Source organism: Miniopterus natalensis, chromosome 10 (assembly GCF_054644295.1).
Source record: "Miniopterus natalensis isolate mMinNat1 chromosome 10, mMinNat1.hap1, whole genome shotgun sequence".
In the NCBI taxonomy this organism is placed as follows: domain Eukaryota; kingdom Metazoa; phylum Chordata; class Mammalia; order Chiroptera; family Miniopteridae; genus Miniopterus; species Miniopterus natalensis.
This window is the reverse complement of record NC_142090.1, coordinates 76,586,001-76,730,179: the sequence shown is the minus strand read 5'-3', so window position 1 is coordinate 76,730,179 and position 144,179 is coordinate 76,586,001. Positions and strand designations below refer to the sequence as shown.

Below are 144,179 nucleotides of genomic sequence, written 5' to 3'. Positions count from 1 at the left end.
TAGCATGTAATTAAAACTTCAGGGACATAAAATAAGTTTCAGGCGACTTCACACCAAATACACTCTGATTCAAATTTTGCATCTGCATGCTGAAATAAGTATAATTTTCATAAGAATAGCCATCTCTATGAGAACATGCTAACTTTCCCTTTGTTCCCATTTATCCTGCCCTCAATAATTTGCACCAAAAAAAAAAAAAATCTATGGTATTATTTTGTCTTTATAGAAGAAAATGTTGATGCATCAGTTGGTCCCTGCGATTTCCAGGCTACATCAGTGGCCTCAGAAATGTAAAGCACCCACTGTCTTAAACAGACTAGAACCAGCTCACTGAGGTCCTGATTGCTACGGGGGGGGGGGGGAGCCCCAAGTGTGTCGTGAGCTCAGCGCAGAGCAGAGGCAAGAATCTCAGTCAACTGATGCGCTAAAAGGTGACAGAGCAAGCACTCTAAACTGACAACAGATCTTACCTGAGCATTTCCATCAAGGGACAAAAGACGGTTTTAAGAAACTTGGTCAGCGGGTTTCAAAATGGGTACATGTGTCACATGAAGAAAGGCCAGCGCTCGACGGGTCTGGGCAGGCTCCCAGCCTTGGCAGTTGCCTCCACCCCCGTGCCGTCCCGGTCCCGGTCCCGGTGGCATTCCGCCTCGCCGAGTGTCCTTTACAATTTCCCCCATCCTAATTGTCTTTTTCGTTCTCTCAGATATGCTGCAGAGTCTCCATGTCTCTGGAAATTAATCACTATTGGAGAGATTAATTGGAATTCTAAGACTATTAATTGTAATTTCCTTTTCCTCTTGCTTTTTGAATGTTGAAGGAAATCTACAAGGACTCGTTCAGCAACTAAAACGTCTATTTAAAAAAAAAAATATTCCAACCCCCAAAATAGCTGCTTGTCTCACATTTTGACTCTATGGCCTGTCAGTCATTACACCCGGAGAATTACTTAGGTTTAGTTATAGACTCCACCTGGGGATTAAAAATAATTGGTTTGCATAGTAAGATTAATTATATATATAACCATTAAAATATTAAATGATATCATTTCCACTCTCTACGAGAACGCCTTCATATTTAGAATCAGTCACTCAAGGAAGTAATAAATAATTTAAAACTAAAAGAAAAGATAGTACCTAAAAACTCATCCCATAGCTAAGGGTCCTCTGAACGTGTTCTTTCCTCTGGGAATTGAATCTACTTTGCCACACAAAGACACACTTATGTCCCACATTCCACGGACACATATATGCTGACACAGAAACACAACCCCAGACACACACACGTGTGTACACACACAGGAACTCACAGACACACCCATATATACACATTCACACACACAGCTTTCCACCAGAGCAATCCCTTGCCCTGGGATAGCAGGGCAGCCAGTCTTTCTAATCCCAGCTGAACCAGTAGCAACTGTCTTCTGCACAGAAGAAAGGTAAAATTGTAACTCAGATAGAAGACAAAACTTTGGAAAACAGGCTTAGGCTCCTGCGTTGGTTTTTAAAACGCTTTCTTCATGGTAGGAGTGACAACTCCAGGCCCGCCTCCAGGCTAAACAAACCCCTTAATCAGGACATCCGGGAGGCCTCCGGCCGTGACATTTGCAGAAGCGAAGAGAATGAGAAACTGGGACGGCTTCTAGCTAGAGCTTTACAGGCTGGGAGAGGTGGACAGGGAGCGAAGTCACAGCCTCCCTTTCGGGCTCTTATTTCCAGTCCCGAGGCCAGACCTTGCCACTGTTGTTGGTAAGGGTCCCCATGTAAGACTTTGGGCATCTTCAAGAGGGGACAAAAATCTCAGAAGACAGTGCTCCAAAAGGGTAGCAGCAATTCAAGGGAAGATTTTTGAACTACAAATATTTATAAATGATGATAACTTTACAAGTTCTATAAACTTCCACAAAGTTCACATTCCCTATCAAACCTTGGACGGTAAACTCCTTTGCGGTGAGGTTCAAGTCTCCACTCATTCATTCATTCACTCATTCATTCATCCAAAAACTGTTGTTAAAAAGCTGGGACGGGCAGGCCCTCACTAGTAGCTGGTGACCTGAGGGTCACTGTCTTTATGGAGTGACCAGTGACTGGGGATCGATTCTAAGCGATAAGTTACACGGGGGCTGCTTCCGACCTCTGTGTCCCTCCCCACAGGCACGCATGGTGGTGGACACCAGGTAGGCGCTCCGTGTTTAGGGAAAAGAGAGGCAGGAAGGGAAGGGGAAAGCAAGGGTGAGTGAAATAAGGCTCCGAGTCCTGCTGCCTCCCTCACCAATTTTTTACATAAAACTTTTGGGCAACTCAGGAACTAGGGGCTGCTCGACACTGGATCAGCATATACCATGTTCTCAAACATAAACATACTAGCTTAACCTCCATCTGAGGTTATGACTCTCAGACACATTCAGAAATGGCAATGTTTTTAGTAACGTAGCTCATCTCAAACGAGGCTCTGGTCGATAAATCGGTGCACATATGGGCAGATACCACAGGAAGACAAACACCACACCCTGCTGATTGAGGACGACAATGAACAGAGGGGACAAAAACTGCTCTGTAAGAAATGAGATGAACTTGAAGGCTGCTGCCAAGAGGTCAGTACCGATCCAGGAGGCCTGCCTAGGGTGCCGTGTGTCCCACAACCTTGCTTTGAGCAAAGGATCTCCATCTACTACATTTTGGGGGTCCTAGGCCAATTTAAAATCTGTTTTTCAAAAAGCCAGTTTCCACCCTGACCAGTTTTGAGATGAATGAATTAAAATACAGTAGAAAAGTAAATACCAGAGCATATGACACATGAAGGGGTAAGCACTGTTTCTGGAGCTTGCGTGCATGCGTGTGTGGGTGCATGCGTGTGTGGGTGCGCAAGTGCATGCACATGCAATATTTGTGTTCAGTAGCCGGAGGGGTTCTGTTAAAACAGAAGATAGATCACGACATTCTTCCAGAGCCCTCCAGGGCCAAAGTTTCTCACTCAGTGTAAAAACCAAAGTGCCTACGATGGCCTACAAGGCCCACCATGATCTGCCCACCCCTTTTCTGCTCAGTCCAATCTACCCCGTACTCATGCTAACCCGTTGACCTTATTTCTATTTCTGGACCATGCCAGGCACATTCCTGCATCTGGGCATTTGTAATTGCTCTTCCCCCTTATGTCTGTATGCTGGCTCCATCAGCATCCAGTGTGGTCTTCTCAATAAGGCCTTACCCGACCACACAATTAATATTCAGACCCCTCCCAAGTATTTCCTATCTTCCTCCTTCACTTTTCTCCATAGACCTTATCACTTTCTAATTTACTACACAAATTGTTATATATATTATAATCATATATAATAATGATGTATATATTTTCCATATGTATATAAATTACAAATAGTTTATTTTGTTTATTGTATCTCTGTATTCAGAAACCCCCTAAAAACCAGAATTTTTGTCTGTTTTGTTCACTGGTGAATACTTAATACATATATACTGAATTAGGAGTGTGTGCATGGGGTGTGTGTGTTGGGCTGTGATGTAAAATATATTTCCTAGTGTGAGTCACATTCCAAAACGCTTGTATAATACTGCCTCGGGGCGCACTTGGGCTATCTCTGGGCTGCTTCGAGTGACGACTGGAAAGTGAGTGCGGCACAGGCCCCCAGCAGCTCCTCGCATCTTCCAGACCAGGTGCCTAGAACGAATGGAGCCGAAGGTAATTGCTGTGTGGAGTACGCGTGTGGGGAGGGAGGGTCATTCCCTTGAGGGCAGCACCAAGGCACCATAAATTGGCAAGAGGAAATAGGCAGAGTCAGAAACTCATAAAATTTTCAAGTCCCTCGGGGATGCTCTGGTGCGATGTAATAATTTTACAGATGAAAATCAAAAGTTACAAACTGATAATGTAATTTGCCCCTGGCCATCTGAACAGCAAATTCTGAGCTGAAACTAATACAGAGCTGGGTCATAGGACTCCTTGTCCAATGATCTTTAAATAAGAGATTCTGCCATAAAAATGGAAAGCAGGCACCTGCTCTGCAAAGCATCCTGGCCTCTTCTCTTTTCTTTAGTAAAAACCCGAGATTCTTTCTCCAACGAGGTGCCAATCATCTATTCCACTCAAGCCATGACAATTTTCAGGGCTCTCTGTTTTAAAAACAAAGAGCTGCTAATGATCACTATTTCTCATGAATCAAAGCTTCAAAAATTCCTTGCCATAGCAACCAGGAGTGGTGGAATCATCTACTATTATTCCCTGAATTTCTAAGACAGGATTCTGACATCAGGTCCAGGGATGTGAGTGTCAGTCAAGAATCAAAACCTCCCCACCTCACTGCCTTCGTTTTCATCAGAGCTAAAGAATCCACCCAATTTCGAACGAGCTGTTCTATATTTTTCCACCATAAAACAAAGTGCTTCAAACCGTAAAGCGCTAACCAGTGCAAGCATCAGTAAGAGTGTCAGTGACCTTGATTTGGAAGGAAGCAGAAGCACTTTTATCAGGGAGTGAGGATCGTGCCAGACTGAGTGGGGCACGGCTGTGTGGCTCGCAACCAGACTAAGTCCTAAGAGAAGCCAGGTGTCCTAGAGCTCCCAGTGTTTCTGTGGTGGCCTTAGGGAAGCCAAGGGCTGATCACATTTATGACATAACCTTGGCGGACACTCTTGGTCCCTCCTTCCCAGAACCCTGATGCATTCGGGTGTCCTCACCCCTTCAGAGACACCGACCCCACTCCCACTGCAGGAAGGGAGTCACGACTGGACTGAGTACCTCGTGGGAATCCTAGTCTCCCTGCCAGGGACTGGCTCACAGATGATCATGGGACAAAACTGTGGCCACTGAGGCCAGGGGGAATCTGCTGGGGGGAGGGCGCTTCTGGGAAAGCTCAACCGGGAGGAAGAGATCACCCCTTTCCTCTAAGTGTGATGTCAGGGGCTGCTGTTGTCATCTTGACGTCAGAAGAACAAAGCGCTTCCACCAAGAGGGCGGAGCCCCGAGGACTGCAGGGAAGCAGGCCGCGTCGGACGCAACAGCGTATGGCGTCCCTGCCTCCCACTTCTTAGGGTTCCCTGTATTTGCCGCAGAAGCATCCTAACCCATCTCATAACTGCGCCCTGGAATGTTCTGGTCAGGAAGCCAGGAGGCGTGAATGTGTTACGCATGCTGGTGTCAGCATGAGAAAAGTTGCACAAACAGCAGGTCTTGGGGACAGTGCACCTTTTGTTAGGGACAGCATGGCCCGGGACACTGGGAAGTAGGAGGGCCCGGGTATAAAACCCACACCTGGGGTGAGATGTCAGGGCAGCTGCAGAGGCCAGCACAAGGCACAATACGTTGCCACGTGTGTTGTCCTGGAAGACACAGGACAGCCAGATTTCCCCCGCCAGAGGACACAGAACAACAAACCCACTGTATCCCAGACCCACTTCCTCCTCCAGGTGCCAGGAAAAGACTCCAAATGGGAGCTTCAGGAAGGAACTCAGGGAGGGGTTTCAGGACTTGCTTTCCCTTCAGGCTCCCGTGGATGGGATTTATCTGTATTTTGTGTGGCCGCTTATCTTCCTGTCCCGGGAGGGGAAAGAAGGCAGGCAGGCCTGGAGGGGGAGCCAGCCATCCTCTAGACTCAAGCAGGCCATGGACGAGTGAGGTCTGCCCGTGAAAGTGACCACGCAGGGACTCTGTTCCCCAGAGAGAGCAGTCTTCATCTCCATAAGCTCCCCATCGGGGCCAGGTCTGCCTCCAACCTACGGAGGGTGTGTCTTGCTCTGGGAGACTCCAAACCTGGGGGCAGGGAGGACATTCCGCACCAACCTGGAACTCAAAACCGTAGGCCTTTCAAACAGGCTTGCTGATTGGATTCATTATAGTGAACTATATGTGGTTTCAGAAAACGTCCTTTGTAATATTTATATTTTACGTCTGATCAAATGGATTCTCCTTTACTTGTTCGGGGTAAAAGTAAACACCCTGAGACCAGCCGTACCTGTGTAATAGTTTAGTCTCCCTAAAAAAGTGTTTACAGTACAATACTGTCACCTGATGTGATCAAATGGGTTGGCTTTTTGATTAGAAACAACAAGAGAGACAGCAGATGACACCCTTGGCAAGGTCCACACAGGAATCCATCTAGCGGGGCATCCGGAGGCAGCGACAGAAGCATCACTGTGCTAATAATACTCAGCGACTCGAGAGACGCAACGGGAAGCTTGGTTCCCGATGACTCATGTTCCACTCCGAGGGCATAAGAGCTGTGCCCAGGGCTTGAAAAGCTGCATCAAAATCTAATTAACTAGTCATTAGAAATGCATTAATTGCTTTGTCCAGCACCAGCAGAGGAGACCCGCTGCTCTCCTTCCTTTTTTCCTTCCCCAAAGGGAGGGCGTGGCAGCCTTTAGGGGAAACTGGGGACAGGAGCTGACCCTAGGAGCTGGCCACAGACACACTTCTCTGTGGAGCCTTCTGAGGAGGTCACGAGCTGGCAGCAGAAAGAAGATAAATGAGGAAATAAAAACAGGAAGAGGAGGGGCTGCCCCATGTGTTGATCAAGATATGAGGGACCCTGCAGGAGATGTTGCCTGACTGATTATTCACATCCTGCCCAGGAAGGACTTGACCTACGGGGCCTTTCCTATCTGCTCACTTTATGGCTTTTTCGTCTTCTCATTCCTACGGTGTCATTCCCCCCCCCCCTTAAATAACAGCTTTATTGAGATATATTCACATACCCTACAATTCACCTGCTTAAAAGTGTACAATTCAATGACTTCTAGTATATTCACAGATGTGTACAGCCATCACCAAATGGACCATTCATCACCCCAAAAGAAAACCGTGCCCAACCCATTAGCCATGACTCGGGTTTCTCTCCCGCCCTCCGAGCCCTAAAAACAACTAATCTACTGTCTGTCTCTGCGATTTAGTCTGGGCATCTCATGTAAATGGAATCATACAATATATGGCCTTTCATAACTGGCTTCTTGCACATACCATAACGTTTTCAAGGTTCATCCCTGTTGTAATATGTGTACTTTATCACTTTTCAAAAACATGTCTCTGAAGCTCTCCCTGTCGAACTCTAGTCTTACTTCCTATGTCCCTTGAGTGTTCAGTATTTCCTCCTGAAAAGTGCTTATGAACTACAAACCAAGTTTAAGAAGTCCTGGTTCCACGTGACTTTGTTAGGAGTCTCCTACTGCAATGAAGTGCAAATAATCCATATTATGAGTTTAAAACAACAACAACTAACTTTCTAAAAATCACTAAAGGCCTGTGGCTAACGTCAGCCAGCGACAGGATCCTTACAGAACTGATTGGCCTACAAGTGATAAAGGGGGGGCTGTAGCATCATTCCTATGACAGAGTGCTTGAGACAGAAACACACTCACTCAGCAACTAGTTATTGAGTGCCCGTGCATGCCAGACACTATTCTATGCGCTAGGATCTGCTCTCTAATTTTAGTGATGAAATCATTTAAAGAAAGAAGAAAAACAGGAAATACTAAGCAGAAATTTCAAAGTAGCAGTTACTTTTGGAAGACATGAATGAGAGAAGATGGGGGAGGGAAGGGAGAAGGGTACCCAGGAAGATGCTAAGGTAGGTAATGACCCTTGCTTGGGTGGTGGCTTTTTTATGATGAGTTATGTTGCTGTACTTTGTAACTTGCATGTGTTACAGACATTCATTTACATATATTGAATATTACATCAGACATAAAACAGAGCTACTCCTCTGGCTTGGAAACTGCAAACAGTGGTGGCCCTTTGGATGAGAGATTTGTCCTGGCCAATTTTAAATGCCTGTGGGGTGCACAGTGGCGTCTTACCCTGAGTGGGGAAATTCTAAACTGGTGGGATTGATTACACTTCAAGGTTGAACAAGGGCAAGGTGGTATATTTAGGGGAGATTTTTCCATTTATGTTAGAAGATCATGAACTCTGAGCGGATCATTCATCACCCTGGAAAGGAAACCATGGAGCATCTATATTAGAAGGGGAACTTCACGAGACCAGAGGTTTTTATGTTTGGTTCATAAATTTTCAATTTTCAAGTATTTTTCACAGACACTATCCCATTTGATTCTTTCAATAAGTATTATCGACCCATTTTTTGGATGAGGAAATGAAAGTTCAGAGAGGTCCAAGTTACCACAGCCAGTGGGTGCTGGTGTTCGGGCCAGATTCCCAACTTCCCAGTGCTTGTCACACAACACTGGCCCTGAAGTCCAGGGTTCAAGTGAACCCACACTTAGTTACAAGACCCCAAAACAAACGTTAGAAGCAAATTTCAGAGAGTTCGATTTAAAGCAATACAAAGAAACCCCAGCCCACTCTAGGGGCGGGAACTGAGTGGAACTTACCACCGTAAGAAAAAGCACCAGCTTCAAGTACATGTGGGCTCAGAAACACATTTTCAAGGATTCCTGAATGACAGGTTTGCAGTCCACGATTTATGAGAAATCACATGTCTGCAGGGCACCTCTTTCCTGAAAGGCTGCTATTGCTGAGCTTAGAATATAGAACCCAATAAGCACTACGGCAGTTATTATGTTCTTATGACAAATTACATCGTCTAATTCGAAATGCTGTCTTCCGCTGGCACCTGCCTAGCATTTGCTGTGGCGATGTTTTTAGTCTGAATCAGATACTGTATCAGGAGAGTCCCAGTCCACTGCTTTTTCCTCTGAGGAAGAATTCACATTTGGGGGGAAAGCGCGTGGGCAAGTTTGGCTGCTTGGAACAAGCACAGGGCTCTCAGGTGGGCAAAGTTCAACCCTCAGGCATGTGGATGTCACACAGAAGAAAAATGCACCCTGGTCACTGAGAGCACTTTCAACCCTGGACCTTGGTCACTGGCTCGGGAGATAACAGGACACCTGGCTGCTGCTAACCACACCCCAGCCAGAAACCAACAACTCAGAGGAGACGTAATCATGTTCTCTGCGCATCCGAAAGCCAGCAAAATAGTATTATTTACCTAATACACACAGTTTAACGGTCTCGCTGTCTGCAGGGACAAGCACTGTAAAACAGAATGGCGAATTTTTCCTATAATAAAGTGAATTTAAATGAGCAACTTAAATCAACATTAGGCAGCCAAATTATGTGTATTAATATCTACACATCATTAGCATAATCCCAAGTGGATTCTTTTATTACTAAAAGCAATGCTGAGCTTGACTTTTCATTTCCCTTGATATTAATTTATATGTTATGTATTTGGTTGGAAATAACTTCCGTTTGAAACCGAATCCACTTCTGCTTTCTGTGCATGCATATATACACACACACGCATACAGACATATATGTACCCGCATACAGACACAGACATGTACCTGTGTGTACACATATACATATACACAGTAAGAAGCCTCGGTGCAAAGACCATCAGACAAGAATTTTCTGCACAGGTAGAGAGGAAAATGTCCCTTATCCTCTCAGCTTCTCTCTCTAGCTGCGCAGCATTATAGCATGCCAGGCTTTCTTTGGAAGGAGAGGTGTACATAAATCTAACATGTAAACATGGAAAGGCTAGAATTATAGTGAGGCAAAAAACAAAAGCAAAGCACAAAACCTGTGCAAACAGGAATCTGATAAAGGCCCCAACCCGTCCCTCTTGATAATATTTCATTTCAATATCACCATCCAGACCCAGTAAAACGAGGGACAGCTCTCAATGTGTGGGACTAACACAAAACAGGCACCTAAGAATCAGGGCCGAACTGGGCCTGGGGAAAGAAACATCGATGTGAGAGGAACATGTTGATCGGCTGCCTCCTGCATGCCCCCTACCAGGTGATGGAGCCTGCAACCCAGGCATGTGCCCTGGCAGGGATCGAACTGGCAGCCTTTCGGTGTACCAGACGATGCCCAACCCACTGAGCCACACCGGCCAGGGCTTGTCTCTTTGTTTAGTACTAAGTCTTCAACCCTGGTGTGTACTTTCCCTTGCAGGGCATCTCATTTCGGACTCGCCATGCTTCAAGGTCTACATAGCCCAGGCGGCTACCACATTGGACGGCACAGGTCTAGGGCTCGAGAAGCAGACCCTTGAAGGTCAACGTTGCAGCCCACACACTCCGGTAGATGCTACAGAAGATTCACCCACAAAATCACGCTCCTTGCTTCCTGTTCACTTGCTTTTCCAACATTGATCTCTACGGTTTATTCCTTAGAAGCAAAATTACTTAAGAAAAAGCACTTTAGAATGTTCCTGTGGTGTTATCTGAAATCATAGGAAGGGCTGGGTTCTGTTTCCTTGAAGAAGACAGTGATCAGCCAGAAATGAGGGATACTGAGGGCGACGATGAGGCTGCATGAAGTCCAGGGACCGGGCCTCTGATGAGACAAGAACTGCCTAAGGATGTCACCCCAGTGGTTCTGTGGACTCACACTGCCCTAAATTTATGATCTGAGTTATGACAATAATGAACACAGCGTGTACGACACAGTCCCCTGGCTATTCTGGTTTCTGAGTCCACTGGCCTCAGCACCCACCTCTTCTATACAGTTGCTTGACACTTGAAAGATAACCTCCACTTTTCCATTTTTTTGCTGCACTTGAAGATGGTAACAGAAGTTCAAGGATGAGGCAGCTTCCTTTTCTTAGGAACTGTCATGTTCTTGCATATTATTTACATGCATTTTCCTCCAATTAAAGGTGCTGAAACTTCCAGAAGCTAACCTGATTTTCTAAAAATCAGTGTGCATTTTCCCCCTATGTGGGCCCTTTGCAGGAATGAAATGCTTCTAGGCCAATGGTTTGCTGATGGCCGAGTTGGTAGAGCATCTCTTTTAAATAGTACAGCTTGGACAGGCCACCAGCGACCTCAGTCCGCACATTCACAATTTTCCCATTTTCTTTCTTGATATTTTGGAAGAGATACAATGATAAGATCTAAACTGCTGCTGAGCATGTGCATTTTTTCCTTTTTGAGGGTGAAATTACCACTCACTGGGGCATTCTCCCAATGCCATTAGGGAAGCTACAGACCACTGTTTCAAAACCTTGAATGAAACTTCAAGGCTAGAAGAGTTTACAAGCATTTTAATTCCTTTCCCCAGCATCATCCTCCAGCTGTCATTCCACAGTTTCCCTCAAAGTCATGAAAAAATTACTTTAAAATAAAAAAGTTGATTTGCAAAATTAGTAAAATATAACCTCAGCAGCACAAGGAGCAAACACGGGAGTGGGAGAACACTCTATCAAATTTCCATCCTTAGCTTATTAATTTTACATTAGTAAGGTCCCTGGCTTAAGACTACTGGCCCTATACACCAGTGCTACCCAACAGAATCTTCTGCAAAATGATGGAAATGTTCTATTTCCGGGGGTCTAACATGTGTAATGGAGCACGTGAAATGGGTCTGGAGCAGATGAGGAACTGAACTGTTTTAAATTTAAATTTAAATAGCTACACATGGCTAGTGGCCACCATCCTGAACAGCACGGCTTAATATAGCTGGGGCGGGCATGAGGTCACTGGAATCTTCGCACCTCTATTTGCACAGCAGCCTTGAGCTCTAAGGCCCATTTCAAATACAATGCACTCTGTGACTTATATTTTGAAAATATTAAATAATTCAACAGAACAGCTTCTATGAAGCCAGACAGGAAAAACGTCTGCAAGAAACCTCTAAGGATGCTGCTGCTCTGTGGGGTGAGCCAGGAAGAGAGAAAGAGACTTAATGTTCTGAAAGCCCGAGTCCTAGAAAACAGATCCAGCTCCAGCCCCACCAACTGGCCAAGCGGCACCAGGCAGTTCCTGGAGGTCCCTAGGCCCTGATTCTCTTACTGAGACAATGCTGGGATCTGTTACACACCCTCCAAGGCCCCTCCTCACTCCAAACCTACTATGAATGGAAAGTCGATGCGGCTCGGGAAAAAATCACTCTCAGGTAGGAATCGTGTGTGGTCTCTCTGAATTCCTTCCGTCATTTTGGTTCCTTTACTTTTCCACTAAGGATATAAGCTAAAAAACATACTTGTGCACCTGAGGACTCAGAATCTAGAGTTTCATGTGGTGATAACCAGACTTGATATGCTCACCCCAAATGGGGAGCTGTTAAAACTCCAGCAAAGAGAATCATCTAAATGCAAAGTATTTCCATTCTTTGTCCCCTCGTTTTTCGCCCCCTCTCATTGAGAAAATGTTCGAGCCTTTGGAAAAGTTGCAAGAACAGTGCAATGAACACCTACGCACGCTTCACCTGGCAAGACTGTTCTTAAGGACAGATGCCGCAGTCCCTGGGTGCCCTCTCTGCAGAGTGATGACTTGCTAACACCTCCCAGTTCTCAGCGCTGGTCAGAATGAGCTGCAGTCAGGCCCAGTGCGGGTCTCAAAAGAAAGCGCCGCGACAGTCCTGCGTTTTCTCGGTTTACAATGAGCGTGTACCTCAGGCTTCAACTTTGATGTCAAAAACTTTTTACACAGACACAGAAACCAACCAACCCCTATGAGAACAAAGAATGGTCCTTGAAATTAGGAAGATATTGTTCTAATCCTAGCTCCTAAATCCAAGCTCCGTGGCCTCTCTGAACCTGTTTCTTTGTTTGCAAAATGGGATATAATGTTCACCTCGGAGAAATGCTGTGAGAATTACATGCAATGATGGGCACAGAATGGCACAGAGCGGCCGTTCGGTACTTTAGCTGCTTTTCTGGTTTATAAGCATTTTCCCAAACAGTCTTCAGGAATGACAACCCTGGGGGGTAAACTCGCAGGTTTTGCTATTTCTGGTTTACAGCCAAGAGAACTGAGGCTCAGAGACATTCAAGGGAGGAGAGAGAAAGGAAGAGAAGTGGCATCTGATGAGGTGACGTGGTGGCCAAGCCTAGGGGCGGCCATGCTTCTGTCACCTCTGTGAGCGTTCACATCGACTCCAGGAAACGAGCTGTCACACCTGCAGCTTGCAGAGGCATTTAAGGCTCAGAGAGGCCGATGTCACCCAAGCCACACTGCTCGCTGGTTGCAGAGCCTGGCTAAGTACCTGGTTTGAGTGCCTATGTTTAGGGTTCAGGAGCCTTGGTTAAGGGTTCACAGCCCCGGTTAACAGTTTGAGGGCTCTGATTAAGGGCTTAAGGAGTCTGAGGGTTAAAGGGCCTTGGGTAAGGGTTTAAATGTTCTGGCTAAAGGCCTAAGTGTCCAAATCTTCTGGCTCCAACTTTAGGGCTCTTCCTACAACCTCTAATGAAGACATATTTCAGAACGTAGATTTCTCAGCAGCTCGAGGAAGCAGGCTCTTTGACCAGACCTAGCTGATTTGGCCAGGCTGCTACTAACATCCAGCCTCTCTTCTTGGAAAAGTGATTTCTCTCCCCCCAGCAGGCCCACAGAGCAAGGGGTGACTGGCAGCCTGCACAACCTGTAGGTGATACCTCAACTCCAGGAGTCTAATCAATGCAACCTCTGACCGGAGGTGATTATAACATTTTAAATAAGGCTATTACCTGAACACCTTTGCTAGAGAATATCTATGGGAACTTAGACATTGAATGATTTAAAAGAACACTACAGCCCTGACCGGTGTGGCTCAGTTGGCTGAGCATCGCCCTGTGCACTGAAAGGTCATTGGTTCGATTCCCAGTCAGGGCACATGCCCAGGTTACAGGTTCAGTCCCTGGTCAGGATGCATATGGGAGGCAGCCCATCGATGTTTCTCTCTCCCTCTCACTTCTGCCCTAATAAATCAATAAAAACATACTTCAAAAAATAAAAAATAAATAAAAGAACACTATATACTGCTGAGGTTATAGTGTGAATGGGCTGCAGCTGCGTGACTTTGATGGGCCACATTGTTGAAGCAAAGCAACGCTGGAGTCAGACCATACAGTAAAGGCTATAGTCAAAGAGTGGCCCCCACAAAGGTATCTGATCAATAATAAAAGAGGGGAAAGCAGGCTGTTTTGCACAAGCAGCTGGTGGATGGCTCTCCCTGGGTACACAGCTGAAAAAGTTTGATCAACACTGGCAGTGCGCATGCCGGGTCTTCAGCCTCAGACCCCAGCGGACAGCCACGTGGGTCCTGTGGCCTGAGCTACCGCGTGTGGGGCCAGCACATACCTAACTGGGTCTTCTGCTAGTCATCAGGACTTTAAATAACCTCTGCTTTTGTTAGTAACTTTGAGACACATCAGTGTGTGTTGTCAGAGATGCAGGCATCTGCCTTGACCCTCTGAGCAGAATCCATGTGAGAAATGGAATATCAGCTTCCTCTCCCACTGAGCACATGGAAGGAGAGGCAGAAAGGTGTTTCGAAGATTTGGAAACTATTAACAGTAAAGTAGACTAAATGTAGGATTTATGGGGGAAAAAATCTCTAAACAGAAATCTGACAAACATAATAACAGGTGAGAAAAGCAAAAGGAAAGAGGGAGGGAAGGAAGGAGGGAGGGAGGGAAGGAAGGAGGGAAGGAGGGAGGGAGCGAGGGAGGGAGGGAAGCCATTCATTTTAAAAATTAAGTGACATATTTCAGCAGCCATGAAATGCGAATATATTCATAAAAGATAAGTGATTGGTGGGTGATAGATGCTACTAATCACGTGTCCATCACTAGGTCCATTTCTCCTTCTCTGGATCTAACTATCTTGGCAGGAATCTCCATCTTCTGGCAGAAAACTCTTTCCCAGAACACACCAGCTCCTGTACAGGTTTTCCAAAGCCAATGTCCGCTTATTTTCCCCACTGTACACAAACAGGAGACCCCGCAGAGCAGCAGACGGCCCCCAGCAGGACTGACATGGGGCCAAGCCCCAGGTGGCAGCTCAGAGGACACGGTGTCCAGTTCCACCCTACGCAGACTGGCCTCGGAAAATACCTGCTGTTTGTGTCCCCTAAAAGTTGACCAGAACAGTTCGTAGGGCTGCTGGGAGTGAGGGGGATCTGGCATTGTCACAGAATTACACAAGTCAGTGGGCCCTTGTCAAACACCACATCCTGTCATGTTTAAGAAGAACTTCTCTCATCTGATTCTATATCCCTGGGTTCATCAGGGTTACCTAAAATAGACAGTGACAATCTAATAAGTTAAAATGAGGTCTGAAAAGGTCACCAGAAAGACAGAAAGGAACAAGGGTTCATTTTAGCTCTGTGAGTTTTTTTTATTTGTGTTTTTTTGAAATCGCAGTATTTTATTCCTTTTTTTGTGTTATTTAAAATAACAAAGGTAATCAAATCTTTCAGCAGCTCTAGGTGATTATGGAATTAAATTACCAGCAGTTATTACTAAAACAAAGGTAAAGAAATTGCTTTTATGCATAATTGAATACTTCTGAAGAATCTAAACATCCAAAAGAAGACTTCTCTGTTTCAACAAAGACGCCTGTTTCGTAGTGTTAGATACATGGAGTTTTTAATTATACATGTAAGTCTTGGCAGCATTCTTATAGTTCACTTTTACCTTCTGTGTCCACGAATATGAAAGATTTGTGTCACCGGTTGTCGCTCTCCAAAAATAAGTAATGAAAATTCCTATTTATCATCTCTAGGATCAACACCCATGTGACAGCAGAAAATAGCATTACAGTTGGGCCTCCGTATATGCGTATGCACTGATGTACACCATTTTATATGAGGGACCTGAGCATCCTTGGATTTTGGTACCCAGGGAGGTCTGGGAACCCATCTCCCGTAGATACCAAAGGATGGCTGTATTTACCTAGCCCACACTACTGTTGCATAGAATCTGGAGAATTAACACCTTCAGTCCATTCAGGAATGTTATTTTCCCAATTAAGGTTTATAACTGCATATAATACTGGCTTTTACTCCTTTTGATTTGCATTTTAATTTTAAAAGTCTATGTCAATTTCATTTCCATAAGACAGTGTGTTTATGTTCTCAAAATCTTAACAGACTCTCATCCCAGAGTCCCTTTAATATTTAATTTTTTATCTAGTCAAGTTACTGAAAAACACCTCATAGCATCTTTATTCATTACTTTATTCCAGTTGTTTTCTTGTCTTTACTCTGTGTAATTATCCATTTCAAAATCGTATTACTATATGCAAAATGTTCTTATTTCAATTATAAAAGCAACTATAACCCATGATGATTAAGAAAACTATTTTGCAAATCAACCATTGTTTACTTCAGAGTATAATCACAGGCTAGATTAAAGGCTTAAGGATAGAGAAAATTTTTTCCGACTTAGAAAAATATAAAGGTAATCAAACCTTCCTGCCAATCTAGGTGATTGTGAAATTTAATTACCAGCAGTTATCATTAAAACAAAGGCAAAGCAATTTATTTCACACATAATTGAATATTCCAGAAGAAAATTTGTGAAGAGTTCTCAAAAGATGTATTTTAAAATTAATTTTAACTTGATTATTTCATTTGTTACGTGCTGCTTGGTGATACAGACGAAATGACACATGTGGGTGATGTGGTTGAACAACAGCAAGTGCGAACCACTATTCTCAGGAAAGTCAGATAACTTTGGGCTCAATACTGAGTCAGTGATTAGATCTTTACTCTTTGTGCAAACACAACCAAACCTCAACCTTCCACAGCTATTTCCCTAAGAGAGGTTTAACCCATGATACTCGAGTTCACCTCTCCACATGCTGCACACTACAGAATCAACTTGTCAATTGCCCAAATATGTCCTCAGGCCTCCAGAGCTGTCTCCTTAAACCCCCCGGGTACCTGAACAGAAAGAAAGCCTCCTACACCAGCAGCAGCCAAGCGATCTGGCAGCTCTGGGCACGATGCTGCTCATGGGCCTATACACATAACTGTGCAGAGAAGAGGAACCACCGAGAAAAATGGTCAATAGCCCTGAGGAAGGTAAAGATCAGGCCATGCACTTCATCTCCAGGCCTTTGCCTAAGCTCTTTCCCCTTCCTGAAATGCCTCCCCCTTTCTCTGCTTTCTGGAAAAATCCTGCTCATCCTTCAAGGCCCAACTCACAGGTCAACTCCACCGACCCCTCTAAACAGAAGTCATCCTCTCTTCCCTGCTGTCTTCTCCGCACAGTTCATTTTATCCAACCAGAACCCGGACTGATATTTGCTTGTCCACCTCTGCTGCTGGTGGTGCAGAAAAGGACCTCGATTCATCTTTCTATTCCAAACACTTGGGACTCCGCATGAAACCTACAAGACACTTAATAAACGCCTGTTTAATGGAGCTCAAGATCAAGCTTAACATGCAAATGTAAGAGGCAGATTTTATGTGTGTTGGACTTATTTCTGCACCTCAAGTCTGAGCCAGGGACAGCCTTTTTTTTTTCCATTCCTCTAAGGAGCAAAATTTATTCACACCCAGCACGTGGGTGCCACATCCTGTGCTAAATACTCTACACACATTATCTCAGTTAATCTGCACAATGTTCCTATGAAGTAGGTCCTATTAGCATTTGCCTCATTTATGGGTGAGGAAATTGAGTTTTAAAGAAGTTAAATAACTCATCCCAAGTTACCCAGCTGGTCAGTGGTGGAGCCAGAACTCAAAGACAATAATCCCAGAACTTCAGAGCTAGAAGGGATCCCAAAATTATCTTCCTCTTAACCTCCTTGAACCTGAGGCTTATGACTTGCTGCCTGGCACAGAGTAGGCCCTCCAAAATGGTGATTGACTGATGGGTGCTCATTTTCTCAGATTCTGACCTTTGCCAGGAAGAAGCTGCTATCACAAACAGGCTACAGCCTTTCCTGGCCAGCACCGCTCGCAGGTGTGAATTGCTCCTCGAGTCCTCTGAATTATTCATGATCCACACCTGAGAAGTGTGCTTAAAGAGAGATCTACAGTTCTCATTTTTCAAGACAAAGTGCCTGATTAACTGGTGTATTAGACAATATAATATAAGCTCATGGCTCAGGCCGATTCACACTGAGTCATATACCCACGCCCACTTTTTTGGATCTTGTCTTTCATGTAATTCCCCAGCTTCCCTGAGGGTTTAAAATCGTGGCGGCTGAGCAGGAAAGGGAACCATCACCAGCATCTCTACCCTCTCTGCAAAGCAATGGCCATCCTCGAAAGCTTGCACTGCACTGCTTCAAACCCACATGTTCTTCCAAAGGCCGAGTTAGGGTATTTCAACAAGATTTCTTAAGCTACATCAAGACCTGGAAATTCAGATGCCACATCACCTGTAATTTACGCCATCAGGAAATCACGTGAAACTACTGCCTTCTGGTCCTTTCTCCGGTCTTCTCTCCCTTAGCCACCGCTCCCTCATGAGTTGATTTTCCAAGTGGGAAGTTTTATGAGGGAAAACCATCTGCTAATCGTGAGCCAACATCACTGCATTTTAAATTCAATGTTAGTCAACCAAAATGAACTGAAAACCAGCAGCAGTGGTTTGGGGATACTAAAAATAAGCTGCAGCATTTGCTGAGTTCTCAGAATTAAAACCACAGGCGGTCAACTTGTTGCTGCTCTTAATAAGATACGACTGTTCTGTCCCATTGGCTGCTACTCCTAGGAGGAACTTGAACCATAGCATACGCCGGACAACACCGTGCTTTGGGCTAGTTGGCAGTGAATCAAGAAAGGAAGTGCCGTTTCCCTGGGACTAAACCTGCCAAAAAAGATAACAGATGGCTTTCAAGTGATCACCTCATGCCACCTCACTACTGCACCGCAGTCAAATTCACCTTGCATTTATGATTTAATTAGTCACACATCTATAGATACAGCTCCTTGGTGCCTGGCTTGCTATCGAATGCCTCCAACAAGGTGTTTCTTCCTTTGAATTTAATTCTGGGTAATAATAATAATAAAAACAGCTCACAATAGGAATTAATACAATATTAACACATCGAGCATTTCCATTAGGACTTCAAGACCTCCTTGAGCCCTGAATGCTGTATGCCACACGAAACGTCTTATCCCATATCCTTTGAAGGTTTGCCATTCAAGTCTGCAGGGACCAGAGAGGCAGAGGAATTCTACCTAAGGCATCACTGCGATCAGGAGCCTGTCATACTCAGCAACCAGGGGGGAGCTCCTACTAGCTCCTGCTCCTTCAGATTTATTAGCGATGGGTTTTTCTCTTCAATGAGACCCCGCTGGTCAACCATATAGAAAAGCGGAAAGAAGCCCTCCCTTTGCTCAGCTACACTTGGGGAAAGAAAAAAAAATAAAAATGTATGCCTGGAAAGTAAAATTACAGAGCGTATTCCAAGAGGCCACACGGGGAAAATCAATCTCAATCTCTCTCTCCCCCTTTCTCTCTCACACACACAGACACACTCACACACGCGCGCACACACGCACATACACACGCGCACTCACACTCACACACTCACTCACTCACACGCTCTTGAATAACTAGGCAGATTGTCAGAGGCTGGGCTCTACCTCCAGTTCCCCAACTCGCTCCCACCCCGGCCGGAGGACACCACCCCTCACCACCTCCACCGCGAGCCCGTGCCCCCCAAGCGCGCGTCTCCACGGAGCTCATTTCTGAAACAAACAAAGAAAACCAAGTCTGCGCGGAGCGAGGGTCTGCTCCCCGGAGCCCCGACTTCAGGCGCCCAGCCCGGCGCGCCCCCGCCGTCCGCGCCCCGCCAGCCCCGGTTCCCGCGGCGCCGGAAAGTGCGAGCCCGCCGCTCCCCGCGCTGCTCCCGCCCGCTCCCCGCGCTCCCCCCGGCCGCTCCCCGCGCTCCCCCCGGCCGCTCCCCGCGTCCCCGGGGCGCCGGCGTCCGCACCCCGGGCGCCGCTCTCCCGCCTCCGCGCCGCCAGCCGTCCAGCGCCGCGCGCACCGAGGGCGCCGGGAACCCGCGCGGCGCGGGCAGGGCGGCCACAGGTAGGCTCCGTCCATCCCGGGGCGCGGGCGGGGCGGGGGGAGAGACCCGCGCGGCACCGCGCCCGCCTGGCTGCACTCACCGGAGGACACGGAGGAGCCGGACAGGCTGGAGTTGCTGGACGCGGCCATCTCCGCGCCGCACGTCGCCGCTGCTCAGCCCCGCCGCGCGCGCCGTCCCCGCTGCGCTCGCCCGGCCGCCGCCCGCCGCCGCGGCCCCCAGCCCATGGCAAAGTCCCGGGGCCGCCGCGCACCAGCCTCTGGACTCTGCCTGCACTTCCTGCTCCGCCAGATGACGCGCTGCGCCGCCGCTATTTATTTGTGGTTTCCGTCCCTCTCGGCGCCTTCGCGAGCTCTCCTCCTGGGGTCGGAGGGTAGGTAGGTGGCGGGGGAGGGCGGCCACGGGCGGGGGGCGGGGGCGGCGGTCGGAGCGGCCGGATCGCGCTGCAGCCGAGCCCCAGCTGCGGTCAGCGCTCCCCCGCGCGCGCGGCTGCGTCCGGGGCGCCCCCGAGCCGCCCCGCCAGCTCCCCGCACCCTCCCCTGGGCTCCTGCCTTCCCAGCCGGCGGCACTTCCAGCAGCCCGGGCCACGGCGGCGGGAGACAGACAGACAGAGCGACCTCCCCCTTCTCCCTCCGCCCCAACTCGGCTCCGCGCACACAAAGGAGAGGAGAGGAGACGCGGGAGCTCGGGGCTGGTTCGGGGGCGGCGGGCTCGACAGCTCCTGCGTCCGGGGCCGGAGCGGGAGGCTGCGGGCTGCGGAGCGCGAGGGCGCCGGACCCCTGGGTGCTGGGGAAGCCGCCGCCGGGGGGCGCGGGGCGAGCGCGGCTCCCGCGCGCAGAGCGGCTCCGAGGGTCTGCAGGCGGCCGGGAGCGGGGAGCCGGGGGAAGGCGTGGGGCTCGCTGCGCCCCGCAGCACGGAGGAGCGCGAGGCGGCCGCGTGGGGGGGGGGGGGGCCGAAGGCGGGGTCACTAAGGACACGCCAGGCAGCGGGGGGCCGGGCGGCTGCGGAGCGCTCCTTCCACCCCGCTCCAAATTGTCCTTTGTTGCCCTGGAGCTGGTGGTCCCAGCCTTGCAAGAAGGTAAGTTTTTCAAAACACCTTCAAAACACCCAGCCAGCCAGTGCACGTTAAGTACCCCAGCCTCGGACAGTGCTTTTGAGGTTGGCCTTCAAAGAAATAGACACGTTCCAAATATATCATCAGGCCCACACAAAGCCTGGTGTCAACCAGCAAGAGGTTCTCCGACTTCATCTTGCAAAGGACCCGCACAAAAGACAGAAGGCTGGCCGCAGGCCCCACTGCACCTTTTCAGGGTGAGGCACAGCTGAGGTGGGAGAGAGGCTGGAGCACAAGGTGTGTCCCTTAGCCCCCGAATTCAATCCTCAGTTAATTTCACTGGGAGGAAATATCATGCAGATTTAAAAAGAAAGAAAAAAAAAGTGTATTTCACGCTCCCAGCAGGGTCATCGGTTCTTTCAATCCGGAAGCAACAGAAAACTGTGAAATTTGAACAGAAATAGTTAGATCAAAGGGGAAAGCAAACATTAAAGGGATGAAAGTACTCTCATTATGTGGCAAAGTGGAAAGTGTTCACATTGGGGAAGTTCAATTTTTAAAAATATGGTTAGAAGGACACAGTGAGTTTAAAAATTATTAGGAGTGACACAGGCACAGCAGCAGCCCCGGGGGGGTCCACATCAACGACACCTAACACGCAGCGGATAATAAATGTTGAATAATCACACTGTGCACCCCTGTCACATTTTCTAGTTGATTTAAACTATTTTTTTTTTTTTTAATTCCTTCCAGGATGCCATCCCAGTGACTCTTCCCAACAGGCTCACTCTTTTAAAATGTATCTTGATGAATAGTTGAGGGCCGATGAGCACTCTCCAGTTACATTGGGCTGAATCTTCCTGATCCTCATCTAATGGAACTTGAAACATCCCCGCTGGTATAGAGAGACCCAAGCACCCCCACTCCCCCCCCATTTTTCTTCCTTTTGTACCACGCAGCCTGGATGCAGCCTAAGCTGGAGCCATGTGGCCCTTCAGGGACATGTGGCCCACCACAACCTTGACCTCTATCAGAATGGAACTGCCTGTTTTCCCAGAGTGCTTCTGGTCACAGGCAACACCTACTTGTAGGACAAGAAACCTATGTGTCCCTCCAGCTCTTTAGATGGGCAACTGTCTAACTTGGCTGTCACCTAGTTGTCACCATCTGGGTTTGTAGAAGACAACATCTGTTTCCAAACTCTGGTTCTGCCACTTATTAGCTGTGTGACCTTGAGCAAATTACTTACACTCCCTGAGCCTTCGTTTCTCCACCTGCAACCAAAGTCCTCTTACACAGGGTGTTGTGAAGATTGAGTTGCAGATGATAAAGCCACAGTGCAACTGACATTAAGTTCAGGCTCCATAAGTGATTGTCAGTTGTTCGCTTAAAAGACTGAATCCATAATTTGAACAACTTTTGCTTTCTCCATTGTATCTGGAGATAACTAATCAGCAGTGACTTTTTCTACGGCGGGGGGAAATGTCTAATCTTCTGCCCAATGTCAATACCTTTCTTGGCCCAAATTGAGCAACAGGTTTATGACTCATCTCAGAAGTCTCACAAAGGGATGTCAGATTCTATCTCTGCAGTTTGAATGACAGTAGTCACCTTCAGAGAGCTGTATAGTTGTTAGTTAGAGGAAGTACAGCATGGTCCTGTGAAGTGGATTATTTTTATTACCCCAAATTGACAGCTAAATTCACAGAGGGGCGCTTGCTGGGAAGGCCCCGCCGAGGCCCCTGTGATGTACAGGTGCAGAATAGGACAGACTGACGCTTTTCCACTGGGTCCAAAGGCCGGGAGAAGGCTGTGAAGTCAGCAAACATACTTGGTGAATAGAAATGGGGTGGCCGGGGAGGCTTAGCCTGTGGGTAGGAGGTGGATGATAGCTCTGAAGTCCACTATTTTGAAGGACACCTGAAAAGCTCCAGGTTCAGAACTAAAATCCGAACGCTGATCATTTGGAATGTTAAAGCTGTAACCAATGGAGAAAACTCAGCAGGCGTGACTGCTTACTCCCATTTTCCTTAGATTCAGAGGCCTAAAGCTCTTGCCGCTCCTTGCAAATGTTTACTATCAGTAAGTGAGCAGAAGGTGGCTGAAAGGAGATGCTAAGCCCCTCCTCAGTAGGCTCAGGGACCTGTCTGCGGACCTCCCAAAGCATGTCTCCAAAGGAAACAATAAAAAAAAAAGTTAGCCCGTATATTTTATTCATTCATATATGGCCTTAACTCTAGGTAAGGCCTTTTTTTTTTTTTTTTTTTTTTGACAATGGGAAAGGGCATATTGGTGCTACAAAGATCTTAGGTCTGTTTGAAAAAGACTTTAAAAGACATTTATTTCTTCTTTCTTCACATATTAAAAAACTTGTGGATGAAAGAAGTTTGTGTTGATAATTTGGTCTATTTAGGATTAAAAAAATTTCACCTTGCTTGAGCTCTCATGCCAACTTAGCATTTAAAGTCTTCCCACCTTCCCTTTCCAAACATATTCCCTGTTCCCTCCTTCCCACATACAGCCCTTCTCACTGAAGCACCAGCCTTTCCAGCATCCTCTCTGCTGGGCACCTTCCACATTGCGAAGGTTCAGGTGAAAGACACCTTCCTGGAGCATCCCCCCTGGTCCCCAAGCCAGCTCTCCTGTTGAATTCCTCCAGTCCTTCCCCCATACCTCCCCATCAGCAGACGCTCTGTCTTGTTCTGCTGGAAATTTGGGAACATCCTTTATCTCCCTACTCCATGAAAAGCTTCCAGGGGGGCCAGGATCCATGTCTGGCCAGCCTTTGTGTTCTCTACCATGGTTTGCACACAGTAGGTGCTCCGTCGATATTGGTTGAATAAATGAGTAAATCAAAGAACAAATGCCTCCATACATGGTTCTCAAGGACGCCAATGACATGTCACATCAGTAGCTGTGACCACTAAGCAACAGAGGATGAACAACATATCCGGGGCACAAAGAAGTTGATGCGTGGGCCACGACACTCCACTGCTGTGAACAGCAACAACAACTGAAACGGTGACAACGTAAGAATAAAAACCTGATGCAGTAACTGTTTGCACCCCGCGCCCCCATCACCGGCTGTTACAACTCCTGTACTTCGTTGTTTACAGAGTAGCTCTTCTGTAGCTACTGTAATTTGTTTATTTTTGCTTTGCTGTTCCTTTGAAGTTTACAGGCAGACATGGAAACACCGCAGGGTATGCAGCTGTGGTGGTTGGAGCTGGGCTCCCACATCTCTGGCACTCTGGGGTGTTGGTGAAGGTCATTCCTTCCTCTGTGCTAAGCACAGAATGAAGTACTCCTTGCTTTCAAGATTAATCCAGTGGCTGGCATTCGCAGGAGACTAGTGGGGCTATTTGTCAACTAGCTTTAAATATTTCATGGCAAATACTCCACTCTCCCCTGAAAATTGGTCCTTTGGCCATCAATTTCTCAACATCGATATACTCTTTGTTGGAGTGAGAAATATTTCCCTTTGTAGTTAAAGCCGTGTTTCTAAATACAAAGATGCCTAGTCCTGTTAAAGAGAAAACATTGGCTCTTTGGGGTAAGGGCAGCCGTAACTAGAGGCAGGAGCTAAGAGAGACTCTGTTTCCCTAGAAGAGGTGGGCAGGTGGCCCTGGGTGGGGTTACCGAGCACCCAGCTCAGCCGCTGCAAGGAGCAGCCCTGCCTCTGAACAAAAGGAGCCCACACCTGGGGTGCAGACAAAGGGAGGCCGCCTCAGCTACCCAGCTCCCAGCTCCCATCGCCTGCTGGTGGGGACCCCTAGTGGCCACGCTCGCTGCATGCACGGGTGTTCCTGCATCTCCTCACTGACAGGCAGAGGGGTCCAGGGGAACCCCCGGAGTTTCCTACTTGGCCACTTAGCTTGCCAGGATCAGACACCCACACCTACCCGCGCTTAGGCCACGCAGTGGGCTACAATCTCTTTGATGGAAAGCCGGACAGACACACACAGAGAAATAAAGGCGGGTATTTCTTCCTGAAGCAAAAGAAAATCAGAGTTCGGAGACTAATGAGAGAGTCAGAAAATCATTGAATATGCTTTCTTCTGCATATGGCATCTTCTGACATTGTTCCCTGACATTTTAGATTACAAAACTCGTTCCCGCCCTCAGTGCTCTAAGAGAAATCCAGGGTAAACTAAAGTGAAGTCCGCTCTGGGCGATGTGTGCAGTGAGTGGGTTTATCCTGCCTCCTGGGGCACCTCTGGCTTTATGCTCCCGCACTATCCAAATCTGCTTCCACGAACTGTCTGATGGGTTGATTCTCTGAGGCCTGTCCATCTATGCATTCATTAATTCCCAAAGTAATGTCTGCTGAGCCCCGGGGAGAAGAGTATGAGGATGCCACACCTTGCCCCGTGCATCCTACAGTCTGACCCCTCCACCCTTCCTAGGACATGTACGTTTCAGCTGGGACAGGGCACAGAAATGGCCTCTAATTGGAAATTATAGGTAGGTATTACCCATCGGGTATCAACTTTCTTTTCAGCAGTTTTTTTTTGTTTTTGTTTTTGTTTTAACAAAACCTCCAAAATCAAACCTCGAAGTCTCTTTCTGGATAACTAGCATCTTCTCAGGCACAGGTTTAGCTCCTCAGCTCAGGAAGCCCAGCAAATACTCCAAAGGTTCTGTGCCTTTGCTCCCCCCCCCCACAAAAAGTCCTCAATCATTGTTTTCATTTCTTTGCCTATGGCAGCTATAGATCCAACAACAAAACCTTTTTTTTTTTTTTTCATCTTTTCAAGGATAGAGGGTAAATGACATTGGAGGAAAGCTAACCAACAATGTCTAGGCCAATCTTCCAACAGAGAAACGTATTTTAGTCTTTTGCAAACACAGGGTGGAGCAAAAGTAGGTTTGCAGTTGCTTGTATGGAAAATAATACAATTAAAAAATAATAACAGTACAAGAATAAACTCTGTTTCTTATACTCCCAACTGTAAACCTACTTCCATCTTCCTCAAAATGCGCGACCACCCAGGGGTAGATATTATCAACCCCATTGTATTTGGTTACGAAACCAAAAATGAGAGAGGGTCAATAATTTATCAAGGTTACAGGCATCGGTTTGAACACAGCTTTGGCTGGACTTTTTCCAGAACACGATGAAAGCAAATTTTCCCTTTACTCTTATTTATTTTGTTGTCAATCCTCACACTCAGACATTTTTCTCATTGATTTCTACAAAGAGTCGAAGAGAGTGAAGGGAGGGGGGGAGAGAGAGAGAAACATCGATGTGACAGAGACACATCAACTGGTCCCCTCCCACAGGAGCCCCGTAAGGGCCAGGATTGAACCTGCAACCCAGGTACATGCCCCGGCCGGGAATCGATCCTGCGACCCTTCAGTGCATCCGGCCGCCACTCCAATCACTGAGCCACACTGCCCAGGGCTAAAATACATTTTCTTCATGCTTTCCTACTTGAACGTAGAAGGCCACTGTCATTTTCCTTGCCTAAAACACAAACCTTTGTGTAGGCCTGGCTCTGGAGAGTGCACGGAACTTGCCCTCTGACTCTAAGGGCCTGGGCAGGGACAGGCATAGTGTCAGGGGGACCACAAAGGCATTTACCCAGTGAGGGGATTTCAGGGAACCAAGAAAGCTCCGGATCACAACTCCATTCTATCCAGCTTCCAGATGCCGGGAGCTCCATAACCAGAACTTTCCCTTCTTTGACTTAATTAAAAAGTGCTGTGAACACCTGTTAGCATTCATTAAGCCAAAGAACTATTTTCACCTGAGCGCGTTTCCCTGCCCCCCCCCCCCCCCCCAAAGGCTGCTTTTAATCCCTAGGGGAAGACCAATTCCTAGGGCAGGGTCACATGCCACTTTCATGTCTCTAGATTACTTGGGAGTCTTGTTAAAATGCAGGCTCAGATTCAGCAGGTGGGAGGCAGGCCCCATGGGTTCTGCATTTCTCACAACCTCCCCGGCGACACAGATGTCACAGCACCACACTTTGCAGTATAAGGGCCCTAGGGCAAGTGGTTCACAACTCTGGCCGCACATGAGAGTCACCCAGAGGCCTTTAGAAATCCCAACGCCCAGAACACATCCCAGAGCAATCAAATCGAAATCTCTGTGCATTGGAACCAAACAGTATTTTTTTAACTCCCAGGTGACTCCAATGTGCTGCTCCGGTTTGGAACCACCGATGGGAAACATGGGATGTAGAGAAGAGATTGTATGTCGAAGGCATCAACCGGGAATAATACTGAGGGCTCACGTTGCCCCATAATTTTGCCAGGACTCTCTCTCTGGTCATAAAGAAAGGACAGAAAAATCAAATTCTTGTCAAGACCTTTCAGAAGACTATGCAACCACAGTCGTCGTGATGTGAGAAAATACACTATAATCTAACATCAGGACAAAATTTTTCAATCAGCATGGGTGCGATTCTGTTTCAAACTGTAGTCCACATTATGATTTTAAAAATATACTTCTCGATGAATGAGCGTAAACAATATGCACTTACTTTCGGGCCACTCCCGAATGAGCAGCCAGCTGTCAGCAGGCAGATGTTTTTCAGCAAATCCCCTCTATCATTTCTCAATCAGAAACAAGATTAGAAATGGGATTTTTGGCTCCAATGGGGTTGAAGGATGATATTTATGCCAGAAATATACTTCATGCCACAGCCAGAAAAATTGCTTTGGGGAAAAGAAAACCCTCAGCTTCTTATATGTAATGAATATATGAAAATGAGACCCTCGCCTTGGGAAGAGGAGGCGGTGTCACAGGTGAACGCACCTGCCTTCCACTTCCAATGGTGGTAGGGGCTGAGAGGCAGAAAGTGGTTCGGCCGACTCTTTGTACCCAAACAATTTATCCTCATGTACATACACTCCCATTCCCCAGGGTTCACTCTAAAAGGTGGCAAGTTAAATCGAAATGTTTACAGCGGCTGGTTAATTCAGGTATGGTGGGTAACTGTATGTGTCAACTTGACTGGTGCACAGGGTGCCCACATCGTCAGCAAACCATCACCCTGGGTGTTGCTGTGAGGGTGCTTTTGTGGCCCCCTCCACCCCGCTCCCGCCCCCTGCACAAGATTAACATTTAAATCAGTAAACTGAGTAAAGCAGATTGCTCTCCCTGATGTGGGTGGGCCCCATCCAATCAGTTGAAGGCTTGACTAGGAACAAAAAAGACTGGCCCTCCCTTCAGGAAGAGATCATTCTTCCTGACAGCCTCCAGGCTGGGATGTCAGCTCTTTTCCTGCCTTTGGACTGGAATTAAATCATCACTTTCCTAGGTCTCTAGCTTGCTGACACACTGCAGACCTGGGACTTACCAGCCTCTCCATATGTAGAGGAATAGGCATGAGCCAATATATACTTATATTCATATAAATATGATTATACATGTGTGTGTGTATATACGTATCTTATTGGTTCTGTTTCACTGGAGAACTGTGACTAATAGTTCATAAAGGTAACTTTTCACCTTTTGTATTCCTCCATCTTTTCTAATTTTTCTGTAATGAGCATGTACACAATAATCATTTATTTAAAACTGTGTGTTATTAAATGAACAACAGGAAGGATCGTGTCCCCTTACTTACATCAGAAGTATCTGTACTTCAGAGCATCTCAAACTTTAGGACCTATACATATTGACTGAGAGCTGTTAAAACAGGGCCCCACCCTCAGAGATTCTCATTCGGGAGTTCTGGGGGGGGGGGGTGAGGGGTGAGTGTCTGCATCTCTCACAAGCTCCCAGTGATGCCACTTCATGGACCCTGCTTTGAGTGGTGGGGTCTATGATCACTCTAGTAGTGACCACAGCCCCTTTCTAGGGGACTGTCCTTTAATCTCTCCGGTGTTAATATCCCCAATCCAGCCCTTTACAAATTTTTGCTGTGTTTTGCAGTCATCTTTCCACCGGGCTCTCTCCAACGATGGGAGGATTCTGGAGGGCAGTGACAGTGTTCTGCCATTTTTGCATCTCCCTTCCCTAACCCCCAAACCTTTCCCATCATAAAATTATAAAAATGTTTGTAGAATCCAACTGAGCATTTCTCTCTGTTCTGGTTTTCCAAGCCACTTAAGGCAGCAGGCGGTCCTGACTTTCGATACAAAAGAGCAGGAACAGAATGAACCCAGTAGGATGCTGTCTGATAGTCTCTTCTGCCCTGTGCAGGGAATTTAAGTCCAGCTCCACTTCTCCTTGGGACAGTTATATCAAGAATCTTAATGTGACATGCAGGCCTTTTCTGTGGAACATTAACGATCTTGAGGAGCACTGAGTTCACTCGATTTGTATTTCTAGACCTGTGAATTACACAGTCGTGTAGACAAAATCTTTAAATGTGGAACTGACTTTTTCTACTTGATCCTGAAGTGTGATACCGAATGAGAACATCCCAGGGCTATACACGGGAAATGCTGCCCGAATGTGACCAGTAGTTGAATAGGACCATCTGGCAAGACTTGGGGAGAAGCCTGAACCGTGATACAACGTTACACATTCTCATTTCCACCTGTCCTGTCTCCATATCCCGATTGTTACCATCTGCGTCAAATCACAATGTCTAGCTTTTCTCTCCTAATGCTGTCGCTGATCTTCTTGTATTGCTGTCAGAACCCTATCAGGTTAAAACAATTCTTTTAAGACGTCCATAGTAAGACTCTTCCACTCCTGCTAAGCTTCCTCTGCCCTCCTGTTCTTCAAACGCCACCATCACAACCTCTCTTCTGCAGAGCGTCCTGCCAGGGCCTCCTCCCAGGAGTTCAGCGTGTGCGCACACGCCCTTGCATGTCTTCATTCAGGGGACCGGCAGAGCGATTAATGAGTGCTGGTTCTCATTTTGCAAAAGGAATACGTCCATTTTTATATCCTGTATTCGAAGCGAGGAAAGAGCCATACGTTAGTGTACTATCACATCATTTACAGCATTTTTGTTATTTAAGATGTTTTTCTTATAAAGTAATCACGCTAAGCATAGACATATGAGAGGTAAAAGAGGGATAAATATGTAAAAGAAAGAAATCATCCATATTCCCAGCAGCATGAGTAAGTCCTTTAATAATTCGCTGCATTTTTCCCTCCCCGGGGGGTGAGCGGTTTAGCGGTTCTGCTTTTCCCTGTTCACGATACGTAGGAGTCTGAACACACGTGGGAAAACGCTTAGGACCTCTAGCAAAAGGGTCTCCCTTCATGGGTTGAAATTATTCTGACTACTTCCATTTTTCTACATTGTGTCATTTTTTAAATAATTGTATTTTATTTATGTAATTGGGGACGATATGAAAGCTACCTTCATTTTAGAATGAAGTGCTACGAGTTATTTCCCCATGTCATTACGTATTCTTAATTTGATATTTAGGTGGCAATAGCTCAATTCATGAGTCCTCTATTAACTGAAATTTAAATAGTTGCAGAGCTTTTGCTTTTTGTGGATTCTGCTGGGATAAAAAGCCTTGCGCAGAAATCTGCAGGTGCCTCTGTTTATTGTCTGACTTGACCTGCTGCAAGTTGAGCGTGGCAATGGCAGGGCCAGCAGGTGCAGGGCCTGACGGCACCAGACAGTGTATCTACACGAACGCTCTGTGCCGCTGGTTCTCTATCAACCCAACAGCGATGTATCGCATCTGCTGGTTATCAACTGAATATATAACTTTGACTTTCCGTGTTTACGATTTCATTTCATTATTTTTTAAGTCCGTTGGGCTGTTTCTCATAGCCTCTTGTTCCTTTATCATAATTTTGATTGCCTCTCACAATTTTTAATCACGATGCTGGGCATTTTCTTTCTGCCCCTTCCCAACCCACCCTCCACCCTGTTCGGCCCTGCTCCGTGCCTGAGAGGCCAGGCAGCAGGCCTCCAGGGACAGGTTCCCCTGGCCAGACTGGCTCCTGCCCACCCACCGTACTAGGGAGCTCTGGCTTTCCACTGGCCCAGCATTTGGGCCCGAAGCGGTCCAGCATCTCTCCCCAGGGCAATGGCTTCTGCTTCCACCCAGCCCCCAGAAGCGGTAAAGCTCTGCCTGAATACTGTGGGAGGAAGGGTGTGCTGTCCTTCCCACGCAGGGACAGGGACAGGGACGGGACCTCGCCCTCCTCGGCAGCACTGGAGGCCGCAGCTTTACAGTTTCTTCCCAACCGCTCAAGGCTTCTGCTTCCCATGGGAGGAGCGCAGGGCGCAGGGCCTCTGCCCCCTGCATCCCAGGCCACCAAGAGGAGCTCCCTCCAGCCTCTTCACCTTGGAGGCCATGGAGAGGAGCTTGGGAGTGGGTACAGGCTCCCCTTGTGTCTGCAGCCCCCCGCTCTTCTAAACTGACATACTGGTGCATACTAGGCCTTCGGGAATTTTTAACAAATTTCTCCCTCCTCGCTCTGTGGCAGCCGCCTCTCCCTCCCAGGCGCTGAACAGGTAAAAGAATTCTTGTGTCTTGACTCTCATTGGGGGGCAGGGGGTTACTCCTTGAATTTCAGTTTCCTGGCCATGTGACCTCAGCTCTCTGATGAGCTCGGGAAAGTGGTGCTTTTGTAGGCTGACTGCTCGGCATTTTCTTGTGAGGATGGGAGTGACGCTCTCTCGAGTTCCACGTCCCGAGCAGGAGTGGGATTTTCAGCGTGTTCTTAACAGCATCGCCTCTCACTGCATAAGCTCACTGGGCGGGAGGGTGAACTACATGGTCACCGAAGGTATGGCCCAAGCTCAGAGCCACAAGCACCGGGCAGGGCAGATGCCTTCAGGGCGGTGCCAGCTGCGGGGCTCACTGCCTCTCTGGGTTCCTGCTGTCTTATTTTCCTGGCCTGAGAGAACTGTCCCTATTTTTCTGTAAGCTCAGGCATGCATTTAAAAAGGTGGTTATTTAAAAAAACTATCTTATCCAGCACTTTTAAGATGATATATAACAGAAAGTCTCCTCTAGACATCTAGTAAGTCATACTGCCATAAGCCAAAGTTGAAAAAAATGTTTTATAATGTTAAAATTTTAATAATTTACTTTTTCCCGTATTAAGATGAATGATTCTTGAAGTTGTTGATCCGATGGCTGCATAAATCAAAAAGCAATGGTTAATGTGAAAATGGTTAATGTTTTAGAAATGGAATCCATTAATGTAAAAGGCTGACTTTACTAAGCTTTTCTCAAATACTCCAGTGGTTCAATTTATCTGGAGGGTGTTACCATGAATAATTTAAAATTAATTTTCCAACTGCAAGAGAAATAAAATTGATTTTGAGAGTTTTCCTGAATCTAAAAGCTTGGTTACTTTTAACAAAAAAAAAATTTTGACAAGTGATAAATGGATGGTTATGTGATGACAGACAGACAGATAGCTGTTACAGTAGGTAAACTTTAAACACCAATCTTATAACCAAAGGTGAGCCTCAGGTTAGAAGTCAGAGGATTCCTAGGCCCAAAGTTAATCAACTAGTTATAACAAAGCAGCTAACAAAAATCAGCCAGGGTGTCTGCAGCACCTGTGGTACCGAGACCTCCGTGGGACTGGGTCCTGGAGAGAATGTTTGCTGAATGTTAATGATCTATAGTGTGACATTTCATTAAAGGACTGGGTCGTGGCAGGAATTCCTGGGTTCATTTAGGTGGCAACGTTGTCCAAGTCTATTATCAGGATCTAGCTGAGCCTGCTCCTGATCTGGCTGATCTGGTGACTAAATGCTTGTCACCTTCCTCCCCCTCATTCCCTGAGTTTTTCCCGTGCACGGCCCATGTTGAGCACTCGGTTCAGGAGGACAACCTTGGCACATAGAGCTGGTTATTTTTTATAGGCAAGAATACAGGAATGGGGGGGTTTCCCCCAAGTCAGCTCTTAAGTCCCACTTGTGCGTTGAGGATATGCTTGAAGGCTTCAGTTACAACTACCTCATTCCTTAAAAATGACAGATTCAGATTTGGCTGCAACAAGTCCTATGCTCTGAAGTGTTTGTCTCTTGGCCGATGGTTAGTTTGTGGAATCTGAGTCAATCGCATCTCTTAAGGTTTCAGAGCTTGTCTTCCCTGCCCACATGTGAAGGAAATATTACCTCTGCCCACAGAAGACCCTCGATAAGAGCCTCCGGGCTGCACCGAGGAGGGTTCTGGGTAAAGTCATCCCCCTGTGGGACCCCCACCCTATTAGCTTATCCCCGGTGTGGTTCTTTCTTCTGGCAAGCTCAGCCCCAGGGCTCTGAACTGTCTGTCAGTTATCCCATTAGGCAGGTATTATGTTGAATGATATCCCCACAGAATAACCAAGTCCAATTAACAGGTAGTTCCCACAGGCCTGTGAACCCCCCTGGGCCTTCCAAAGGCCTTTTTGGTTTCCCTGGAGTGTGGCAGAAAGAATGTAGCAGGGAGCTTATAAGGTGGCGTCATTTATTTCTTGAGAAGGAGCCTTGTATGTAGGCAGCTGTGCTCGGCACCTCTCATCTTGATCCACACACCTTGTAAACAGTCCTTTTCAGTAAGAGGTGCGGTTCGGATGCGTTAGAGCGGTGAATCCGCTGAGTCCCTGAGTGGTGGAAGTCATCTTGCCCGAGGTTAGACATCACCGAGCGTCTCAGAAGCACTCCACGGAGCCCGGGGAAAAGGTACTAGAGGACATAGGTTTGTCATGTAATGGTTCCTCTTTCTTCAAAATACTAAGCATGCAAAGGCCATTATAAGGCGGGGATCGGGACAAGTTGCTAAATGAATCATCAGATGGACAAGGGGAGAAAATATGGACACTGTGGGGAGGGGGAGCTACCATTTACAGCATCCTAAATTAATTAACAGAAGCGCAAGCCTCCAGGATCAAACAGAACACATGTTTTACTAGGGATATATGTAACAGAAACACTGGCATGAAGAAAGGCGTGATGGTTAACTTTGTCAATCTGTGGGCCAAGGGCTGCCCCGATGACTCACTGTTTCTGGTTTAGATCAGCCTTTGAATGGGTGAATTCAGTAGATTGCCCTCCCCAGTGTGACTGAGCGTCATCCAATCCCTCTGTGAAAGTGTAGAAATTTCATTTTTTAAATATGACCTTTCTCCTTTCTTTCCTTTCGATTCAAACTGGCCCCATCCGGCACCCTGACTCACCTGCCTCCTCCCCCCTTGCATGTCCACTCCCTTAAGCATTAAGCCCTCAGGACACGGGGATTCTGATCAGAAACAAAGCTTTGGGTCCCTTGACCACAGAGATGGAGTTTCGGTCAAACTAGAGATAACATCTAGGCCTCATTTCAGCTCCCAGCCCAGAAAAACAGTGCAACCAGATGAAGCTACCCCACAGCTGACATCAGGACCAGCTGCATTCATCAGCTACTAGGCCCCAGCACTGACCGATCAGGAAAGACACTGACCCGGACCACAACCCTGACTCCCTTAGTCACCGTGCTTAACGACTTCCCCCCATATAACCCATCCCCTGGAAGCCATCGAGGAGCCAGGTCTCTGTAACTCTGGGCGTTGGCCACTTCCTAAAAGGGAACCCTTTCTTTCTTTGCTACAAGTTCCTATTCCTGTCTTACTGGGCTCTGATGAGCACCAACGGACCCCTTTAGTCCCATAACACCCTGAGATCCTGAACAGAACAAAACATAGAGGAATCTGCCCCCTCTTCCTGCCTTACTGCTTGAGCTGGGGCATCTCATCTCATCTTCCCCTGCCCTTGGGCTGGGCTTTACACTATTGGCTCCCCTGGTTCTCAGGCTTTAGACTCAAACTAAATTGTACCACCAGCATCCCTGGGTCTCTAATTTACAGATGCAGATCACGGGATTTCTCAGCCCACATAATATCCTGAGCTGATCCTCATAACCCTCCCTCCCTCACCCTGACAAATACAGAGGGTATATTAAAATCTCGTGTTTGAAGATTCGCTTTTCCTTAGAGTTGAGTTGCTCCAGTAATGAAGATTGTAAAGAAATATATCAGATATTAAAATAAAGAAAGAGTTTCAACAGTATCACCAGCCATCAACTGTTAAGCGTAAAGTGGCCAGAAAAGCACACTGAGACCCAGGTTCAAGGGCTCAGAGAAGCACCCCTATGCCGTAAGACTCTCTCAGTAGAACTCCAGAGAATGGGCTTCAGCTGGAAGTCTGGGAGCCCTGGATTAGTCAAGGTCAAATACGAGGATCAAAGAGAAAAACAGCTCTCATCCCTGCCAGACAACCGCGGAGTAAGGGCCAGGAGAGCTACAGGGGGACCACTGTGCAAATGGCAAGAGAGGAAAGGGAGGAGATTTGTGGATCAAATGTGTCAAGCAGGCCCCGAGGAACAGAGACAGAGCTGCAAACAATGACAGCCCTCGAACACCCGTGAAACAGGCAGAAGCCGCAGGAAAATGGCAGAAAAAGCAGGTGGCCATGGGCTGGTCTTTTCAATGAATCTTCATACACTGTCGACTACTTAACCCCCTTGTTAAGTGAACAATAATATAACAATAAAACAGTTGTGCTTCTTTTTTAATTGACAGAAAATCACTGCATTTAGACATTTACATAGAAACAATATAGGACAGAATCACTTATGGAGGGGAGAGAGTTGTTTAAAATAACAATTAAAAACACTATTTTAGAGAGGCATGTAAATGAAACTGTTAAACTCTGAAAGACAAAATCACTGCCTATGAGTACTTTAGAAGAAGCAACTTGGTAAGACAACACATCTTAAGGGACTGAAGGACAATGACGGAATGCTCCTTCTAGATTCTTTTACAACGGTAATACCACTGTAGTGCCTCAATCCACGGTACTGCCCTATATTTTGAATTATGTACTTTTAAAAAACAACAATGCTGAAAATAGAATGCATAAACTACTTAAATAGGTATGAAAGAAAGAAAACTGAAATGAGTAGAACAGGAAAAAATCCCATGTTTTTATTGCATAACTAATAAATTTCTTCTCGTGGTCATTAAAATGACTTAAAATCAAGCCATAACTTGAGTTCATTACCCTTATGGTATTCTAATAATCACCAGGGCTTTCATTTTCACCACCTAGAATTTACTTTATATTTAATTCCTAATCACATTGGACTGGGCATTATTTCAAACAAGACAAATAGGAATTTTCTTAAGTAAAACAGTTCATTCATTTTAGAAGCTTGTAGATTAAAATGGGTAGTGGAAAAACACATATATGCCTGTAAAAAAATATAAGCATAAACTCACTAGTATCTAAGCAGCATGAATGTACATACACTAACTTAAACTATATCTAGTGTTTTTACGCAATATAATGGGATTGTTTAAATGATTAGTTTGAATTCCAGATATCATGTAATTTCACTTATGTATCTTCAAAGATAGGAACTCTGCTGTGGGAGACTCAGCTTTGTGTGAACTTTGTTATAATCTGCTGACGCTTTTTCTAACTCCCCCTCAAACATAAGCTGTAGGCTTTAAGGAACATTTGTGACTCGGGGAACCAGATGGCTTTAGACATTTTTTTAAAAGCTTCTAAAATGTGTAGGGATTACAGATGAAACAAGATTGGCTATGAGTTAATAATTGTTTGAGCTGGGCTATGGCTACATGGGGGGTTTATTATACTATTCTCTCTCTTTTGTGTATGTTTGGAATTTTATAAAACAAAAAGATTTTTTAAGAACCATAGTATTAAAAAAATTGTAGAAAGAAATTTGAAACAAAACTGACAAAAGATGAGAATCCAAAATGTTTCAAGAACTCCTACAAATTAAAGAAAGACACAGAAACCAATTAAAAAATGGATAAAAGCCATAAACAGGCATTTTTATGAAAGAACAAAAAATGGCCAATGAACTATCAAAAGATGTTTAGCTTCAGTGAGTAAGCAAGAAAATTCTTTTGGGAATAAGCTTTTTGGAATAATAAGCTGTTTGGAGTTTTAAACATTTGTTTATTTTATTATTTTTTTTAACTTGTACATACACATTATATATAGTCTTATTTGTGCATGCAAAAAAGCAGGGAAATACTACTCATATTGTGAAAAATACTAATGAATAGAAAGAGAACAAAAAATGACACAAATGATGGAATTAGTAGTAGAGTACATTAAAATAACTATTAAAACTATACTCCACATGTTTAAGAAGGCAGAGGAAAGCATGAATATTATGAAGAGAAAAATTAAAAATATTTTAAAAACCCCAAATCAAATTTCTAGAGATAAAAGTATAACAACAGGTATGAAAACTCCACTGTATGGGATTAACACATTAGACACAGCAGAAGAAAAGCTTAGTATACTTGAAAACATAGCAATAGGAACTGGAAAAAAATGAAACACAAGGGGAAAAAAGACTGAAAAAAAAAATGAACAGGACATCCGTGATCTGTACCATTAACACCAAGTGGCCTAATGTATGTATAATTGGAGTCTCCTGTGCCTGAAATTTGTCCAAATGTGAAGAAGACTATAATGTATAGGTCCAAGAAGCTCAATGAACCACAAAAAGCGTTTTTTTTTAAATGAAAAAACTACAATGCAACACATCATAATCAATTGCTGAAATCCAATAAAAATCCCTAAAGTATGGAATCAAATGCTGATTATTTGAGATCAATAAGAATGACCAACTTTTAGCTAGACTGATTAAGGAAAAAGAAAGAGAGAAGAGGCAATTTACCAATTATAGGGATGCAGGAGGGGACGTAATTACAGTGTTTGTAGACACTAAAAGGATAAAGAAATATTATGAACAACTTTTTGCCAATGTATTTGACAACTTAGATGGAATAGACAAACTCTTTGAAGGAAACCATCTTCCAAAGATCACTCAAAAATAAATAGATAATCTAAACAGCTCTGTCTTAATCTGCTCAGGTTGCCATAACAAAATATCATAGCTTGGGTGGCTTAAACAACTGAAATTTATTTCCACACAGACCTGGAGATGGCAAGTCCAAGATCAAAGCGCCCTCAGGGTCAGTGTCTGCTGACAGCTCTTTCCCTGAGCTGCAGGTAGCCGCCTTCTCACTGCGTCCTCACATGGCAGGGAGCTGAAGAGAATGATGCCCTAGGTCCAATTCAGATTTAAATTCTGCAATTCCCGGATTAAAAGTCTTCTTGTAGGAATCTGCAGGAGGCCCTTCTCGTCTGCTCTGAGAGGGCACCTTAAGCCCTGCAGCCCAGCAGGAAAATAAAACTCACAAATACTGAAGAGCCACCTAATGATTCTAATGATTTAATGGGATTTCATATAGGCACCTAGGTTTTAATTTTCACTTCTAGCACATTCCCTAAGGTAAAGTGTACTTTCTAGTGGAAGAACAGCGGCATAGGCTATTTTGATTGCTGGGCGATCTCTCATATGGAAATCAGGTTTAAGTCACTTTCCTCTGGTAGTTTTTATTATCAGAACAAAATAAAAGCCCCCAAAGGAATGTTTATACTTAGAATTAAAAACTGTTGGAATGTTGAAATTGTCTTCTAACAGTTAAGCATCTGTAAATATTTAAGACAGGGTGATATCACAAATACTGCTGCTAATAATCTCCTTGAAGTTTGAGTAGAAGCCAAAAGGAAGGAGCAAAGTCCCGGGGAACACTTTGGTATGAAACTGTTGACTCTACGGTCATGCCCAATAGCTCAAGCTATTAGGAAATGCATAAACTGTCCCTACAAGCACACAATCGACTCTCCACGTGAGAAAATGGGTCCTGCAGAGGATGCTGAAGAGTGCTTTCCCCTTCACTGGTAACCTTTGATAGATTCTACATTCATATCATCTTATTTAATCTTGCCAACGGCCCAGAAAGGTAGCCATTGTTTGCTCTGTTATATGCTGGTAGAAACTGAAGTGCCAAGAGGTTTTGTGTGAGCTGTAAACTGCTTTTTTTCCCAAATGCCCAAGAATATTGAAGGCAGGCAGTCCTTGGTCATAGCTGTCCACTCATTTGTTCACTTATCCGTCCATCCATCCATCCATCCATCCATCCATCCATCCATCCATCCATCCATCCATCCATCCCTGCATCCATCCATGCATCCATTCATTCATTCATTCATTCATTCATTCATTCATTCATTCATTCATTCATTCATTCAGGAACTCCTATTTTTAACATATGCTAATCTAAGGAAAGCTTCCTATAAATCCAGCCCACTCCCCTTTTTTGTTGTTTTCCTTGGCGATGGGAACTCAGACAAACCTTCAACTGCGTTTTTGCCTCCATTATTTGAGTACCCATCTATCTCGCTTTTTTCGGGATAAATTATAAAATTCCTTTTCTGTTTCTCTTCAGAACCATCTTCAAAAGGCATCTTCTCTTGTGGGACCAGAATTATAAACGAGAAGCAGCATTTTAGTAGGAAGAGTAAAGCAGAAAGATTACCATTGCGTTTTTACATTAGCACCGTGACATTTCTAATAATCTACATAAAAAGATTTTTTTTTTTTTTTTTAGCATCCTCCTAAGTGCCTCTTGAAAAACCTCTGCGACATACTCGATAGCTACTGACTAATTTGTTCTGGCAGAAAAACGAGCTCAGTATTACTGAGAATATGTTTCCTATCACCAGATCTTACTCAGGTCACTGAGTGGCTTTTTGCTGGTAGAAGGGAGTGGGATTTACCTTCATTGAAACATTACTGAGGAGAGAGAGAGAAATAACATTTTGACCTACTCCAACATTAGCAAAATGCAAATCCTAGTCAATTTTCTATGAGGTGATCTCTCAATAGTTTGCACTTCTGGAGTTGTGTGTTAGCCTGATTTTTTTTTTCAGCTAGGTGAAGGAAGGGTGCAGAAAGCGAACTGAACAGCACCTGTGAAAAACTAACTTGAAGCAGCTTTCAGCTTAGTGACGGAGATAATGCCACTTCCCTAGGGAAGTTCTAAATACAGAGGGATAGTGCATGGCACTTTGCCACAAGCCGTGCGGCTCGGGAAACCCTCAGGGCCCGGGCACTGCTTGGGGTAGGACTGTACATTCTCACAGCAATTTTGCAGATTAAGGATTCACCAGCTCCAGGATCCCATGGGTGTGGCAGGGTGGGGAGGGTCACATCTCAATCTTTTTTTTTTTTAATATGTGTTTTTATTGATTTCAGAGAGAGGAAGGTAGAGATAGAAACATCAATGATGAGAGTCATTGATCGGCCGCCTCCTGCGCGCCCCCTGCTGGGGATCGAGCCCGCAACCCGGGCCTGTGCCCTGACTGGGAATCGAACTGTGACCTCCTGGTTCATACGTGGACGCTCAACCACTGAGCAACACCAGCCAGGCTCTTTTTTCCCCCTTCCCATGCAGAAGTGTGGGTAGCTGTAATACAGACTGCACATGTGGGTGATTAAAATGTTAAGTGGGAGAAAAGAAAGCTCTTCACGATTCTTCTTTGGGAATAAAGGGGTAAAATTCAGCAATCATCAGTCTTTTCATTTCCCTACAATTTGGCAGCACCGTTAGGATACCGGCTTCCTTCCCAGAGGCGAGATTTCCTCCTGCTGACATCAAGACGGGGTCAAGTGCACAAATGTGTGAGGAAGAAAATCACGCTCTAAGGGTAGCGTTGTTTTGATGTTTGCTAGACTAGACATCCTTTCCTGTGTTAAAATTCAAGGTGTTGCCTACTGGCAGCCACAGGATTTTATTGTTGGGTACACAGGGCAGCATTCTCGAGACAAATCCCCAGATGTATAAAACAACTGTTAGTTTTAATAAAGAATTACGGCTTCTTGGATTTTGTCTTTAGCTGCACAGAACAGATAAATCTGAAAATTGAACAGGATGCCCTGGGTAAGCTACGCCAGAGAGTGACAGTCACGTCTACACTAGTGAAAAGCTCCCTGGTCAACATCACATCAATAAATGCATATTTAATTAGAGCTTACAGATATCTAAAGGGAAAAAACTCAAAGGTTCTTGCACAGATGACCTTTATTAGAGATGTCTCACTCCCAGATGCCTCTCGGCAAAATTTCGACCCAAATGAAGTAAGATGAGCTGCGGTGGGTTATTTAACAAGATCATTGTCTTTAGACAAAATTTTACTTATTTCTTTCAGAGTTAGAGCCTTATACATATTTTGGAGGTGACTTGGTGTTACAGCAGCTTAGACTGATAATTTTCTAAGCCAAATATATACTCCATATCAACTTTAGAGAAGTCAGTAACAAGCTTAATCCATGGCATTTCATCACTGAGATTTGTTTTGACATTTTTAGAACATGGAACCTAATACTGAGATATAACAACTCTGTAACAGATTTGCAAGGATGGTGACATGCTATGTGAGAATTTACAAACAGAGGGGAAAAGGGTATAGTCTGGGAAGAGAAGATAGAAAAGATCTCCGTGTCAAAAAACGCAAAGGAAATGTGCTATTTTTCCAATTGCCTCTCTCTGAGGTCTCGGAGTGTCCTGTGTACATTATGAAAACTCTCTCCCATCTCACCATGCTTTATTGTTCTCCCTAGGACCCTTTAGGTTTCCCTTTAGATTGAAAGGGCAAAAAAACACAAGGTTGAGTGTGAAAGCAAAGTTTTCTAGCCAGTTGCAGGAGGGAGAATACTTGATCTGCTCTGTAAGAAAGGGCACGTGGCTTCGTCCCGAAGAGTCAGCTCAGGGCTCCCCGCTCAGCTCTTAGACCCAGACAGGACGCCCTAATACTGCCTGTCCAAGGACAGAGGGTGTCTAAGAAATGTTCTCTCCGGTCTCCCTGCACCCATCAAGAAATCCAGCACAAAGACAAGACTTGTCACTGGCCCCTTTCAGGCAGCCTACCCTCCTGGTCCCAGGTAAGGAAGGCGTGTCCACTATTGACCTTGCTAAAGGGAAAGGATTTGGAAACAGGGAACCGGAGCAGTGACTTGAATAAGCCAATATTTTATTTTAAGCTTTGGAATGGAGGCCACTAGAAAAAGAGAGGGAAAGAAAGAGGGTTTTGGTATGAGATTGACCTAAATTTGAATCTTGATTCTGACAGTAACTATGACCTTGGACAAATTACTGAGCATCTCTGTTCCTCAGCTGCCTCCACTAGAGAATGCAGAACATAACACCTACTGTTAGGGCTACGGCGAGGTCTAAATGGGATCATGTGTGTGATACACTTGGCATAGCTTTTGGGCTTAGTACCTTTTTAAATTCCTCTCTCTTATCTGGTCCTTGCCTTGCCTTCTAGCTTTGGAAAGAGATTTTTTTAAATATACAACTGCTTTCTTACGTAGGCTGTTAAAAATGTATTTTTCTAAACTGAATTGAGATAACAGCATTTTATATATTGGTCATGTGCTCACTGTTTCACGAAACCCGGAGTATAAGAAATGGTTATATTTTTGAACAAGAATTCAGTTTCAGCTCATGCTTGAGTTTGACAAGAAGCCCCAAACTGATCCATTTAAGGGAATAAGGAAGGGGGGTGGGGACTGTCCCATCGCCCACTTACATCCTACAGACATACCATGTTCGTTGTATACAAATGGGAAGGGGCCTGATCTTCAGAGATTCACAATTGCCCTGATCCTTCCTTCACTTACTCGATGCACCTGGCTAGCGCACCGCACCTGTCTGTCGGCACCCTGCCCCGGGCCCATTACAGAGATGGCCCTCCCAACGGCCCTCACCGCCGACCACAGGCCTGTCCTCCCAGGCCCCCAGGACTCCTTGTCGGGTCGAGCCCCTCCTGGCACCCACGCTGCCATTCCTACACCAGATCGCAGGGCCACAGAGGTTCTCTAACTGAGAAGCCCACCACCCTCCTGCCCAGGTAGTAGAATAAATTAGCTCGTGATCACAAACAGGTCCCACGTGTCAGTAGCTTAACTCAACAAAGGCTGCTTTCTTCCCAAGCCTGCCTCTTTCTTGGGAAACCTGGGGGACAAGAACACAAGTGAAGGTCCATGTACCACGTCTAAATATTTAAAAATTATAAACCCAGGTAGCAAACTGTGAAATGAAATAAGTTCTAGTCTTTTACCTTGACAAAATATGCCTTTGTAACAACCTGGAAAACAATATTTGAACTTAGAATTCTGAGACTCCTCGGAGCCCTGGGCTGGAACTGGCCTGGAGTCCTTCTCGCCCATCCTGCTCCTGGAGGCCTCACCCGCGCACCCAAGCTCTGAAGTGCGGCGCCTGGTCACCCCCAGTGGAAGATGAATCCAGGGAAGAGTAGCATGCAGGCTCTGGAAGCAGGCCTGCAGGCATTTGGGCAAGGAATTCAGAGGGCCCTGTTATCCAAATCACGGAGGTGAATTCGCAAACACGGAACCACGAATAATGAGCATTGACTGTATTTTGTTCTGTTTTGTTTGCTTGCTTTTGTCCAAAACTTCCTGAGAGACATTAACAACTGGGTGCCCAGCAAGTGGAAACATTTACCTCTTAGCTCTTCTGATCGTCCTGGTGAAGCCCAGAATTTAAGAATTTGGCATTGAGTTCTCCTGAGAAGGGGGAAAGTTTATTCCTTTCCTGCTCTTTCAGCTGCTAAATCCCTGGGTGGGGTGGAAGGACACGGGCTAAGCGCTGGCAAATTACATCACTTTGGGGATCGCTGTGCCACACCTGACATGCAGTCTACTCCTCAGCTCATTCGGCCACCACCCCCCTCTGGGGTGAGATGGGTGGTAAGGGTGGATGGGCTAGGTGAGTTGTTACAATCTCCACTTTCAGGTGGGGAAAGCAAGGTTGAGAGAAAGAACAGGGAAGGAAGAGACCTGGGAATGGACTAGAGCACCCTCTCTTCCCAGCCGTTGTGTTCTCCTAGACACCATCTCATATTCAAGGGGGAGTCCCCAATCTGCAGCAGTCAGCCAGGAAGGAAGTTCCCCACAGTTAGCCTGGACCATCACGCATAAAAGCAACATATGGCAAAGACTGCTTTTCACCTATTATGTTTGTATTCCTTATTTGGTGATATCACTTAATTCCTGAAGTTTTTGAAGCCCTCAAGGCTACAGAACCAAAAGAGTAGAGACACTTTTCTAGGCCAACTCTGCTTTGCCCCATGCAACTGGCTGCAGACATAACATTTCACTTGTAAGTGGAGCACCTGAACAAACCACCATGTGAATTAGAGAAAAATAAAACCTACATAAAAGAAAAAGGCCACTTCACTTAGTTTCTTTGATCTCTGTTTATCATTCATAAGTTTCTTGCCTTCAACAAAGGAATGACCTGCTTGCTATGGGCCAGGCCCTGTGCTACCAGCTTTCCCTGCAAGTTCATTAAATTCTCAGATCGGCCCAGTAGGGCTGTCCTATTCCCTGATGTGAAAAGGCTAAGGCTTAGAGTGGTTAATTAACATAGCAAAGGTCACACAGCTAATGAGTGGCTGAGCCGGATTCAACACCCTGAACACACACACACCCCGTCAGTCTACTCCTAAAACCCTGCTGTGCCTTTAAGCAGATGTACAGAGAACACTGGCGGGTTCACCCTAACACCTGGTATGAAAATTAAAGAGATGATATATATGAAAAGTGCTCAGCAAGCCAAGAAGCCCGACAAAGGTTCGCTGTGATTCTTCCCCACAGTCTTACACAGGGTTAGCTCTGCTGTCCTTCGTGGCCCATCATTATTAATCCCATCATTCATCCTTAATCCACCGAAGTCTTGTATCCTGGCTTGCTCAGTAGCCAGAGGAAAGTGGAAATATGCCTCCTGTAAGAAAGGCTTAACACCTGCTGCCAAGGGTGCTGGGTCGCCAGAGAAGGGCTCACTTACAAAAGACAGGTTAAGTTGGACATTGTTTCCGGACATAAAGCGGTGCCTGGAGGCAAGTGACCCAGGGAAGGGTAACCATGCAGGAGTGAAGGCATTTATCCTAAATAATCACCAGGAAATTATCCACAACCTCCCTGAGTCTGTAGCTCTAGGCTAGTCTTAGGAGGTGGCCCTTCTGTACTGTCAGGACACTGAGGCCGGTCCTTGAGTTTATCAGGGCACATGCGTGTCTTACAGCAGGGTCACCGCCATCTCCACCTGCTTTTCTCAAAGCTACAGTAAAGGGCAGAACAGATGTGGGGCTCCTCAGCTGGATCCACTCTCTTCTCCTTTTTTTTTATTAAATCCTCACCTGAGGATATTTTTTTCACTGCTTTTCAGAGAGAGGAGAAAGGAGGGAGGGACACACAGAGAGAAACATTGATGTGAGACACATCAACTGGTTACCTATTCTCCCTTTTCCATAGCACAGTGATGTCTTTTTGCAAGTGTGTGAACACGACACATCTGACTTCTTTTCTTAAGTGACATATTTGTTGGACCGGCTGTAATATTCCTCTTTTTGATGTGCCCTTGAGCTTGTTTTCAAGTCTCAACGTGACCCCGTTGAACACACATAAGGACACCTAAAAGGAGCTATGACCTCCAGCTATGACCGGGGCATGTTTGTCTTCAAGGTTAACCAACTCCCCTTGTTTCCATTCCAGGTCCACCTTTATCTTGGTGGCAGCAGCTACAAATGTGAAATCAAGCCTCCAAACCGAGACAACTAGAGTTGCATCTACCTGCTCAAGACGTGCAAACAGCTATTCTCTGTGTCTTCGCTGGGGTACTGGGCACACGGCAAAGCTCTGGCGTAGGTCAGCGTGAGGCATGCTCCATGGTGGTGTCCAGTTCCAATGGCAAGCACTGGGGGAGAGTAGAATTCAGCATCCTGGGTGCGACAGTTGAAAAGAATGACAGTCACTGGCCTGGAATCTCACAGATTGTTGCGATCCTTGTTATAGCTGCTGTTTACGTAGGCCGTGCTATATGACAAGCGCTTTATGCCCACCTCATTTCACCCTGTAATCACCCTGGAAGGCAGCGAATATTATTTTACTGTCAATGGATGAGAAATCTGAAATCAGGTGACTTGCTTGAGGTCACTAGATGGCAGGTTCTAGAACTGAACCCAAATCCAACTCATTCTCTGAGCCACCAGGGCTTAACAAACTGGAACCTCCCAGAATGCACACATGCAGAGACTACAAGGGCTCAGGGGAACCCCGAAATCATCTGGACTGATCAACCTGACAGTTTTAAACCTTTGTTTTCAGAAAAGCCAGAGAGGAAGACTTAACCAATCATTTTGCAGAGCCATTCTTTTGCCCACTTTTGAGTACTCTCAATATAAGAAAGGGGCTAAAAATATTATTTCCAGAAGTTTGATTTTCCTCCATAAGGGATATATTTTAACTCTTCAACTATTGATTGTAGTTGCAGTCATTTGGGGAGAAATATAAAGAAATACTCTTTAAAGTATTAGCAATATTTCATTAACTATGTGAAAATATGCTACCAAGTAGTGTAGAGAGGGATACAGTTGACCCTTGAACAACACAAGTTTGAACAGCCTGGATCCATTTATCTGGGGATTTTTTTTTCAACATATAAAGTCCACCCTCTGTAACTCTGGTTTCACATCCACATATTCAACCAACGGCAGACTGAAAACAGCATTTTCGATTCAAAGTTGAAAACCTGTGGATGCAGAGGGCCAATTGTTCTACACCATTTTGCACAGGGGACTTGGGGCATCCGCAGATTTGGTATCTGTGGGGGTCCCAGAACCAATGCCCCCCTGACACCATGGGATGACAAGTTTCTGGAAAGTCAGAAGTTATATGGGGATTTTCGACTGCACATGCTGAAGGGGGTTGGCACCCCTAACCCCTGTGTTGTTCAAGGGTCAACTGAACACGTATCTCTTATGAAAGACCTACACAGGGTCATCTCTCTTGTGCTGCCCATCACACCTGCACAGTCTGGCTGGAAGCATGCCCACAGATGACCTTTGCACTGTCACACGGCATCTGAACAGAATCTGCCATGCATTCCCCAGATGTGCTTCTTCAGAAGCCACATCCACTGGAGAACAGATGTTAAGCAAGGGCAAGTATCATTTAGTGAAAATTTCTAGATGCATCCTCTCTGCCCGCCTCAGGTTTCTCTGTCCCCTAATCCTCTCAGCGCCTCTGAGTATCTGTCAATGTGGTACTCTCTTTGAGCAGTGCCCCCCTCCAAACCCTTGCCCACCAGAACTTCAAAATATGATCTGGCTTGGAAACAGGGTCTTTGCAGATGTGATTAGTTAAGATGAGGTCAGCCTGGGTTAGGATAGACCCTGAATGCAACGACTGGCATCCTCATGTGAAGGGAAGAAAACACGCTAAGACACACACAGAGAGAAGAAAGCCACACGAAGACAGAGGCAGAGAGTGGAGGGGTGCAGCAAGGAGTGCCATGTTCTCCTGGGAGCTGGAGGAGGCTGGGAAGGGTTCTCCCCAGAGCCTAGGCAGGGAGATGAGCCCTGCCGACACCTCAAATCTGACTTCTCCAGGGCTGTGAGAGAAGACATTTCTATTATTTCAAACTGCCCAGTTTGTGGCCATTTGGTAGGGCACCTCTAGAAACTAGCAGAGGGCCTGCCACACACTTGAACCAAGCCCTGCAGGGATTATTTTTCCTGTGCCAACTCTGCTCCTCCCACAGGTGCCACCTCCACCCCACCCCACCGCACCCTGCAACGCTGCACCCTGCAAAGTAAAATATTTTACCACCAGAGTTCTTGTCTTTGAACCTCAATAACCTTCCAGAGACCCTCTGACTCAGTAATTCTGCTTTCCAGATGTTTCTTTCCCAAAGGACTAATCAGATGCACATCATTTATATGAGAATATTTCTTAGTGAGTTAATAAGAAGAAATTGGAAGCGACCCAAATGATCAGATGTTGGAAAATGGCTGAATAAGTTATAGTACCTTCCTATGACTGAACATTATGCAGCCATTAAAATTACGGTCTTGAATTAATAATGTGTGAAAATGACTGGGATAATGCTAACTGCTAAAACCAGGATAAATAATAACTCTATATAGTATGATTCAATTTTGTTTGCAACATATGTTTGTATAGATAAAAGCTTAGATATCTGGTTATCTCTGAGGAGTCACAATGCGATTTTTATCTGATCTTTTTGTATATCCTTGTATTTCTATAATAATCATGTATTATACTCATCAAAAGAAAAATAAGCAATATATCTATCTTATTCAAAATATTTAGAAGGCTTCCAGTGTAGCACCTTTCAAACTATTTTGACTTCATCTCACAGCAAGAAATATGGTTCTTGTTCTGACTACACTAAGCCCTCACTTAAAGGTGTCTATAGGATCTTGGAAACTGTGACTTTAAGGGAAATGAAGCCTAACAAAACCAAGCTTACCACAAGCTAATTGATATAAAGAAGAATTACATTCCTACAGCCTATTTCTGGTCACAAAAAAACCACCAAACTTCTAAATAAAATCCCCAAATGCGTCTAATATTAAACATTGAAATAAAGGTGAGCTATACATGCATTTGGGTGTCCCATGTATGTTAGTGCAGTTTTAAGCTTTAATTGCTTCAGAAGTATAAATGCTATAAACTTTCAAAACCGTCATTTGAAAACTTACTTCTTTTGACCCTTAGTTTTATTTTAATAAATGTAATTGTAATTTGTTTCTTTTAGTCAACGTATGCCACTTTTCGCTTGGGAACTGAAACGAACCTTGTCCGGAGAACCCAGGATGCTCAGACTGACCCCTCCCCAAATGGCACTGGGCCTCCTTCAGGGGCCTGCGCACCAGCTGTGTTGTGTGCAACATCTGTACTCCCATAGCAGCCAGCCCTGCGATGGGTGCGCACATTCCCACGCCCAAGGGTGGCCAGGGCCACGGCTGCTTCTGGGGAGCTGGACTGAGCTTCCCCACTGGGGCTGGAGCTTGGTGGGAAAAGAGGAGGTGGCTGCGGACCAGGGGCTGGAAACCAGCTCTCCTGCACCACCACCTTTAGGTGCTGGTCATCCAGGAATTTGAACTTGGCCTTTCAGGTCATAATGAGGTATATCTGTCAGTGTAGAAAAGATGAACCTAGTTTGCTTAATAGTTTAATAAGGGTGGCCGATGTTGGTGGGAAAGGAAAATATAATGTTTGAGGGTGAACAGCGATGGCTGCACATGCTCGGGGCCAGGTGATGTGCATGTAGCTTCTCATTAACCCTGGTCATAACCCAATGAAGTAGGTACTTATGAGAAAACTGAGACTCGGTGACATTAAGTAATTGTTTCAGGTCACAAAGTCAGCGCTCAATTTCACCTTAGTTGTATAACAAACTGAAGTGGCTTAAAACAGCAGCGACTGGGGTTTTCCCCGATTGGTGGGTTGGTTGGGCCTGGGTGCTGCTGGTTCCGCCGGGGCTCACCCGGGCAGCTGCACTCAGCTGGAGGGGCGGCTACCCTGGGAGGCGGCGAGGGCGTGCTTCTCTGGCCCGCCTCCCAGTCGGCGCTGCTGTCCCTGGGCTGTCACAGTTCTCCTGCTGGGACCCGCTCGCTCCAGGAGCCACACTGGCTTCTCAGCGCTGTAGTCACAAGGCAGCAGTCTCAAAGAGGAAGCTGCAAAGCCTCTGGATTCCTGGGGTGGAACCGGCACCTCTCCACATTCTAATGGTCAAAACCAGTCACAGAGCCAGCCCTGATTTAAGGGGAGCAAAAACAGGCTCCCCCTCTGCAAAGGAGCATGCAAGCACGGTGATTTTTATTTTTTGGTCACCTTAAAAAAAAAAAATGAACCAGAGCTAACAGCTAAGTAGCAGAGCCAGGATTCAAAGCCAGGTGGCCAGACTGGCATCTTCTAAATAACTGTGCCATCTCTGAACCACAGGGCATTTGGGGAACTTAGACATGGGAAGCATTTTGTATTCTGTCTTAATTCCTTGCAGTCTCCTTTTTAATTCTGCCTTCCCCCGGTGTCTGGCTCAGTGCCCGGCACCAGGTGATGGTTATAAATAATATGTACTCAGGTCATTTACAAGAGGTGTGACTCTGAATGGGATACTTAACCTCTCTCAATCTCAGTTTCCCGCCTGCAAAGTGGGGCTAATTACAGTAATAACACCACAGGTTGCTCTGAGATCCCTATTCGGTAACGCAGAGAAAGCATCTGGCACTCGGTGATGGCACTCAGTGTTGTCTTGGTATTAGGGGCTGGAACGCGGACTCTCCAAAAATGCGCGTGGGCTTTTTACGCAGCGGGAGTAAACCACCACTGGGTTTCCTGATGCAAACACCGGGCTTGCAAGCAGCCACTCTTGTGGGGAAGTAATTTCAAAATACGATGCTGAAATTCTAAGACAGCAGCTTTCAAAAGTGGGAGAGAAAAGCAAAGCGCACCAAGGAGCCAACCTAGGGAGCTGCACCGAGGCCCATCTTCCTCGGCCGGTTTTTAAGAGTCCACCCGGGGCCGCTGGCGGCGCCGGGAAGGGAAGTGCTGCCTGGGCGAGGCCACGTCGGGGGCAGGGAGGTGGGGACCTACCTCGCCCCATAGGTCTGGGTCACGTGCGTCGCCGAGGGGCGCCTTCAAAAGCTCGCGCTCTGCGGGGCGCTGGGGACTGGGAGGTGCGAGGGGAAAGGCCACCGACCTCTCCAGCCCGCGACCGCGGCGGCACCGACGCGGGAAGGAGCGCCCGCTGCCCTGCGTAAGTGCGCGGGGGTCGCGCGGGCGCAGCGGGGCGGGTCCTCCCCACGTCTCCAAACGCACGGAGCGCAGGGCGGGTGGGCTGTGCGCCCTCGGCACGCAGAAGGAAGAGAGCGCGGTGGAGAAAGGTCGGGTCCGGTGGCCTGGAGCGGCTCAGGGTTTCCAGGTTGGGGTCCTGGGGAGGCTGGACCCTGCGCTCTGGATGCGCCCAGCTCGGGGAACACTCCCGAAGGCTCCTGGCGCGATCCGAGGTGGGCGCACCGGGTTTCTTTCAGCTCTGGAGGCGCCTCCAGGTCCAGGAGTCCCTCGGGGAAGCTAGAAGCGGTGGGGTCCCCCAGTACTCTCAGTTAGAGGCGGGAACACCACCCCTTTCCTCCCTCCACAGGTGTCTTTGGGATGTTTTGATTTCGGGGTGCTTTGGAGAAGTGGGAGCGGAAAATGCCCTTGATTTGAGGGTGCCCCACAAAAGGAGGTTTGGCGTGAGCGAAGGGAAGCTCCCCAGAAAAACGGTGACTCCTGGAATGTAGGGTTGGAAAAGCAGGGGTCTGGGACAGGTGACAGTTCCCTGCCAAGTGGACTGGGGCTTGCAGGGGCCGTCATAGGAGCCAGTGGGATGTACAGACCCCTGTGGAATGGAAGCACCAGTACCTTTCAGGTCAGCTTGGTGCCCAGGGGAAAATGGGCTTTGGCATATTTACAGATTCGAATCCCAGCTCTGCCCTTTGCTAGATGGTCACCTTGAGCAGATTATTTACATTTATTTACTAAGCCTCAGCCTCCGCATTTAAAAGACACTTGTCTTTCCCTTTCCCCTTAAATGCACACCTTTTTACTTTTTTATTTTATTTATTCACTCATTCATTTTTGGTGTGGGATGAGTAAGAAGGGAGATGTTAGGAGAAAGGGGGATGCAACGAGAGTACGTATTACTAAGTTGAAAAATAACCTTTAAGGAAGTTGTTCAAATAGAAGTTGGAACATTTTACAGAAGTGGACCACACGCCCTAGCTGGTTTGGCGCAGTGGTTAGAGTGTCAGCCCCCAGACTGAAGGGTCCTGGATGCGATTCCGGCCAAGGGCACATACCTCGGTTGCAGGCTCCATCCCCAGCCCTGGTCGGGGTGCCTGGGGGAGGCAACCAATGGATGTGCCTCTCTCTCTCTCTCTCTCTCTCTCCCTCCCCCTTTCACTCTGAAAAGCATGGAAAAAATATCCTTGGGTGAGAATTTAAAAAAAAAAGTAGACTGCACTGGCCTTGTTGGCATATGAAAAGTCTGTACTGGTGCCAAGCCCTTTGGGCTGACTGAACTTTCTAGTCTCCTACCCCAGGCTAACCTAAGCCCAGCGGAAGCCCTTTATAATACAATGCCAGTGTTCTTAGCATGAAGCCATCTTATTTTTCTGTAGGAGTTGCCTGTTTTGGAGGGGCATGATTGGCCCTCCAATATATGTGAATCCAGCTTATATATGAATTTACAGTGGGTTTCTACCAGCCTGATTTTACAGCCTGAGAAGTGAGGTTCACATGACTTAGAAGAGTGGTGAGCAAGTCCACTGAGCCGACCAGTTCACTCCCCTTGAAAAAGTAAAAACAAGAAGAAACTGTGCGCCAGTATTTTGCTCATGACTTTGTTTTGGTTTCGGGAGGCATAGGATTTGTCAGAGGGAAACTTAAGCGTTGAATGCTGTCCTGGTCTGCACAGAACTACGACAGCGAGGGAGGGGGAGCTTAGGCACTGCCTCAGAGGCCATCGTCTGCCCATCATGAGCACCCGAATACCCAAGGTTAGTAGGTGATGCCCCATTCTTAACAGGAAGCGTAGTTCATTTAAAAGCGCAAACATGTTTGGTTTAACATTCCCAGGGGTTTAATGATGTAGAGTTTTCATGGACTGAGCTGAGCCAAGAACATTTAAAAGAATGAAAGTCGGGAAGTGTTTCAATCAGAAAGGTGCCTCTGCAGTCCAGAGTCTAGAAGAATGCCTCATTCATATCCCTATTGACTTGGGAGAGGGGTAAGCGGGGCAGAAAGCTAACAATTGTACTTTCCCGGCCAAAACCAGGAATGGAGCTTGAGCTTTTGTGCTGCGTATTTGCAAGTTCAATAATTTAAGCAATAATAGACTCAGTTCGCAGGACAGCAGTCAGGTGCTTTCTTGATAAAACCTGAGCTCCTAGCTGAGCATGAAGGAACTGAAACCAGAGGACTGAGATTCTAGTCCTCTGAGATCTTGAAGATATAGCTGTGAGCAAGAAACCTCATGCTGTTCTTTTGCTTTAACTGAAATAAACATTGAACTAAATAAATATTTGGGCCAATAAACAGCTGTAGCAATTTAAAGACAGTCACTAACGGGAATCAGAATACTGAGAAAAGGTTGAGAGATGAGACCCAAGGATCTTGGAAAGATAATACATAAGAATTTGCTACTCCCGACATAAAGTCATCCTGCTTGTCCCCAACTTGTTCCCTGGGTTCTCTGTGTAGGAGATAACTCAAGAGATTCGTTCATTTACTTAACTAATATTTTCCCAATGTTTGATTGTGAAAATTCTCAAACATTCAGAAAAGTCAAAAGAACATGTAGTGCACTTCCCACCTAACTTCCCTTCTCATTCAACTGGTACTGATCTGTGCCTACTGTTTGCCTGGAGCTATATTGAACTATAAGGACATGAAAGGCAGAGAGAGTGAAGTTAGGGAACAAGGAAGGGTTTGATTTGGCTGGAACAGAGTTTGTGAAGGGATCACACCACTTTGGTCTGGACAGTTATATTGGAGTCACATTGTGGAAAATGTTGAATTTCATGGCAGGACAGGAAGTTTAAACTTCGTCCTGGCTGCAGAGCCATTGAAGGCATTTGAGGAGGGTGGGTATCTAGGGCTTTAGGAAGCTCTTTCTGGAATTAGGGTTAGGCTAAGTTGGAGTGGAGGCGACTGAAGTCTGAGAGATGGGTTACGAGGCTTTGCAAATGTCCTGGGGCCCATAGGGTCACACTGTGAACAGAATGGATTGCACAGATTGGGAAGGGGAAGAAGGCTGGGACTTTGTGACTGATTTGACTCGAGGACTTGGTTTTAGGGTTTAGGCATCTACAAAGACCGTGTGCCTTCTGCAGCATCCAGTAGTTGGATTTTCTGAGCTTTTCTGTGGTTTTGTCCTGTGGATTTTCTTGTTTCTCATCTATATTCTGCTTTCATTCTCTGCACACGATTTGTTCACTTTTTGTCTATCAACAACAAAATGTGACCCGCTTTATGTGCTGTTGTTTTTCCTGTTTTCATGGGTCATGGGATTTATACCTTTTAAAAAATGTCTTAACTTTCACTCTAGAGGAGTTTTTGAGGGGACAGAAATAAATGGGTTCAATTCACTCTGTTTTAGCACAAGGATTAAGTTCCACTTTGACAAGTTGCATTTACTACACCCACGGGGCCCTGGGTGAAAATGTGCAGCAGGCAGGTGGATAGATGAGGCTGAGCTTTTAAGAAGAGCTATTCTTTTGAGCGGTGTCAATAGAAGGTGCTACTTAAAGGGATGAAACTACCCTGGAGAGAGAGTGTGGAGTGAGAATAGCTGTGGACCAAGGAGAGAATCCTGGGAAACCCAGTATTTAAGGGAAGACAGAACTATGAAGGAGAACATTCTAGAAGATCCAGGAGAGCACAGATTACAGAAGGCAAGTGGATGATAAATTTCCCTAAGGGGTAATGTCAGTGTGTCGGAGCAATCAGTTAAGGTAACGACGGAAACTGCTGTTTTGAATTGGGGAATTGGAGCTCGTTAATGATTCTGGCAAGATGGCATGGACAGAAGTCAGAATGCGGCGAGCCTAGGAGTGAAATAGTCTCTCTGCCCTTAGAAACTGCCGACAGAAGCGATAATAGAGGGTGTTTCCATGGCTTGTTCTGCTGTCTCCATTTTTGATTGTCTACCCGCTTGATTTTAAAGTACGTAACGAGGGGATTAGGTTCTGCATCCTTTCGCTCCTGCTGAATCGTCCTTGTGTAATAATTTTATTGTCCTTTGATCCGCTGTGTGACGGCCGTTGGGCTGATTTGATCTGAGAGATTATTTCCGAGGAGCTCAGCCCTCATACCTTCGGGGCTGGTGTGGGCAAGCCGTACTGCGTGGGCTTCAGCTTCTGCATGGGCAGGTGACCCTGCTGCTCTTCCATGCCTTTGCCCTGTGACCTGCGTGATGAAATGTTTGCGGGATGACAGAGCCAGTCAGGCGCAGTGGGAAAATATTCCAGCCTGTCACACGCAGAATAAAACCCCAGTCCTGTTGCGTTGCGGTCTCTGAGGGCGCTCCAAAAGAGCAACCTTCTCTCTGTTGCCTGAGTTTTGGAGAAACTGAGAAGACAAAAGAGCAAGGCGGGGGGGGGGGGGTAGCAAAACATCCCCTTTATAACCGAGAGGGGCTGGGTTGAGTGGGAGGTTTTACCTCTGGGACAAGGGGCTCCCTGTGGCTAAAGCCCACAGCTGGGCAGATGTGCCCAGCCATTCGCAGGCCCACCCTGGGGAGAGAGAAAAGACTCTTTCCTGCGGGCCACCAAGGAGGTTGTGACTAACATGCCCAGTTTTCCCACATTTATCCATCAGATCAATTTTTGCATCTCTTGTGGAATGAGCAGGAAAGCGGCCAGAGGCCAGCCCCCCGCTGATGGAAAGGTCAAGGCTGCCACGTGCTCCCACCCTGCACCACTCCCTCCATCCCCCGCCGGACCCCAGCCACGCTGGCTCTCGCCCCCGTTAGTGAAGTTAGAATAAGGTCATAATGACATCTGCAAAGACACGATTTCCAAATAAGGTCACATTCTGAAGGACTGCAACATATATTTTGGGGGGAAACAATTCAACTGGTAACAATTCATGTGGCCACTTTGGGCAAAAAAACCTTAGGCTTCATCCTTGCTTCTTTCCATTATTTCAATTTATTAACAAATATTGATGGGTGTGCCTACAAGATGTAGCTGAGCACTTCTCACCGCCTCCACTGCTCCTCCGTGACCCCGGCCTCTATCATCTCTCCTGGGTCGTTACTTCAGTCACCTAACCCTTAGTCCCCTAAAGTCACTTGCTAGGTAGCAGCCAGAGTGCTCATTGCACATTTCACAATCTTAGTTAGACCACATCGCTCCCTGACTTAAAAGCTTCCAGTTCTCTCCCATTGCAATTAGAATAAAATACTAATGCATATGAGTAAGACTACGTGGATTGGCCCTGACTATCCTCCAAACTTACCCTGTGCCACTTCTTCCTACGTTCACTGTATGTCCATCAACCAACAGCCAAAGCTCATTTGTGCCTCAGGGCCTTTGCACTGCTTCCCCAAGGCTGGCTTCACCCAGAGATGTGTTCCCTGACCACTGGTAGCCCCAACACTTTTTTGAGGTCATTTGGAGCAGGGAGAACTTAGGATGTAGGTGTTCCTCCAGCATATTTTGTTGAATGAATAAAGGTCACAGAATGTGTTCTATTGCATTTTTAGATAGTATAAAAAGCCTTAGAGAATAAAAAGCCTTTCCTCATCAAATATTGCTCATCTGGGAGACACTAGGTTAAAGTTTTAACACATTTATTTAGAGTAGAACTTCTCAGCAAAATAATAATTTAATCCTGGGGGGATATAGTATGTTGTATTTCCAAACTTACTTGAATGGAGGGGAGGACCCTGGCCCACATAGCACCTTTTGGGACATGCTGGCATTGGGACTATAGAATCGTCTTGGGAGACAGGTAAGGACTGGTTGAATGCCTTGTTCTACCACTTACTAGCTATGTGAATCTGGGCAAGTCAGTTAATTTCTCTGAGGATCAGTTTCTCATCTGTAAAATGGGATGATTATAGTGCCTACATGGTAAAGGTTAGAAATAAAAATCTAAAGCCATTAGCACAGTTCCAGTACATAGGAAGCCTCAATAATTGATAGGTGGTGTTGGTATTATCATCCTGACAGTGCCTTTGATTATGAGGCTGGTCTTGCTATTTTTCTATTTAAAAACTGTTATTAACATTTTGGGGCATATCTACTTTTTAATTCCACCCCCACTCAAATTTTCCTTCTGGTGGGGGTGAGATATCAAGGTAAAGCTCCCTACTACAGTGTCAGAAAATATTTTCTCCTATTCCGCAGTCTTTTCACTCTCTACCTGACACGTAGCTCACGTTTGCCTCCCTTTCCTGTGAGTCCAAGGATATGGTGGCAGAGATGGGGCGACTAATTCATACGCAAGATGAGACACACTGTCGGGTGTCCTGCGAAAAGGAGACAGGCCTATAGTCTCAGTGCCACTTCCGCAAACGGTGGCCCGTCACCTGGTGTGTCATGTGCCATGTCCTCTCTGGGAACAGAGTGCTTCAAATGTTAATTTTAGAAATTAAAATGATGTCATAAGGAAAATAGATAATGGATCCTTCAAAATAAAGGTTTTCTTTTATCATTTGTTTGCATGGAAATCTTTTTCGCAAAATAGCTAGATTTGGGATTTAATTCAGGGTTGGTGTTTCATTCAGGGTTGTACAATAGCCCTTTATTTGAGGATTCAAATGCTTTGGATAGGCATGAATTATCTTGAGAGGTGACTGAGTCTTTTTTAAATAAAGGAACCACTTTTGTGTACTTTTTTATTTATTGCAGATTTCATGGAAATATCTGTAGCTAGTTGGCCTATTTTTGTTTGTTTTGGGAAATGATCTTATTATGCTGGGAGCTATTTGAGGCAGTTAAATATGTAAGGGGGACCCAAATAACTGTTTGAATTGCAGCTATAATGATTATTACATAAACGATTTTTATCCTGAAATTGGAATAATCTATAATACAAAAGGGAGGAGTTGGAAGAAGAGATGAAGGGAACACAGGGCTGCTTGAACTGTTGGCTCCAGTTTCTCTCCTCATTCTGGAGCTTTTGTTTCATTCTCGTTGGTGGAACACACACCTTCCAGTGTCGGGTTCCTTTCTTGGAGGCCTCACATATCTAAGCATATTGTTGGTTGCTTCCAACAACGTGCACAGATGGCAACTCGGCAGGATTTCCCTTTTATCTCTTCCACTGGTCATTTCAGTTGGAACTAAAATGTGAATTGATAGAAAGCGGTTCCCAGCTTATTTTTCAGATAAGGAACATGAGACTATCATGTGCAAGTATATATTCAACAACCGTCTCTCTGGGGGCAGGAAAGCCCTGATTTGTGGTGTTTGCTGCTGCCCATGGTGTAAATATTCCCACCATGGCTGACTGCAAGCTGTCAACAGACCTGAAAGCTAGAGCTGAAAAGAAATGCAGGGTAGCAAACTGTTATATAATCTGTCCACCAGACAAGTACAAAAAACTTAACTCAGAACACTGATAACAGTAAAATAATTCAGAAGTGACGAGTTTTGTGTATTTATTACATTTTTTTCCAATACAACTTATTTAATGGCAAATTTTTATAGTTTAATCTGTCACAATGGCCATGTTGAACAACTGGTTCTCAAAGTTCCTGGAAATCTAATAGTTGATTCTGACACACTGACTGGGACCCAGAGATGTCATGGTCTTGGCCAAGGTCCACTGAGTCAGTCATGGCAGAACCTGGATTAGTATGAACTGTTTCTGAAAACCAAATCTCTCTAGAAAGATTTACTTATTGATGTTTCTTTTTATTTGTTTATTTATTTTACTCTACCCTCTACTGGTCTATGGAAGGGTCTAGAACCATTACCGCTGTTATTATCTATCAAGACAATAAGAATCAGAATATCTGAATGTAATTGTGACCAAAGACTGGAGAGTGGAATGCAGATTGGATTTAGAGCCATAAACAAACCCTGGCTTCGAGTCTTGCTTGGCCTACTGCTCACCAGTGGAGTAATCTTAAGCAAGTCACTTACTTAATACTCTGGCTTCAGTTCTCTGGTCTGTAAGATGAAAGAATTGGGCCACGTGAACATGTATTGTCTCATCTGGGTCTAAAAATCATGATTCACTTTTTGGATCCATCCGTTCAACAAATATTTGCTTCGTACCAATTATATGCACATCTGTTATGGACTCCACTTCAGGCAGAATTAAATACAAATGTAAGCACAGCAACCATTATTATAACAGCTCCCATTTACGCAGAGCCTTCTAATTTACCAAGGAGAAAGTGTACCCTGAGTCTCTGGGGTTCCACGGCTGTGGAGATCAGGAGCCGTCTTCTCAGAATGTTAGAGAAAGAAGGATCTGTTAGGAGACAACAGATGGAACCGTGCTCCTAGGAAACCCGAGAGGTCATAACCAGGTAGTGATAAAGCGCAGGAAGCACGCATTTTTTCTGCCATGTCTATCAGTTCCTTCTTTTTGTCGTCAAAACCAAAAACCCTTTCTTTTTCTGATTATAAGATTAATTATTGTAGAAGTTTTAGAAATTCTTAAGAAGTATTATATAAGGAGAAAATACCACATGTCCAATTTAATAGACTGCTTTTCTTTATCTAATATTTGGGTATATTTTTCCAAGCATTATCATAGTCATATTAATGGCTGTATATAATTTTATCTTTCCGGTATACAGAAACTTACTTATCTTAAATTGTTTACATTTTTTACTTTTTATTATTCTATAAACTCCGTGATGAATAACTTTGTTTATATAAAAAATTGAACATTGGACACAGTTTCTAACTGTAATGTTTAAGGTTTAGTAAGACAGTTTTAGCAGATTTTATACTTTTGACCTTTAGCTTATTTGCTCCTGCCAGTATTCCTTTCTATTTGCCTAGATTTTATTCTGTTTCTAAACATTTATTAAGAGGAACAGTTTGTCCGAATCCTTCCATAGGATATATTTGAGCTGGAAAGCGTGCCAATGGTTCATGTTCTTTCAGATAGACGTACGGTAAAGTGGATGGTGAGTACCTTTGGCTTTCACTTTCTGTGGGTAGTAGCTGCCGGTACAGGGTTTATTCTTTTAGAAAGTACTCAATAAATGTTCAACAAGTAAAAAAGATTCAGGCTCATTTAGGGTAAGCAAAAACATTTCAGAAGGATGTTAAGGAAAAAAAGACTTTTCCATCCATAAGAGCTTTCCTTTCATTAGGAGGGATGACAGCTTACACACTTCAGGAATTCTGACTGTTCATTGAAAACTGTGTCATGAAAACGTTGCCTTAATTCATCTGTGGGGGAAACCAGGACTCTACTGGTTGTTTGATTGCATGTTAATGAGATCTACTACATTAACCCAATCTTACTTTTATGAATTAGATATGTCGATGAATATAAAACCGGTTTTACCTTGCTTTAACATCTTTGAGTCAACATCTGCTTACAAGGGAAATTCTGTAACCACCCTGGTTATTTAAATATTAATGGCTTCCATTAAAGGGGTCTGGAGGTTTGCAGCAGGAAGACTGAGAAATTAGATGGCTTCATTAGTCTCTTGTTTCTGCCCCCAGGAAAAAAACCTTTTACTGGAAAAGCTTCTTCCAGTATGTTTTTAATACCAAAGATTTTTTCCCCCCCTGAATCGTTTAGAGTAAGATTGTTGATTTCAAGCATTCCTTGAAAGTAAATGTTATTAAAACATCAGCATAACAAGTTCACATAATTTTTAAAAATACTTTATTAGTGCCATAGTGGTCATTACCCTTGGGCTTCGTGGGAACCTAATTTCAGTTTCTAAATTCATCTTGCTCTTTAGTGTAGTCAATAATAGGCAAAAACATTTGTTTAGCTACATACTGTATATGATTGAGCTTGTTTGCATTAAGTGCAGGGAATTCTATTAAGTTAACCATGAAAGACTTTACAAGGATTATATATTCAGCCCAATTATACTTAGAAATTTTTATCTTATTGGGGAAATGTGACTGAAAAGCTTTTAAAATTTGCTCCAAGCAGTATTTTCATACTATGCCAAACTGAGTTGTGATAAGCAGGCAGTTCATAGATTTTTACACATTTTGCAGTTTGAAGACCTTTTAATGGTTTGGTATTTTTAAACACCAAAAAGAAGGAATCGTATTTGCATACTTGCCTGTTTCTTTTTGCATCCAGTAATCTGAGTGAGTGGAGTATGTGTTCATTTCGTTCCTATACTTTATTAGATGTTAGAGCTGAGAGCCTGGATCACACTGAAATAGCAATGATGCTGAATAGTGTACCAGCCCTGAGATAGGCCTCAGAATACTCGCAGGGTCAGAACTGAGGTGCAGCAAGTGAGCACCTGCCTGGGGTGTAAAATTTAACAGTCCCCGAAGAACTCAGTAATTGAGATAAATAGTATTTTAACTTTTAATCTGAAAAGAACCAAAATTAATGCCCAAAAACTCCATGGTGAACAAAATGTCAGAATTACAGAAAAAAATATTAGATTTGACCCTGCATCTCCACCTGACTCACCTGACCCTGGCCCTGGCCCTGGCCCTGGCCAATTCTAGTCCTGATTTCTCCACTTTCGTGCCTTGTGAGAGGTACTCCTTTGAGTCTAGTTATCTTATCTAACACTGGTGATAATAATCCTCCATTTCCTATGGTTGAGTTATTAAGAGATTGCAATCCGCTAAAAAAAAGGGAAAGCCTATTGTAAATACGATTTACATGTTTGTGTACAAGTTAGGGGAATCACAACCCAATTTTAAGCCATTGTTATTATCAGCCCAGATGAACACGCTAAGCAAACATCAGATTTGAATGTCCTTGGAAGGCTTTGTGTTAATAAAATGTAAGGCCTAACCCTTGAGTTTATTTATCAGGGAGCTATAGAGGCAGGGACCTAAAGATAGTTGTAGAATCTTCCCTCTCTCTTTCTTTTTCGTTCTTGGATGCAAAGTTTACCGATTTTTCTTTTAAATATGTTTTTATTGATTTCAGAGAGAGGAAGGGAGAGGGAGAGAAACCCAGACATGTGCCCTGACCAGGGAATTGAACCAAGACCTCCTGGTTCATAGGTCGACACACAACCACTGAGCCACACCGGCCGGGCCAAAGTTTACTGATTTTGTAAGAGATAGCAGAGGGACCAGAAATCCATTTTGTTTATTTTAAATTTCCCTGCAAAATGCCCAATGGACCACTGAGGTCTCACCTTTGCTCACTCTCATCTCCCCACCCGCGATGTCTGCCGTCTCTCCTGCCTGGCTGAGTTCCACCCACCTTTCATTCACATCCGACCTTGCTAAGGCTTTCCTAGGCTCTGGGCCTGAAATGTGTTCTCCATCCCCTGCCCTCCTGTAGTGGATAAACTGTCACTACCACTCATTTGGTGATCCATTACAGAGTCCTTGTTGCCTTGAGGCTTTAATCCTGCATTGAATTTACTTTCCAGACCATGGTTTTAGAAATAGAAACTGTTTCTCCAGTTACATAGTAAATCCCTTGAGAAACCCTCCATTAGACTGTTAATTTCAGGGTGAGCAAGGATTGGGCCTGTTTTATTTAAGTGGTATCCAAGGTGCTTAGCAAAGGGCATTCACACACAATTTTTTTGAGTGAATAAATGATTTTCTTGCATGTTAAAGGGCTAGGGGAATGCTTACTCTTTGATTCATCTGTGGAATGCTGCTGTTTTCATCCTAGGCCTAGAGGGAATGGTTGGTGCCATGTGGAAGGCGACTGTTTTGCTGGCCCTGCTGACACTTTGCCCTGGTGGTGATGGGCTGTTTCGCCACATATACAAAAATGCCTGGGTTTCCGCGCCACATACGCAAGACACAGGACAGCCCTTATTTCTTACTCCCTATGTGGAAGCTGGGAAAGGCAAACAAGGTAAGTCTAATCAGAAAACCACTGGCATACTTGCAATAATTCTTTTTTTTCTCTCAAGCTATTATCTCACAGGATCCAAAATATATTCCAATAATTATTTTACTCACTGGTTTTATTTCAATACTAATGATTTGATGTCATATATTATCAGAGTTATGAGCTAAAATGAGGGTTCGCCAGGGCCAGTGATTGAGTCACTGCACTTCTGTTTATAAAACTAGTCCAGGCTCTGTCTCCCACTGGGCGCTTAATAAGGTTAATACCAACCTTAGAGCTCACCATGCATCAGTTACTGGGTCCAAATATTCTGTATAAGCTCATTTAAGCATCTCAACAACCCAGGGAGGTGAACTCCTTTTACACGCAAGGAACTGAGCAGAAATAGATTAAATTGCCTTTCAAAGTCACACAGACACCAGCTGGTAGATGCAGGGTCCGCACCCAGACAGCCTCACTGCAGGATCTGGGCTCACAGCCGCTGTGCTGGGCCCCCTTGCCTGGCAGGTTGCCACCCAAACAGCCTAGGCCTCAGTTTCCTTACTAATAAGATGGAGATGCAGCCACTTACCCAAGCCGCAGGGATATTGTAAGAATCAGGTGAGAAAATGCACGTGAAAACTCTTAATATCCTATAAATTGCTCTCTAAAGATTGTTAGCAAATGGGGTTTTCTATTGTTAATAGAAAAAAGGCATCATTTGGTGTCATCAGAGACTAAAATTTATGCCCTCACTCTGCTCTTAATGTAAATCATTGTGTAGATAAATTAATTTTTCTGCACCTCAGTAGGCTCCTGAGCTACAAAATAGCTGGAATTAAGACCCACCTCTGCTACTACAGAACCAGAGGGATGAACCCCTGACTATGTGACCAGCTCCTTACCTGAGGGTATTGGGCAAAATGTGGGTAAATAGGAAAGGGCCTGTGCACCCTGAGTAGGGAAGCAGCTTACAAAGGCATTAACTGAAGTGACCATGGTGTGCCTGTATCGGACACCTGGTCGGATCAAGTGAGAAGACTGTAGAGAAATCCAGCTGAGAGCTTGTCACATCCCTCTCATTCCTGTATTTCTTAAGAGCATGTCAGGTATGGTCATCGGCAGTGACAAAGAAAGATTTAGAGAGGTCACTTCATCTTCTGTCCTGTGCCAGTCCTGATAGGTCATCATCTGATGAGTGACAATATTTGAAGTATTAAGTCTGATGTAATGTCACTTTCTAAGGTTCTGCCACACAGTCAGATTCTTCGAATGGAATTTTAAGTGGCCGATCCCAGCTCTAGTACATCTGGGTATTGAGATGCAACCCTGCTAGCATAATTAAGGATACTTTCATTCATCTTCTTTACCGAAAGTTCAGAAAACTCTGGGCAGATGGTCACCTCTTTCCCCTAAATCTGTTTTGTTTATCGAGTCTGTCAAAAGCTTAGGAACATGAGTCTTAGTATCACAATGGAGCATTTCTGGGATGAACAGTCATTCAAAAAAAGACAAGGGAAGTTTTTATTTTTTCAGTGCCCAATTAGCTGGCTTAGTTTTATGTAATTGTAATTGCATGTTTACTTTCTCTGCAGCTAGAACAAATCCTTAGTCTCTGGAACAAAACTAATGTAGGAGGCAGATTTTAGCATGTTTACAAACTCATGTTTAGCACTTTCACAAATTTTAAAGAATATTTTGCTGTTAGGTCTTCAATGATTATTACTCAGGGTCTGGTCATGTCTTGTCTGTACTGACTGTGGTGAATGTAAAACCCACCCTGATGAGCTAGTTCAAGCCCTTCTGTGGTCAAACTCCAATTCTTCGTGAAAGTGGTGGTATCGCAAACCCTGGCAACCTCAGTAAATAACAAGGAAGTGAAATCGTTCAAAGAAGGCTCTTTCCTTTCTTTGACGGTTTTGAATATTTGTATTGTTGAGTCATGGTTCCAGGAAGAAAGAAACTTCTTCATCTTGGGGGTTGATTTTCCACATTCCATTAATAGACTCTGGAAGGATGAGCAGAACATTTGAAAATATATTTAAAAAAGAAAACATTTTAGCTGAAAGAACTTTTAATTATTTTCCTGTGGTTTAGTTCAAGGAAATTTAATATTTGAAACAGGGTGAACTACTTTTTTTGTGGGCCAGAGAAAAGTTTTCTCTCAATTTCTTAAGATCTTAATAAGGCCTGCCTGCCTTAAAAGGTTTTTGTAGAAACTAATTCTAGTGCATTGTCAATATAACCTGTTTTGGTTCATTCATTCATTCATTAACAGTATGCATTGAATGTCTTAAAGTGTATAAGTCAGCATGATATTTCCCTAGGGGTACAAAGATAAAATAGGCAGATTCCTTGCTTTCCAATAGCCCCTGATCTAGAAAGGGAGGCAGGAAATGTAGCCGAGTAAGTGCAGGTAGCCTAGAAACAACGTGGGAGCTCAGAGAGGGAGGGCTGGGGGAGCTGAGTCATTTTGGGGGCAGCCCAGCGGACCTTGGACCTTGTGCGGGGCTGGTCTCAGAGAGATGGATCGATTCAATCAGCCGTCTCCCGTATTCCATTCCCTCCAGCCCCTGTCTGTTATATATCTTCTCTTCTCCTCATTCCACTCTGACTGTCCTCATTTTTCTCTGCCATTTTTCACGAACCCTGTCCTGCTCACCTAGCCCTCTGTGACTCACATCTCCCTCCCTCCCACCGCACGCCCATCTTCAGGTCTCTGCCCTCATCTTGGGGGGCTTAGCGGGGAGGTCTCTGATTTTGAGAAGATTAAAAGTTTTATGAAAAGCATTTCAGAAGTGTTTTTAGGTTCAAACTTCCAGTTACCAAAAAAACACACACACACACAAAAAAACGTCCTGGGGATGTAATAATGTACAGCATGGTGATAGTTAATAATACTGTAAAAGTTCTCATCACAAGAAAAAAAATTGTATAGCTGCGTGACGATGGATGTTAACTACACTTATTGTGATGGGCATTTCCCAATATAGACAAATGTGTAATCACCAGGTTGCACATCTGACATTAATGTCATGTTATATGTTGATTATATCTCAATTTTTAAAAATGGCCCCAAAAGAAGTGTTTTAAAGGCTGCACAGTCCTGGAGGGTGATCCCTCTTTGGGCTAATTGAGGTGGAAGCAAAGAAGGGAAGAGGGAAGAAATGTCTCTGGAGGGAAGGGTGTGAGGCGGGGGAGGGCGCCCACTAAACATCCACCCCCCTTTTCTTTGTCTTCAAATCCTCCCGTCTCCTTTTTCTGTCTGTTTTTCTGGCAGGGGGTAGATCTCGTTGGAAGAGGAGGGACAGCGCTGGCGAGGTTGGGCTGAGCCACCTTCGCTGGGGAGCTAGACTGACCCAGAGAAAGGCAGAGTCTTCCAGGCTGCATGGGGGGGCCCGGGCGGGCGGGATCGTCCCTCCCTTTGCCTGGGCCCTTATTTGTTTTACGGACAGCCCCATGGTGAGGCTTCGGCCACATGTTTTCATTTGATCCTCACAGATGGCTCGGGGTGGGGGAAACAGCACAAATGACTTCTGGAAAGCCCGGTCAGGGCCGCCAGCCCGGGTCTGTCCAACCTGGACACCCATGCTTCTCCTCCTGGGCTGGCCTAGCGGGACCCTCTGGAAACTGCCTGTTGACACCTTTCCTATGTCCCCACCGTCGCCTCTGCTCCCTGGTGCCCCTGGTCCCATTCGTGGATGCGTTTCAAGGACAGCGACAGCGATACTCCCTGCAAACCTCTCTTTCCTCCCCGTTTCACACGCAAAGACTCAGTGCCATGTGCCTTTCCTGGGCGAGGAACCTGAGCACAGACAGGCCGAACCCCTGCCTGTTGAAGGGGTCACCGAGCTGGTGATCAGCAGCGCTGGGATCAGCAAGTACTGGGAAAAAGGAACAGTGTGGTGTAGCTGACAATTTTCCTTTGGGGAAGCGGATCCATTGAAAAGAGGAACCTGTGGCCCCGGAGGGGAGATGTGCTGGTGAAAGTTTAGCAACTGGCTCCCGGGGATCAGGGCCCTGACTGTAGCGCAGATTCCCTGCATGTAAATATTCTCACTGGGGCGTATTGTGCCCTATCAGTGATATCACTGAACGCCCAGTTGGGAAGACCGTGTGAACCATCAGCACTCGGAAGCCTGGGGGCTCCGGCACCCACTGAAGGCCTCTTCTTAAATAACTTGTTTTTACTGGGAACACTTGCTTTGTCACGGCTAAAGGGCTCTTCTTTACTCAGACTTCCCCGTACACTTCCCCTCGAGGCCGTGCTACCTAATTTCTGTTCCTTCCCCACTCCTTTCCCAGTCACTGCTTCCCCACCCGCTTACACCTCATGACTCACTCTCTAGCAAGAGGCGGTGGAGAGGGTGGGGAGGGAGAAACCCGGACTCCCAGGCTTCAACCTCGGCTTCTCTTTATTGGCTGTGTTCCCTTGGGCAAGTCACTCCACCTGTTTGTGCTCCAGTTTGGTCACCTGTAAAGTGGGGACAATAATTATACCTACCACCTAATGTACGGTGGCCTTTTAAGCATTAGCTCCTATTAGTATTACTTCCTCCTGGGTGGCCTTAGCTATCTGAGCATTTCCTCTCCACCCCTCCCTGTCCCTGTCCCTGTCCCTTTGTGGCCATAAGAAAGCCAGGACTTCTGCCCTCTCCAGCTGTCATGTTTTATTTTGCTCCCTCTAAATAGCCATGAGGTCGACCTCAGTCACGCTGTCTGTCTTTCCCCACCCTCCCCAGCCGTCCTTAGCCGTCCCCACTCCCCTAAGGCCTCAGCCCATTTCCCGTCATGGAAGTAGCCAGCCTTGGCTTTTGTGGTAAGGGGAGTGTGCAGAATACAGGCCTCCCAAGGCTCAGGGCTCCTCAGCTATGTTGTTTCTCTTGCAGCCCCTCCTTTGGGGGCAGGTGGCTCTATTCTGCCCTGGCCTTCCAGGTGGCCCAATGTGAACACCTTGGTTTACCTACCTTTCTAGAGTGGAGCTGAAATTAGGTGATTTTTTCTTCTTTTAATAAAAATCTTATCATCACTTATAAATTATCTTTGGGGACAAAAAAAAAAAAAAGTTTAAAGATGTCACTGTCCTTGGCTAACCTGTGTATGTTGACTATGTGGACTTGTCCAGAGTATGCTGGAATTTGCTAAAGCGAGTAACCCTTCTGCCCACCCCCTCGTAGCCTTTCTGAGCTCTGCACCCTAGACCTGGCCCCTGGGAGGAGCGCGGTCCAGACGGAGATGGCTGACCCTGTCTTGTCTCTCTAATTCTTGGGTAAATTTCCCCCACTAGGTAGACAAATGAGCGCGGTGACTCAGGTCCTGGGACACAACGTGGAGAGCTACTGCGGCTTCCTCACTGTGAACAGCACTTACAACAGCAACCTTTTCTTCTGGTTCTTCCCGGCGCTGGTAAGCCTGCGACAGCCCCAACACAGCACTGCCCCCGGGGCGGCTGTGCTGCGTCAGGGCAGACAAGTTAGCCTTCAGCTGCACTCAGGGTTGTGGGTGTTTTAATTTTTTAGGGTTTTTTGTTTTTGTTTTTGTTTTTCTAAAAATAAGTGCCGGTGACTCTGTGGAGTGTTCCTGTGTGTGTGCAGGAAACATGTGTTTGCAGGGGGGAGGGTCAGTTTTTAAAGTTCCTGCAGCCTGGTTCGGAATATTAATCCCACCACCTACTTCCTGCCACTACCTTTTTGTTGTTTTTTCTAAAAATACCTGGGGTAGTGGGGAGCCAAGGAGGATAAGGAGTCCCGGGGAGGCTCCTGAAGTTCACAGGTAATGCAAATCCACGCATGCCTAAATTTAGTCAATTGTGGTCTTGTATGGTTTCCCTTTCTGTGGGTCTTGCCAGGGTGCCTAGTATTCCTAAGCTCACTCCTTCAGGTAGCCAGTACCCATTAATTGAGCAGTACTCTGTGGAGGCACAGAGGAGAGGGAACTGAACCCCTCTACTCTGGGCCTTTGGGGAAGTGGGGAAGAGCAGTGATCTAGGATGGCTTCCTGGAGGAGGGGGCCACTCACCCTCTCAGGTCCATAATAGACAGAGATAGGTATACCTTTATACTTTGCTATTACTAATAAACTTATTTCAAGGTCACATAGTGATTCAGCATGAACAAATCATTTTAGGCTTATGGGTACCATTGGGGTAAGTATTAGTAGAGGTGCTGAGATGCATAAACAAGTGTTATCCCCCCCATAGGGTAATTTTCTATTTTTATTTTCCAAATTGGATTTGCTTTAGAAGCCAGAGAAAACAATGAAAAAGCTGTCCCTGTGGAGGGTGGTATTTATATTTGCATGTGATTTGCATATAGCCATGCTGCATAAATAATGACCGGGTAAATGGCTTAATCCAGGGTGGTTTTCAAATTACACTGCTTCTGTTGGTACTGTTGGATTGTATTTTTTTACTTCTCCTCTCTGCTTTCTCAACCATGGCTTCTGACATAATTCACCACGTAGTTGTGGGTGGGGGGAGGCTTGTAAGAAATGGTGAGGAATTCTAGATGCTTTTTGGTTGGGCGCATAGCAGTCTTCAGGCTGTCAATTACTCTGGAAAGTCTTTCCTGGACCCTAGAGAGAGTTTCTTATTTCTTCCTCAATGTTAACTGTTGAGTGAGGCAGGAGGAGCCTAGAGCACAAACTTTAAGGAGGGACACTCTCAGGGTTGCACAAGTACAAGCCATCTGGCTGTCCCCCAGATTCCTGCTGGTCCCTCCCATTGGTGGAACCCAACTGGAAGCCAGAGGGCGAGGGAGTTGCGTCCATAGAGGTCTGCCTTCCAGGGCACAGAGCAGACAATGCACCTTCAAAAGCAACCAGGAAAACACCCAAATATCCAGCACAACTGTCATAAGGAGAATGCTAGAAATTAAGCCTGGAAATATGACCTAATCCTAACAGGTGGAAATTTTCCATGTGTTCTTGGAAGTCTCTTAAACATGACGCCTTTTGGAAACCACAGTTTTCAAGTGCGTTTTTAATATCACATCTACCAATAGCATTGAGTACAGACATTTATAATGACCCCCTTTGTATCTGTTTTCTATTGCTGCTATACAAGTTATCACAAACTTAGTGGCTTAAACAACACCCATGTATTGTTTCACAGTTGGGTAGGTCAGAAATCTGACACAGGTCTCACTGGGCTAAAATCAAGGTGTTGGTAAGGCTGCCGTGCTTCTGGAAGCTCGAACCTGTTTCCCTGCTATTTGCAGTTTCTAGAAGCTGCCTGCCTTCCTTGGCTAGCAGCACCCTCCTCTGCTTTCAAATCCTGCTTTGGTGGGCTGAGTCCTCATGTTCATCACTCTGGCTGACTCCATAGTCCCATTCCCTTCTCTGACCCTTCTTTGCCACATTCTTCTGCACTGAAGGACCCTTGTGGATAATCCCAGACACTCTCCCTATTTGCAGGTCCGTTAACTAACAACCTTAATTCCATCTGCAGCCTTAATTCCCCTTTGCCATGGGCTGAACCTAGTCACAGATTTGGGGGGATTAGGATGTGCACATCTTTGGTGGCCATTACCCTCTGCAAAATGAATACTTGAAAAGTTTGCCTAGATTCGTGGTTCTCAATATGTTTTCTCTCAGTCACTGTCACATTTTTCTGTACTAGAGAATTACCTCCAAATCCCCCCAGAGACTGATCTAAAGTTGGGAGAATTTACAGGTAGGGCATGCTTGGGAAACTGTGACTCCAGCTTATGGGCCACCACCCTGAATTCAGTGTTCCTGACCTCAGAGTGGCCCACACTTCTTTTTGCCAGAAACTACTAGAGCAGACAAACCCCGATGGAGGTGGCGGTGTCCCCTGCATGCACTGGGCGGAGGGCTAGAATGGGGGACTGAGGAGGTGACTGCAGCCTGTGGGGGTCAGCTCCTGGAATCCTGCATAGTATTCCTCTAAGGCCTGCTGGGCCTCAGCCTCCACTGCACTCTCTGTCCCCCTACTCCCACGCCCACCCCTGTCCCCACCCCAGCCCAAGAAACCTGCTTCCTTATTTTCTCTTCTGCTTTGGTGGCTGGTTTTGATACCACTCAGTTCCTCAATGACTTCTGCATGTTGAATCTTCTTAAATAATGACCCAGATTTGTGGAAATAGGAATTAATGGTGAGGGAAGTGATTTTTTGTGTGTCTTAAAAACAAAGCAAAGACTCAGCCTTTCCTTAGGTTGCCTCTGAGCAGGTGAACAGCTTTGTCTGCAATGTAGGTGATGCAGTGGGACGGTAAAGCTGGTTAGGAAAACAGGCTTAGGTCCTGCACCCTCTCCTGGTTGCCAGACTGAGGTCTGAAACCACCCTCCACATTACACAATGACTCATCTGTTGGGGTCCCCCTTAGTTAAATGAAGACCTAGCGGTGCATCTCCTGACCAGATTATGTTTTGGGTGGGGGCCAGTCATGGAACCCTAAACACGTTCAAGGTGACCCCAGAAGACAAAAACACAAGGCCACCTTGCCAGGAAAGAAGATGCTGAAGCACAGAGTGTTCTGTTGGGGATGATAGACTATGCTGCAGGGCAGAGAGGCAGAGATGAAAAGACTGTGTGGCTGACAGCTGTCACCTCAAGGCAGCCAGGATAGATTGCTCCAAGAACCAAGAACTCCTTACCGGGGGCCCACCTGCAGAGCCAGGTCTCGGAGGCCCCAGAGCAACCATTCCTGCCACATCAGTTGCGTTATAAATTATGAAACTGGCCAGTTCGGGTGAAGGAGATAAAGCATGTGAGAAGGAGAAGCAGTGGTCACCCGGATGGGGGGAGAGTTCCTTCTATTTGGCAGCAATATTAGTCTCGGGGAAGCAGCTGGTATTGTCATCGGGAGAGAAATGACCCCTTGGAAAAACTAAAGGTAGAGAAAATAAGAGATCCAGGAAGGATGCCACATTTGTAATATCCTCTGAGTGTTTTTTTGGGGCCGCTGTTTCTCAAATTAGTCTTGTTTGCCTGTTATTTCTCAGCAACTCCCCTGTTATTGTATACAAATCGGGGCACAATGGATTCTAGAGCTTGACATTGGTGTGCAGTGGGGATACAATCTGCGAGAGAAACAAAGAGGCATTTTGCATGGGATAAAAAATAGAACGAAGCCAATAAAAACGTGACAATTACAATGGCTGTTGTTAATTGAACGTGGACTCTGTACTGAACACTGCCTTTTAAAATTTAATCCTTACAAGAACTACATGAGGAAGGAATTATTACCCTCATTTTATAGATGAAGAGGATTACAGAGATTAAATAATCAGTCTCCAATTGTCCAACAAGAAATTGGCCAGAGTGGAGTTGAACACCAGATCTGGGCGTCACGCGGCGTCCTGAGGAAGTTAGTCACGGCACTTGAGTGAGTCAAGCTGGCATAAAATCTTGGCTTCACTATTTGGGCCAAATGTGACCTTGGGCACATTTTCTTAACTTCTCTGAGCATTGGTGATTTTTGTTTGTTTGTTTGCTTTAAAATGAGGATTAAAATACCTACTTGGCAATGGCTTTGAGACCAGTGAGATAATGTGGAGAAGCCCTTCGGTTGCAGCCCCATACATAGTAAGTAAAGTTGCTGTTGTTGCTGTTTCATTGTCATCACCATAATCTTTATTAGTTTTCGTATTATTAACACAAATACTGTACAGAACGAAACCAGTCCTGTCACAATTTGGGGGGTTAAAGGAGACAGGAAGGAGGGGCAGTTCCAAAATGGAAGTAGCTGAATGCCAGGCAAGAGTGTGGACTCATCGCTGCTGGGTCAGGAAACTGCAAGGTGAAATTGGGGATCTTCACATTTAAGAAGATAAAGAAGCATGTAGATTATTATTTTTTAATTAATACCCTTCACATTGGAAAAATATATCCAATATTTGACTTTCTTATAGGAATGGAGGTAATTTGTTGGACGCGTTTAGCCTAGACCTATAGCTCGTTCACCTCAAACGTCATGGGGCCCAGACGTGAGATGTTTAGAGTTGGGCCCCGGCCCCTCCACGAAGGGCCCCCGTCTTGCTCCTCCAGCCAAAAGGAATGGCTGGGATTCCTGGAGTCCAGGTATTCATATAGAAATGTAGACGCTAAACTCAGTTGGTTTCTAAGGTCCCTTCCTAGTCTTACGTTCTGTGGTTCACAGTGTGAGCCGGCTTTGCCTAGAAGACGTGCCTCAATGTGCAACCTAAGGTATAGAAACATCCGAGAAGTCCAAGTCAAGGTCCAGGGTGAGTGAATGAGCCCTTGCATTTGTGGCCTCTGTGCTCTTTAGCCTCCTAGATGGTCGCCAGTGATCTTCATCTCTGGGTCTGGTGTTCCTCTCTCGTTCCCTCCCATATTGAATCCAGGCTGGCCTTTGTGACGAGTACGTTATAGCAGGAATGATGGCGTGTGACTTCCAGGCTTAGAAAGAACAAAACTGCTTTCCCTTGGTCTTGTGGATCACTCGGTTTGAGGGAAGCCAGATGCTAGAGCAGCCATATGGACAAGCCCACATGGAGAGGATGTGAGGCCTCCGCCAACCTTGGGTGAAGTTCTAGCCCAATTCAAGCCTTTAGATGACTGCAGCCCTGGCTGATAATTGATTGCAACTTCACGAGGGACCCTGAGCCAAAGCTGTCCAGCCAGATACCCCTGAATTCCCAACCCACAGAAAACGAGAGTAATAAGTGATTATTGTCTTAAGCAACTAAGTTTTGGAGACATGTTATGCAGCATTAGGTTACTAATACAGGCTCTGGTCATGTACTTCTGGGCTGTGATTAGGACATCTTGGGACAACTAGAACTTCGGGAGTGGTGACGACCAGTGTTTTTTTATTGTTGGGTTTGTTTGTTTGGTTTTGTTTTTTCCCCCCGCCTCTCAGCTTCAATTCTCCTCTCTTACTCAGTGATGATGGAGCTTTAAACACTCTCTTACGCAGTGAACACGATATGAAGCTTTGTCAGTAGAGGGTGCTGGAGAGACATTGCAGGAGGAAGTTGGTATCTCTTCCTGCTCCCTTGTTCTGTGTTTCGCCTTCTTTCACCCTGCTGTCTAGTTAGTCAGCAGTATATGTCTGGGGACATTCAGTGACACTCTGCCTGAGCTGGGTACCCAGACCGTGAAGACCCTCAGCAAGCATATAGTCCTGGCTCTGTCCCAGGGATGACCACCTGGCTGTGGCCCTCTCAACATGGACACCATGCATCCCAGGCCTTGCCAGTGAGCAGGCTTCCTACAGCCCTACTCCCTGCAGCGCTCTCACCAGCCTTGAGCACCTGCACCCCAAGGATGGTTTCCCACTGCCCTCTCATGGACACCATGCACTCCTGGTTGTGTGCCACCCTTCAAGCAACTGGGCTCCCAATATCCTGACTTCCTCCGCACACCCACCCTCACCAGCCACAGCCCACTGCCCCTGGAGGCCTTTCCTATTTGTCCAGGATTGTTAGTCAGCTTCACACCAGGCCCCCCAGTGAACTTCTCAGCCACCCAGTGAGCCTAAGCACACCTCTAATGAGGTCTGGGAAGGGCCCCCATTCATATCTTATGAGTTTATCCATCCATGGGTACTCTCCCTCAGCCCAGGGTATTCTTTAGAATTCTCTTTACATGTTTATGGCTGTTCTCCCATCATAATGAATACCTTTTATATTAAAAATTTCCTATTCCCCAGTATTTGCCCACTATGGAGAATGTAGCTCCCCAAGCTTGCTCATGGCTGATGGAGGCCAGAGCAAACACTGGAAATTGTAACAGACTTGAAGGTCAATACGTCCAGGTGAAAATAATAATAATAATTTTTAAAAAGAAACAATTTTAATTAAAATTACTGCGTGGTTTCCGTCTCCTGATTGAATCCTGACTGAGATAGCCTCCCGGCTCTCAACCCTGCTCTCCTGCCCGGAGACGCCAAGGGCAAAGGGTGTTGTCTGGCCAAGGAACCAGGAACTGAAGTCAGGCGCCAGGGCCGCCAGTCCTTCTGTCTCGGGCTTCTTCCGACCACAGGATCACCCATCGGGGCCTCATCCCCCTCTCTTGGCAGATCGATGTGCTTTGCTTCTTCAGGCATTTGGCAGAAGAGGGCTGTTCTAGTTTCCAAGTTTACCTGTCTCAGTCAACAGAAATTAACCCGCACGTCTCCTAGGGACAGAATGTGACTGGCCCGGTCTGGGTCAGTTCTTTCTCGGTCCAGTCAGCTGAGACTGAAGGTGCAGGGTCGTGAGACATAACATGGGCAGTGGGCACTTTCCCTTGGTAAATGGAAAGCCAGTTCTTAGAGAAGGGGGTGTGGGCTGACAGATCTCTCAAAATATATCTTAACCATAGATGGCTATGAATCCAGCAGCCACCCGGCAAAGATTTGGAGGTCACGGACATCCGTCTTCTCTAAACTTTCACCGTCTGTCTTCTCTTCACTATCTACTTATGGCACCAGGGATCTGGCAGAATAGAAGGCAAGTGGGACGAAACAGGAAGAAAGTAGCTAAAATTGATAAATTATAGATCATTCCATTCATAGAAGAAACCTTTGTGTGCCTGATTCCTTTTGAGAAATGAAAACTTAACATAGAGAAGAAAGTAACTAACTCTTTCAGCCATTTCTTTGTTTGCATCAGGTAGGGAAAGTCAGGCCTTTTCTCCATCATTTCCCCCTCTCCCCCGCCTCCTTCCTTCTAAAGTCCAACTTTCTGGCAAGAGGCACAAACAGAGAAGCTATAACCACCTCACGAAGAAATGAGAGCCAAGTAGGAAGGTCAGGAAAGAGAAAGGCAGGGAGGATTCTAGTGGGCGGTGAGCTGGCTCAAATAAATGAGGCAGTTCAAAGCTTGCTGAGAGTAAGTGGGAGCTTGAGTGATGTAAGGAGGCTCAAAGCAGAAAAACATTTGAAAAGCTAATTTTCCACCTATGGTACAGTGGCAACAACCATAGTAAAGGAAGGTTTCATGAGTGGTCAACACCAACCACTGAAAGTAAAATTTCTCTGAAAAGCACAAAATGTCTTAAGCAAATGGTTAGTATATGTTGGCAGTGTGTGTGTAGAATTAAAGTGTTATTAGGTACCTACTTAATGATTCTGGTCACAAAACCAATTCCTTTAAATAAAAAGCTCTGCCTTGATTAATACCATTAGTGTAGCAGCTGTAGTGTCAGCTGAGCTGGAATCTCTGTGGCAAAAATGGTGATCCATTCAAACATACTTGGGGGAATTTCAAGACATTTGCTTCGGGTACTAAAGACTTCAATTAAGATAGAACACATTAGTCTGGCCAGCGTGGCTCATCGGTTGAGCATCAACGTAGGATCCGGGAGATTGCAGTTTCCGGTCATGGCACATGCCCAGGGTTGCAGGCTCGATCCCCAGTAGGGGACATGCAGGAGGCAGCCGATCAATGACTCTCTCATCATTGATGTTTCTCTCTCTCTCTCTCTCTCTTCCTCTCTCTGAAGTCAATAAAGATATATATATATATTTTTAAAAGAACACATTACTTAAAACAAGCAAATTGGTCAGCTTATAGAAGTGTGAAGCGAGCCTTAATTAATTTACTAATTGTATTTTTCATATTAAGTAGTACCATTGATTTGGGTCTGTTAGTGGTTTAGCTTCTGTTTTCTCTTATAAAGTGTGGTGTTCCTTATTGGGGGTGGGAAAAGGGAGGTAGCTACAGCTTGTACCCAGTCCTGGGCATTGGCAGAAAATGTTGCCCTAATACTTGTCAAGATACCTACAATTCCCTAGAGTCCCTCCAACGAGTCCTCTGTGTAAAATACAATCATGGTACCTGAGAGTACTGAAATTGACAAGCGTTTAGCCACCCCCCCCACCCCACCCCTGCCCCAGGGTATGAACTTACTGCCTCAGTGATGGGTGTACGGCCTGAATAGAAGGTTATCTCTGCCGTGTTCTGTAGAAGAGGGCCTGGAAAGATGGAACAGGAGATGGGTATGGTTTGATGGGGGGACAGGCGTGAAAAAGAAGACTCAGAGCATCAGGGGATGCTATCGATAGGGGGCAAGTCCACATGGGGATCAACGGGGCAGGAGAGTTAGTACTAGTTTAGTTCTATGCTTACCTAGAGGCAAGGAGAAAGGAAGAAACTGGAGGGTTCTAAGAATCTCTTTATACACAGACTGTTAATCCAGATAAATGAGTTTCACTTTCTTCAAATGACAATCTATGAAGACCTAGAGTAGCTTTTTCACCATCATTGTGAATAAATAATGGAATGCACTAATGTGAGAAATTGTGACATTTCCTTCTATGGAGATTCTAAAAAAACCTGGAATAGATAACCTGCCTTCTTCTGAGCTCTTCATTCTGGAACAAACCCTGAGGAAGGAGTTGCCAAGTTCAAGGATTGGCCACCAGGGGTCACCAGAAGAACTGAAAAGGGCAAAGTCAGTTTCTTGTTCACCAACAAAAAGTGCTGACTTGTGGGGCCTGCCTGCGCCCACACTCCTCTGTTGCTAGAGAGAGAGTTTCCACTTAACTGTTTAGGATTCCTTTTATATTTAGAATTTCTTTGTCCCTTCTTTTAATCGTCAGTATTTGCTACACTACTCTGATCTCTATGTTCTTAATAGAGATTTTATTTTATTTTTAATGAAATATATAAATGCTTATCAGTAGGGGATTACTCATCTTACAGGTTTCAGCTCAAATGTTAAGCTATCATGAGAGGACCTTCTTTAAGTTTTCAATCTCTTGTCCCTCCACTACTCTCTTGTAGTACTCATTTTTTTAATTACTTCTTTACTTCCCACCTCGTCAGAAAAAAACAAGCAGATCTAACGTTTAAATAAATGTGCCAGGTGCTGTTTTAAGTGCTGTATATATATTCACTCTGAATCTGTACAACAACCATATAAGATAGACATTCTTCGTCCTCTTATTTTTAAGCAGAGGACACTGAGACACAGTGAAGTTTAGTAACTTGCCCAAGGACACACAGCTGTAAAATAGTGTATTTGGAATTCAAACTGTTGCCAGTGGGGAGAGGTTCCTCGTCCCTGCTGGTTTCTCGTGGGAGTGGGTTTCTTGTGATATCCCAAGAAAAATAACTTTCTGAGACTCACATGGGAGAAAAGTGATTTTAATTTGTGTGGAATTACATCCCTGAGTATCTTAAGATCCCATTTCCCTTAGTCCAGTCATGTAAGAAGTGTAGCTGGGGCTTTAGCAAGGTTAAAATCAGAGCCAGTGTCCAGAGTTTCCTTTCCATGTTGGAGCCAGGTCCAGTCCAGCATGAGGCTAACTTAGTTTGTGTTTCGTACTGTAGTCTATCAGTCCATTCATGTGTGGTCCACAGGGCCACATGTCTATGGAGGAAACACGGGCAAATGCAAGGAAGCCAGAAAAACAGAGCCCCAAGAGCCAAGAGTAACGAGCAGTAAGAGTCACATAAGCCAAGAGCAACAAGAGAGAGCCCCACAAACGAAGTGCAACAGGAGAGATTCAGGAATCACAAGAGAGCAAACTTCTTTGTTTAGGGGATTATGTATTCCCAAATTTTCACATGCTTGCAGTGGCTCTGCCTACCCTGGCGAATGATCTCTGTACCCAGGTTTGACTGACAGCAAGCACTTTCCCTATGTCACCCCAACTTCATTGCGCATGTATGTGTCCTATCTCTTCTTTGTTTGATTCCTTCCCTCAGTGTTTTGCAGGGAATAGGCCGGTGGTTCCCTGGGGAGTGAAAAGTTGCAGCTTCCTGGTGAAGCTGCCTAAATGGCATGCCTCCAATGTCTGGCCTCCCCCTTTGCTCCTTTCCTATTATTAATAACTAGCTAATTACAATGGTATCAAAACCTTGGCAGTCTGGTACCAAAACCCATGCTCTTAATTATTCAGCATCTGACCTGTCCATGAGTGGGAGCTGGTCTCCATCCCCAGCTCTAAAACAATGCCTATGGGTAGTCTGTGTTATATGTTTAATGAATTAATATGTTGTAGTAAATTCAGTGTCATACTCTTTGGCCAAATGATGATATGTACTGACATGGGGAATTTTCACAGCACGTTGTTAAGTGAGGACAGAAAATACAGAGTATTGTTTATAGCCTATCCTATTTTTGAAAAATAAGTATTTATGTAAATAGCATAAGTAATAATTTCAAGATATGTATAGATCTATGTATGGGGAGAACATAGAGAAAAATCTCGTAGACTAAACATCTAATGATCGTCTCTAGAAAATAGGATTGGTACAGCAAGGGGAATTATTTTATACCCTATTTGAAAATAATTGTTAAGAATAAGTACTTTCTTTGTAATATAAAAAGTTTTAAGTAAAATTTTAAAACTTTTGAAAAAAATCAGTGCCCCTTTTCTTTTGCTTTATACACTCTTAAATTATAGCTTCAAAACAATAAATATTTTTAAAGTTTTAAATTTTGTAAAAACTGAAAATGAATTAAAGCAGATTCTTACTTCATTTGATACTAAGCTTTGCAATGTAGTTTCTTTTTTTTTTTTTTTTTAAATATACCTTTATTGATTTCAGAGAGAGGAAAGGAGAGGGAGAGAGAGAGACAGAAACATCAATGATGAGAGAGTCATTGATCGGCCGCAGCCTGCAACCCGGGCATGTGCCCTGACCGGGAATCGAACCCTGATCGCCTGGATCCTAGGTTGATGCTTAACCACTGAGCCACGCCCAGCTGGGCTGCAATGTAGTTTCGTTTAGCATGTCTTCAGTTACTTTCTTTCCAAAGTGAGGGGTAGAGAGTGGGAGAAGGGCTGCAATCTCACAATTGAGAGCTAAATATATCACCTTAGAATTATCACATAATAGCTTTATACCATTCTTATGGACATAATTATTTTTATATGTCATTACATTACAATATCTTATTATGTTATGGAAGCCTGCGTACTGTGATGTAACTTACACGGGTTTTTAGCATTGAACATGTAAACCTTTATTTTCTTCACCTGACTCCTGCATTTCATTCTGGATAAGGGCCGTATTAGTTCACAGTTGGTCGGCCCATCAGGGAAGAGAGATGTGTGCATGGAGTTTTCTTTAAAAATGGGCTTGTTCAAGGGTTGTTGAGCTCCTTCACCTCCTTCAGGAAAGTAAATTTGAGGAGCAAGGTCAGCTGAGGGAAGAGGTGTACCTGCAGATCTCTTAGTATTTAAGCATTTCAAGAATGCAGTGTCGTGGGCTTCAAAGTTGCATAATAGAGATGTTTGGCACTGAGGTGTTTGACTTGACTTTGTAGTGTGGCCTCTCAGGGTCAGGCTATTTTTCTGAGAGCTGGGAGCTCCCTCATTGTGCCAGGTCGCAGGAAGGGACACGAAAAACCAGGGGAAGATAGAGTGGAGATTAGAGGGCCCGGGGCATCCAAGAGGGCAAACCCCCATTGCCCTCCCAGATTCTCAGCCCCACCTACCCACAGAACCAACTGGGAGCTTTAGAAAAGACTGATGTCTGTTCACTCTGGACCAATTGATTTGGAAGCTCTGGGATTTGGGCCTAAGCAGTAGGTTTTTTTAAAAAGCTCTCCAAGCTATTTGAATGGGCGGCCGAGGTTGAGAACCACTGGCTCCGGGGTAGCACATGTGCCCGTTAGGAAGGAAGGAAGCGTGTGTGTTGGGGTGGGGGTGCTGGACGCCCATTGGATGGGTGGACTCACTGTATCACATTCCCTGGAGGCTAGAACTAATTTGACCCAGATTCCATTGTTTCTCTCCCTCTAATATTCTTCTACTGCATGAATACAAGTGGATACAAGGTGGTCCTGGAGCATGGTATTGAATATCAAGTTAGAGGATCTGAGAGGAGATCAAAATCACTTATTCAAACAAAATACACACAGTTGGAGCTGGTTGTATTTATTCAGCTCAGTAGAGTGTAGAGTATCCTGCCATGATGCATTTTTTCATCAGGGCCTCAGGCAAGCCCGGGAGGTGGGCATTATCACCATCTGATGGGTGGGGAGACTGAGGGCTGGGACCCCACAGCTATTATGTGGCCAAGTAGAACCAGAACCTGTCTGGCTCCCAATTCCAAGGCTCACTCTGCCTCCTGCAGCAGCTTTAAAAGGTTGTCTTTGATTTTAAGTTTTCCTGCTTCAACTTTATAGGACAAGTCCCTATTTCCCTTGAATTCTTTATGGACATTTGCAACACTTGAGGCAAGAGTACTAACTAGTAAAAAAAAAAAAACACAACAAAAAAACCCCACCTGACTAGGGAAGATATTGGCCAAAAGAGCACAGAAAAATCCCAAATCACCCTCTTCTCCTATTCTCTCCTGTAGAGATGGGTTACCTTAAAACCACCTATATATTCTCCGTATTTATCTATGATAGCAATAGCCATCATTTGCAGAACCTGTGCTATATGCCCCTTACTGAGCTTTCTGAAAATTAATTTATTTAGCCTTCCCAACAACCACATGGTATAGGTACTATAATTGATCCCCATTTTACAGGTGGGGAAACTGAAGTCCAGAGAGCTTAGGAAACTTGCCTGAAGTCACACAGCTAATAGACAGTAAAGTCCAGATTTGAATGCAGTTTAGGGCAAGAGCTCACAGACTTACCCATTCTACTGTCTGAATCTTGGGACTATAGCCTGCTGACCTGAGTCCCCAGTCTGACTCTGAGTTCCTACCTTTTCTACCTGTTTCTTTAGTTATAATAATCACATACACTGATTGTGCTTTTATCATGGATTAGGTGTTATTCCAAGGGCTTTACAAATAGTGTCCCATTTAAGTCCTTGATGCTGGAGAGTGAGCCCCAGAGGTAGCCCCTCATAGGGAGTCTGTTCATACACCCCCTCTCTTTCAGCAAGGTCTCCTTAGTCTCTTTTTAAAGCTGCTAAAGGACTCTATGTGTGACTCTCATGGCTGAAGAAGAGAAATCCTTCTAGCCCCTCTGCCCTCATGGCTAGAACCTGCTAGGATCAGCTCTCCCTCCAGGTTCTCGGCCAGGCGTCCCAGATCGCCTCCTCCTGAGTTGGCCTTGCCTTCTGCCACAGCCTTCTCAGATCACCCAGGTAGATGGAGCCAATCCTCTCAGACCTGCTAACCAAATGCAGATGTGTCTCTATGGCTGGCCCGAGTAGGAGGATGCTGTGTTCAGTTCTGGGCTAAAGCAACAATGTCCTTGCTTGCCGAGCGTGGCTGACCGAACATCAAACGAGCCCTGGCGTCACAAGAAGGCTCACTGTCATATCCCGATCTGAGCTCCGTGGAGGCCAGGGGAGCTTCTTTCAGACGGCTCTGGAGGAGCCACTGGTGCAGGCGGCCTCTGTACCCACTGCTCACGCACCCAGTCCTTCTTTCTTGAGGATTTCCCTGGCATTTTGTCTTCAGCCTTGTCCCCTGGCTCTTGCGTGGCCAGATCCTTCTCTGCCTGCAAGTCAACTCTCAGGATCTCATTGAGTCCTACCCTGATCAAGGTGCCTGAAGGAAGCCCCTCTTTCGCAGCCCTTGTCACTCTCTTAGCATCACCCTCATTTCCTTTTCACACTCTTAAATCGTCACTGTTGTTTTATTGACTTGCATGTTGTCTGTATGCCCCATGGAAATGTAAGCTCGGAGAGCACAGGAGCTTTCTTTCCCTCACTCCTCTGCGCACCTCCTCGCACGGTGCCGGGCCCATGGGAGATAGATGCTCAGTAGGTTCGTGCTCAATGAAAGAAGTCAAGGCGCCTCTGCCGTCGAGAGTGATGCTATGGACAGTGCTGCCCACAGCCAATTTGCGGCATCCCGGCCCCACCAAGGACCTTTTCTCATTTACATCTCCTACATAAACCTGAACATCCTTTAGGGCTTTGTTACTGTCGTTTGCATGGGCTAAATGACCCGGGGCCTGTCCGCTGTCTCAGTTTCCCCATGTGGAATGAAGTTGCAGTTGTCCCTGGGGACACCTTCCAATTGACTAAAATCCAAAGGGCCATTTGCTCTCTCATTGAAGGGGGAAAATTGTCACTGAGGACGATGGATTCTGTGTGCACTTTGGGACCATGTCGGCCGAAAGGAAGACACCCTCAAAAGCTTAAACAGCTAAAAATCTGTTACCGTGCCCTAGACGTCTGTTGGGCGTCTAGGGACCTACAGACCCATAGCTTCTGTATTCAACAGGTTTTCTGACCATTGGCGAGAAAAGACAATGGCGTAAGATAGGCCCCAGGATGTGAGGCAGATACTAATTCAAAGCTACAGAAGGTGACGAGTATTTTGCTTGTAGTGGGAGGGTCACTGGGGTCTGGGAGGTCTTTCTGAGAATTATTACAGGCTGAGAAAAACAGGATTTGCGTAAATTTGCTCCTCTGTATTGCACAGCCTTAACGCCCTGTGTGGCCACTGGCCTTTCTGTCCCCACAGGTAGATTCGGAAAATGCCCCAGTGGTTCTCTGGCTGCAGGGCGGGCCAGGAGGCTCATCCATGTTTGGGCTCTTTGTGGAACACGGACCTTATATGGTGACAAAGAACATGACCCGTAAGTATTGCTTGGACTCTACTTTCCTATGGAGAATTCTTCATCTGAACCTTAGATCTGCTCCAGAAGCAAGGTAGAGTGTGAACTGAACCACTAGGACTGGCTTAGCAATTCCAGATTATAAAAACACAGCCTTCTGGCAATGCCTCCCTGGGAAGGAGGAGCCACCGCGGTGAGCGTCCCGCTGGGCTGCTTTCTCCCTTGAAATTTGGGTGAAAGATTCTAAGCTATTTCCTCGCAGTCTGCTGCTAACTCGGGCAAGCTGGGCTATGGAAACAGGTGGTATTTATTACTCCTTGGGCAAGCTCTTTTGCATGGGCCTAGTGGGTGGAATTATATCCCTAATTATTCATATAAGCTGAACACTATATGGTTCGGCCACGTAAGTGGTCGGATATCTTGGAAGCAGGATACGGTGGGTGGTGGTTGGGGCTGGGGTGAGGAAGGAGTGGAGCAGGAGCCACTCTGGCTATAACCCAGCTTAACCTCCATGTCTTTTTTTGGGGGGGGGGGGTGGATTGTTTATGTTCTGTGGGTTAGGATTTGGAGGGTGAACCAGCTGGTGACTCAGTAGAAGAGTGTGTGTGCCAACTCTGTTGGGGTGGTTGTCTTCGGTGTTTGGAAAAAAAATCAAAATTGGAGAACGGGATGTGACGGTGATCCCTGGGATGGGACGGATGGGCTTATCGCGTGGGTGGTTGATGGATGTTCTACATGAACAAGTTGCACGGGTTTTGTTTCCAAACTTCATCTTAGATGTAGAAACCCTCTGGGTCTGGGGAAGGTAAAGGAGAGGGGAGGAGAAGGGGCTGGTGTCTGTCCCCATTGTGAGAGAACAGAGCCATCGGAAGGGCACCGAGAGTCGCTGACGTGGTGAGGACAGGTGGGCATGCTGGGCTCCAGACCGGAGCTGGGCCTTCCGTGGGATGTTCAGTTCCCGACCCATTCTTGAAACTCTTCTCTGTTTCACCAGTGCGCATCCGAGACTTTCCTTGGACCAATACCCTGTCCATGCTGTACATCGATAACCCAGTGAGTACCGTGGCCCAGTGAAATGGCAACGTGGGCCCCTCTTGTCTATTTCCTCTGATTCACTACGTTTAAGAAATAGGGGGAAAAGGAAATAGAGATTTAGTTTTATTCTTCCTAACACAGAATTTAATCTATTAAAAATGTCTTTGAGATTTAGTTTTTCTAACATGTATCATTATATCTGAGTCTGGGGATATTGCTTCGTGCTTTCTCTCCTTCCCTCATTTTTAATCTTATGAAATGTCCTGTTCACTGAATTACATCATCCAGGATGAGGGATTAGTTTCTTTCCACTGAAGACATGACTTCCCGATGTCATGGGTTATTATATAGCAGCAGGACTCCTAACCTTTCAAATAGAATTAGAAATAAAAAGTCAAAACTGGTCTCCCTCACTTACCACAGTGAGCAGAATGCCTCATCTTGGAACAAAAAGCGGAAATCTCCTTGGAAAGTTCCCCTGAAATCGAGTCCAATAAACTGCAAAGTAGGAGAGTAACTTTAGGATCATTTTCTGCAGATTTCTTGCCCCCTAATTTCTCTAACTTCTCTCACTTCCCAGATGGTTCAAAAAGAAAACAGGTTAATAGGGAGAAAAAAAAAAAAAAAGGCCCAGCATTCTTGTCCAGGCTCTTCCTGGTCAACCACCCTCTACTCTGGCCGGTAATTGCATATTTAAATACAAGTTGAATGAAATGTCCTGTTCCCTTGGGTGTTTGGGGGAAAAATATTTATATCTGGTGGATGGTGCCTTCTTTATATAGGTTATTTACACAGAATAAGTAGTAGCGTATTTTTCCCCCTTTTTTCCCATTTCTTTTATTCTCGGGAAGGACACTGTAGCAACACAACAGAATAGGGGCCAAAGAGACTCCAGTGAGATTGGGTTCATCAAAAGGAGACCCGGGGGGGGGGCATGGTAAAGGGTTGAAGGGGGTCAAATATATGAGACAAGAGGTTTCACGGTGGGTGGTGGGCTCACAATTCAATAGAGAGATCAGGTATCATAGAGTTGTATACTTGCAACCTATATAATTTTATTAACCGATGTCACCCCCATCCATTTAAATTGAGTGGTAGCTTCTTTTGTTTCCTTATGCCTAAAAGTTCAGTTGTCTATGAACTTCTAGGTATAAGGAAATACGAGCTTAAAACGAATTCTTAATTGTCTTAAAGCCTCTTGTCTCCTGAAGGTGAGCGGCTTAGCGGGTATGTTTTTCACTGAAAAGGAAATGAAAACACACACACACACACACACACGCACGCACGCACAAGCACCATCTCTTATCTCCAGCCTAGGAGTTCCTTCTTGGCAGGACAGCAATGCACCCCCAGGTTTCAGAGAGAAGACAACTTTGGATCTTTTGATTCTGTAGCAGGGGCCAAGGAAAGGTGAATTCCTCTTCCTTAAATCAACATCTGGCAGGGTCCCCACTGTGGAATCAGGACAGCTCCGCCGCTGACCGGGGGCAGAGCTTTGTGCTGATGCTTTTCATTTGGCCTTGGAGGGGCGGGGAGGTAGGTGACTGTCGCGTGGTCCTGGGAGGATGCCTGAGCGCTCGGGGCTGCCGAGGTCAGGCTGGCCTTCGGAGCAGGTCGGTTTCCTTCCAGTGCGGGCGCGGCGGGCTCCACAGCATGTGCTCCTCGGTGCTGACGCCTGCCGCTTGTTTCACCTCCAGGTGGGCACCGGTTTCAGCTTTACCGATGACGCCCGGGGATACGCGGTCAACGAGGAGGATGTGGCTCGAGATCTGCTCAGGTAAAAGGCCCGGATTCCTCTTGGCCTCCTTCACACTAAACACCTCTTTCAGGAGGAAAATGCTTTCAGTAGCGCAAGTATTACTGGTGGCCCCCCGGGTCTAGTTCCTAAAGACATTTAAAAAATATATATATATCTTTATTGATTTCAGAGAGAGGAAGAGAGAGAGAAACATCAATGACAAGAGAGTCATTGATGGGCTGCCTCCTGCACGCCCCCTGCTGGCGATCGAGCCCGCAACCCGGGCCTGTGCCCTGACCGGGAATCGAATCGCGATCTTCTGGATCCTAGGTCGATGCTCAACCGCTGAGCCACGCTGGCGGGGCCTAAAGACATTTTAAGAATTCTTGTACATGAGGAGTTCGTGCATCGGCACGCACATGCACACATGCACCCACATGCACATGCACGATCTATTTTCCACTTTGTTACATGTTCACTGATAACTGATAAAGTGGCCAGCAGAGGAAGTAACAAGGAGAGCTGAAATCTTAAGGCGTAACTGTAATTTGGTAACATATATCCTTCAACAAACAGTGGAGATAGAGCAGAATCATTCAGCCCAAGGTGAGCTTCAAACCTTTCAGCCAGGTGCCTGAGAGGTGTCTGCCTGCCGTCCAGCGTGGCCTTTGACTCCGCATCTCCCAGGACCAGCATCCTCCCGGATGCTGTTTTCTCTCCCAGGATTCTTCCTTTCAGGGCCTTCAGGTGCAGTTTTTTCATTCTCTTCTTATGACTTTTCAGGCTGAAAGCTCAGCTCCTTATCTAGTCTCTTCCCTCCATTTTACAAAGTTATTTTACTAAAAAAAAGAAAAAAAGATGGAAAATGAAAAGTTGTAAGCCTGATCAAACCGTGTATGTGTGTGTGTGTGTGTGTGTGTGTGTGTATAATTTCTTCCTTTCTTTTCCCTACATTTTTACAACTATTTTTAGTACATTTTTTTAAAAAAGCAAGTGACCTTTCATATTTGTTCACATTTTTCCAACCTGTAAATTATTCCTAGCGACCAACTTGAGTCGTTTGCAGTCACTAGGCCACCACTCTTTATAATAATTCTCTAAAAGAATCCCAGTGGCCAGAAAGAGTTAACCAGCTCCTCTACCCCCAGCCTCCCCCAAACGCTCACTCTGCTAATTACTCGGTGAGCAAACTGCCACCAGGTCCAAAAGTGAAAGTGAATCCAATAGAGCCAGAAGTTTTTCATCTGTGACAAAAGCCTTCCGTTTTATTCTTTGTCCCCCAGGTGGCCGGGGCGTGGAGGGGGAGAGGAAACAGGAGCCTCCCCGCCTCTCTCCCAGACACAGGGCTCTCTCCTCTGCTTTGCAGCCCGGAGCAGAATGTGGCTGTTTTCTCCTACACCTCATTTGCCACATGCCCCATTATTTGAACACTTCCACTCAGTTTCCGGGGGGATGCATAGGACCCCACACTTATGTTTCCAGGCACAGTGGATCCGGGAGCAGGTTGGGCAGGTCCTGGCAGAGCTGCCCCCGCCCCGGCCTGGCTCGCACACCCCTCCCCGCACAGACTGAATCTCAGTGGCTGTCCTTCTGAGTGGGCTCAGCTCCATGTCTTTCTCATTTAGTCCTGACTGTGGGCTCCCTTTTGGTTTAAATCCAAACCAGCCTAGTTGTTTAGCTAGCAAACACCCTGAGGGCGGAGGTTCTATATTAAAGAAACACATCAATCCCCTCTAAGCCAGGGGGTCGCAACCCTGCCATTCCCTTTCTGTCTCTCCTTCCCCTCCCCCCAAGACGGTCACAGCTTCCAGCTGACCCTCCGAGCGGATATTTACTGCTGACATGTGGTACATCTCCTCTTGCATGACATGTAAAGAGAACCTATTTCAAAGCATCCATTGTTTATAGCTGTTTTTCTTTTCGCTTCAGGCTCTTAGAACTGGAAAATAGCTAATCAAGGGTAGTGCAGAAAACTGACTTCAGCTGTTCCCTTTCTGGCTTACACTCCTTATTTGTTCTCTCCAGCCCCCCAGATGGGTGGTTGGAATAAAAAAGTCGCTTTGAAACCTGTAAATGGGCTACTGCAGGTTGAGAGAGCAAACCTTTCCTCTTCTCCCTTTGAAAACCATCTTTCTTTCCTTAAAATCTCATTTCTTTTGACTATTAATAGTGTCCGGCTGTAAGGAGAAGACTCCTCGAGGGGCGTCGGCCACTGACATTCAGGCTGCTTTCCTGTGTGTTTTAAACGAAACCTTTTCACTAACAAGATGTTGAAGTGTTCCCCTTTGTTTCTTTTTTCGTACTTGAATTGTGACATTGAGCCACAATGCCTCCCTGGCCTAGGAAAAATAAATAAATTTACTAAAGCATAATAAACGGACTAACTTGGAGTTTATCAGCTGGTGCCCCGCTCCTTCCACCACTGTCTAGCAATTGCCTGCTGTGTGCTGGACACGGTTCCTGGCGCTGGGCATGCAGCCCGCAAGGCCACAGCCCCTGCTCCTGCGATGCGCCTGATGTTACTCTCTCACAGCCAAGTGGGAGTGGTGCTATCATTCTATTCCACATGCCGGAGTGTGTGGAAAATAATATCTGTTGCTACACAGTGCTTCACAGCAATGGGACTATGAACAGGTTTCATGTATTAAATGAGAACGTGGCCTGATCCTGACGGGCTGGGGAAGATCATGGCCCAGCCACACCAGAGGTGGAATGAATGAACACAGAGGGTGGGCCCCGTCCGTGTCAACAGAACAAAACCACCAAGATTTTTGTTGCTGAGCATCTTGTATTTATTATGCCTCTGACGCCATGAGACCTGACCAATCCCAGTGCATCTTCCAGTCTCTGGACTGTTATCATTTCCACGCACCTTCTCTTCCCGGAACCCACCATCTTCCTCTTTTGAGTCTGAAGAGTAGTTTTCTTCTAGTCATTCTCTCTTACAAGCTCTGTTTCTTCCTGTTTTCTTTTAATGCACCTTTCCACCACCAGGCAGCCTTTTGACTTAAATTGTAATTATTAGAGAGGGTCTTGGCTCAAAGCCAGCGAGGTTGTCAAATGGAATTGCCTGGAAGAGGCATGTTTCCTGGCACCTGAATACATGCGTGGAGTGAGTGCTCACGCATGCACACAAATACACCTGTGTACATGATGTACTATACATTTTCTGCTTCTAAAATTTGAAATTTTATGTGGCCATAATTCTAGGTTACGTTTTTAGGCAAACCCTCATCAAAGAAGAGTTCTTGACTAAAACACAGTAAAATGAGCTAATGCCATATGTAAATCTAACTCACTAAATTTACCTTTTTTATTTTTCACCCCCACTTAAGAAAGACCTACTGAGGGCTTGCTATTATTAGCCACTTTTTGTTCTGATCTTACTGTGAAGCTAAAACTCTTTGATAACTTCCTCAAGGGAGGCCTCGCTTTGGACATGTGAGCTAGAGAACCCTGGCATCCTTCAAGCTAGAAGCAACTAAGATTGCCAAATAAAGTACAGAATGCCCAGTTAAACTTGAATTTCAGATAAATGATGAATAATTTTTTAAAAAATCTAAGTATGACCCATGCTATATTTGGGACATCCTTATGCTAAAATCTTATGTGTTGCTTATCTAAAATTCTAATTTAATTGGGTGTCTTGTATTTTTACATGCAAAATCTGCCAACCCTAACAACTCTCCGACAAATTCTCCAAGCAAATAAGCTTTAAGCTAAGGCATATGGCATCACTGAAATTTAGTACGTTAAATTACCTATTGCCTTTCCAATTAGCAGGAAGAGAGGAAGGGAAGTCATTTTTAGCCTAAAGGTTAGAGGGGGAAGGGTAGAGGAAAACCCCTATTTTTATCTCTGCTTCAAAGCCAGCTGTCGTCCCCACTAGCATGGAAGCTATATAATGCAGCTTCCCAGGGTTAGTCGCTACAAAGATTTTAGTTATTATAAGTAATAAATAGAGAAATACACCGAAACTCTGCAGTTGTGTTTCATGGTGGATTTTTATGGAGCCTTTGAAAATTAAGTAGAGCCAGGATCATGGTGACTATAATGACCCACTTTTGCCTCTGTAGCCCTTGAGATTTCCCCTCCTCCTGATTTCGCAGGGCCTCCTTGCCTTTTATCTTTTCTGGGTGGTTCATGGCTTGAAGTCCCTCAGCAGAAAGCTGGAACTAAAACCCTGCCTGGCTTCTCAGGCATTGTGAGCTGGGTGAAAACATTCATAGGGCTTCTGAGTTTCACAAGGTTTTGCTTCCTTGAGTCTGTTTAAATCTTTTTCAGCATAACTCACCCAAGTGGCTTTGGCATTCTTAAGTAAATGTAATTTTTTTGAGCCTCGAGGCCATGGTACATTTTCTTCCATAGCTAGGCCTTTTGGTGTTTTCCTTTAGAGGACAGTCATTTTATTATCTCTTCTGTTCTTTGGTTATTAAAACACTGAAATTCTCCCTGGCTGGCGTGGCTCAGTGGTTGAGCGTTGACCTATGAACCAAGAGGTCACAGTGCAATTCCCAGTCAGGGCAAGTACCTGGGCTGTGAGCTCGAGTCCCAGTAGGGGCATGCAGGAGGCAGCCGATCCATGACTCTCTCTCATCATTGATGTTTCTATCTCTCTCTCCCTGTCCCTTCCTCTCTCTGAAATCAATAAAAACATATATATGTATATATATACATGTGTATATATATATATATATATATATATATATACACATGTATAAATAAAGTAAAACACTGAAATTCTGGGATCCCCATTAGAAACGTTCAGGGTTACCCACAGGGAGAGGTTGGTAAGCAATGAAGGTTCCCATTACCTCACCTGAACCCAGGTTAATGGGGTCATAAGGTTTGCAGAACTGCCTCCAAGAATTGCTGCATAAAAGGTGAAAGCCTGTGTCACTTGGCTCAAGGTAAATGACCCAAGTTGCTAACCCAGAGATTTGGAAACCTGCCCAGTTGTCTCAACTTCTTAGTATCACAAAGTAAGACCACAGGTATTTTCTAACCATCCACAGAGCATGGAGTGTTATGCACGTGAGACTCTGGAAAAGATGCCTGCAGGAGCTTACGCCATAATGGCATCTTATCTCAAATGTGAAACCTCTTGCACAAGGCTCGGATTGGGTACATGAGGCCTTTCCAATTCCATGTGATTTTTCTTGCTTTTCTTTTTTGCAGTGCACTACTTCAGTTCTTCCAGTTGTTTCCTGAGTACCAAGAGAATGACTTCTATGCTACTGGGGAGGTGAGTTGAAGTCATGTTTTCTTGTGTTCTTCCAAGAGGACTGAAATATATTATGACACTTGTTTACTCATTCAGAATGTGTACAAACATACATACACACGTACACACAAATATTAGTTCAGCCCATATTAAACATTCTCCAATTATCCACCCAAATTTCCTCTATACAATTGTTTTTTAAATCCAGAGCTCAATAAAGTTTCACATATAGCAACAAGTTGTCATGTCTCGGTCCCCTACCTTTTTTATGTTGTTGTGGTTATTCATGGTGATCATTTTGAAGAGTCTAGGACACGGGTTCTGTAGAATGTTCTATTTTCTGAATTTGTCTGATTCTTCCCTCAGTGCTTAGATTCAGTAAAACATTTTGGCAAGATCACAACATAGATGATGTTGTGTACTTTTATGTGTCACATCAGAAGGCACATAATGTCCATTTGTCCGATTATGGGTGATGCCATTATAACAGCCCCCACCCCCAGTGTAATAACTGATTCAGACAGGAATCATCAATGGATGCTGAAAGTATTGGTGACAGATTTGGCAAGAACAGGTGTTCACCTGCTCTCAGATTATTTATTAATTTCAAAAAGAAAAAGGTACCTTTCCAATGGTAAGATCTGGCAGATACCAGATTTTTCTGATCTATCTTCCTGTGGATAGCACTGTCAACCTTCCATAGAGATCTTTCATTCCTAGTCTTCTCTATTTTTCACACTTTAAAATATCACTGTGGACTCATGGGTTGTTATTTCTGTTTGATGTGTTAAAATTTATTGCTGTCATTATTGTTTTTGATGCTCACATTGCCCCACATGTGGTCAATGGGAGCCCCTCTGTCTGGTTCCTATGTCCTTTTGACAGGTCGCCATTAGTCTTTAAGCACTTCCTTGCCTTTTGGCACAAATATATTTCTAGGATTATCTTGTGCTTTCCCTGCCCTAGCCCTGGAATCAGTCATGTCTTCAGGGAACCTTGGTTCTTTTTAATGGGGAACTGTGTTTAGAAACCAAGACCTGGGCACTAAGGATGCTCATTACTACTGGGATACAATTTCTTTTAGACTTGGTCTGTGGATAGAGATGGGAAACAAAATGGTATGAAGTCATCCCATCATGCTAATTCAGCATCACAAGGTTCTTCCCCTCCCCCTGCTGTATTTATATGCCCTCTTTTTTCACAATGAGGACTGGGGTTCCCAATAGCATCAGTGTATTTATTCTTTTGCTCAATCCTACAACATGAGCAGAATGGTTTCACAGTGACTACATTGGGTGCATTCTCAGGTAAGTTCTTCCACCTGTGCCCTTGCCCCTCTACCCCCTCCAGAGCTCTGAGATAGCCTATCAGCTCAATTTTTCTTTCCCAGTAATTCCACCCATATTCCTGAATCTCATATGATCCATTTGGATCTTTTGCCCATTCTAGAACTAATAACTGGGATTGGGGGATGGGACATCAAATTGGCCAGAGTGGTACCCGACGCCCACCCCAGTGCCCTGGGAGGGGAGGGATCATAGTGTGGCCCTCACCCCCTGAACCATAGGGCCTAAGAGTGGGAGATGAGTGGTCTCCACAGGAGGATCCAAGTCATGATACCTGAGGAGGGCAGGGAGGAACCTGGGCAAGCACAAACCGAAGATGTCCACTCCAAGTGAAAAACAGTCTTTGTTTTTCAAGGGACTGGCAAGTCATCGGAACTGGGAACTCCCTTCTCTTCAGCCTGCTTTCTTCTCTAAGCTGTTAGGAAAGGACATTCCAACTGCTTATTTTTTAGCTAATTACCCAGTTGGGATTATTTGGGATCTCTACGAATAATTCCCTGCTATTCTTTGCCTTTTAACCTATTTCAAAGGCAGGTTGAGGAGAGAGGGGGAAGAGACCCTCCCATCATTTTTGGCAGCACCCTTGGAGAATGCCCAGCCTCCCCTTCCCACAGAAGAGCCATTGGCCTAGGGTGTAATTCTTTGTCTTGCAAATAATGTGGCGAGGTTGTTAACCGTGATGTTGAACTTTCAGCAAAGCTGCCAAATCCCGGATGGAAAATTTGTCTATTTCATGTCCGCCTGGTGGTTTCCACGCACGTAATTTCTGAATGTGGGTAGGAAGGGGCCGTTTTATTTTTTATGTCCTTTGCTGCCAGGGTGGATACTTTTAAGGAAACCTGTGCCTTTCAAGTGACGACTACAGATGCGAAGGAGGGCAGGCAGGGCCTGGGGTGGAGACACGGTTGCCAGGCAGCATCGTCTTCATCAGAACCACACGGGACACGTCAACTCTGGGGCACGTCTCCTTCTCGAAGGAAGGGCACTAAATAATGCCTGGCTGGTTTATTATTATTAGAAAGCTATGTTTCTGCAGTCTGGTTCGCTCCATCTGGTCTTGTGTTTAAAGGCGGAATGGAGAAGTGGAAGGCGTTCTGAGTAAATAATCAGGAGACCTGCGAGTCATTGCTGGCACTGCCTCTCTCTGGATGATTCCAAACATGCTCTTTAATGTCTCCGGGCCTCTGCTTTTCATCTTATCATCAGAGGGGTTGCTTTGTACATTAGATCACTTCCAGGGGTAGTTTGCTTTACTAGAAATTCGTCTGTACTTACCTCGATGTACTCTTAAAGCATCTGGGCACAATTGCAGTTTTAACATAATACCACCCACCCTTCCTCTCTCCACCACCAAAAAAAAAAAAAAAAAAGTTGCAATAGATTTTTCAAGAAGGGGAAATCCTTTCTTTTCTGAACTCTTAATTTCTGCACACTCTTAGGGAGATTGAACAAAGAATGCTACTTGATTTGTAGAACCAGCCTTGGAAAATAAATACGTAAACTGAGAAAGGGTTTTCTGCTTCTCGGTGCAAATGTCCTGGCCCTAAATATCTTTGACGTTGGTGTGCTGTGGATGAGGGGAGCCTGACGCTCCAGGGGGCTGCAGCAGCTGCTCTGCGCCCCGACTTTTGTGTAAGGAAGTCTGGAAGTAATAATGGCACCTACTGCATAGGGTTGTTTTGGGCCTTTAATGAGATAATCCTCCTCAAATATTTAGCAGAATGACTGGCTGTGGTGAGTACCCAGCACATGATGACTGTTATTATCATTCATGTTGAAAAGCTGAATTAATATATTATGGCTCAAAGCATATGGCCTAATGCACTAGACAGGAGCTGGGTGTTTAGGAAGCTCGGCTCACCTGTTGGGGATGTGGTGTCGTCTCCCCTGTTATCCTGAAAATCATCTTTAAAAGAAGGAGTTTGCTTCGTCTAAGGGATGACAGTGGAGCTGAGAAGTTGATACTAGAGATTTTGGATGGCAGCAAATGTGTCAGAGCCAGCCCCAGGCCCCTGGTCGCCGCCGCGTGGACAGAGGCGCGGCGTGGGCCTGCAGTCAGCGCCACGAGGAAGGAGGGTCCCCTTTCTCTCCATGTCTGCCCTGAACGCCAACTGGAATTAATTTTCTCTAAAGAGAGACAAATGTGTCTGTAAATCACCCTCCTCCAGGCATGAAAAAAAAAAAAAAAAAGTACTTCAAAAAGAGAAACAAGCTGCGTTTAATTCACATAATTAACTTTCTTTATAAGTGTTATTCTTTCCGAGCCAGCGACTATTAGAGAGATCGCTCTTGCTCCTGAGGTATAGACACACTTTAGACTCCTCTCAAGGGTACGTGAGCCCAGGGAGACGTTAAGGCTACACAGCCCCCCGTGGAAGGCAGGGAGGCGACGGGCGGAAGGGGACTGCCCATTGTCCTCAGGGCACGTGGCTTTATGTCCACCCCAGTGAAAGATTCGGCGCTCACGGGGGTGGCGGCGATGGATGGATGGATGGGAGCTCTTTCCAAAGGGCAGGGCACATGGTGGAAACTGGCATCCCTTCCCGATCATGGGGAAGGGGCCCACTCTCCTTAGAAGCAGTGTTGTGACCATGGTTAATTTGACGGCCCAATAAAGGCAAAACTTTGAAGCTATTTAAAAATTAGGGCACTTAGTCAGATACTTTATCTTCATTTGCATGAGCGAAGTCTTGCTGGCATCAGGGAGTCTGACAACCTTGATTGGAATCATCATGGTTCACTGGGTTTGGGGTGGAGGGTGGGGGTGGGGGGGCTCCCAGCAGGGGAGAGCCATGTTTGTTTCATTTGCTTCTATAATACTGAGCACATTGCTTAATGAACATTATAGAGTGGCTCCATGCAAGGCTGTTACTAGGTGAAATGCAATTATCGATAGTATTTCTCCCCAGCGTTTCATCAACCTTTTGTGACCCTTCTCTCCCTGTACCACTTCCCAGGCCCTAGGGACCTTCCTTTCTGCTCCCTGATTTTCCAGGGCCATCCAGTGCCCTCCCTCCCTCTCAGCCTGCTTTTCCTTGGCTACACTGTGCTCAGGTCCCACATCTCCATCACGATTGGTTTCTTTCTCTCTCCCATTCTGACTTGTTACATTAGAAAGGATCTGAAAAATTAAACTTACTCCCAACAGACTTGTATTTGAATAGAGGACAGAGCCTAGACCATAAAAAGATACTTGTGCCCTGGCCGGTGTGGCTCCGTTGCTTGGGCATCTCCCATGCACTGAAACGTCACCAGTTTGATTCCCGGTCAGGGCACATGCCGGGGTTGAGGGCTCGATCCCCAGTAGGGGGCGTGCAGGAGCAGCCAATTAATGTTTCCCTCTCCCTTTCCCTTCCTCTCTCTCTAAAAAAGAAAATAAATTAAAATATTTGGAGAAAAAAAGAAAAAGATATTTGTAATGAGGAATTTCAAGCACTGACATACAAGTTGAGGGGTGACATCTACTGTGGGATGGAGAACTACTCTAGCCCTGGGCCTGTCATCCTATGTAGGCCTACACCATTAACCTATCAGCTTAGGCTTGTGATCATTGAATACGGTAGCTAGAAGGGGACCTTCAAGAGTACCAGTTTCACTTGTTTTATCTGTGGGTCTTATTTGATAATCTTTATTGAGAGTGGATCATAGGACAGGCTTGATGCTAAGCACTGTTTCATCCATTACCTTGCTTAATCCCCACAGCTACCTTATGAAGCTGACACTGTGATCATTCCCATTTTACAGATGAGAGGACTGAGGCTCAGAGAGGTTAGGGAGGCCTTACTAAGGTCTCCCAGCCAGACTCCAGAGCTGGCTAAGGATTGTAACCCTGCTTAAGATGTGATGTGGAGCCTGGGTGCTCTCTCTTAGAAACCACACTGTCTCCAACACCTGCCTCGTCCCACAAACAGACCCACCCTCTGTAGAAGGGAGTCAGACATCCCATATTTTTGTGCAGGATCTCTCAGGGTTATCAACTTTACACAGATAGAAAAGAAATTCCTGGATGTTTCTGTCTTTCTGGCCAAGACTTCTTCACTTTCATCAAAGACTTGGCTTTGTTCATAGAGTTTTATGGAATAAATGGAAGTTTCAAGTGATGTAAAGGCCCAAAGTCCTTGGAATGCAATTATTTCGAAAAGCTTGGAACTTGCTCACTTTTATTAGATGACATTCAAGCTTCTCTGACTCTGCAGCTCATGACAAATGTCTATTTTCAGTTATGTGCACCCGACTTGCCGATATTGTCTTCTAGATTCGAAAACGGATTGGTGACTATTTCATGCGTTTAATATTAAGAAAGTTAGACTTTAAGCTGCAACCTGAAAAACTGAGCAGAGGCATATGGAACTATTTGCAGACTGGGCCTGAGGCTTTCGGGATAACATATCTAAGTCGAATCAACGCATGTTTACTGATTCCTTAGCTCCATGGAAGAGAATATGAGTAAGTCCAAAGTCATTGTAAGCTTTGTTTGAGGTGCCTACCTTGCTGCCTGATTAGATGGCTGGGACAGGAAAGGCTAAGTTTTACCTATTTAATTTCCACCTTATCTGCAGTTAGCCAGCAAAGACCTCAGTTTGTTGACTGTGGGCCAAGTATGTTCATACTCTGTTTGACAGTCAAATTAACTGTAGCTTCTTTAGACATAAGGATTTATCCATCTGGTCGAGTCACCTGGCTTCGAGCTGGGTTTCTGCAAAATTGACCCCAAATCAGTCTTGGGGGGAGGGGAAGGTGCATCTTTTTCACCTATGCAGGTCATTGATGGATTTTTTAAAAGCATCCTCCCAATATGAAATAAGAATATATCATTTGGAAGGCAGCACCTACCCTTGCATGAATTTATGTGACTACCAGTTGGACACAGATCAAAATGTTTTTCCTATGCCTATTTCTATATATTCTGAGCTACTTTTTCAGCTCAGATGCAAGAGAAGTAGATGTTTAGATAAAGTCCTATTCTTGTTAGAAGCCATAGTTTTTCTTTTAATTGCGGCAGTGCGGTCTTGAAATTGGATGACGCATGGTCTAGAAATGTCTAGGAAGTTGTAGAGATTACCACAATTCTGAAGTTTCAGCTTTCCCCATTCATTAATTTTCTGAAGTGGCCCTTTTAAGACCACACCTCTTCTCTCCTCAGAGAAAATAATGGTCCAGTGAAACCAGAGTCTACCCCAAGGCTAGATGAAGTCAAGGTCGCCAGAGCTTAATCCTGTCCTCTTGGCGGCTGCTTCCTGTGTTACTCCATTAGCTTTTCGCCAGTTTTTGTGGTTTGCAATCTGTGTATAACATTGTCTTCAAGGCATATTCCCTTATCCCCTTGGATCACCACCATAAATGGGGGTAGATCCAAAATAGTCCGTGTTTGGGGACAGCTAGAGGACATGGCACTGGTGTGACTCTCTCCAAAAGGGCAGCCCACCTTGTCTCCTGGGGACGTGGAGTTCTTATCACCTCCAATGTGAATTCTTCAAAGAGACACTCATTTCAGCTGGAGTGGCTGTGGCTGTGGGGGCAGAGCAGGCAGAAGGATTAGAATGACCCTCACCTTCCTCATACCAAGGCTGAGGTCGGCATCTCCCCCTTTTCCACTTGCCAAGCTGAGGTTAGGAATTGGGGCCTGTGGACAGTGACACGGTGTGCGTCTGGCTGAGGTGTGTCTCATTTCAGAGGCCATTGCTCAATATCACCCATAAAGTTCCTGTGCGCTTCACCATAAAACGCATATTTAGAGACAAGCCAGAGAAAGAAAACGTAGAACTGCCTTTTTTTTAAAGCTAAACTTGAGTAAGAAATGTAGACCACTGAGAAACGCTTAAACAATAGTAACTGCTAACATATGTGAAATTTCTGTAAGAGGACGTTGTTTCCATTAGAGTATTATTCTCTGACACGATTTTTTTTTCTCCTTCTGGAGAGCTGATTAAACCTTGATTTTAGATATGAAATATATTTTCCTCCCTTGAAAGTCACCGGCTGCAGGAGTGCCGTTAAGTCTGCTGCGAATATTGTTGAAGCCTGTAAGAAGGGAGAGGTTCAGACGGAACACACAGTTACAAGTTTTTCTAAGTCCAATTTCATTGTGCTTTTACACATCTGGATAATTAACCAAGCGTTACATTCTCTCCAGACTATTTTTACAAGTACGATCTGCTCTTAATGTGATTTCCATTAGGCTGTTCCAAACATCATTTAAGAACTCAACAGGATCGCAGACCGAGATTCGAAACCACGGCTCCGCTGTGATGTTGGGGCCTTGTTTTCCCTGTGGGGGGAATAAAAGACAGAGCTGAGTTCTGAGATCCTTCTGATGTAACGAGGAACGCTGGAGCTTTACTGCTCCTTTAAGTTCCAGCAAATACAAGCAGAAGCAGACACACCCCAGTATCTCTGGTCCTTGTCAGAAGTGAGCTCAAAATATGAGCTCTGCAAGAACCGGGCTGGAAATGACACCTTGAGACGTCTTTAGCTATTAGAAAGTGATAACAGGGGCGGACGAAAATCCTGGTGTGTAGATGGCCAACCTCGTTGGAATGATCGCTTTAGGTAAATATGGGTCCGTGGCCGAGTCCCTCATCTGAAGGTCGCTGCTGAATTCTAAAATAACACGGGCTCAGATTCTTTCTGCCACGCTTTTCTTCTTTCCTTTTAAAATCACTTTGATGCTGCTCTGAGCTTTTATGAGGCCGGGGTCTCATCCGATGGTAGAAGGTTAGTGCTAATTCCCAGACTCCAGGAGCCCCGTTGGCCAGCTGCTGCCCACATCAGTGAACGCCAGTGAGAGATCAGAGGGACCGCAGGGCTGGTGGCTCTAATGGGTGTTGCCTTAGTCCTTGTAACGGGCACAACTCAGAACAAAAGGAGGGAGAGTTCATAAAATTACAGGATCCCAATTACAAGTCCTGAGGGGCTATTTAGTCTACTTCTGATCCATCAGATAACCACACCTAAATTCTTCCTCCCAAATAAAGGGCTCCATTCTATTTAAAACATATCCAGAAAAGGGAGAACTGGGCAAAATGAAATATGATTTATTGTCTGGTTGTATTTTAACATGCTTGTGGTGATCAGAGAATCGTTAAATTGAGAAATAAGTAACGGAGGGAGAACAAACAAGTCTTATCTTGCAAAAAAAAAGAAGAAAAAGAAATGTGTGTCAACAGGAGAGCGAAAATAATTGAAATTTCACTATCCTGTTTCAGTCTGTTTTCCATAAAATAATCCTGTAATTGTCTACCGGGAGACGGCCTGAGTCACTCAGTCAATGGGATGATTAATGAAAGCGGCAGTGAAGATTTGTCACACTGACACAGGCAAGGAAGTGTGTGATAGTCCTTAGAGAGCAAAAGTGAGGTAAACATCATCGTTAGGCTAGCAAATGCGACTGATCACCGAGGAATCTGTCCTGGACGTTGTTATAAAATTGCCCACCTCACTGTCGTATTTTCCAGAAATGGTCAACTTAGCAAGCGTGTCGTGGGTTAACCCAAGGTTGAGCCCCAGCTTGAGAGACCCATAGTCTAGTACAGGGCGATTGACTGACATATGATTTGACTTGAGGAACGAGAGGCGTGGAGACAGCCAAGCCTGGATAGGATTCCAGCCAGGCATGTGACCAAACGCACAGGCCGTTGTTTTCATCATTTGAAAATATTGGAAGACAAGATTAACCTTCATTGGCTCAAATTAAAGTAGGTGGGAAAAGCCTCATTCATAATGGATGCTCAGAAATCAAGTATTTGTTCTTAATTTCCTACCTGGATATATCCCAGATACTCATGATGGTCACAAGGCAGGAGGTGCCCTAAAAATGTGGCTGTTTTAGCCTGTTTGTCATCACTTCCTATATAGTAAATTGAAATACATGCCCTTCCATCTCAGAAGAAGTCAGGAGAGGGGTTTTACTGCCAGTTTTTATAAGAAGACAACTAGAGTGATTGTATGCCTGGAAGATGTATTTTTTTAGTGTTTGCACTTATTTCCAATAGAGAAAAATGTTTAAAAGCAATGTCAGATAAGTCATTCACTTCTCAAATATGTTTTTATGTGATGGACATTATGGGCATGATTATCTGGAAAACAGTAGATTTTGCCTTATCTTATTTGAGTCATGTTTTCCATAATGTATTTTCAAGAGAAATCGTGAACTTTACAAGTTTTGTGCTTTGCTTATGATTGTGTCTCCTCAAGTATTGACTATAAGGCCTTGGACAGCAGAGTTGCCCAAGAAACTGTCGCCTAATGAAGATTATATAATACATATTTACCCTTGAAATGATTACTCAAGAAAATTTGATTTTGGGGGGCCATCTTACAGAAATTTTGTGTGATAAATGTTCACTTATTGTGCCTAAAAAAAGAATATATAGCACAGTTATGCAATACAACAAATCTCAGATATGTAAACACATCTTTATATCATCGCAAGGAAGCTAAAATGTGCTCATGAGTCGAAGGAATAAATTGCTTTGATTCAGTACCTTGCCTAAAATTATTGCACACGAGGGCTGCATCAGTGAGGAGATTTTGTATAAATTATGTAAATTATATATTTGATCATAACTTGGAAGGAGTTTAGGTTTTGGAGTAGGTCCAACGAAGTTTAACTCTGACTCTACCAATTAACCTCCCTGAGCCTCAGTGTCCACATATTGCAGCGGGAACAGTGATATCTTCAGCACATGATTATGGCCTGAAATACATGAGAGCTCTCGGGGGTTCCCAGTCTTTGAACTCCAGACCCTCGGAGACCCTTGGGAATATTGTGAAGGGTCTGCAGACTCAGAGGTACCCACACGATGCCTCTAGTCTATTTTGAACTTATACGCATTGCTGTTTCCCAAAAGCACGTAGGTTAGTTCAAGATCCATTCAACAGCTGTCTACTGGGCACTGACAAGTCAACGGCATCAGGCACAGGGGATCCACTAAGTAACGACGCAGAGCGATGTCCCTCTGTTCATGGATCTTCTAGTCGGGGGGGGAAGGGGGGGAATAACAATTAAAGATAAATAAGTAAAAGTTAGTTGGTGCATAATGAGTAGGAGGAATAAAGAGAGAAAGAGTCTAGAAAATGTCAAAAAAAAAAAAAAGAGAGGTGTGAAATTTTTAGATAGGGTGGCCAGGGAAAGCATCTCTCAGAAGGCCTCGCTTGGGGAAATGGGGGCGTTAACCGCGTGGATATCTGGGGAGAACGTTCCCAGTGGCAGGAACAGCTACTGCAAAGGCCCTGGGGGGAGGACCAGCTCTCATCACAGTCATGACTGACGTCCCAGACGGGCTGCACAGGCCCGAAGGACAGGGTGGTAGGATAACATTAGTGAAGTGACCGGATCAAGTCCCCCCGTCTCAGGAAAAGCAGTTTGCTCTTCCTCTGAGGGAGACGGGATGTCCTTAGAGGGCGTGACCTGGTTTGCGTTTTCCAGACCCCTGTCTTGGCAGTAGACTGGACAAGGGCAAGGGTGAAAGCAGGGCCCAGGTAGGCGGCTACTGCAAGAATCCAGGTGAGAGACGACCTATCTGGAACAAAGTGATGAAGCTGGGGGGGGGGGGGGGGCGGTGAGAAGACAGTGGCTTTGGGACGTGTTTGACAGCATGGAGTCGTTGCTGGACTTTGGTGGGTGTGAGAGAGATGAAGGGTGGCACCGTGAGTCCTGGCCTACGCAGTGAGCAAGACGGAGTCACCAGGAATGGGAAAGGGGGGCTGCAAGGACGGCCTGGGGAGTGCAGCTCCGTTTTGAACGTGTGAAGTTTGATATTAAACATACACATGGAGACGTCAAGAAGACGACATTTAGTGGAAAAAACACACAAGGTGGTTTTCAAATGTTACTGAACTCATAGTAGCCTTTTCAGCATAACCTAAAGGTTGCATCTTTATTATTGTTTGTGTCCACAAAATATTTTGAAACTGAAGAAACAACCTTGTACTGGAAATGGCTGGAAATAGAAGTGAGTTCCAGTGACAATTTCAGTGGCCAATAAATGGCTGCCTCCTGCGCGCCCCCTGCTGGGGATCGAGCCCGCAGCCCGGGCCTGCGCCCTGACCGGGAATCGAACCGCGATCTCCTGGATCCCGAGCCTCGCTGGCGGGGCGTAAACACATAACTTTACTGGCGCGCGGCTGTGATGGTGCGTTTTAACCTCCACCCTTTTCAGTCTTATGCAGGCAAGTACGTGCCGGCCATCGCCCACTACATCCACACGATCAACCCCGTCCTGACGGTGAAGATCAACCTGAAGGGGATCGCTATGGGGGACGCGTACTCCGATCCCGAGTCGGTGGGTGCCCCCCTCGCCCTGCGCTTCGTCCTCCCTCCCTGCCTGGCGGCGGGCCTCCCGCCCGGAGATCCAGCCTCATGACGGGCGACACTGCCGCCAGCTGCCGTCTAGCAATTTCAATCCTCTAATTTTTACCAAATGTTTTAAGGTGTCAACTTACTGTCAGCCTAGGTTAACTCTGAGGACAAGTGTAGGGGGCATGTGTATGTGTGGGTGGTGTGTTTGTGTGTAGTGTTGTATGTTTGTGTGTGTGTGTGTTGTGTGGTATGTGTTTGTGTCTGTACTGTGTGTTGTGTGGTATGTTTGTATGTGTTGTGTTTGTATTCGTACTGTGTGTTGTGTGTGCGTGTGTGTGTGTAATTGTCTCGCTTGGCTAATCCCAGCCTGAGACTGACAAATCGCAAAGGGTTATTTCACCAAGCAAACCGGCTTCTCTAACTTCTTTCTCGCCCTGTGGGGCTTGTGTTTGTCTCTGCACAGATCACAGGGGGCTACGCAACACTCCTGCACCAAACTGACTTGCGTTTGTGTCTGTGCAGATCATAGGAGCTATGCAACACTCCTGCACCAAACTGACTTGCGTTTGTGTCTGTGCAGATCACAGGGGGCTACGCAACATTCCTGCACCAAACTGACTTGCGTTTGTGTCTGTGCAGATCATAGGAGCTATGCAACACTCCTGCACCAAACTGACTTGCGTTTGTCTCTGTGCCGATCACAGGGGGCTATGCAACACTCCTGCACCAAACTGACTTGCGTTTGTGTCTGTGCAGATCATAGGAGCTATGCAACATTCCTGCACCAAACTGACTTGCGTTTGTCTCTGTGCCGATCACAGGGGGCTATGCAACACTCCTGCACCAAACTGACTTGCGTTTGTGTCTGTGCAGATCATAGGAGCTATGCAACATTCCTGCACCAAACTGACTTGTGTTTGTCTCTGTGCAGATCACAGGGGGCTACGCAACATTCCTGCACCAAACTGACTTGCGTTTGTCTCTGTGCAGATCATAGGGGGCTATGCAACATTCCTGCACCAAACTGACTTGCGTTTGTCTCTGTGCAGATCATAGGGGGCTACGCAACATTCCTGCACCAAACTGGCTTGTTGGATGAGATGCAGAGAAAGTACTTCCAGAAGCTGTGCGATGAGTGCGTGAAGTACATCCAGGAGGAGAAGTGGTTTCAAGCCTTTCAAGTGAGTCCTGGCGCCCGTCGCCCTGGAGCAATGAGAACCGGCTGGGGAGGGTCCCGGAGGCAGGGCTCGGCTGTTTGCAGTCCTTAGAGAAGATGTATCGGTTACTGCCCAGGCTCAGGAGGGAGACGAGTGGGCTCCTGGAGAAGACAAGAACTGTCTGGGTTTCCTTCCATTTCCTTTCCCTTTCTTTCCAACCTGAGATCGCCTCCAGGTATTGAAAGAAAGCCCTGTCTTTCTTTAACTGCTCTGATTTCTTGAAACACTGCGTAGGCCCTGAAGGCCCACCTTCTGTAAGGAGATTGGATGGAAGGCAGCCTGGGCAGTGGATGGGTGGGCTTCCCCGTGTGGCCTGAACCCCGCAGAAGCCTCGTATCCACACACAGGGTTTTAGCTGGAGAAGTGACCGGCGTGTGTAACAAATGTTACATGTTCCTGTGTGTCAGGACCAAAGGTTAAAAAGTGTAGTCATTTCAAACTTTTACCAAGAGCCATTGGCATCTGTGCATATTGGCACTTGCTTCCCTAATATTGAAACTGAGAATCGAATAATATGGTTGTGTTCCTCACCCTTTTTGGTTGTTGTCATTTAAACGTAAGACTATATGAAATATTGGGATACAGGAGGTTGGGATTTTTTGTTGTTTTTTGCTTTTTCTCAGTGCAGACAAAGATGACGCATAAGCAGTCTTTCTTGGATGTGGGAGGGGGGAGTTTTTCTACCTTTACGAAAGAGCCATCATGTTTGGCACATTAGTAAATGAGGCGAGGAATGAAGTTGGAGGACTTGACTCTTTCTGTTATTGGAAGCACATCCTGTAATAGTTTACCTAACGGCACTGTTGTTGTTAAGACTGAGGCCCGCTAGTAATAGTCTTCTAGGCGCCGCAGGTCAGTTGGTTCCGATCAAAACCGGAGACAGACACACTTAGGGGGAAGGAGGGTAACGTGAAGTCATGCTTCAGTCTGCAGTGGGTGCGGGGCACCACCTGAACCCGAGGCAGTGCCTGAACTTGCTGTGAGTTCCGATAGCAGCCAGCTGTGCAGCTGGATTGAGCTCAGGAAGTCCCATGTGGGATGCCGAAGGTCTCCCCTTTCTCCGGCCAGGACACCTGCTGCAGCTGCAGAGTGTGGGTTCAGAATTGCCTGTGCAATTGTGCGATCGTAGATGTGATGAACAGGGAGCTTCGTGGGGATGCACAGGATTGTTCTTCAACTCCCAGTGACAGCGTTTTCAAGGCTGGTCTTGGGCTCTCTGCTGTGCTGAGCAGAAGGGCAGAATGGACTAAGCCTTTAGAATTTAGAATTTCTATCAAAATTTACATCATGCGAGACCAAACTGCAAGTGAGACATTTGATGTGCTTTGGCGAAGCATACGGGGATTGCGATGTCAAGAGTAAGAATATCTCATAGGCCCAAAGGGATAGAGAAATCAGAAAGCTGCTTGTTGAACGTGAAGTAGAAGTTACAGAATTTAGTGACGCTGTCGAGAAGTTCAGGTACTTTGTATATTCAGAGATGGCACATGAGGTGAAGTAGGGTCTCTCCTAACCCAGAGTCATCAGCACGCAAACAAAGAGAATCCCCCAAACCCTCGAAGGTGTGCAGTGTCTCTGACCACTGGTCCAATCTCTTGAGTGAAGAATTAAAACATAAATACCTTTGCTTTTTCAAGGGAAATAGATAAAATGATACTTAGGAAAGTCCGCAAGCAGTGGCCAAATGTGTTTCAACATGTGCAGTAGAAACTGCGAGAAATCCTGAAACTCCAGAGAAAACCGCTTTCAACATCTCAGGCCTAAATAATGAAGCCTGTCTGATGGTCTGATCCTTGACAGTGATTCAGTTAATCAAAGAGCAGTAGCTCAGAGCTGGAGGGAACATCAGAGATCATCTTTTCTCCCCGACACACACACACCACATTCACTGACGAGGTTGCTGAGGCCCGGAGGGAGGGGTGCAATCAATTGCCAAAAGCCACATAACAGATTGTGGGAGGTCTGGGTCTAGAATTGACCTCCCCTTCCCCGATTCCCACCCCAGGATTTCTTCTGTGGTAATTTTCAGGCTCTCTGTAAAATTCCTGGGACATCTTAAAGATTCTGCAAGATACCCGCAGACCCATCTCTGGTCCTGTATTACCTTCCTTCCATGACATTGTTCTGGATCACAGAGTTCTCTGGTGAAACGAGTTTTGATTAGAAACTGCATTTCACGGGTCTTGACCACCCATCTTATTTGTTTACAGCAAATGAGTTGTCAGCTCTGATTACCCAACTTAAACCTAAGGTCAGTCATCACATACGTTCCCAGCAGAACAGGACTAGAGAAAAGCACATAACCAAGCTCACTGCTCTCACCCTTAGCCGATGACCTGGTTTTTTAGGCTGGAAGTCCAAAGACAACTTCCACCAGCTCCACTCACACGCGTGTAGGTCCCATATCCTCTGTCTTCTCCTCATATTGTGTCTCAGTGGTCAACGACCCATGTCATGGCCACCCTTGCCCATAAGGCTCCCTCCACAGCCGAGGTCTCTGGGCCGGCTGTTTCTCCTGCCTGGAATGTTCTTGCCCTAGATGTCTGCACAGATCACTTTCTCCCTTCCAACAGGTCTTTACTCCAAGGCCACTTTCAAAGCGAGACTTGCGTGTCTTCCTGTCTGCAGGGCCCCATAAATGCGTTCACCCACATACACCCACAGGCTCCCATGACACTGCCCTTCCCTTCTCCTGTTTGATTTTCTCCTTAGAACTCAGCATTATCTAAAATGCCTCTTATTTAACCTGTTCATGCTAGTGCATTGTCGCCTTCTAGAATATAAGCTCCACAGGGGAGGACTTTGGGTCTGTCTCGGTCACTACTGTCTCCCGATGTCCAGGACAATGTCCAACACAGAGGAGATATGCCATAAGTGGTTGTGGAATGAAACTGTGCAAAAGTGAAAAAGCTATTGAATAAAAGAAGTGACAAGCACCTGTGTATTTTTCCCACCTTGACGTTTTTCTTCTTTCTTTCTCCCCTCTCTCCTGACGTAGGTGATAGATAAACTACTAGATGGTGACTCAACAACCGGCCCTTCTTACTTCCAGAATGTGACAGGATGTTCTAATTACTATAACATTTTACAGTGCACGGTAATGACATTTAAAAACAAAACAAAACATGATAGTGTTTGCTTAAAATTTTTGGCAAAAATGAAACTTTCTTTGATTTGGGAAATATCTTAAGTTGACTTTATACTAGACAAATATGCCCAAACTGTATTATTCTATCTACTCGTCTGTAGGATTTCCCCCCTACCAATGTTGTATACATTCTAATCTGACCACTGAGAGTGTGTGATATTCCAGATAACTCGAAACAATCTCTGATTAACACATCTCCCCCCCTTTCCCCCAAAGAGCTTGTCATACAGAAGTTCTTTCGTGAGGGACAGAGGCCAGGACTGCTGTTCTGGGCATCAGGTCCCTGAGTTCCAAGCCTGGAGTGAGCTTCTTGGAAATGCCCAACATTATTTGTTCTGTACTTAAGACAGCTTGGATAACCAAAACTGCCGAAGCCTTGATGAAAATATTTGCTTTGTCTTACTTATAACTTAAGATGTTTCTTGTGTTTAGCTTCGGCCTCACTTTGAGCCCTCTGGAGTATTTCTCAGAGTATTCAAGTAGTTTCTTTCATTAAAGTAGGCCAGAGTTGATGTCTTTTGTGTAGAATTAGTCAAATTAGCCAAAGTGAGGCAAAGTGGGGGATTTGAGTTGTATAATATCTGTCCAGTGTGTATGACAATGCGCTCTGCTTGTTAAAATTGCCTTGTTTGTGAGCTATTTTGTAAATAAAATATAAAGCTAATATCAATGGAATTTACCAGCTTTGTGGTTTTAGATTTTATCAAGAGAAAAACACATGGTATCGAAAGAGAAACAAGATTTTTTTTTTTCAAAGCAGTAATTCACACTTAGCAAAAATTGTTGGTGATGCACAAAATTGTTGATCTCAAACTCTGACAGTTTTTTATCCTTTTGTAACTTTTTAAAACAGCATCTGATCCTTTTTATTTTAGTGTAATGAATATTACAGACACTTGTATGCAGGAATGTGTTAAAACTAAGGCTCATGTAGAACTTTTTTTCATCTTGTGTGCCTCACAAAATATCATCTGTTTTTATACCCTGTGTTCTCCCCTTAAATGATGGTCAGCTGATTATTTTGTGAGTGTGGTTTTAATAACCAGAACATGGAAAGAAATCCTCAGCCTGTCACCCACCACGCCCTCCCCCTGGGCCCTTGTGCTCATTCGATCTTCTTTCCATAGATCACCCAGCGAGGAGCAAATTGATTTTGATACTCTCACCTTTTCCGTTTTCCCTGTGTTTACCTCCAATGGGACTGTTCATTGGAGTCACAGACTACAAAAGATTAATTTCCAAAAAGGAAACTCCAGCATTTGCAAATTGGATATTGGCTCCAAGAGTATTAGATCACCCAGATTTGTTGTTAGTGAAATTTAAATGAACTCAAAACCCCCCAAGTTAAAATTTTCAGGGTGGAGACAGATGAACAGTCACATCTTGTCTTGTTCATTGTGGTGTGTGTTATGAGTCGTTTGACGCTTTGACCAAATTTAGGCTGCTCATGTTCCCTAATATCTTTCTGATGCCCCCTCCTGCCAGGAACCTGAGGACCAGAGTTACTATGGGAAATTTTTGTCCCTCCCAGAAGTGAGACGAGCCATCCACGTGGGAAACCGGACTTTTAACAATGGATCCACAGTGGAAAAGTACTTGGAAGAAGACACAGTGAAGTCAGTTAAGCCGTGGTTAGCTGAAATCATGAATAAGTATAAGGTAAGAGAGTGGCTTCAGTTGCTATTTTCAGAACTTTTCCGATTACAATTACCCAGAGCAGAGGTGACTTTCTTGGATTTGTCATTTGACTCCTGCCATTTTTTTTTTATTTTTTTACTTTTGTGATGTTTTACAAATATAAATAATAACCTCTTCATTGTTTGATTTCTTTAAATGAAGTTTGTTACTTTTCCTTCTCATTAAACCACTTACCCCGACGGTTCCTAAAACGAAATTCTCTTGGGCACCTGCCGCCTCTCATCATTGAGAAGAGGAGGCCTCGCAGAGCTGAGATGACTGGCGTGTGAGAGCCAGGTTTCCCCCGTTGTTCGCTGTGTAATAGTAATCCCAGTGAAGTCAGGGGTAAATGAAATCAACTGGTTGATCCAAAAGTGGATTTTGCCTAATAACTGACTTCATTCACGTTGCTTAAACACACTTTTAATTTTTAGTATCTGCATTAAGCCAAACACTGTGCTAGGTGGTCAGGTGGAAACAATGAATGAGAACGGGTCCCTGTGTGGAGGTGTGTGAAGTCTACCGGTAGGTTCTCTGATTGGGACATTCTGCCTGATTTGCTGCTGGAGGTGCCAAAAGAAGTGAAGTTGTGGAAAGGAAGCCCTGAGGGTTTAGATGAAGGAGCTATGGACTCTAGAACTCTCACCCCAGAGGGTGGACACCGAGAGCAAGTGACATAGAAGAGTCGTCCTGTGCATCCTCCCCCCTCCCCACTTCTATTCTCATCTCCTCTGACCCTCCAGGGCTGCTGTCACCTGTCCTAGGCATGGTCTATGGGGCACCTGTGCAGGATAAGTGTGCTTAAGTGATAGGAGACCACCTGTGAGGTGACCCACTTCCTCTCTGTTTCCCGGCAGAAGCAAGAATAATGTTTAGGATGAAGAGAAAACAGAGCAGCTAGTAGCCAACACATCTTTGTATCGATTAGGAAAAAAAGCAACCTCTTCTGAAGATACTTCATTGCCATCTGTCAAAAACTGTCCTAATATACTGCTTTTATTTGAACTGAACTCTTTACTGTCATTTCTGCAACGAGAAATACACGTTTCTGTAACGTCTGTCAGGAATAGTGTCCCTTGGGATTGTTCGATGCACAACCTTCACGACTGTCCAGGGAGGTTCTGCCCAATGCACAATTCCTAGATTATGTTTTGGAATATGCCAGACCTCTAAGGCCCATTTTCTGGTCCTGCCTCTAGCACAGAGTTTGAGTCCCTAGACACATGACCCCCTTTTGAAAATAATCTAACGTCAGTGGCGTGCAGAGTCCACAAACCTACTATAAATCTGCAGAACTGGATGTAATACTTTCTAGAAAAGAAAGGGTCTCACTAGATGAGGTCACAATTTCAACCAGCCTTGTGTTTGGTTCTGCCTGGAAACGTAGTGGCCCTTCATGCTTGCCTGCCCGGAGCCTTCTCTGAGCAGCTCATATAGCACTGCTGGCTGTCTTCTTCTCTGGGCCTTCGGACCCTGTCGTCTCTACTGCTCTTGTCACACTTAGCACGCTCTGCTGCCATCATGGGCTGTCAGCTCTAGCACCAGCCTGGAGCAGACAGCAAGGGAATGAACAAATGAATGAAAAATCAGCTCTACAAATCAGTGCTGTGTCAAAATTACTCCAGTAAACTTGTCCATAATCCATTAGATATTTATCACCCACAAATTTATTAAACCAAAAAAAGCTTAGCACTTGCGTTTTCAAAACATAAATAATGTGCTATAATATAACATTAAGGAACACAAAGTGGTATTTTTGAGTGGAGAGCAAATAAGGAGGTTCCTATGCACCTTTTTTTGTGCCCTTGGGAGATACATGTTCTCACTGTATAAATTTAACTGGAACACGATTCCTTTCTCAGCCAAGTGAGGAGAGTTTACATCATCAGCTCACCTGATATTGGCTCATTGCCACGGAGTGTCCAATGGATTGGTAAAGAACACACTGATTAAAGACATTTAAACATCTCTGTCCCTGTTTCCCATGTATCCTAAACCTACCAACATGAATTCCAATGCAATCAGAGTATTTTCTAAACTTTTAAACTGTGACTCAGTTGTCAGAAAAAGAGACTAGATTAGTGATGCAGATAAACCATGTTTCCATAAAGAAAGACAGCAGAGTATTCGGTCCATCTCGTGCACACCAAGTGGCTGCTGCTAAGCCAGGCTGTGTATTCATGGCTCAGCTGGCGTAGCCTGCAGGGCAGAGATTATCTTTGGCTTGTCTGTAACGGTGGTGAACCTCAGTGTATATGCAATGAAATCAGAACAACGTAGGTTGGCTTAAAACATTAGTGCCCTCAAAGTGATATTTATGTAAGACTCGCTGCTCATTTGTCATAGAAAATAGCGCACATGTTTCTATTCATGGGAACCTGGAGGTCTTTTTCCAGGACTAGATTCATTTTAGCCAATGCGGAGTATCTCTGATGGGCTGAGGAAGACCCTCATCAGTTTCTGGGAGCTAATAGAACTCCTGTGGTACATCGGTTTCTGGGTAGACTACATGGAAACATAATCCTTTTCATGTAATAATCTATAGGGCCTGTGTACACAGACTCATTCTCTATTCAATAATTTCAGATGTTTGGGTGATAAACTGAAATATATTAGTAATTTTCAAAATAACTAGAATGAGAGATAGTCTGTTGGGCTGTTGGAATTCTTCATGATTCACTCAGGTCACAAGATCGTCAAGATTTTTAGGACCCAGCTAGGTCATAGATCATGGTAGTTAGGAGCATGGGTTCTCAAGCTAGACATTTTGAGTTTGAATGCTAGTTCCACCATTCACTGGCTGTGTTCCTTTGGGGAGGATACTTAAACACTCAGCTTCTCCATCTGTGAAATGGGAATAATAATAGTCCTTATAGGTGAAATCTTGTGAGGTTTAAGTAGATAATGCATGTAAAACTTTAGAACTAGTTAGAAAGTGCTTGAAAATATAAGCTATCACCAATGATGTTTAACATATCTTAGCAAAAGTCCTTAAGCACCAGCCATATGCAAAAGTTACACAAGAAACCCTGGAAAACACAAAAATGAAAAAGACTCGACAGACTTCTGCTTTCTAGTCCAGCACTTAGGAGCTTAGCAGTCATTATTCCATCCTAACAATGAGTAAAATGCTGGACAAATTGAAAAAAATCAATAATGCTTTTTAGATCTGGGAGAGAAGTAAGGTCACAGGGCAAACCACTTCCCCAGGCAAATCCAGCCAGGAGTGGGGGTGGGAGCACACTTTTGTGAGTTTTATCTCCGTGAGTTCTACAAGGTCCTCACAGTTAATACTGGTGAAAAATCCCCTCTGGCAGGGGGAGGAAAAAAGGAACCATTTTGAAATATAGAAGAACATTCTGTTTTTCTTAACAAGCCCTGCCCTCAGGGAATTATTGTACCAGAGCTAACTACCTGTGGAAAAGGAAACACCCAACTTCAGCTCTAGCCTTCCACGTAGGGGAAAGGAAATACCCAATTCCGGTCCCCTCTAGCCATGCTGTCCTACCTACGTGGGGGAGGAGAAACTTCACAGCACTGGTGAAGTCCACAGTCCAGGGACATGGGCTCCTAAAAGACTAAGACCTAATCATGGGGCTACAGTATGCTTCCTGCCCCCCCCACCTTACCATCATATTGCTAAAGACTTAGTTACCATAGTTCCCTTCACCTAGTACATCATGTCCATCTTGCAACAAAAATCACCAGGAATACTAACAGGCAAGAGACTAAACATGCGTTAGAATCAGAGTCAGCTATGACAGTGATGTCAGAATGAACAGACCATTGATTATATTAAGCATATTTTATTCCTTCCTCTTTTAAACAGCATCTAAAAAAATAAATAAAAACAAAGATACCCTTACACGCTGATTGCAAGGAGTATCCTGATTTTTACAATGCTAAAATGCTCTAGGGGATGGGTAGGGCATCTCTAAAACCTAAGAAATGTAACTCATACTCCGTAAGAGCTATTGGCTTTGAAAATGCTGCTCTTTGTAGAGGTTCCCTGGTCCGTCCTTAGTCCTTTCTGATGTAAAAGTTTCAATGTCCTTGCGAAGATTCTTGCTAAAGATTCTGAATATGTTTTTAACCACCCTTTCTTTGTGTGGTTATAGTTCTTTTTCTAAAAATATATGGGCTATATTTTCAAAGACATGAGGATGAGAGAGAGAATAGGAGTGTGTGTGTGTACGTGTGGGTGGTGCATTTTCTGTATGAAACCTTGATTTTAACAAACAGGAGCCACAGCTTTGTACATAGAGGCCATTTGGATTCAAAGCCTTGGCCTTGGATTTGAGGCTGCCCTGTGGCTAAGCTGTCTGGAAGACCACTGCAGTCTTAGGAGGTACCATCTCCAAATGCCAGTTCTTAACCTCCACATGTTTGTGCTTCGAAAGGTTAAACTGCCCTGGGGTAGGGCTTAGTTCACTGTGTTTAAAAGTTCATCTAGTCAGGAAATTGTAAATATAAAGTTACATTTCCCTGTCACTTATCATTCCGCAGCTCATTAAGTTTCAGCTAATTGCATCTTCAGAATTCAGGATCTTAATGTTTCTCAGCTTCCCTGCCAGACTGAAATCTTAACACCCGGGTCGTTAGAGTTTTATTTGCTTGTCCTAGGCTATCAAAAGATCTTCATGTAGAAACGGGCAGTTCCTGATGAATGGCTGTGACTGAGAAGTTTGAAAGAGAAATATTTCTGGTAAAACTAGCTCATTTTAGCAGTCATTCTAATTGCTTGTGGCATTTTCCTTCATAACATCTCCTGATAGCAAAATGTCAATAGTAAAAGTGGCCAGGAAACTAGATTTGATAAGTGTCTGGCAAACCAAGAAAAATTTAACACTTACATGGGCCTGATTCTTCAGCTGCTCGGTTGGATTCCAAGCCTCCCTGAAACCATGATGGGAAAAGTCTGGCCTTGTTGAGTGTAAGCTGCGGCGATCCCTTTCTTCCAAACCCTTTGAAGACAATGAAGGGAATGCCAGTGCCATCCCATGAAAAATGTCTGGGAGGAGGAAGTGGCTTAGCTCCCAGCGAGGCGGAACGGAAGAGAGGGAAGCTAATCCTGGGACATTTGTTTTATGTAATCATAGCCCGTAGATAAGCAACTGCCACTTTACAGGCACATAAAATCCTGCAAATTTATGCTGCAGGTTGCCTTGTCAATTCATCTTACCTGCTTTGGTTACAATCCAAGTGCAAGAACAGGGTTGTTATTATTTTTTTTTATGAGACATACTTCTGGGCTGCTTTGATTTTTAAGCATTTCGATGAATAAAGGGAAAAGAGAATACCCATATATTATAAAACAGACTTGCCGCGCTTTTGACATCTTTGCTCGTCTGTCTTTAAATCTATGTTGGGATGAAACGTTCAAATGAGAACCAGCACGTATTTTTATTTTCTCCTGTTTTTTTAAAACCCTTTGATATTGTACTCTGCCGTGTGGGTCAGTTTGTCTTAAATCGCTGTGCTTGGTGAACACTGTGATCATTTTGCAAGGGCTTTATTTCGTTGTTTGAAGGGACCTCATGCTCGAAACATTGGAGGGTACATTTGTGATCTATGGCAACAGGAAAAGTGGAATTTATTCTGGCGTCGCCCAACGATGGCAGTGTGTGGGGGGGTGCGAGAGGAAAGATACTAAGTGGCAATACCATATTATTATTAATAATAATATGCCGAGTCTCAGGATCTCGGAATCATTAAGCTAAGAAATGCATACAGTTGGCCCACTCTGTCCACAGGTTCTGCATCAGCAGATTCAACCAACCGTGGATCAGAAATATTCAGGAAAAAAGTTATGTTGTTGCTGACATGTGCTCTGTAGTTAGGCCAACGACGGTTGCGTCTGTGCTGAACACGTAGACTTTTTTCCCTTGTTATTATTTCCCAAACACTATAGTGTGACAACTATTTACACAGCACTTGCGTTGGACTAGGTATTGTAAGTAATCCGGAGTAACTTAAAGTATACAGGAGGATGACATGGGTCATGTGCAAATCCTATACTATTTTATATAAGAGACTTGACCAGCCTCAGATTTTGGTATCTGCAGGGGACCAATCCCCCGTGGATACCAAGGGATGACTGTATTTAAATCCAATTGCTATGAAGTCCAACTGCTATGAAACAAAGGCTATCATATCACTTGGCTTTATTTTGAAAAGATAGAGAAAAGGCGTGGGGAGTGTTCCTTTCTGGATTCAGTGAGGAGAAGGTCATGTGCGATAAATGTCAGCACACTGCAGTAGGCTCTCAGCCTATTCCCCGTGTCATAGTAGAGCAGGACAAGATGCAAGCCGATGACACTAGTGGTCTCCAAAGCAGTGTGTGCCCATCAGCCTCCCCGGGGATGTGGGAGGAAAATAGTAAAGCTTTAATTTTTATTTTTTTTAAAAAAGAAATAAGCTTTGCTCCTGTTTACTCTATGGATTGGCACGGGGGCTCTTATTTGGTCTGTATGTTAGAAGGTCACAAGCTGATGTCATAGAGACAGATGCAGAGTTAGTGTTTTGGCTTCAGTCATCGTGGTCATCACTTGAGTCCGTTTGCCACAAGATGTGACTCCAGCTCCAGTGCTCTTTCCACTCTAGTGCCCGCTTCTTCCATCTGAGCGCAGGCGACTGAACTCAGTGGCAGTTGGCCCTGGTTGTTAGTCCAGAGGGGAGGGCACGTGCCCACCCTTCCCAGGGCCTGAGGAAGCCTCGGTCGCAGCCTCTGGGGCTCTCCCTCGGGCCTTTCCAGCTCTGGCTTTGCCTGAACCCCAACCACACCCCTGCGTGGCTCGTTCTGTGCCATCTACTCGCTTATGATGAGAAACTCCGTCCCTGGGCACCAGTCAGACCACAGCTCATGCTTCCTGTACCGAACAGCACGTGAGCCAGTGGAACCTGGAACCTGGAACCTTCCACGGGCTTTCTGAAACGAGAGCTCTGGGCGGGAGCCCCGGCCTCCTCTGTCCTGGCTTCCCTGCCTCCCTGTGCTCCTTTCATTCTCAGTATTACATCTGTTTCTTCAGCCTCCTGACAGTCCCCGTATGTGTTACAGCGACTGCACAATCTTTTCGGCCTATTTGACATTCTCGGGAGAAGAAAGAAAAGGATTCTTTAGTTACCAAACAAGGGGAAGCTGTGTTTGGGGGAGAAAGACTGAGTCAGGCTCTGGGCCAGCTTGGTGAATGGCGCCATTGAGAGCGGGCCCCAGAACCTTGCACCTGCCGACAGCAGGTTTTCCTGTGTAGGTGAAATCCCACCGGGCGCGGAGCATCGATTAAACTTCTGTTTTTAATTTGGTAAGAAAACGTAAGCCGTGCGACCAGGTACCTGCCTCCCTCCTGAGGAGCCCGGCCTGGCTGCCAGCCTTCACAGCTTGGCTCTTCCCCTGGTGGGGACAGCCACGGGTGGGAAGCAGGCTTGTAGACATGGCTCTCCTGGCTCTTTGCATGAGTGCCTCCTTGCTCTCAGTTTGCTCCGAAGAGAAAGGTATAGTAATCTTCATTCGTAGACAACTAGGACTTTTCCTCAAGCTGGAAGGCAAGTTCATCATGGGAGAAAGGGATTCGATGGGTCTGACGCATCTCAAGGCCGCTGGAGTCCAAGGCGAAGGCTCTGCTCCGGGACACCCCCAGGCCTGCCTTCCCGCTGTTCATATTCCCGTGGGAACTTCCCAGCACCTCTAAATTGATACCTCAGTGGGTTGTTCAGCATTTCTCCGCAACAAGGCCCCCCTCCTTTCTGCTGGCCCTCAGGCCCACTTCAGCAGGGTGTCCTGGGCGCACATGAACACTCCATGGTCCCTGCAGGGGATCAGTCCACTCAATGTTATGGCAATGCAACTTTTTTTTTTAACTTGAAAGGTGATGATAATGTTGGGGAGCAAAGAGCTGGTGGGGAGACTTGATGGCAAAAGTTCTTCCCACAGCTCCTGTCTACCCCTCCTATGATCATTGAGGCTGTGGGAGCATCCCCCACACCCCCACGTGAAGTAGTCTCCAATGCTCTTAATCCGGCCCCGTGAATGGCAGAGCGCTCCTCTAAGCGTGGCCATCCTTGGAAGCTACCTCTGTCGTTTGGCAACCGTTAACAAAGGGACTGATTGTCTTTGCAGGATGTACCAAACCCAAGGTCTGCGGGTGCTGTCCAATACAAATAGAATGCAAGCCATATATGTAATTTTAAATTTTCTAGAAGGCACATTAGAAAGACAAAAAGGAACCAGTGAAATTAGTTTTAATAACTTATTTTCTTTAGCCCAATATATCCAAAATGTTATATCAACATTCAATCAATATTAAGAAGCATGAATCAGACTGATGAATCTCAGAGGGTTGGAGGAAGGCGGGTGGGTGGAGGGGGAGAGATTAACCAAAGAACTTATACGCATGTATGCACGACCCAAGGACACGGACAATGTGTGGGGAGGGGTGTGGGACAGGGTGGAATGGGTCATTGGGGAGAAAAAGGGACATCTGTAATATTTTGAACAAAACCAACAAAAAAGATTTCATAGGCTTTCCAAGTAAAGAGGATTATAGACATTGGAGACATTAAAGAAACTTACATAGGTAATTGGCTTGGGCTTTTCCCAAAGACTCTGTATAGAATAAAGTAGAAATGTGGAAAAAAAATTATTGAGATAGTTTACACTCTTTTCTTTGTACTAAGTCTTCAAAATCCAGTGGGTTTCATAGATTTATAGCGTATCTCAGTTTGGAGTAGTCACGATTCCAGTGTCCACAAGCCACATGTGGCTAATGGCTATTGTATCGATTAGCGTGGGTTAATACCTTTAAGCCTAACTATTGTCAATTATAGCATTTTTTCCTTGCTCTGTGGGCTGTTTCTTGTTGGTGGGGTTGTGTGTGATGCTGGTTAATTAGGCCCCCTTAGTAATGCTAGAAGAGGAAGAACCTGGCTCCCGCCTGGGCGCGGGGTGAGCACATGGGCAAGCATGTGGCAGTCTTGGCGATGACCCTCGCCGTGGCCTTGCAGCTGACACTCTGACAGCCAGGGAGGATGTTCGTCTCTGGAGGGACTTGTCTGGGGAGTGTGGCAGGCCTGCTCCTGGGCGCTTCCAGTTCCTTAAATCCAGGTATTGACCATGATCAGAGGAGACTCTGGAGAGGGGAGAAGATCAGAGAAGAGCTATGACAGCAGGCCCTGAAACAAGAGGCAGAGGAAAGACCCCTTGAGCGGCCTTTCCTATTTAAACCAGAGGACAAATATTACTCTGGGTCATCATTAAAAGTAATTTTAAGCGTGCTGTTCCAGGTGGTTAATTTTTTTCTCAGAGATCCCTGGGCTGGAGTGATGGCTTGCTGGATTGTTTCCAATTGGCTTTGTTCCTCCTTGCCTTCTGAAAGCAACTAAATTATTTAGAGTTAAACTGCAAGAAAGCAGGAATCATTTTCTTTGGCCGAAAGTCATTATTTGTGTAATCGTGCACACACTCACTCCACCTCGCTTTGCTTCGCTCTCATTTTTCCAGCCGGGAGACGGGTGGCAGGCACATGGGGGTGTTTATTCCAAGTCCATTTTCTCTCTCATTGTCTCCCCTTTTCCGTAAACTTGGAAGCCAACCGTGTCCCTTTAGAAGCACAACTCTGTGGCCAAAGTGACTGCTGTTTCATCCAATGGCTGCATTATTTTTCTATCACAGCCTTCTCGGGGCAGACCCTGGGACTCAGGCCTCCTGAGCGATACAGCCCGATATTCCTGCAAATCCCCAGGAAGAGGGGCTCTTGCAAAAAGCATGAGTGCTGGGCATCTGGGGCCTGGGCTTTGTCCCTGAAAGGGTAGCAACTGTCCCTCCAGTCAGGAGCATGTCTTGAAACTTGGACTCCACGGCTGACGTTCAGTTCTTCTTTTGCAGCTGAGCTTTTGAGAAACCCTTGGGAATGCCCCCGGGGTTGAGTTGGATATTAGTGGAATTAATTCCCTTCTGCTCAGGAGAGAGGCACTGGGCGAGCATGCTAATTGCTTCGGGCAGAAAGGACTCCTGGCTCTGCTGGGGTTTGTAATAGAATAAGTAAGGCGGCCAGAAGAGGAAGTGTGGAGGCTGCTTTGTAGGAGTTTCATTGATTTAGCATCTGTAGGAAAAGCTTCTTTAAAATAATTTTTTTTTTTTTTTTTGATTGTTGAACAGGAGAACATTCAAAACCAAGACAGATAGCGGCCAACTGGGGCCGCCGGGCCGCCTGGAATAGCTTAGGCTGCTGTTCAATCATTTCCCCAAACAGGAAACCACAAAATATTAGAGATTAAGGTCACTAGATCATTGGGAAAAGAGCATAACTTTGTCTGCAAAGTATTATGATGGGTTGTAAATGGGCCAAAATATAAGCATAAATCTTTTGTCGAAAAGTGCAACAACGAAACTCCAGCCTTCTCACAGAAGCACAGTTGCTGTCCTGTCCTGCTGAGAGACCAAGGCGCCTTCTGCAGCGTTTCAGTAATTTTCCTAATAATAAGTCGCAGAACAAACGGGCAAGCAAGAGGGAGAAGTTTTGTGTTCTTTTGATTTGGTTTAAAAATAGAAGTGAAAGTTTAAATCAGTAAGTAGCCCTTACATAATTTATTTTTATTCTTCTGCTTTTATACTGTCAACAGTGAAACATATAACAAAATGCACATTTATATGCATTTCTGCCCCCAACCCCTTCTTTCAAGAATTCAGTTGTGCAGGCACCACTGAAAGCCCAGAGGTCTCTTTTCCCCTTCGAGTAGCATGTGGCAGCCCCTAACTCACTTGAAGGCAAAATCTGCATCCTGAGGGCGTGGGGTCTTTTTAGTTGAGTCAGCAGGTAAATTGGTTGGCACGTATTTTTTGGCTAACACAGTGGGTTGCTTTATATCTGCCTGGAAAATACCTTTCAGAGGCACTCACTCTGTGAAACGGGCTCAACATCATCCGATTCTCTTCATTAGGTCTTTACTGGGGAGTTTTTTCTTGCTGAGAGTTAAATGTATGAATCAGCTGCTGATTTATGTACACCCAGAGCTTGAAAAGGTTGTGTTTAAATGATTAGAATTTAGAAAGATGTCAGTGAAACAGGCTTTTGAATCTGGAGCATCACTGGGGCAGGGGTCACATTTTTTCCTCTGTCCCCTGAGTGCCTGATCCGTAGGCGCTTCATAAATATTTGCTGTTGAATAAGTAGAGACTTCATAGGAGCGGAGCAAACAAACAGACACAACGCATTCCTTATGTAAGCCACGGGCTCTTCTCCCACTCGGACAAAAGGCCACGTCCCTCCCATTTCGGATGGAAGCGAAATTCAGCTGCCTGAGGATCCAGGAAGGAAATGAAATCAATGAACAGCGTTGGATTGAGACCTATTGATCTTTCTGTGTCGCCCATGACAAAGTCATGGATACGGAGAAATATTTTTTCTCTTTCAAGAAAAACAATAACATAAGCACTGAAAAAAATGACAACGGCCCTTGCGCCTCTGTGGGGGAGGGAGACCACTAAGGAAGGGGTGGGACTGTGGCTAAGGGGGACAGGCAGCTACTGTGCAGTGTCAGGCATTGCTGCCCAGTGGAAATGTGGGCTCAGCATGGTCAGATCTCCCAGTATTTGAATGCTGGCATCTAATTGAAAAAACTGCACCACTATGTAGACTCAATGGATAGAGCTGCAAGGCCTGTTTAAAACCTCTACACTCCACTGTAGAAATGTACTTTTCAGATTATGCTTGTTAAGGTGTAGCAAAATCATTGAGGAAACCCAGCCCTTCGGGTTGTAGGACAGTTCTACATCTTGTAGCCCAGTTGGCCCTCCTAACAACTCTACAGCGTAGATATTGCACTTCTTAGGGGAGAAAGTTAAGGCACAGAGAGAATAGATGGCATATCAAAGTCATTCAGGAGGCACAGACCCTGGGAGGCTGAGCCAGGGCTGGGCCTCGAGACTTCTGTCTGCAAGTGTCATACTACTTTCATAGGCCTCCTGCTGTTCGTTTTACCAAATTCATCATCTCACGCGGTTGTGTTAGAGCTTTAACTCTTACAGCCTAAATCACAATTGTATTCTACAGGTAATATTGGAAATTATGCAGCTGGTTGAATAGCTATGTTAAGCTCTTTAAATGTGATGATAAAAGCAATAGCTAGCATTAATTGAACATTTACTATGTGACTGGGATGCAAAGAGCTTCACATGAATTATATTATGTAATTCTCCCAGTGACTCTCTGTCCTATATGTTTCTCTTATACCCATTTTACAGATGAGGAAACTGAACTCTAGGGAAGCTGAGTAAGTTAATTAAGATAATCTCGTTAGTAAGTAACAGGGCTAGGATTAAAACCTAGCCACAGGGCCTGTGCTCTAACTATGGACATGTATCCTTCATTTCAAGGAGTCACACTTATCTTTAGGTTTGCTCCTTGCATGTGGAATTACAAATACAGAATGCACCACCTGTTCAATGCATTCTTATTGGGTAGTGACTTAGGCAGGAGGCCGTGTGGAAGAGAGGTTAGAAGCATACACTCTGGACTTAGGCAGATCTGAACTTGAGTCTCTGTCACCAGTTGGCTCACCTTCCTGCACCTCTGTCTCCTTGTATCTAAAAAATCATGACACCTGCCTTCTGGGGGTGTTGTGAAGTCATCATGAATGTAAAATGGTTGGCACAGTTCCTGTAACATAATTAGGATAAAAGAGTTCGGTTATCACTCAAAATATCCTTTCTGAAGCTATTCTTTTACCATACTTTTCTAGCATTTAAGTGTAGGAAAATTCCTTGTGATTTTGGATGCCATGCTTCAAAACTAAAAATCCCTTTAAAAGAGTAACTTGTGAATGTATAGCTCTGACTACCAGGAAAGTACTTCTGAGGTGCTGTTCCCAATGCGTGCAAAAGTCATAGTGAAAGGTGTGTTATTTCAGGAGTTTGAATACACAGAGTTCAGGTTTACCCTGGCTGGGTTCCCTCCTACTATAGGCCTTTGTCTGAAAGAGCGAGCGTGGCAGCCAAGTATTTAACACAAAAAGGCCCTCCACACACTCTGAAGGTCTATTTTAGAAGTGCTCTGTTGTGTCGGGTCATTGTCAAATGATCACTGTGCTTAAGAAAGAAGAGGACCTCACACTGGCTGAACTCCTGGTCTGTGTCAGCCACTGTCCCAGGAGCCGTGCGCACGTTTTCATGGTCTCATTCATCCTCACTGCAGTGAGGTGTATGTCTTGCCATATTTGTGTCCAGAGAAGGGAACTGAAGCCCGGGGAGGTTAAGCCACAGGTCCAGGGGTCCCCAGTGACTGCATGCTGGCGCCTGTGTGTGCCAGTCTGGTGGCCCATGAGTTTGGATTTCATGCTCTTAGCAACGGAAACAATTCTGGTTACTTGAAGTGTGGAAGGAATTGATCAGAAGACTTGATGGGCTACAGAATTCACGGGACAGGTGAAGAACTGGCGTGAGGAACGACAGGGACCAGGGAAAAATCTGGGCGGATTCAGCAGGGGACCCCCGCTTAGGTCACATGCTCCTCCCTGGCGCAGAAGAGGCAGGACCCTGTGGTTGACGGGCTCCACTAGGGCTGCATCCTTGGAGGGATGGGGGGTCCAGTCACCAGGAGAAGGAAGGGTGGACCTGGGCAAGCCACAACAGCAGACAGTCACTCGGCAGCGTTACAGTGCACCGTTAAGAAGAGCCACTGACTGTGCCCTGTAAGTGTGAATATGTTTTATGGGGTGCCAGGCGCTCTGCAGGGCTGCGGGTGGACTGGCTGCTAAGGGAGCCTCCCTTGCTAGGAGCTGATGCTGTTCCACAGCTGCTTCATCCAGGCCACTCCCTGCAGCAGAAGTGAGGCATCTGTCACCAGCGGGGCAGGGCCCTGGCACACACCCTTGTCCATAGAGCCAAGTGAGAAATGACTGAGCCGTGTCACCAGACTCGGACGAACAGACTGAGATGGTTTCTGAGCTGGAAATGTGAGCTAGGTCGTACTCAACCGGCCCCCCGTTTCCAGAGGCACTGAACATGGAGCCGTGGGGAGTCAGCAGATGCCTGTGGGTTTGAGGGAACTTAGCCCCTTTCCTAAGGAGTTGCAGGTGGAGTTTGGGAGTTGGGATCTGAGATGTATCCTGGCACCTCCTGTGTCACAGTTTCCTACGTGGAGGTGAGCCCTGGAACCATTCGCATCCCGACCTCGAGAAGCAGTGTGAGAGTAAAGCTGTGTGTACACAAAAGCCCTTCAGAAAGCAAAGAACACGATAAAAATGCTTTTCTCATCTCTGCCTTTTGACACACACACAAAAAGATGCTTGTAACTCAAATGACCTAGTCTCTTGTAAATGCTTGGATTCTGAAATGAGATTTTAGGATCCACTATGAACAAACTAAAGTTATGCTTTTAACCAAGTTGTCATGAGAAATTAAGAACTGGTAGTATCTGAATTTGCACAAATTATTCTGCGATAAAATCCATCTTTTGTCAAATGGAGGTGCCTAACCTCTTAGTGTTACTGTTTTGTTTTATTGTGTGTTTTTTTATTATTATTATAAAAGCATCCTAACCACATTTACAAAAGATCCTAGAAAAAAGTTAAAGTTAAAACAAATCACCACGCTTAGACTACCTTAACTGCTTGCATTTTGACATTTCATTTTCCCAAGTTGGAAGCATCTTTTTATAGTAATTATAGAGCACAAACAGTGGAATCATAGTTCACTGATTTTTTAATAAGAAGTATTTCCATGTCTTCGCATAACCATCAGTTTCAACGAGGTAACCAGTCAGACCTCTAAGTACTAATAGAAAAGAAAATTCTCCAAAAGGCAGCCCCACAGCTGACCAGAGAGGAAAGTGAGTTCCCGTGTTTCGGATGCTGCCTGGGAAACCAGCTCCGACCAGCCCTGTCCCCCCTCCTTGTTTTGTTAGACTCACTAATGTAGCTCAAAGCTGCATTCATTTCTGTCTCCACTCTTTCTTTAGATCCTGTTGCTTAAAATACCAGCAAGCCTCCGGGGGAGGTTTGCCCCTGACTGTCCCAGTTTTAGCCTGAAAGTCCTGCATCCTGGGAAACTCCTCGGTCCAGGACAAACAGGGACAGCTGGTCACCCTACAAGGAAGAAATGAAACAAATGTGTGCGAGCAGATTCTACGTAATTGGCCAACCCAACAGGGCTTATTTTCTTGTCCTTGAACTTCTCCGACTGTCAGGATGTGGGTCGCCCACGGGTGCCGGTGGGCTTCAGGACCACCCACCCATGCACTGCACCCACCTGGCTTCTCCGCTCACTCTCACTGCCTCCTAGGATATCTTGCCCACCCACCCAGCCCCAGAGGCAACTGGGATATTCCTGTGAGGTCTGACGAGAGTAAATGTGACATTTAGATAAAAAGAAAAGCTCAGGAATTCTTATGTTTAAGGCTGGGAGCCTTAAAGCCCAGCCCTGCAATCACTTCTCTTGACCATTCATCTGATTTTTTTTTTTTTGGTTGCATTTGACTTATGTGCCCTTTAGAAGTTAAAAATGTTTTCCTTGCTTTGCAAAGGAAGGATTTCCATCTGCCCCGCAATGTGGGCCTTCCACACATCACATGCACAAAATTACGCAGCCCAGCCCTTCCCTGTCGCATTCCAGGGAGTCGGTGCTCTGGTTTATGATGAGTCTGGAGGAACCGGGGACACGGCTCAGGGATGGGAGTCATTTCAATTCAGTCCAACAGACATGCACTCTAATGCTGTACCCCTAAGCCTGTTTTTGCTGTCCTCTGTGGGTTTTCATCCCTTAAAGTTGATATCGATGGAATGAAATCCCTTAAATTGATTTCAAAATATACTGATGATAGTAAGTAGCTACGGGAGACACTCAGGCACAAGCTTCTTTTAGTGGCCAGGGAGGGGAAAACGCCAGAGACACTGGCGCATCCCCTAGTTAATCAGCATCTTTTCCTTGAGCTCTAGGGGAGGAATTGCTTTATAGACGATTATCTTTGTTAATCAGCTATAATGAGGCCTTCCTAGCATGGTGAAGCATTTAAGCCTTGTTTGCTGGTACAGATCACATATAATTGTTTCCATACTGTTGGCAAAACAGCTGTAGGAGTTTTGCAGGGGCCAGAAGTACTCAAGGCCTTTGAGGAAAGGTCTTTGTATAAACAATGCAAATTTTTATTGCTATGGGGGAGGTGAGTTTTTTCAACCGACCGGGATTTTCCCCTTTGGGTTTCTGCTGAGGAGAGTGGAGGTGGTGATGGCCACTAAAGGACATGAAAGACCCGTGTTCTCGCAGCAGAGGCCCGGGGCTCTTTCATCTTTGGCCGCCCCCTGGCCCATGCTGCTTGAGGATTTGGAGTGTGTCAAAGTCCTGGGCTTTTTAATTATGCGTAAGCCTTTTAAGAAGCCCAGACCAGGAAGGCAGAGGTGGAAACACATGCAGTGAAACATTTTATGTCCAGTTTGCAGATTCAACTGAAGGTCTTCTTCTCTTGAGCCAAACCAGAGCTTCCAAACAGATCAAAGGTAGCAGGGCGTTGAGGAAACCTCCTTGCCAGGGACAGAGGGACAACACTTTATGAGAATCCATATTGTGTTTGTTGCAGAAAAATAGCCTAAGAAGAGTAGAAACCAAGGAGAAAATTACTGAAATTTCCACCCTCTAAATTAATTGATTGTATTCATTTTTTTAAGTGTTTCATTCCATATATGTGAATATATACACCTATTTCATCCATTCATAATTGTGATATATATCTGACTTTTGACTTTCATACTTAGCATGTATGTGATAAGCATCTTTCACGTTGCTTTGTGGTCCAGTCAAACATTTTAAATGGTTTTGCTTTATCCCATAGAATTTCCATCCCGCAGTTCATTTAATCACTTACTAATTATGGAACCTTCAGATTGTGTTCAAGTTTTTCATTACATAAGACTAATGAATACAGTTATACAATTTTTTTTTTTCCATTTCTATGGGCTTATTTTCATAAAATACATTTCAAAAATTGGGATTCCTGGGACAAGTCTCAGTATTTAAAGTCTTCGTGGTAAGAGTGGACGGCTGCCTTCTGGAAGAGGCGCGCCTGTTACGCTGCCCAGGAGTCCACAGCTCATCAGCACTGGGAATTATCTGAATTCTTTTCAAGCAAATTGAAAATTGTTTGGGAAGAAAAAGATAAGAGTTGCCTCAGAGTTGTTTCTATTAGAATATCCATCAAAGTGGCCAAAAAAACAACAACATTGAATTCTGGGAAGGAGGGACATTTCTCAGGGGTGACAAATGGCTGTCTTATTTAGGAAGAGGCCCTGGAAGCTGCATGGCAGACACAGTTGCCTCCAACAAGTGACGCATCTGAGGCACCTGCGCCTGTCTGTCTGCCCCAAAGCGTTGTAGTTGCCCCTGTAAAGTCAGTGTGGGAGACGGGAGAGTGCGGGTTAGCAACCCCCCGAGAAGGCCCAGCCGGCCAGCTGCTGCAGAGCCTGAAAGCCAAGCTAATGAAATGCAGGCTTCATGACAATCCTGGGCTGGCGGTGGCCTCATTTCCCCTAAAATGTTGTAACTGCAGCCCTCCTCTTGAACGTAGCCGTGCATCCGAGAGAGTAATATCACCGAGCAATACAGAGCCGGCACTTGTGCAGCCGAGAGAGGCCTTGATGTAGGTCCTATGGAGACTCGAACTTTGGGGACAATGCCCTGTTGAGACAAGGCCCGAGGTGACTCCCGGTGGTTGGTGTGTGTGGTCGTCTGGATGTAAATGAGCCCACCGCCCCGGGACTGGCCCCCCGAGCACCGCATCAGAGAGGCCCGCGGTCCCCCTTCCCTCCCGTGGTCGCCCGTGCCCGTGGGCGCCCTTTCCGTGCCCAGGCAGGCCCCGGCTTCCCTCCCTGAGTCCCGCCTTTGCCCGCTCTGTGTCACGTAGGTGCTCCTCTACAACGGCCAGCTGGACATCATCGTGGCGGCCGCCCTGACCGAGCGCTCCCTGCTGGCCATGGACTGGAAGGGGTCCCAGGAATACAGGAAGGCCAAAAGGAAGGTCTGGAAGATCTTCAAGTCCGACAGCGAAGTGGCTGGGTACGTGCGCCAAGTGGGCGACTTCACTCAGGTAGGAAAGCGCTTCGGGGCCTGCGGGTTGTGGGGCTGGGGTCTCAGATTGAAAGCAAAGCCTGAACACCCGTCGGGCGCAGCTGGCCTCACGCAGAGGCCCAGGCCTGCCAAGGTGCGGCTGCCTCAGTCGCCCTTTCCGCCAGGGAAGACGGGTGTGAGTTTGTATTGCAGCAGAGACCAAAGCGTAGGTATTGTTCAACAATCACAAGGACGGTACCCAGCCAACGAGGTGACTCACTAATGGGAGAATTAGTCCATTTGGGAACCAGATGGAGCTGGACCAAACTCCGTGAGGAAGGGTCAATGTAATCTCCTTTGGCAAAAAGCTCATCACACTTGTGTATCACACATAGAGCCCAGGACAAAAATCTCTCTATCTGATGTCCTAGTGTGACCTTGACTTTAGGGGTCAGACATTGCCCCTGGCCAAGCCTGCACACTGTGCCTTCGGTTTGCAGGTCTGAGCTCCTGAGATGAACAGGGCTTCTCCAGGGATTACCCCAAGATTACACGGTCACCTCCAGAAAGCTTTTGGAGAAATTAAGACAATCCCTTGGTAAGCTTTTGCTTAGTTAGTCAAGAGAAGAAAAGTCAAGTCTTTTGTACTTGATTTTTATTTCCCTCAATTTTTTATTTGAGGCAACATTGGGACCTCAGTTCTGTCTCTCCGGGTATTTGGAATTACAGCTTCTAAATGCTTGAATTTTCCGTTAGGCAAACCCATGCTCCAAACAGAAATTAATCAGAGGCATACTTCCTTGAAAATACTTTGCTCTGAGATAATAAATGAGAGTTCACAAAGAATTTCATAAGGGTTCCTGGGTTATGATATGGGTTACTCATGTTAGAAGAAATCATAGGTCAAGTAAAATTATGGGTGTTCTCATGTAGGAAGGGTGGCTTTGCCTCCCCCACCCCAGTTGCTGTAACCATTAAATAACATGTAAGAATGGTAAAAGTCAAGATCAGGGCAAATGATTGAAAATCAGCTCGTAGGGGAAAGTTGTAATATTAATATTTAGGCCATTAAGGGCAGACTTGAATGCAGAGCAGCCGGGGAGCAATGGACATGTCACTTGTCCCCATCTGCTCACTGCTTTCCAAGGAGGGTGGCTTCGGGCACGCTCGGTGTGTCCTCCAGATCCTTTCTCGGCTACCTCCCCACTTGTTTATTTGTGTCCCCAGCCCAGCCTGTGGGCGCTGCAGTGGCTGGCACTGCACACGGGTCCTGACAGCTCTGTGCACAGGGCATCAGCTTGGGTGACCAGATTGTGGCCGCATGTGCCACCGAGGTGGGAAAAGGGGTTGGCTGCCACTCAGAACCTGTGCAAATATCACAGAACACCCGCTGACCCTTCTCATGGACGCAGAGCACACCGAGAGCTGCAACGGCAACTCCTCTGGCTGCCAAAACCGGGCAACCAAAGGAGCAAGGCCCACGTGTGTTTGATAGGGAGGCTTTCCCCACGTGGCAAGGGATCCGTGTGTCATGTAGGTGATTTAAAAACGTTGGCAGAGCTCCTGGCCCTACCGCTCAGCGGAGGGTGGGGGCGAGTGGAGATGAGGCGGAATGGAGGAGGGAGAGCGCCCGGTGTTCACAGAGGCATTCTCTGTGAGCCCCGAACTGACGCACCGTCCAAATGTCGAGTGGCCGACAGTGAAAACAACGGACCTCGGCCATGGACTTGCATTCCTGCCCGAGACACACAACACAGAAGCACGCGTGTCTGCCAGAGATAAAACTGCCCCTGCCAGGCTCCGCAGCTCTTAATTTAAAATCAAAACCGTAGTGGACTTGTCTTTGGATGGTTCCTTAAAATGCCCACTTAAAGGAATGAGAGCTCTACGCGGGGAGCACTGGGGGCTTGGGGGAGGAGCAGGCGTCCCCACGGATTCCCGTCAAGCGACACCGGAGGCCCCTGCAGCCAGCCCTCGGCATCAGGCGCAGGGCGAAGGTTGCTCGTCACCCCTTGCAGGACCTGGCCTAGAGCGAGCAAGTCTTTGGCAGCTGTGCCCTTCTAAGACTTGGACACGGCCTTATGTCATCTGGGGCAGTGGCCTTTTCTGAGCCTCAGTTTCTTCATCTGTACAATGACAGGTTTGGACTGAGTTATCTCCAAGATATCGTCTAAGAAATACCTGAAATATTTACTTTTCACTAATGCCCAGAGGGGCCTTTTAGCAAGAAATATGGAATAGCATAGAGATACACACACACACATATATATTTCTCTCTATTACTATTGACTCTGGTGCGTGTGTGTATGTGTGTATATGTATATAAGTATACATGTATATGTGTATGTGTGTGTGTATATGTGCGTATGTATATAAGTGCATGTGTGTATATTGAGATAGAGGTTGACTTAATCCTGTTATAGTGCAGGCCAGAGGTCTGATCCTCTCTCTCTCTAGCTGGTGACAACCCATGGCCATCACGGTCAAGGCCACCTTTCTGCTCCTTTTGGGGTCTTTCTCTGTCCTTCCCTGAGAGTCAGAGTTGCTGTCATGAGCTCTTTCAGTGCTGTCATGGCTTTCGAAGTGCAGGACATTTTATTCTTGCATCACTGAGTCATCGCCTTCACCCCCAGGAACTTTTCACTCCACATTTGAAAATATAAAACTGTAATCCGAATACTGGCAACACTGATGACCTTCTGTAAGAACATTTTTCTAGAACAAATTTTATTAAGCTGAATTTTTCTGACAAAAGCATTGAAACCAGTATAGATTTTTCTATCTTTCTTTTACTGAAAATATTTTTTTTGAAATTATTTTCCATATAAACATTTAAAGAAAAGTCCCTGGTCAGTTTTCGTTCTTACCAAATCTTACTAGAGATAGCTTCTCATATTATGACTTTAGCATAATATCCAGCAAATCTGTTTTTCCTGATGGTAGTTTAAGTCATTATCTTTTGTTTGTTTGTTTTCATGATCAATAGCAATTCAGGTTTTTCAGTGATTTCTGGATGGGTTATCTCAGCTAGGTAACATTTTACAGCTAGAACAAATTTTAGATCTAATTTTCCAGATGGGGAAAGTGAAGCCCAGAGGTTAAGTGACTGCCCGAAGTCTCCTACCCATGTCGTGTCGGAGCTAAGATGCCAGGCCCTTGGGCCTGTGGTCTGCCACACGCCTTTTCATCCGCCGGGTTGTGGAATTCTGGCAGCTCCCCTGTAAATTATGTGATTGAATTTATCAATTCATAAATGAGGAAACCGAAGTTTTACCTAAGAAACTTGCTTAAGTTTCAAGTAGTAGTTGTGTCTGAGATTTGACCACCCAAACCAACCTTTCCCATGCACCACAGGGCCTTTTCACCTGAGAGGGCAGCCGAGTGGGAAGGGATGGGAGGCTCAGGTTGGCCAGAACCAGGCCACGCGTCTGCCCTTGGGGTGTGTGTGAGGTGGTGCTGGTGACAAAGGTGGGGTGGAGTGTGGGTGGTGCACAGCCTTTGGTGGCACATGCAATCCTCAGGGAGTCATTTGTCCCCTAAAAAGAGGGGCGCATTCACGGAGAATGGACAAAGCCTGGTGTGCAGACAGAGGGCAGAGCTCCGGCTTCCTAACTGTGCTTTTCTAAAACTAGCATTATCTTTATTGTGTTCCTTTGACGACACACAACTAAAACACGGAGAAAAGAATAGCCACAGTGCCTTGAGTGGAAGGATTTGAGTGTTTCCACGGATAATCCACAGGGAGCTAGCCGCCTGCCTTCCTCGAACTTCCTGCTGACGATTCATTTTTTAATAATTTTAAACAGCTTTGGGAGCGTTAGGAACTATTTCTGAGGGAAATCACAGTTCCAGGAAGGTCTTCAGCAAGTTCTTGATTGCACTGGCAAGATCAGGGTGAGCAAAGAGCAATAAATGTGACTGCTTGAGAGGGAGTGAGCATTTAAGACACTATGTAATGGAGGAAAGTAACTGCCAGACAGATTTGAAACAATGATTACCAAATGCAGCTAATTCCCTGGGAAAATGTTCTGGCTCTGTTACAGAAACTGTTCGACAGAATATTCATCTCTCTCCCAGCCCTGTTCCCTTCCACAAAGGGGGAGGTCCCCATTCATGGGTTCTTTGTCTCCGTCTTCTAGAACTAGGGAAAATCCTTCTGTTCATTTATGGGACTCAGACTGTGGCCCGGAAACCAGAACATAGCAATCAAACCACACCCCACATCCTCAAAATGAAAACCTCTTAGACCTCATGGCGGGTTCTCCAGAAGCAGGCATTGAGACTAAATTTGGGATACAAGATGTTTATTAGAAATTGGCACCTTTGAAAGGAAGGGGTTGGAGATCCAGCTGTGACACAGGCCTAATAAACCTTGGCCAGCCTTGCAGGGAGCTCCAGAGAGAGTAGTTTCCATCAGTGTTCCACATCCGGCCAAAACGACCAGGCCTTTCTAAACCCACCTCGCTCAGTCACTAAATGTGGGCATCATCTTAGGAAACACTGCTCTGTGCAGACCCTGAAGGAGCTGGACAGCTGGAGGCTTCCTGCTGACTGGACTCCCAGCAGCTGGGCAGCAAGTGCACCCATGAAGGGGGATCTGATGGTGGATGTCTCTGTCTGTCACCTTGGCCACCCAGATAATGTAGTTGCAAGCTCTCAGGAGCCGGGGGGCTTGCCTAAGACCACATGGAATATTGGCCTTCCTTTGTTTGTATTATGTAAGCTTTTGCCTACACTCTCAGTGTAATTTTGTCTTCTAGCAGCATTAGAAAGATGAATCCAGCCTTGCTTTTCAATTCATGTTGAGATTCCAAGAGAGGAAACAACCGATCTTCCAAGAAGAAGAATAGAGCATTGTCGGCAAATCTTTTTTTCCACTTGCTTATTCTGGAATAAGAAATCACACCAAAATGTAGTGGCTTAAATACAATAATTTATTCTTTGTCACAATGATGCGGGTGGAATGGGCTCAGCTGGGTGGTTCTTCTGATTCAGATGATGCGGGCTGAGGTCACACATGCAACTGCATTCAGCTGAGAGTTTGGCTGAAGCTGGGACATCCAAGGTGGTCTCCTCTCCAGATGGCCTCTAACCAGGCAGTGTCCTGGCCTGGCTTTCACAGCATGAAGCTGGTTCCCCTAATTGAGAAGCAAAGATGACAGTCCTTTTAAGGCCAGGGTTCCAAAGTCCCAGAATGTTATTTCCATTGCATTCTCTGGGTCAAAGAAAACCACAGAGCAAAGCCAGATTCATCTCGATGGGCAGAATTCGGCAAAGAATTTGGGACCATTTTTTATCTACTACATTAACTAAATCAGCACGACTTGACCCTGACTAATGTAATTCCCAGGCCCTGTCTCCAGATATTCTGACTTTATTGATCTGGGGTAGGACCTGAGCATCAGTATTTAAGTGTCTTAGGGAATTCTAATGTGTCGCCAGTTTGGGGGAACCCTGAACTGTGATGCCTTTTGTCCCTCTATTGGTACTAAAATGGCCTTCATCTTGCAGGAGCCCTGTGTGGCTTATATTTCGATAAACTACCATTCTGATGCCTCAAGTGTTTTCTACACCCCGACCTATTTTACTTACTTCCAGGCCAGCCAGAAACCTGAGAATATAGTTATACTCTTAACAAACCAGTCATTGAGCTGAAGCATCACATTTAGCAAAGTGTCCCCTAGTCCACAGTGTCTGCTGATGTGGCTCTGGTTCCCTGAAATCTTCAGCCAAAACTTGACGCTACATTTTAGATCTCAGTCCCTGCCATGCATTGTAGGCTTACAAGTGGCCTTTGTCCTCTCAAAACACCGATAGACCGTGGGTAATTTAGACTCTAATTCATTCAAAACATTGGCTTCTTTTTCCCAGCCAAGTTTTTGCCCTGTACTGAAACGACGTGGTCCTCGGGTACAAAGTCTTTAGGTAGCAGTGTGTCTTTGTTACTTTCCAACAAAGAAACCATTAGATCAAGGAGGGCCTACTGTAAGCACCACCCTGAGGGGTTCTCAGCGGAGACTGACTGGTCCACCAGTCACGGTGGACTTGTTTCTGGATATTAGGTCCTTACCTGTTGTTTGTGGATGTTAATTATTGAGCAAATGCTATGATGGATGAATGGATACAGCTAATGCCACGTCAAAGCAGGAATGCACATGCATTGATTTGGACTGAAGCTGTATCAGGAATAAACTTAGCACTTCCATGAGGCGATCGTTGGGTTATTTAAGAAGGGTTCTTCACCTGGGTGTCGGGCCTGCCTGTGGTTAGGATTCAAGGGGTCAGTGAACTTAGAAGGGGGAAAAAAATTGCAGCTTTATTTTTACTAAGCGCTAACCAAAACAGCATTTCCTTCCATTATGAATTAAGAAATTTAGCATTTCCTGCCATTATGAGTGGCGGCCACAAACCACGGCGGCATTGGCAGTGTCTTTGACTTTGTCACCAATAGAAAGCAGACATATTTTCGTATCAAATGCATACGCTGTTGCAGATACCTTGAAACAACATTTATGGCCATCAGTGCTTTAAAATTACAGTAGTTGTCAGGCCCACTGGTTGCTCTTATTGAATGTGTTCATATAGAAGTACGTGTCCTACTGTATCACAAATTTGTTTTTTACTCTATTGATAACTTCAATGTATGGCTTCATGTGGGATCTCTTTTATTTCTATATTTTGTTGTTATGTTATATTGTATATTATATTTTAAAACATTATTCCGAGAGTGTCCCTAGGTTGCCCTGGACAACAGCCATAAGAGTCCATGGCTATTGTCTAGTGCAACCTAGGGACACTCCCAGAATAAGACCAAGACAAAAAAGACCAAGAGCCCATGTGTTAAGAGTATTTGAACTGTTAAAAATAATTTTCAGACCCTTCACAACCCCAACCACAGGCCACCTTTGGTGACTCCAGATGGAGAAGTTCTAAGCTTAACTATCAAGTAGAGGGATTTTATTTCTAGTTTATTTCCTGGGCAATTCTAACTACTTCTGTCACCGCAGCCCAGTGACCTTGTCGTAGAGGGATTAAGGGACTGGATACTACGTTAGACCTGGATTCGCTTCCTGGTCCACCACTCACTAGGCATGTGTCCTTGGGCAAGTCCCTGACGCTCGCCGGGAGATTCCTCGCCTGTGAAGCGGGGTAATATTAATACCCACCTCTCTCAGGGCAGGATTCATGATTAGGATTAATTGAAATAATGCTTATACATCGCTGCCCCCTGGTAAGCATGTCATATTGATTCTTCCTGCCTTTATTGACTTGTCCTAACCTTACTCTGTTTTCACAGGGCAAGAAGCACTTCCCAGTGTAAGAGGGTCCTTAATAGATACTATGTGTTAAAGGCTCAAATGGTGAAATGGGCCAAATGTTGTTTATGGGAAGGGCCTGGAACTACTGTAACTGTATCCAGTTTCAGCTTCTCTGTAGTGAGGGGACTGTCTTGGTGAGAGGAGGAAGGAACAGGGGGCTGGGGGTGTCCCACATTTTGCTCCACGGCAGGCTAATGATGGAAATCAAAGCGGCGACACGGAGGAACGAGATGTTGCTAAAGCAGTGAGTCCCCTCTCCGAGAACAGTAATCGGAACCATCCCTGTTGACAGTAAACGAAGCACCCAGCCTTTTTGGTTTTGTTTTTCCGTGTGTACTTAGCGTCTAACATATGGAAACGGAGAAGAAGGGGACTATGGGAGTTTAGATTTAGAGAGTGAAAAACAACCCAGAAAAAAACCTCAAATATTTGGCAACTTGCTCTTCTGACGTCCAGCACGGAGATGTGCATGTTTGTTTTTGTTCCTAATATTTATTTTTTGATGCAGCAACCGGAGTCCCAAGGTTTAGATCCTGGCACCAGCTAGCTCTGTCTCCTTAGAGCTGCTTTGCAGAGGGGGACTCCCCATTTTTGCCTTTGTTTCCATTCAGTTGCTTCTCTGTACCCTCCCCACTTACTGTTTTTAGACAAATGGCCCATCTCCTCATCTCTCTGTTGGGCAGAAGAAAACAGCACAGCAGAGAGCATGTTAAATTTCTTAAAGATTTATAGTTTTGTGAGTTTGCTGGCATCAGTGGGTGGTTTTTCTTTTCTTAAACTAAAAATTGAATAACATCCAGAGAATATGTATAATACGTGTGTAAGATACAACAAGCGGTGATAAATGAACTTACCGGCCCTTACACCTACCGACGGGTTTAAGAAATGCAGCATTACTGTGAGCTCGCCCTCCCCAATCCCATTCTCTTATTTTGTTTTCATAACCCTTTTCCCCTTTTTGAAAATTAATAGTTTCACTATAGATAAACATCTCTGTAAACAATATTTTACTTTTCAGGTTTAATTTTAGAGAAAGGGATCACTGTGTATGTAACAGTAACACACTTTTGCTACTCAGCGTTCTGTGAGATCCATCCACGTTGATATGTTCAGTTGTGCTCTTTCCTTTTTCGTGGCTGCGTAGTATTCCATTGCATGATTATGTTATCTGCCCACTCTGTTGCTACTGGACATTTGGGTTTCCACTTTTTTGCTGCTACAAATATTGCTGCTACGAGCACTCTTGCACGTCTCCTTGTGCCTGTGTGTGTAAGAGTTTCTCTAAAAATAATGCCTAGAGGTGGAATTGGTGAGCTCACAGGATTTGAGCATCTTATCTTCATGAGAGAATGCCAGACTGTTCCCCACATTGATGCGCTCTTGCCAGTGATGTGTAGGAATCCTGGTCATTCCACTGCATCACCCCCTCGTGGCCTCGTCTCTAGTCATCCTTCCCCTGGGCTTGTTGAGTTGAAGGGGGGTTAACGTCTTTTCCCGTGTCTGACACTCATGGTTGGCCTTCTTCGTCTCTTGCTGTCTTTTCTGTCTTCATCTCTGGCTACCATCAGATTGAAAGACCAGCATCCACGCACAATGAAAGGGTGGGGTGAGCATGTCATGCATCGTTGTTGGAGCTGCTTTGGTTTTGCAGATGCATTTTTCTCTCAGGATGTCCTGTGCTGAGGTTGGCTACCTAACTATCCAGCTCAAAAAAACCCCAAAAAACAGAAATGTATTCCTTGGACATCTTTTTTATTTGTTTGTTTGTTTTTTTGTTAATCCTTGCCTGAGGATATTTTTTCCATTGATTTTTAGAGAGAGTGGAAGGGAAGGGGGAAGAAAGAGAGAGAGAAACATCGATGTGAGAGAGACACATCGATTGGTTGCTTCTCACCCCCCCCCCCCAACCAGGGCCGGTGATCGAACCTGCAATCAGGTATGTGACCTTGACCGGGAATTGAACCCACAGCCCCCGGTGCGCAGGCCAGGCTCTAACCACTGAGCATGCCGGCCAGGGCTCCTTCGGCGTCGTTTTACGTCCACTCACCCGCAGTGGCTCAGTCTAAGAAGCAACAGAGTAAAAGAGGCAGATTTCAACTTCTGTGGCGGATTTGCAGGCAAGCCCGGGGCCATCTGGGAGAAGACTCTGAGTGTTTTCCCAACAAGTCCCCTCCCTTCCATCACTTTCCCACAAAACAACAAGGAAGGGAAGCTGTTTAGCAGCCGTTTTGCTGCAAGTCTTACCAGAAAATTAAGAAAAATTGTAATTGGCAAATATTACTCCCTCAGTTCCTTAGCTAGCGTTTCTCACATCTGCTTTCTAGCATCTCCTTCTCTGCCCTGACTTGATTCATTTCCTGCTGCTTGCGACAGAAACCACGGAGAATTACTTCAAGAGAAAAACACTGATTTTATACAAACCAATAAAAAAAAGTGCAGCATTTTAGGGACACCAGGAAAAACCATGGCTACCCCGCCTTATGAATTCTAGAGTAAAACAGTTTCTCCCTGTGGTGGTTGAAGGAAAGGCCCAAGTTCTAAAAGCTGCTGTTCACGAACACTCCAAATATGTTTTAAGTTGTTTAAATTTCTTGCCTTTTACAAGAGCCTCCTTAGCTGGTCTTAACTAGTCTCCCTCTCCTCCAACCTACCCTCCTCTCTGCACTTTTTCCCAAACGCAAGTCTGGTCGTGTTTTTCCTTTGTTTGACCCTCCCCCTGACTCTGCTCCCTGCAGAACGGAGCCCAGACTCTTTCCTAGAACAGCCGAGATGTTGGATCCGGCCTCCGCTCCTTCCCCAACCTGAACTCTCACTGTCCCTTTTTCTCAATGAGAAGACAAAACACCTTATAATTTTCCAAACACACACCCTGCTGTTTTGCGGGCCAGCAGCTTGCAGGGGGGACGCTCTCCCTAACCCTCGCGAGGCCCTTCCGCCCCTGACCCCCGGGGAAACCTCCACTTGCCCCTGGAAGCTAAGCTCCAGCATCACCTGCAGGAAGCCTCCTCCCAGAAGCCTCCCTGCATCTCTCTGCACCACCCCGCCCGTTGCATGGACCACACTGGGGTTTCCTTTAACTCGTTAGCCGCCTTCCTCCCCTGTGTGACGCTGAGCCCCTGAGGACAGGAAGAACGTATGATTTCTGTTTTTCGCAAACCCCTTAGCACAGGTCCTGGCACTCCGTAAATGCCCGGCAGATTAGAATTAAAATCAAGCCGGCCCCTGCCTCATGCCTACGCCCTTCTCGCGCGCGTGTGTGTGTGTGTGTGTGTGTGTGTGTGTGTGTGTGTGTGTGTGTGAATGCTGCAGTTCTCAAGGGACTCTATTGTCGCTCGCCAGTCGTACACGCCACAGCGTCTTCTAGGAAACAGGCTAGACATGCGGAGATAATGAATAGTTGACAACAATTCCCTCCAAGCTAAAGGATGCATCACTTATGTCAGCTCAAGACTATTTCCTTTCTGTGTCACATAAGAGGAGCAAGGGGGAATATTTGGGGAAAGCAGTTTAGGGAAGGGGGTGTAAAAGTTTCATTACCTCGGGGGCCGACTCCAGTGTCATCTTTTTAAAAATTGAATTCTTGGTAGTTGGGTTATTTCCCTTTTCTCAAAAGAGGACGCAGCTTGCTTCCTGAAAACAAAGGAAATAATAAACAATAGCAAATCCCAATTTTACTCTGTTTGCCAAGAGTCCTCTCAACTTATGTGTTTCTTTTTCATTAGAGAGGGCTTATTAGCACTAAGAGAATGCTTCTAAATTAAGCTGCCCAGATATGCACTTAGCTAATACTCGGGGAGCTAATTTATTGTATTATTTAAAATATATAAATTGGATAGCAGATCTATTTACTGAGGTGTGACCGCTGGGCAGTGATGCATACTTTTCTCTTAGCTGTTGAGTGGTTTTTAATAACCTACTGAAATTTAACAGAGAACCATTTCATTATGGGAAGTGAATAAATACTAAGAAGTTTAGCATCTACCGTATTACCCACACAAAGGAGGATGGGTTTGAAAAATTAATACTATTTGAAGAACAAAGAGGGAATTGGGTTTGCTTTTTAAACAGTAACCTCTTTTGTTGTTTAATTGCAAGTGTAACCAGATTCACAAACTTGCTTGTGGGAATGTTAAATAGAGCCAACAAGTTAACAAGGTAGAGAGGGTGGAGTGGGGTGGAGGAATGGGCAGTGGGAGGAAAGGAAATAAAGTTACATTAAGATTGTCACATTGTCACCTGGGCTGAGGGCCCTGTTTCGCTTTGCACCCGTCTTTGCTTTAGTAGCAAAAACTGCGCACCTTGTTTTCTTTAAAGAAATGGCATCCGAAATTCCTGGAACCTGGGGACGTTTGCAGGTCCGGGTCCCCTTAGGCTGTGGGTCAGGAACACAGTTAAATCTAGAGACCCTGTCTGGCCCGGCGTCCCAAACAGACCAGCTCGGGAGTGTCCCAAGGGCTCTGACACCACCAGAAGGTTCCCGTGAATGTGGTTGGTGTGCCTTGAAGCGATGATCGCCAGTTATACTAGAACTAAGCGGGGATGCAGGGCCGGACGCAGGCGACATCACCTTCTTGTCTTCCTGCAGATGTTTGCAGCCCTCCCCTCCGATTTCCCGAGCCAAGGTTTCAGAGTCGCTTCGAACCTTATAAAATGGACCCATTTGGGGGGATGTTTCTTCAATTTATTTTGAGAAAGAGAAAGCCTGCAGCGGGGAGGGGGCGTGTGGTTTAGGGGGTGCTCTCTCTCAAGCTTTGTATCTAATTGGTCACTAATGTCGCTGCTTCCGCCCCAGCAGCCCCCACTTCCTTGCCCTTCTCGTTGCCTGTCCTACGAGCCTACATCTTTGTCACCTGAACAGCTGGGCCCCCCGCCTGCCCCGGTACCGTTCCCTTTCAGATCAGCCCCTCAGCACATGGTAAGTCGTCCTCCCCGAGTGCAGACCTGAGCATGTCACTGTCCCGACCGCACATAACCCTCTAGGACGTATCCAGACCAGGCAAACCCGCAGAGACAGAAAGCAGGTCAGTGGGTGCCAGGCAGGGGCAGGGAGAGGGCAGTGGGGAGTGATGGCCCCTGGGGATGGGGCTTCCTCTGAAATGATGAAAACACCCTGCATCTAGGTAGTGTGATGGTTGCACAGCATCGAATGCACCGAATGCTACTGGACTGTTCACTGTAAAATGGTTAGAACGATCATTTTACGTTTTGTGTATTTTAACACATGCAGATCCTGCAGGATAAGGTCCACACATCTCAGCATGTCACTTGAGGTTTACCTTGTTTACCCTTCCTGTGTTTTCCCTCTATACCTTCATAAATGGAACCATTTGCAGGTTAAGGCACAGGCACGTGCCATGAATCCCATGCCCCGCGGCTCGTGCACGCACAGAGTCCTCTGTCTGCAATGCTTCCCTCCCCCCACCCACCCTCCACGATCTGTCCAGTGATCTGTCCTCCAAGAGCCCCGTGCAGTCCCCCGACACCCCCGCATACACACACCCCTAGGAATTCCCCCTACATTGTATTTTTCCCTCTAAAGAGGCACGACTGGGAAGCCTTTACTGCCAGGACCGTGTTTCCAGTTCCAGGCAGAACTGTACAATTCTCTAAAACACAGAGTGAATCGAGGCTTTGACGTGTTTTATGGGGCCCTTTTAAAATTCATGACACGTTCGTGACCCCCAGAACATCTGGAACACTTGAGTCCATCGGCTTCGGCCTAGTGTGGAAACAGCGCAGAGACAGCCTCTGGTGATGAGGCCATTTCTGCCCAGGGAGCCTTGAGACGAATCGTGTCGCATTTGAATAGGTAATCACAGCCCTGTCACAGCCTGCTGCACACCTTGAGAACTGCGGAGTGGCCTGCGGCCTTGACTTGGGAGCGGGAGCGGTGTGGCTGTAAACAGCAGAGGGGTTTGTTTTGCAGCTCTCGTAGATCTGTGAGGTTAACATCAGCAAAATGCTGTCCGTGAATCGGCTGGGGAATATCCTTTGAGAATTTGTGGCAAGTGAAAAAGACTTTGTTCCCAAATGAGCTTTCCTTTCCCATCTTAATAACACCAATTTTTTTTGGTTAATCTTCACCCGAGGGTGTATTTTTTTCCATTGCTTTTTCAGAGAGAGTGGAAGGGGGAGAGAGAGAAACATCCATGTGAGAGAGACACATCGATTGGTTGCCTCCAGCACACGCCCCATGCGGGGCCGGGGATCGAACCTGCAACCCAGGTACGTGCCCTTGCCCCTGCCCTTGAACCTGGGACCCTTCAGTGCCTGGGCCAACCTTCTAACCACTGAGCCACGCCGGCCAGGGCAACACCATTTTTGATGGCATTTGTCATTACATATGGCAGCTGACAATGGACCAGGGCCAGGCAGGTCACAGAGAATCAGAATTATAACACCCAGCCGTGTCGTCTCTTCTTGATCACGTGATTATCATGGATATAGAAGGCAGGCGTGTGTGTGCGTGTGTGTGTGTGTAAAATCCAGGAAAGCAGACGATCAGGAAGAAATCCACTAAGGTGAGGTCATGAGTAGGAGTTCAACACATTTCTTTTTTTTTTTTTTTTTTTTTTAAATATATCTTTATTGATTTCAGAGAGAGGAAAGGAGAGGGAGAGAGAGAGACAGAAACATCAAGGATGAGAGAGTCATTGATCGAGCCCGCAACCCGGGCATGTGCCCTGACCGGGAATCAAACCCCGATCGCCTGGATCCTAGGCCGACGCTCAACCGCTGAGCCATGCCCAGCCGGGCTAAACACATTTCTATTTGTAGTCTCCCTCCAAGTCAACCGAGAGTTGCCGGATTTGCCGCAGGATAGAAAAAGTTCTAATCAGGAGTCCTCAGTCGTGCCTGGACCACAGCATCAGCATTACCCTGGAAGTGTTAGAGATGCAAATTCTTGGGCCCCCCCAGCCCTTCAGAACTGGCGTCTATGGGCAGGCCCAGCCGTCCATTTAGCCAGCTCAGGTAGTTTTATGCATGTTCAAGTTGTAAACAATTTCCTTAAATCAAGATTTTCGATGTAATGTAGGAACAGAGTATTCAAGGGTAGTTGATAGAAGCACATTGATGTTGGATTTTGAATAAGGGTCATTGTCAGAAGACTAAAGACAATGACTAGTATTTCTTGAGTGTCACCCCAGGCCGAGCATCCTGCTGAGTGTCCTCGGACATGATTTCATTAATTTCTCCTGCAAGTCTCAACTGCGCCCAGTGGTAATTCTTTCCCTGTCGTGTAAAGAAACTGAGGCTGAGAGAGGTTCAGGTACGTGCCCAAGGTCACACAGCTTGCGTGCCTGGAGCCCTGCTCCTGTGCTCTGACCCCCCCCACCCCCCCACCCCGAGCCCAGGCCCCAACACTCTGTGCGGCCCCCCCGCTGGCTGCCGGCTGGCCCTGGAGGCAGCGTGACCTTAGCTCTCAGGTATTCAGTTTACTGCTGCTCTGGACCATGGCCGCCAAACTCATTTCCAGTCGAAGCAGCTGGGTTTTGTCACAAACATGACTTCGTGAAGTGTCCTCCGCTGAGCTGAGGTTGCATAAAAATCACTCATCCGATTCCTGCCAAGGCCAGAGATTTGGAGGGGAGTTTACAGGAAGAGGGTGCTACCCCGGGAGAGTGGGGGCAGCGAACGTTTTCCTCCAGAGTCATCTGCAGGGGCTCTTGTCACACGTCTGCCTGTTACTTCCAGCCTGTGACAAAGAGTGCGACATGCTGACTTCCACGGAGAGTGACACGAGGCAGGTGTTTCCGACCTCGTAGGAGGAGTAGGTCCAGTGTCACATCTGCAGGGTGGTCCCCTTCCCTCCCCTCCCTCGGGGGCTGCTGAGAGGTGGGTGCGGTGTTCTGTGACTAAGCCCTGAAGCGCGGTCCAAGAGTAAGGATTCTTCTACGAATACAATGATGTGACTTAAAACACTGGTGTTTGCGTCAGAAGCCAGGGTCCTAGCTAATTCTCTCACTTACAGTTGTGTGACTTGGACAGGCCACCTAAGAGCCCCAAAGAGCTCAGCCACCTCTGCCCGACGTGAATGCGCTCTCGGCATTTGTCCGCGCACAGCCTGGCCAGCTGAGCTGCAAAGTAAATTCATCTAAATGGCGTCGATCCCTCTCACCTCACAGCGAGGTTGCCTGTGAGGTGGTGGGTGTTGGGGGACAAGGTTAATATAATAAACGCCTCAGTTCCCTTCACCTGGGGCAGGTAAAACGAGCCCAGCCTCTCAGGAAGGCCCTCGTCAAAGTGATTTTTAATTGCTGGTTGCGATTCAGCAGCTAGAAGTTACTGCCTGTGATCCTTGTGCTGGGTGTGTTCACTCCGTTCATCTGCTACGAACCCATCTGCTCTCCACGTGCCACAGAGCACCACAGGCCGCGGCGGTCTCGCCTGCGTGTCACCTCCCAGCACTCAGCGTCCGTCCTTTCCCTTTGGAATTGAATCACGAAGGCCACCCCTTGTCTTCTACTTGGGACACGTGCTAATGCTAGAGGCTTGGTCAGTGGAGAGATAGGTCCCCTTTTTGTCAGTGGGGAGCCCAGCACAAGGGTGGACCCCTCGTAGGTCCATGCGTGGGTCTGAACTCACCTCACCTAGGCGTTTGGGGGGTGTTTATACATCCCGAGAGGGGCCACAGAGCTCCACTGTTATCCAAACTTGGCGAGTCTGTGCTTAAAACTGTGCATTAATTCCGCATACCATTTGGGGGAAAGTGTACTGATCTATTTGACTTTGAAACGCGTCAGAAAATACGATGGAACAATACACAAGCCGTGGGACCCCCGTGCGAGGAGGCGAGTCAGGCGGGCGTTAGTGAGAGAACCTGAATGGTGCGCATACGAAAATCTTTCAGATTTGCTCTACGTTTGAAAACTTCTCATAATCAAATGTTGGGGGGAAAGAGTGTTCTAACTCTATGCTGCTCAAAAAATGGCCTTTTACAATTTCAGGCGGCAGGCATTTTTCGCTTGTTGTTGGTTTCGTTTTTTGCATAATCGCAGTATCCGCTTTGTCAACGGGTAAAGGCCGAGCTGGAAGGCGCAGCGCAGGGTGAGGGCCAGGGGCCCAGGTCACCGCAGGGTGGAACTGGGTGAACTCCTCCACCCGGGTGCAGGCGGAGTGACCGGGGTGGTCTCCCCACGACAGGCCTGACCGGGTGAGAATTGCATCACAGCCTGGGGAGCGGACAGCTCACTCCCAAGAAGGAAAAGACAGGGAGGGATTTTTCCAGTTTTATGCAAGTTAATGATGAACGCAACTTTGTGTGAAATTTCAATTTTTTGTTTTTTATTTTTCTTCTCTAAGGTCATTGTTCGAGGCGGAGGACATATTTTGCCCTACGACCAGCCCCTGCGATCCTTTGACATGATAAATCGATTCATTTTTGAAAGAGGGTGGGATCCTTACTGATGGATAAGCTCCTTTTTCTCAAAGAGAACGAACACCAAGGGTTTGGATCTTTGGAAGGAAAGATTTCAGAACGGAAGATGTCATGCAAATAAGAAAGCTACCTTTTCCTATCGGCAGAACTGTTTCTCATCAATAAAAGTTACCCTTGAAATGACAAGTGAGGTTCTGTTCTGGGGGGTTGGGGGAGAGGGTTCATTACAAAGTTAACTTTAAGAAAACGGGTGCCTGAGGGAGAATTACATCTTTTAGCTTTCAAAAGATGGAATGAGTGGATTCTGAGACACCGGCTCAGATAGACATGGATCAGTGGGATGTGGGGCCCTGAATGGGAACCTTAAATTCCTCCTGAGAGTATGTATGGCCAGAGCTGTAACCACGTCTTGCTCTATAAATAATAGCGTTTTCTGAGATCATCCGTATGCAGGTGTTTGGTAAATATTTTTGGGTAATTTTCTGAGATCATCCATATGCAGGTGTTTGGTAAATATTTTTGGATAAGGATAGCTGAAGTATCACCCCAGAGGAATGGTGATGTTATAACAACGGTGGGGAATGTAGAAAGTCTTCACACGAAAGGGAGCTTGGAATGCTTTGAAATAGAAATCTCAGATATAAAAATAATGATGTAACAATTGATGCTACACAGAGGACCTTGGAGAATATACTGAGTCTTTGCTGCTCTTTGTTTTTTTTAAATTTGTTGGTTCATTTGAAGTGTACATGTTTATCAAACAGCCTGCAGGCCACGTGAGCTATGAGCCATTTTTTATTTGGGTCATAAATTCTGTACTTCTTTTAGCCAAATAAACAATGACCTAATTTTGTATAATTGTTGAAGTACCAAAAAAAAAATAAAAAAATATTGAGGTAATTCTGGCATCAACATATATATATATATATATATATATTTGTAAAGAGCGTACATTAGGAATTTGCCAACTAGAATATCACATCTGGGCACATCTTTCCTGTTTACGGGTCATGTGCTCATGTCTTTGAAATTCTACAGCGTGTTTGGCTCTTTCCACATCGTTGCCCTCCCGTATTACCCACCTATGAACTGGCTCTCTAGAGAACTAAATTTGCAAAGTCAAAGCTCGTTCTTGCTGCAGATATTTTATTGAGTCCATTTAATATCTCATTTTATGCCTTATTTCTTTCAGGTTTTGGTTTTGATCTTCCTTTGTTTTTTTTATACATATTTCTCATTGGGCCCATAGACTACAAGTCTTCAAATCAAACATTTTGATCAAAAGCAGACTTTAATTATTGCAGAGAACACCCTGGAGTAGGGGAGGGGAGTGTGCAAAAACTTTTACATAGAGCCCCTTCTGCGAGTTAAAACGGTTGTATTGGGCCCCCTAAATATGCAGTAGAAAGGGCACCAACGGTGGCCGGGAGACCTGGGATTTAGACCCATGCATGTCACACATATGAGT

General features: G+C 45.7%; 1 protein-coding gene and 1 long non-coding RNA gene across 4 annotated transcripts; both read left to right on the top strand.

The window, feature by feature from the left end:
- The first annotated feature begins 19,955 nt into the window (after positions 1–19,955).
- On the top strand, positions 19,956–23,178 carry LOC148092302 (uncharacterized). The gene is made up of 2 exons (XR_015715208.1): positions 19,956–20,112; positions 21,547–23,178. It is a non-coding gene; the product is annotated as an uncharacterized LOC148092302 (long non-coding RNA).
- Positions 23,179–61,742: 38,564 nt separating this feature from the next.
- Positions 61,743–142,891, top strand: CPVL (carboxypeptidase vitellogenic like). Of its 3 annotated transcripts, XM_087821428.1 has the most exons (13): positions 61,749–61,926; positions 67,190–67,308; positions 82,207–82,321; positions 83,295–83,353; positions 85,033–85,112; positions 90,252–90,318; positions 100,016–100,035; positions 101,782–101,926; positions 102,993–103,124; positions 106,159–106,257; positions 107,794–107,967; positions 125,871–126,053; positions 142,636–142,891. In XM_087821428.1, the coding sequence occupies exons 1-13, from the start codon at positions 61,749–61,751 to the stop codon at positions 142,738–142,740; spliced, it is 1,476 nt and encodes a 491-aa protein (XP_087677554.1). In that variant the 3' UTR covers positions 142,741–142,891. The 3 variants fall into 3 exon arrangements, with proteins under 3 accessions (XP_087677555.1, XP_087677554.1, XP_087677556.1); XM_087821429.1 differs by lacking the exon at positions 100,016–100,035 and having other exon boundaries at positions 61,743–61,926; positions 101,804–101,926; XM_087821430.1 differs by lacking the exons at positions 67,190–67,308; positions 100,016–100,035; positions 101,782–101,926; positions 102,993–103,124; positions 106,159–106,257 and having other exon boundaries at positions 61,777–61,926.
- The last annotated feature ends 1,288 nt before the right edge of the window (positions 142,892–144,179 follow it).

Coding starts and splice junctions, on each gene's coding strand:
- CPVL (XM_087821428.1), top strand. CDS start 61,749: ATGGTTGGTGCCATGTGGAAGGCGACTGTTTTGCTGGCCCTGCTGACA. Junction 83,354..85,032: donor TGCTGTACATCGATAACCCA/GTGAGTACCGTG, acceptor TTTCACCTCCAG/GTGGGCACCGGTTTCAGCTT. Junction 100,036..101,781: donor CACAGTTATGCAATACAACA/AATCTCAGATAT, acceptor TGTGATGGTGCG/TTTTAACCTCCACCCTTTTC.